This window comes from Girardinichthys multiradiatus, chromosome 3 (assembly GCF_021462225.1).
Source record: "Girardinichthys multiradiatus isolate DD_20200921_A chromosome 3, DD_fGirMul_XY1, whole genome shotgun sequence".
Classification (NCBI taxonomy): Eukaryota; Metazoa; Chordata; class Actinopteri; order Cyprinodontiformes; family Goodeidae; genus Girardinichthys; species Girardinichthys multiradiatus.
The window spans coordinates 6,469,751-6,583,381 of NC_061796.1; the positions used below are offsets into that span (position 1 = coordinate 6,469,751).

A 113,631-nucleotide genomic window follows, 5' to 3' on the forward strand; every position below is an offset into this window, starting at 1 on the left:
CTTCAGGAATTTCACAGACGGGTCAGGTGAGGTCCAGTCATTTGTGTACAGGGAGAAGATGAGTGGGGAGAGAACACACCCCTGGGGGCACTGGTGCTGATGGTTCTTTCCCCAGTCTCACCTGCTGCTGCCAGTCCTTCAGGAAGCTGGTGATCCACTGACAGGTGGAGGCAGGGACTTAGAGCTGCATGAGCTTCTGGTGGAGGATGTCTGGGTTGATAGTGTTGAAGGCTGAGCTGAAGTCCACAAACAGAATCCTGGCTTACATCCCTGGATGGTCAAAGTGTTGCAGGATGAAGTGTAGACCCAAGTTGACTGCATCATCTGCCGACCTGTTTGCCTGGTAGGCAAACTGCAGGGGGTCTAGTAGGGGTCCTATGAGTCCTTCAGGTGCTTCAACACCAGTCGCTCAAAGGTTTTCATGACCACAGACGTCAGGGCGACAGGCCTGTAGTCATTTAATCCTAGGATGGTGGGTTTCTTGGGCACTGGGATGATGGTGGAGCATTTGAAGCAGGAGGAAACCTCACACAGCTCCGGTGACTTGTTGACAATCTCAGTGAAGATGGGTGCCAGTTGGTCGGCACAGGCTCTCAGGCATGATGGGGAGACATTATCAGGTCCTGAGGCCTCCATCTTCCTCTGAGATCCTAAGTGCATGCAGGGGGTCTGAAAGTAGGGGGTGTGGTTGGAAGGTAGGGAGGTGGTTGGTGTATGGCAAGAATTTGTGTCTGAATGGGATGTGGAGGAGTTGGGTTGAGGTGTGAAATTTTGCTTTTCATAGAGCCACAAACTTTAATGGATTTTGTTGGGATTTGACGTGACAGATTAACATGATACACATGGTTTTGCTTTCATGTAAATCACCCAAGTCAAGCTGCACTATTCTGCATGAGTTCTAACCTCTGCCCCAGTCAGGAGGCTTTTGTAGCATCCAATAGGTTTTATTCCAGAATTGCCCAATATTTGGCTTCTACCATCTTCCCATGAAATCTGACCAATTCCCCCTGCTGAAGAAAAGCATGATGGACAAGTAGTCCTAAACAGAACCTTGTATTAACATTCAGAAGCCTCCTAAGAAGGGTTGTTCTACAAAGGTCTGACTCAAGGGAGGGGGGGGTTGGGGGTGAATAGATATACATGCCACACTATTCAGATTTTTGTTTGGAAAAATTTTTCTTTTTCCTTGCATTTCACAAATATGACCTACTGTGTGTTGTTCTATTACATAAGCTTTAAATAATGTACATTGTTGCTGGTTGTATAATAATAAATAGGAAAAGTCCAAGGTGTATGAATACTACTGGATCTCAAAACATGTGCTCAATGACAAAAAGCTGGAAACTCAGGAGTAAACCCACAATATGCACAAATCAGAGTTTGAGTGCCTAATTCTTAAATGGCACCTAGTTAAACATGTCCTGGAGCAGAAATAGGTTCAAACTGGTCATATATGCATTGACAATTCACTGGCGCAAGTAAAACACATAGCACAGATAAAACATGCACAAATCGGAGCAAATTGCATTGCTTTATGAATTAAGTTTCATTCATAAATAGGAAATGCACAATTTTTAAAGTAAGACAAGGTGTTACGACAGTTGATCTCTATTTTAAACATGAAAAAGAATAACAGCCAACATAAGCCTTCTGTGCTTCCAGAATAGGTACAGATAGTTGCACTAAGCAAATGGGATACAGCAATTGACTTGGCTTAATTTCCTTTTTCTCTGTTTCTTTAAAACCCAACCACAAAAATGAATACACTTTTCCTATTACATCTCAACAGGATGGAGTAATGTACATTGCCCTTTAAAATTTCATAAGTATGGCATCACTTTGAGATTTCTCCCTTTTTTTGTAGTTTCAGAGCATCAGATTCATTCAGCTCTTTGCTAGTTTATACCCCTTTTTGAACCTGGATGTTCCCCTTTTTGTTACATGTAAACAAACCATGTACTTGTTGTTATACTTAAATTACGGAGGTAAAGTGCTGTGATAAGTGTTTCCCTCTGTTAGACATTTCTTCTCTTTTTGGTTTCTTGTCATACTCAATCTTTCAGATTATCAAACTAATTTTATTATGAGACAGTAATAAACCGAGTAAATACAAAAACGTTTTCAAGTCAAATGTTTTTTATTAGGACAAAAAACTATCCAAATCAACCTGCTCCTTCTGTGAAAAAGTAATTTATCCTTTGTTAACTCATAAGTTAACTGTGATTCAACACTTTTAAAAAGCTAAGTTCAATCTCAATAGATATTTCTTCTTCCATCTTAATCTTTTAAGATGGAGTAATATCTGGCCAAACCATAGCAGAGTCAACACAAGCAGTCATGCATGCTCAGATCTACTGCAAAGGTCAAGTTTGGATCAGTTCATCTGTGGAACACATTTGAAGTATGTTCGTGCTATGTCAAAAGGAAGTGGTCACACTTTAAACACGCTACACAGAACATGCTGACATATGTTTGTGCATCTTCTCTTTCTGGTGGAAAAGAGATAAACATCTGTGTAAATCAGGAGTCATAACACAAGCAAAAATCCAGCACTAATGTCAGAGAGAGGCACAATAATGTCACTTTTTAATTACAAAGAATATTGTTGCTATTACGAAATCCAGCTTGAAAGTAAAATGTGGATTAGGGTGTTGATATTTTAGGAATGTCTTTAGCGAATTGATGTCCCTTTGCTTTTTTTTATTATTCTAAAGGATGTGTAAATAAATATGGAAGAAAGAGCTCCATCTTGTCTGTCCTACTTTGTGTTATAATCTTAAACTATATGGTGCTGAGATTGACTAAATTGGTTTCCTAATTTAATGATCATTTTAAGCCTCAGACCTGCAATAGCTTTAGAAAGGCAGATTACACAGTAAACTTTAAAGCATGGTACAATATTGATTGTTACACCCTTTTAATAACAACAATGTTTCTGCAGGATACTTAGAGAGTATGTAACAAGATATTTTGCATGGCCTCTGGGTCCGCCTTAATGTGGGTGGTTGCATTATCACCCAGAGATAAATTCTTGTTCACTGGCCTGTGTTTTATTAGGGTAATTTTGCCACTGACTGACCCACATCAGGCAAAAGAGGTTTCAGAAAAGGTATGTTACTCAATTATTACATTTAAACTCAATTAGTTTCCCTAAAATTGGCTATGTTGTTTCACAGGTGAGGCGTCTTTTTCAGGAGATAAAAAAGATCTGCAAGGTATGAAGTTTGCATTTTCTCCCTGTTTGCATGCGCACGTGCTTTTTCTTCCCTGGATACTCTAAAAAATCATGTTAGATTAGGTTGTGATCTTAAATTAAACATTTTTATGCATAAAGCAATACGTAGCCCTGCAATGAACTGGCTACCTCTATAGGGTGTGCTGGCCCAGTAGGCCTATCAATAATTTAATATAATATTTTGTTTTCAGCCAAAAGAACTCAGTAGAACTAAAACAGTTTAAATACAAATCCAGATATATGATTTTTTTATGATTTTTACTGTACCAGACAGTATTCGATTTCTCATTAAATAATCACTGTTGAAAGTTAAAGGAATACACAAACTATAAATTTGATCAAAAGTATGAATGCATGATTGTTGAAAGTTATTGAGATTTTTATATTCTTAGGCTACCATCATGAACATCTATACAGATATAAACAACTACAAAAGCTCCACGAGATGCACCAACTAATTTGTCCCTTTCATCCTTTAGTTCTGTGATCTCAACGGTTTATTAAAACTGGTACTCGCATTGTCAAACTTGTGTTATTTAAAAAGAAAAAAGATTGAATAAAAATTAAAATTGCTTAACTAATGTTGTGTATGTATATATCACAACTACAAATTGTTATGAGGATTAAAAATAGTTTACGTTTATTGCCATTGGTTGTATTTCTTGTAATATCTAAGACTGTATCAGTGGGAAGGAAATGCAGAAGTAAAATTTTCTTCCAAAAAATGTGAATGACTATGACTTCTGGAGATCTCAGAGTTAAGATAAGGGTCTACAATCTTTAGGGAATACACATTTGCATTTAGTAATGCAATTAATCGACAAAATGAAAACTAAAGACAATTTAAAATGTAAACTCTGTAATGATTTTAATTTTGTTTTAAATCTGTAAAGCCTTGCTTTATGGCAACAGCTCTCTCAAAAATATGTTGCAACACAGATTCTGCTCCTTATATTAATATGAAAAAAAATGTTTGCATGCTGTTAAATTATGGTTTTGAAAGGATAATCTGAATTGCATAAAACCAGTTTGGCAGGTCAGAGCTTTACCAAACCCAGACATCGAAAATAAGCCTCAAATCTCTGATTAGTGCGTCGATAAAAGCTCTAAAAAGTTAAAAGATTTTGTACATTAAACAGTACAGCAGAGAATTATTAAAAGTTAATAATTCCCCTTGCAATATATCTTTGCTCATTGTGTCCTCAGGCATCAGGACAGCCATGGACACAACCACTTTCATCGATCACATCAACACCACAGCAAATCCCATCTCCTCCTCAGACTACTATGATAATCTGAAATATTCTTTACACATCATGTCTCTTTGTGTTTACGGCGTGGCCTGTGTCCTTGGTGTGCTCGGGAACGGGGTGGTTATCTGGGTGACAGGCTTCAGGATGAAGAAAACTGTTAACACAGTTTGGTTTCTCAACCTTGCTGTGGCTGACTTCCTCTTCACGGCCTTCCTTCCCCTCAGCATCACATACCAGGGTTTAGATTTCCACTGGGTGTTTGGGAAGTTCATGTGCAAGCTGAACAGCACAGTGAGCTTTCTAAACTTGTTTGCCAGCGTCTACACCCTGGTGGTGATCAGCGTGGACAGGTTTGTGTCCGTAGTGTGGCCCATCTGGGCTCAGATTCATAGGAATGTGAAGAAGGCTTCCTGTGTGAGTCTGTGTGTTTGGGTGTTCTCTTTATCGCTCAGCCTGCCCCACTTTGTCTTTAGAGATACTGAAGACATGGATAACAGCATCATCTGCTACAATAATTATGCTCTCTCTAATAATAACACCAATCCATCTGTGATACAATTAGAATATTTTCGCCATCGAGCTATGACCATCACCCGTGTTCTCCTGGGCTTCATCATCCCCTACAGTATAATCGTTTTTTGTTACGCCATGATATTCCACCGCATAAGGAGCAGCCCCACACTGGCCAAACAATCAAGCCGTCCTTTTAAGATAATTGCCGCCATCATCATCACGTTTTTCCTGTGCTGGGCTCCGTTTCACCTCATGACTATAATTGAGTTAAAAAGATTTGATCCAACCAACAAAAGCAAAACACTGTTTTATGTCATCACCATCGGGCTCCCACTCTCCACAAGCCTGGCCTTTGTTAACAGCTGCCTGAACCCAATACTGTACGTATTCATGGGCCAGGACTTCAGAGATAAATTCAGCAAATCCATCCTGAAGGTGTTGGAGTCCGCATTCCACGACGATGAGGCCAGCACCACTTACATGAAGAGTCTCAGCACCAGCAAGACCAAGACGTCTGACCACAGCACTGCAGTGTAGTAGCAGTAAGGACTTTTCTAAATAGCTAACCTGCACAGAGTAGCCAATATAATTTTTTATTTCTGGATCTTCAGTTGAATGTATCATATATGTGTTCCTGACCATTGTGTAACAGCTTTAAAAAATAACTTAGGTGGAGGTTGTCTTGTTGTTGGTAGTACATTTAGGCTGCACTTTGATAAAACAAATGAAGAATTAAAAACAATTATGCCCTCATTACCTGAATATTTTTATGAATATATTCATTGTATTTCAGTTGGTGATCTCACTTCTTTGCATATATGTTGTTAAATGCCAAGAATCCCTCATTCCATTTTTTGTTATTTTGTACAGTATTGTACAAGGCTATATAACCTTCAGCTTGTCCAAAATTGAGCCGCCCCTCGCACCTCCCAAACCGGACTTTTTTAAAAGCAAATTGAAGATGCATTTGTCCAGAAAGGCTTTTAATGTTCATTAGCACATACCTTTAAAACTAAAGTATTTTTTTTCTGTTATCTTTTTATGTGTTTTTATGATTTTATTGTTATGCAATCTGGTCTCCTTATTAGGATTTTTAAAAGCGCTTTATACATAGTACAATAAATAAAATGAAATGAAAATTTGAGAGTCGGTATTTTCCTGTTACCAACCTTTACCCACATTAATTATCAGCAAAACAGTAGCTATACGTATATGACAGTGAGATTGGACGTTCACTGGGCCTACATAGGAAACTATTCATACCTCTTGAAGTTCTTAAAATTTTAACCAAACAAACAATGCTGTGATAAATTCTGCACAATGAATTGCATTGTATTTGTATCCTAACTCTTGTACATGTATTCAGGATGTGCATAAGGAGATTAACAGAAACTGGAAGACCTAGTGACAATTTTGCTCTTATACTTTTTTTAGCATTTTCATGTCGTCCACTCTGATGATCCGGGAAACTTTGTCCTGCAAGGTCTACCAATTAATGCACAAAAAAACAAGTGTTGGGTAAAAAAGAAAGAAAGAAAGGTGCTAACCGAAGTAACAGCAGCACTGTGTGTTGAAACATCTTGCGTTTTTTGGAGCAGGTGTTGTAACTTCTCAGTAATGTCAACTATCTCTCAGAGTGAAATAGCATGTGTACACTGCAGGAACCTTATGTTGAAAATATCTCAGTTGTGAAACTATTGTCAGGAAAAGTTTTATCTATAATTGGTAAGTAAAGAGGCAGCTTTGTTTGAAGATGTAAAAGTTAAGCTGTTGCCTGGAAACAGCAAGAAGATTGCCTAAATAGATGGACTTATTGGTCTTCCAGTTTGTCAGTTATTCTTTTGATTGAGACTATTTGGTTTGTCAGATTTTGTTTTTATGTTCTTAGACCACCAGGCTGTTTAACCATTTAAATGTGCTAATCCCATAAAGATAAGATTGAAGTATTTCAGGTTAGTTTGATGTCATCTGTACTTTGATAGTTTTTAGTAGTGTTTATAACATGCACTTACCAGTCACTTTATTAGGTATGCCTCATTAGTAGTGGATGGGACTCCCCTTTGGCTTCAGAAGCCAACAAGATGTCAGAAACATTCCTCAGAAATTGGATGAACATGAAACCATCACACAATTGCTGCACATTTGTCGGATGCAAATCCATGATGTAAATCTATCCCATCACATCCCAAAGATGCTCTGTTGGATTGAGATCTGTCGACAGTGGACGTCATTGGAGTATTTGGTGGACATATTGTCATGTTCAACAAACTTTGAGCTTTGAAACATGGTGTTTTATCTTTCTAGGACTGGCCATCACAGGATGGATTCATTATGGTCAAAAATATGTCCATGATCATGTTTTTAAGACATTGAATACACGTGTTTTAGAAAGATATTTCAAAAATTCTAAATGCTATAATTGAAATAAAAGTTAAGTATTTGTGGTCTGAATGACAGGATACGGTAAAGACTGTAAAGGGAGCAATGTTTTACTTGTCTCATGTTACAACAGGATCTGAGCTGGAGTGTTTTAAAGCATGATCATACTACAGGAACAAACGGGAACAAATAAAGGATAAACAGTCTAAATAATAATTTGTTAAAAAATAAATAATGAAACCCCCCAAAAAACTTTAAAATAAAACTGTGGGTGGTGTTACTAAACGCAGACCTCTAAAACTGACCGAAAATCTCAATCATAAAATAGGAGGTTTATTTACGAAGAAGCTAAAATTAAGGATAGTTATGTTTGTCTAAAATCCAGAAGAAGCACAAGGCGGCGGTAATGCTTTTGATCGCCGGCTACACTGTGCGAAAATGGAAACAGAAGAAGAAAAAGAAGGAACACCACCGGGCCTTCTTCAGCTAGCAGGCTACAATTTCACGTCGGGCTTTAGCTGGGTGTCACACATTGTTAGTCACCGTATTCTGAGATGTACGAGATTTCACGGTAAGTCCTGGCAAAGCTAATAGTTGGAATTAGTTTTCGGTAACGCAACTGACTCACTCTTAATAAACAAAATCATAGAATGCCCCCCACCTCTCAGGTGTAGCGTTAGCTAGCAGCAGCTAACGTGAACCGTCTGACCACAATAAGCTCACAAAGCGACCAAGTTATTGCTCGAATGCGATACGTAAAGCAGCGCAAACCGTTGTGGTTTTGCGCATACCCTAGCTGATATGAGGCACTGGTTGTGCTTTCTTGTAGGGTATGTTAAGATCACTTTTTTAAAAAAGTTAACGTGGATTGTTTTAGCATGCTACAATGTGTATATGTTTAGGCTAGCTGCAGTAGCGCGGATAGCGCAAATCTTCAGCTATAAAAACACCCATGCAATGATATATGTTGAGAAATCCTGGCAGTGCTTTGGTTGCTCTAAAGCAGTGGAGAATATTTTTTGTTTTACTCCTGCATGTTTTGCTTATAAAAACCCATTACACGCGTTCAGGAATTATTTTACTTCTGACAGGAGTGGGGCTATGCGTTTTAAATCTTTTGACTTTGAGCCCTTTTATTTTCACTGTAAATTAAACTACATAGGCTGTCTATGAAATACCAAATTTAGCCACATCCTTGACTGTCCAGATTATAACTTCACTGCTTCTTACCTAAATCCACAGCAACAATTAACGCCTCAAATAAAATCTGTGCACCAGTTCTTTTGTTGAGTTTACACAAAGACCGTTTGATTAAAATAATCATTTACATGGTAAATTCACTTTGTTGCTGTATCCAGATGATATAGAACAACACACACGACATAATGTAAAAACAGATACTGTTTACAATAGACATGTAATTTAATTTAAAGATACAGAGAATTGTGAATAGAGTTAGAAATAAGCATTCACCTAACTGGGTATAGTTTAGCAATCTTAAAAAAAACTGTCCAAGAAGTAATTATCCACCTTATTCCAATAACCCATGATACTTTTTGTGTGTGTTTTTTTTCTGGAATAGCTTCTTATATGTAATAATGTGTCTTGCAGAGCAAATGATTAGATATTAGTGTGGGAAAATCAACCTTTTCTCTTTTAAGGGTAAAATAATCATAGCTACATATTCATTTCTCAAAGATGAGCTGGAAAAATACAGTGTTATGTACAGCAACTACTCTAGCTGCTTTGTTAGAAGGAAGGTAGAAATCTAATAGGATTCAATATTGATTTGACATTGTCAAACCTTAAAATTGCTAAGGGCTCATTAACTTTGTGTTTGATTTTTTTTAAAGTAATTTTCTGTTTTGTTGATGGAGTGAAAGAAGCGAACATGCATTGGTTTTTCAGGGGTCGTTTCAAAATTAGATGCCACACCTTGATTCATCGTTTGTTGGTAACCAGTTATAACAAAAATTGCACTGATTGCAGGAACAGCCTTGTTTTAGTTTGGGTGGATTTTCAATGGATGTGTGTTGAAGCCACAAGTTAGGCTTGGTTTGATTATAGGTACAGCAGCCTACAGGGGAATTACTAGTCATGTTTGGACAGGTCAGAGCTTTGCAGGGACAAAGCAGTTGGTGAAAGTGAGCCGGTACGGTCCGGTATTGCGTACCACTAAAAGATCCTGTGCCGGTACGCAGTACCGGGAAGAGAGGGGAACGGCTGTCTGCTATGAAGCCCTCATCCAGAACCAGTTACGGCTGCAAAAACTCACGAGCACACAAAGAAGATCAGATCTGCTACCAATAGGCAGTCTAAAACACGACTTAATCTGTTTATAAATGTAGCTTTTTTCCCCTCATTCCAAATTGTTTCTGAACTGTTCTGCTATGCTGGAGCCTCAATGTTCTTGCTTTACTTCTCTCCCCTCGGAGCTCGAGGCTTTTATGAACGGCCAGCCTCTAAAACAAGCAACGCTACGTTTAATGTCTGTCTGCTCACTGCTAAATATATAATATCGCTTATTCGCTCATTTCGCTGTCAATCAAAAAGGGATTTGGCCTCAGACAGATCATCCAATCATCATGCAGAAGCTGAGCGTCCGGGCCAGCCGAGGCCAGCCCACTGCCCCATAGACCGCTATTGAACTCACTGTTTAAAGCTTTGTGAAGCTGCGGGAATGAGTGAGAAGAAAGCCGCGTCATTACCAGTGATAAAAAGCTGATTCTGAACAAAAGTTGAGCGCATTGTAGTGCATATTTAGTCAATGACATGTACACACAATAGTATATATTTAATCACTTATTTTTTTAAATTTTAGTGGAAGCTGAGTTTCCCTTGCAGTTTTAGAGCAATTGCCACTGATATATATCTATACATCTATATATAGATATGTATATATATATATAATTACATATCTATATATGGATGTATATATATATATATATATATATATATAGATACATATGTATGTATATATATATAATTACATATCTATATATGGATGTATATATATACATCCATATATAGATATGTAATTATATATATATATACATATGTATGTATATATATATATATATACATCCATATATAGATATGTAATTATATATATATATACATATGTATCTATATATATATATATATATATATATATATACATGGATATATGCCCCCAGTGCCTCCCCAGCCACCCCTGGGTGGATGAGATCTGCCCTGAGTACCTCAAATCTCTGGATGTTGTAGGGCTGTCATGGTTGACACACCTCTTCAACATTACGTGGCGGTCGGCGACAGTGCCTCTGGACTGGCAGACTGGGGTGGTGGTCCCCTTTCATAAGAAGGGTGACCGGAGGGAGTGTTCCAACTACAAGGGGATCACACTCCTCAGCCTCCCTGGTAAGGGAGTGGTCCAAAATCGCTACGCCAGGGTATTGGAGAAGAGAGTCCGGCCGATAGTCGAACCTCGGCTTCAGGAGGAGCAGTGTGGTTTTCAGACCACATGACCTTCTCCCATTCAGATAATGACTTCAAACAGGTGCAGTTAATACAGGTAATGAGTGGAGAATAGGAGGGCTTCTTGAAGAAGAACTAAGCCCTGTGAGAGCCGGGATACTTACTTGTTGTTAGGTGATCAAATACTTATGTCATGCAATAAAATGCAAAGTAATTACTTAAAAATGACACAATGGGATTTTCTGGATTTTTGTTTTTGTCACTCACAGTTGAAGAGTACCAATGATAAAAAATTAAAGACTTCTACATGCTTTGCAAGTGGAAAAACCTGCTAAATTGGCAGTGTATCAAATACTTGTTCTCCCCACTGTAGCTGCAGCCTTGAGAGGATTGTCAGACAAAATCCATTCAAGAGTCTGGGGAGCTGCACAAGGAGTGGACTGAGGCTGCAATCAAGAGCCACTCTATGCACAGATAAGTCCTACATTTGAGCTACAAATGTCGCATTTGTCGTGTCAGGCCACTGCTGAACGAGCGACTGGACTGTTTCTCAGTGGTCCAAACTTCTATTTTCAAATGAAGGTAAGGTTTGCGTTTAATTTAAAAATCAAGGTCTTACAGTCTGACGGAAAAATCACTGAGACTGAAATATTCCGACATTCAGCAATGTTTGTTTATATTTTTTAAATAATACTGTGCCGCAAGTCATTTTACATGAACGTTTTTTCATAATGCATGTAATCGATTCCTTCGACGAATTGTTGCAGCCCTAATTTGGGGTGCCATGTTGTCTAATGGTGTTTGTCCATTGGGTTTCCTAAAGTCCAAAGTCAGCTCAGCTATCCAGGAAATTTTGGAGTACCACTTTATTCTTCTGACAACCTTTTATGGAAATGCTGATTTCATTTCCAGCAGAACATTGCACCTGCCCACACTGCCAAAGGTACTAAAAGCTGGTTCAGTGTACTGTGCTTGATTAGGCAGCATACTCGCCTGAACTGAACCCCGTAGACAATCTATATGTTATTGTCAAGAGAAAGACGCAACAATGCAAATGACCCAAAGGCTGCTAACTAGGGATGGGTACCGAATTTGGTACTTTTATAGGTGCCGACCGAATTCTGCTGGTACTACAGAGTACCGATTTACATAAAATCACACAGTACCATGTTTCAGTACTTAAACGTATCACTGTGACATTGAGAGAGTGGAAGAATGGGCGTTTTTTTTATTTTTAATGCCAGACATGAACACAGGACTGCATGCACAAGAGCGTAATGACATCAGTAGCCGCTGCTACAGTCAACAAAGCATGGCTGATAAAAAGCACTCGTAAGTATGGCTCCATATTTTAAGATGCAATGCAGATTACGTCGCTACAATATTTGGGAAGCGAAGTGCAAGGTCAGCGGCGGGAATACTTCTAATCTGAGGAAGCACCTGGTTAAACACAAGATTTGAAGAGTGCACTATTTTCGTCAGCCTCAGCTATACGGTTACAACTCCTGCATTCAGCTCACTTAGCATTCCATCCGTCAGCGACTCGTTGTCTGCAGCTAGCAATATGGGAGCAGTAATGTTTGAAACAATTGAAATGTTACAATACAAACAGCCGGATGTTGTTTTGATATATTCAGTAAAGTTTATATATTAAGAAATTAATATGTTACGTTGAAAACTTTTTAAATTTTATTGTTAAAAAAGTAACATTTATTACCACATAAACACACAAAAGTGCCGACAGCTGGTACCGTAGAGTACTGGTATAGATTCCCAGGTACTGGGTATCTGTATTGTATCAGTTCAGATGTGAAAGGAACCCATCCCTACTGCTTACAAAGCAACCTAGGTTTTCATTACACCTCAGCAGAGCCATTGGCTGATTGCCTCCATGTCACACCGCGTCATTACAGTAATTCATGCAAAAGGATGCCCAACCAAGTATTGAGTGCATAGAAATTAGCGTACTTTTCAGAAACCTGACATTTCTGTTTAAATGTCTGAGATGCTGAATTCTGGGTTTTCATTATCTGTAAGCCTTAATCAAAGACAGTGATACCCTGGTCATTAAACCAGGCAGTTACATTTCTGGCAGCATTGACAGGTGCCAGATTGTGCTGGGAAAAAGAAACTAGCATCTCCATAAAGCCTTGTCATTGTTGCTTGTGCAACAATGGTAAAAAAAATTTCCTTCCACTTAACTTTTAATCAATATGGTTATAGTACTCTGAGCAACCTGTTTGTCGTACCCTCCTCATAGAGGGTACCAATGACGACAAATGTCAAGCCAACAGTCTTCCCAACGAGTGTGTAGTAATTTGATTGCTTCCTACATGACTCACGCGCCAATAGTGATGTTCAGCTTAGCATACATTGTGCAGGTGTGGTAATTCAGTCGCTCAAGGAATCATTTTAGCCCTACCCTATATATTCAACATCAGCATTGGACATATGGTTTTGAGAGAGATATTGTTAGGTTTTGGCAACAGTTGGCGTCAAGCAAACATAGTCTAATTTCAATTAACCTTATTGGAATATAGTGTAATTTCTTTTAATTTAAGAACTCCAGGCTTTTATCCTGGTGTCAGGATTAGCATGTGTAAGACTTTGTTTAAATAACGGGCTAAGAGGCAAGCTCAACTCCAATTCATAATGTGGACCTTTTTGTTGAAAGCAGTTATTCTTAGTGTTTTCACACCAAGCCTTCAGAACGCTTTACACCATGCCAGAGTGGTTTCTAGAGCGGGTTACACCGGTGTAAACCCATTGTGGACCTTGACACAGACCAGAGAACCATACACTGGCACGGTTACAACTGCCCATCTCGACATGGTTTATCCAGACCCTGGAGCAGTTTGCTTGCAGTGTGAATGCATGTCGTTCTCAGCATAACATACGTTGTGCTGTAAGAGGAGCACATTTGAGTGGAAGATGAAAAGCATAGTAAGAGCGCGAATCTAAAGACGAAAGAGTTTGAGAATCTGTCATGGGGTAATGTGGACTGAAGAGGTGGAGGCATTTGAACAGCAAAGTCGCCACAGAAACACAGATGAAACGGACGTTCTTCTTCATGTTTTTTTTTTTCTTCTCAATTACTGCAATACTTCCCCCAAAACAATCTGTTGTAACATGACCTTGTTTGGTCCAGTCTGAAAAGCTTTGTCTGAAAGCAAATGTTACCAACTGAAGGTGTTTTCTCACTTTTACCAAACCTTGGACTGGACCAGCAGTGTGAATGCGCCCCTAATGTCTCAAATTTTAAAGGTAATAGACATGGTCACAGATATTGCCAAAAGTATTTTTTTTAACCTGCCTCAACTCTTTCTTACTTAAAATGGCTTCGAAATGACAATACATGCATTCTTCAGCTCCCGTATTGACTATTGCAATTCACTTTATGTTAGAACAACATAAAGTGAATTCCGTCAAGTGGCTCCAACTGGTCTAGAACGTTGCTGCTCGTCTGTTGATTTAACACTAAGAGACACAGTCACATCACTCCTGTACTTTACCGTCCTGTACCCTTCACTGACTTCAGTACCTTTTAGAGTTGATTTAAACTTTTAATATTTTTAAAGCTGGCAATGGCATCGCACTTTCTTATGTAAATGACTTGTATAAGTACATAATCCAGTCACACTTCTTCCATCTGCTGACCAACATCTTCTAAAAGTCCGCATGTCAAATTCCGAGCATTGGGGTCACCGTTTATTTGCTGGAGCTAGTCCAAAGCTGTGGAATTCATTACATGTTGATTTGCGACCATCAATGATTTATTTTTATTTATTTATCTGAAGCTATGGCTTTAAGCTTTAGGAGAAGCGGAGAGAAGAGACGCTACCATCTGGACTGGTAATGCTACAAACTTTACCTGAAGAATTAACAATGTTTGTCCTTTTTATAAGGAAGTTTTTGTCTCAACCATGACAGTAATGGGGACAAGGACTTTAAAACGCAAAACCGCTGACTTTTTACCGCAGTGACGTTGTTTTAGTTTTGATATTGGATATTTGTGGTCCGCGTATTCAGCTGGGTCTTCCTCCCATTTGATCCAAGGCAGATAGTCGTGATTACGGGCAGCTGCTGTCTGCTGTCTGCACACACTGGTTCGCTTAACACTAGAACTCCCAGGGCTGTCAATTTGACGGTTTTGAAAGTTTGACACGCCATAACTCTGGTTTATTAAAACTTTTCCTGGCATCCTGACTTTTTTCAGAACCTGTGTCTTGTATGTTCCTATGTCTCTATTTTTAAAAAATAACAAAGTAAATAAAAGATCTAAGTATTTCTACCTCTAACTACCACAGCCGCTATTTTGACAGTCCTATTATTTACATTGATATTTTTTCCCGCGGCTTAGTATACGAGCGAGCGTTGCCTAGCAACCGCCACTCTAGAACGCAGTCTGAGAAGGAGATTGTTGGCATCCTACAAATAGCTTCTAGAAGGATATTTTCTGCTCAAGAGGCATTGGAAATGCTTCAAAAATGACATGATTGTGATTCTGGGTTCGAGAGGGATTCTGACAGCTCTTAGTCAGCATTCAGTTCCAGTGACAACGGGTCAGAGAGTGAGCCTCCCCCGGCTAAAAAACACGAGTTGTCCCGTTAGCAGGAGGTTTTGGTGAATTATTTCAAGGAAGTAAAAGACTAGCCTATGTAACGATTTTATTATTTTAGGCTATAGTTTATAGATTAGTAAACTAATAATCAATAAACTATAGCAACAGTGCCACAATCAGCGCAGGTTCAGAGACAGGGAGACGAGCCAGGTGCCCAGTGCCCAGCTATAAATCCAGCAAACCAGCTCCTTGGCAGGAGAGAAACTAAAAAACAAGGTACTAATAATGGAAAAAGAAATAATAAGTTAGGTCATAGATATAGTAGCCCAGGAACAACAATCTATTCTGCGTTTACAGCGTTTTCATCGCAAGACGAGTGCACACCTGGAAAGGAGGAGGAAATAGGAAAGGATGGCACTGTGTGGACAGTGGTAGGGGAGGAAGAAAGTAGAGGGAGGCATCAGAGCCTGAATCCAAGATGTCCAGACCGCGTTTCTCTGCTTGGTGGATGCCGAAATGCTCATCCACGTTCAGGGCTGCAGGGTGGCTGAGGCCCACACAGTTTTAGGAGATAATTCCTTCTCGGTCATGAGTGTGGATGAGTTGAAGGCATTTTTAGCACTAGTTTATGTCCGCGAAGTGAAAGGGGGGCGTAACATAGAGCTGTCCAGCTTTTGGTCAGATTAGTAAAACTTTTTTTTTTTTAAATGTATCCACTACTCTGTATTATTTTTGTCCTATTTATAAATAATAATAAAACATAATAGGTTTTGATCAAATACTATTATTAATTCTTGTCAAAATCATAATTTTATAGCGTGCAAGAAAACCTGTACCTGACCAATGTAATGCGATGACGTCGACACCGCCTCGCATCCAGAATGCTCGCCGACAAATTGGCGGGCTTGGGAGTTCTAGTAGAGTTAGAATTCTGGGAGCTCTAGTGTTAAGGGCCATCAATAAATATCTGAACCAAACATGCTGTTTCCTGGTGGTATTGTTTTGGGGAAAATGTATGTGCGTCTGAACAGGTGATTTTATGTGTGCTGGGCTGGGTAGCTATTAATACAGTGCCCCGCCTCTGTGTAATTCAGAAAGCTGATGTGTCCTTTTTCTTCAGTCTTCAGGCATGCTTTATGACTTGTAAACAGTACAATTATATTTTGATTTTATCCGCTCCTTCCATTGTGGTCCTTAATATTATTGTAGTCGCTCTTGATGTTTATTAACTTTCCCTACACTGTCTATTCGAAATCTTTCTCATTTCTCTTGGTCCCATGGCAAATCAGTAAACAGCAGTGTTTTCACGTTATATTTAGTCCCTACTTGGCCCTGGCCATACCTGCTCAGGAGCAGGGACAAAAAAATGTAGGTACCAGTATGGAACAAACAGTAATGGAAACACTTGCAAAGTGGGTCAAGTGGAGTGGAGCCAGGCTAAATTGAGCCAGTGGACAAGGGGTACAAGGAGCTAACCCCAGCTCCTGAAAAACAATCCAACATTATGATCCCCCCTCCACCAAAGTTTACATTTGCTACAATCCAGTGAGACAAGAACGTTTTCCTGACAACCACCAAACCCAAACTTGTCCATCAGATTGCCAGATGGAGAAGCACAATTCGTCACTCCAGAGAACATGACTCCACTGCTCTAGAGTCCATTGGCTACGTGCTTTACAGCGTTACTTTACAGCACTGCATCCGATGCTTTGGCATTGCACTTGGTGATGTACAGATTTGATGCAACTGCTTGACCATGGAAACCCATTCCATTAAGCTTTTATGCACTGTTTTTAACCTAATCTAAAGGCCACATGAAGTTTGGAGATCTGTAGCGATTGACTGCAAAAAGTCGGAGACCTCTGTGTACTATGTGGGTCAGCATCCCCTGCCTCTGCTTCTTCAGTTTAAGTGACAAACCACTTTGTGACTGAGTTGCTGTCTTTCCCAATCCTATTTTCTTCTTATACCACTGACATTTGACGGTGTAATATTTAGGATCAAGGAAATTTTACAACTGGACTTCTCAGTACCACGCTGTAGTTGTCTGAGCTCTTGAGAGCGACCCATTCAACAGTCTGCATGCCTAGGTACTTTATTTTATACACCCATGGCCATGGAAGTGATTGGAACGCCTTCAGCTATTTGGATAAGTGAGCCAGTGCATTGTTTCAATTTGAACAATTCTGATTCCTCATTTCAATTTCTGTTCCTATTGACTCTTGATTCCGATTCTTTCACAAGAGAGCTTTATTTTTGAAAACCGCATGAAAACATATTTACACATATCCAGGGTCTGATGCTGCAGGTACTTACACATGTTGCTGATCTCCCACTGATGGGGTAACATAATGCAGAATATCAAACAAAAAGAATAACTTGTACCACCTACTCTAGGTCCACCTACTCAGTTCTTGTTAAGGAAACTGATCATATCTGCCTTCTCAGGCAGTATGCTTGAGTGTTCCGGTCAGACAAGTGTCTATTGCAGTGGAGAACACACATTTGCTGGGTGTAGAAGAAGCTTGAACCCATAAATATGCGAAAGCATGATCTGACAGCAAAAGATACGTCTTTCGTTGGTTCCACCACTATGCAGCAGGGTCCTCAGACATAATAGAGTAGCCAATCACAGAGTCTGGTCAACTTCCTGGCTAATTTTAACAATTTCCGGTCGTTTGTCTATTAAAAATACATGGGCTACCGTTAGCTGGTTATTTGCATTTGAGATGACCCACTGTTTAAGTCAGAGTATAACTTGTTTGTTGCCTCAGTGTGTGTATAAGGGTTGGTGGATAGCAGATTGGTAATTGGAACAGATTATTTCAGGGGCACTGAATTTCACACAATACAGACATCACAACCTTAAACCTCTAGGTGGACTAACCCTTATACTTTTTTGACTTTTCAGTTCTTTCAAAATGTAGGTCCAGTTGATATACCTTCTTCTTTGCCTTTAAAATATGTGCCGAATTCAAGTTTGAATTGTTGAACTAGCATCGCAGAACTAGAGAAGTTGGCGGTTTTCATTGTTTCTTACAGTATCAAATTATGTGCGTGAGACACCACACTGTGGGTGGTCGTTGTTTATTTTTGCCTTAAAACACTTAGCAAGCGGGTTACACTGGCCTTATGTCATCACTACATCACACCCTTAAACCACTAAGCTGACTAACCCTTATATAAGTTGGATCTTGGGCTGTGACTACCGCACAGCTCAGAGGTTTTGATCTTAACCCTTTGTCCATTGGGGAAAAAAACCCAGAAATGGCGAAAAGGAAATGTTCCAAGTTAGAGTTTTTTGAAAGCAGCATTTTTTCTCAGTACTGGAGTGTCTGTAATTTACATAAATGAGCAGAATTGCAAACTTTGTCTAATAGCTTTACACATTTTCCTTTAAGTGATGGTCCATTCTACCTACTGTAGCAGAACATTGAGACGCTTTTTGGAACAAAACTCCATGTCTTAGTGCTTGACCGCAACTTGCTTCCAGGCAGTTTTTTTTAGCAACTAATTATCATTGGAATGTCCATGGCAGCCAGTGCACACATTGCAGTTTTGACTGCCCTAAAGGGTTGGTTTGCCATTATGTGTCCAGTTTGATATCATGAAATCCTAGTCATGTTGTACAACAGAAGATTTGATAGATGCTAGGCTGTACAATTTCTTGTCACCGGTTCGACAACGAATAGAAAACAATGCTGGCATTAAGATTCTCATTGTATTAAAAATCTAAACAGATTGGAGAACGTGCTAATCAATCGCGATTGCTCTAAGAATGCAAGGGAAGCTCAGCTTCCCCTAAATTGTCAACAAATAAGTGATCAAATATATACTGTTGTGTGTACATGTCATTGACTAAATATGCGCTACAATGCGCTCAACTTTTGTTCAGAATCAGCTTCTTATCACTGGTAACGACATGGCTTTCCTCTCACTCATTCCCGCAGCTTCACAGTGCTTTAAACAGTGAGTTCAATAGCGAAGCAAAAATGCCTCGGCTGCAGCGAAACGAGACAAGTCATTGGATAAATGCCGAGCTTTGTCCCGCCCATCGGACGCTCAGCGTCTCTAGGTGTCTATGGGGCAGTGGGATGGCCTCGGCTGGCCCGGACACTCAGCTTCTGCATGATGATTGGATGATCTGTCTGAGGCTGAATCCCTTTTGATTGACAGCGAAATGAGCGAATCAGCTATCTTGAAATTGAGCTTCCCCTCTTTGAAAGACCAGCATCCGCCACTGGTGCTAATAACACATTTTTTTCCTTCTTCTCTCTTTACAAATGTTCACAACAGTGAAGCATGCTTCACAAAACTCCAAACAGACCAAATATGCCCTATCTCAGTGTTATTTAGATACTTTCAAAAGGAACAAAAGTACCGAGGTAGCATGGGTGTTGAAGTCAGCCTGTTCCTTTTAAGCCTAAGCGCTGCCAAGCTACATGTAGTTCAGCCCCATGGCAACTGACTTATGCAAGAGGTTAGCTGGTCTCCTAACTCAAGGGTCTCTTGTTTCAGTGATGATCTGTGTGAGCAGCTGTCTAACAGAATTAAGGTAAAAACACACCAAGACCACTGCAATCCAGTGCAGAGACAGTTTAGAAAGAGGGCTCCGTTTGCCTGTATGCTTGAACTCTTTTGTTAAAAAAGAAACTGATTCTGCTATCAGTGCCAGCTTCATTGCGTTAATTGCAAAATCAATCGATGTTTGTGTAAGCAAGTACACTCACCGGCCACTTTATTAGGTACACATGTCCAACTGCTCGTTAACGCAAATTTCTAATCAGCCAATCGCATGGCAGCAACTCAATGCATTTAGGCATGTAGACATGGTCAAGATGATCTGCTGCAGTTCAAACCGAGCATCAGAATGGGGAAGAAAGGTGATTTAAGTGACTTTGAATGTGGCATGGTTGTTGGTGCCAGACGGGCTGGTCTGAGTATTTCAGAAACTGCTGATCTACTGGGAATTTCATGCACTACCATCTCTAGGGTTTACAGAAAATGGTCCAAAAAAGACAAAATATCCACTGAGCGGCAGTTCTGTGGGCGCAAATTCCTTGTTGATGCCAGAGGTCAGAGGAGAATGGCCAGGAGAATGGTTTGAGCTGATAGAAAGGCAACAGTAACTCAATTAACCACTCGTTACAACCAAGGCATGCAGAAGAGCATCTCTGAACGCACAACACATCGAACTTTGAGGCGGATGGGCTACAGCAGCAGAAAACCACACCGGGTGCCACTCCTGTCAGCTAAGAACAGGAAACTAAGGCTACAATTCGCACAGGCTCACCAAAATTGGACAATAGAAGATTAGAAAAACGTTGCCTGGTCTGATGAGTCTCGATTTCTACTGCAACATTCGGATAGTAGGGTCAGAAGTTGGCGTCAACAACATGAAAGCATGGATCCATCCTGCCTTGTATCAACGGTTCAGGCTGGTGGTGGTGGTGGTGTAATGGTGTGAGGGATATTTTCTTGACATACTTTGGACCACTTAGTACCAATTGAGCATCGTGTCAATGCCACAGCCTACCTGAGTATTGTTGCTGACCATGTCCATCCCTTTATGACCACAGTGTACCCATCTTCTGATGGTTACTTCCAGCAGGAAAACACGCCATGTCATAAAGCACGAATCATCTCAGACTGGTTTCTTGAACATGACAATGAGTTCACTGTATTCAAATGACCTCCACAGTCACCAGACCTCTATCCAATAAAGCACCTTTGCGATGTGGTGGAACGGGAGATTGGCATCATCACATCAAATCTGCAGCATCTGTGCAATGCTATCATGTCAATATGGACCAAACTCTCTGAGGAATGTTTCCAGTACCTTGTTGAATTTATGCAACAAAGGAGTAAGGCAGTTCTGAAGGCAAAAGGGTGTCCAACCCAGTACTAGCAAGATGTACCTAATAAAGTGGCCGGTGAGTGTATTGTGAGGCTATCTGGAGTGTTTGATCGTGAAAGAGTATCATTGGGGCTTGCAGTTGCTGAATCATTTTATGAAAAGGCCTGCTATGGGCTTCTACATGGCAACTCCAGTCATCTAAACAGAGTGGGGGATCTTTTAGACAAGTACTGTGCCTTATGGTATAGTTTTTTCTTTTTTTCGAATTGAGTCATCTTTTCATACTAATCAACATAGTGTCAATGAATTTCATATGTTTGTTTTATTTTTACAGGTGCTACAAAGTGGAAGATTGGAGGAGTTGATATACATCTCATCGTCCTGTGGGACAAAGAGCCTTCACTGATTGAAGTGCCATGGACATCTGTGTCCATGCCTGCATAGAAACGTAGTGGCACATTCAGGTTCAAAAGTTATGCCGTCAGCATACGGACAGAATCGTTTTATCATGGAAAAACAGATGGCTGTTAATACTGTTGCTTCAGCGCAGTTGGCAGGTGAAGCCAGTGCTTTCATCTGCACGGAATGTGGTGATGGATTCAGTCAATACTCCAATATATTGGCCCACATGACAATTCATGGGCCTTTGGAGTCATTTTCCTTTGATGGCTCATCCAATGGATTTGAAATCCCTCGGGAATATGTGCTTCAAGAAAATGGAACTCTGATCATTGCAAATGGTTTGGCTCAGTTGAATTCTTTCAATTCCTCAAATTCTTCTGCAGCACCAATTTCTCCTGAAAGAGTGTCATCAAATTTGCCATCAGCCATTAAGCCAGTTTCTACAACTCTGAACTCACAGCCCTCCTCGTACAAAGACACATTCAGACCGCGGCCACCAGGCTTGAGCTCAGATGAGTCTCAGCAGAACCGTTATCGTTGTGAAATATGTAACCAATCATTTACCACCCCACTGAGTCTACACCGTCACCAGCAATATGGGAACTCTGAGAGGGGCTTGAAGTGTACTCTGTGCTGCAAGGTCTTTGAAGATAAACACAACATTAAGAAACACCTTCAAGACCACTTCAATGAAAAAATTAGCTTTTGTGGTCACTGTGGTAAACGATTTCTTAAAATTGATGCGCTCAATGCCCATCAAAAAGAGAATCACTCCATGCCCAAGACTTTAGATCAAATGGAGTTCAAGGAAGATAAAAAGTTGGAAAAGGCATATGCCTGTAACAAGTGCAAGCTAATTTTCTTCTGGATGTCAGACCTCCAGATACATTCCTTGTATCATTGCAAGGGACAGGAGCCTGACGTGGAGTTGGAATCTGATTTTGAATTTGAAGACAATTCAAGGAATTCTGAAGATGCGCATCTTGTAAACTGCCACACAAATGGTCCATCCAATGATACTGAGAATGGAAGCCGAAAAATCTCAAAAGATAAAAGTATTGAAAAGAATGGGCAACCCACATTCACACCATACAGATGTGGTTTGTGCGGAGATCGTTTTGAAAGGTTAGCGACTCTAAAGGAGCACCATGTCACACATCAAACTCAGGAAGAAATAGATAAGATGAATCAAGAATATCAAAAACCCATTAAACGAGTTATACCACCAAATAGCAGCCGGAGAGGATCTAATCCAAATGGAAAACTTCATCCTTGTAAGCACTGTCATCGAGTCTTTAATCACTCTAGTAGTTTATCCCGACACATGAGATATCACAAGGGCACCATGCACACTTGTATATTTTGTGGCAGACATTTTCCACAGCGCTGTGATTTAAGAAGACACGTGATCATGTACCACAAAACTGAAGGTTTGAAACTCTTGCACTCAAATTCACAAAATGGGCCTTCATCTAATTCGGTTGATGATGAGAAACAGGGTGACACTCCTGAGGACAACACCAAAGGCTCCTCAGACAATGAACAGACTTCAGTAGAGCAAACTGGAAAAGCTGGCAGAGTTAACTACAAATGTCAGGAGTGTGGAAAGAAATTTGGACTTTTATGTGTGTACCAACGACATTTGCGCTATCACAAGAAAGAGCCCACCAAGTGTCCTGTCGAGTTTAAGAACAACTCGTGCCTTGAGGTTCATCTTCAAAATCACCCAGGCACTGAGCAGGCAGATGATAATAATGGCGATGGACAGAAATCTACTAGCACTGGAAACAGTTTAGGTATGGCACTCAAAAAAGATAATCCAAAAGACTCAGAGGAGGATGCTATGGACCAAAAACAAAATGAGAAAGGAAGTTCCTTTGATGCTCTTTATGAATGCACTGAGTGCACTGGGACATTCTCATGTTTGGACACATTTCTTCAGCACCAGGCTTCTCATAGTTCTGAAACTAAAGCTAACTAATAGGAAACAGTAAGGTATTGATAGAGAGTCAACAAAATACTTTTGTATCAAATGCACAACTAAAGTTGGGCAGACTACCACATTTGCCTGTCCTGTATAACATACAAGTATTTCTCCACCAACTTGCTGAGTGCAGTTCAGCTGGCTTCTTGCATCTTGTATTTTTCAGTGATATATGTTATAGTATAGTTCTTTTTATGGTGTTTTACTTACATAATGAGATTTTAAGACTTTGTAAGTGTATGCATATACTCATCCTTTTGAAAGTATGGCATTGTCACACTTTAGACTGTCATTAAAATAATTAAGATAAAATGCTTTAATTCTTGAGGTTTTGCTTTGAGTCCCTATTTTCTGTGGAGAATGTAAAACCAACCAAAGGGAAAACCAGAATGTGTACCTAGTGTACAGTTTTCATTCCATATGCAATTAAGGTATTCATAGTCCATGTATTCTGGATTCTTGTCATTTTTGACCCATTGGGCCATTATCAAGTTCTCAGTTTTCTTCTCCATCAAGTCCATTATGTCCTATGGGACATAATGTTTTTACCCCAAATGTGATCAGCTTGGGTTCAGTGGTACAGGCAGAATTGCATTAAGCTGTTGTTTAGATGTGATATCCTAAAGCACAACTGTCTTAGAAGAAAGTGTGTGAAGATCTGGTAGTTGTGTATGCATGTAATGGATGATGGTACGCCGTTTACCAAAAATAGCAGAGTACACTGGGTATCAAAGGTTGGTAGCGGTACCCTTTGTTCCACAGTTGCTCCTCTGTGAACAATTCTAAAAATAACTTTTTTTTTTACATGTTTGGGAACTGAACAGCTTGGGTCTCTGTCCTAAGTTCAGACTTTGGGTGTTATTTATTCAAAATCTATCTTATTGGTTGGTGAATGGCTTATTAACAATGCTTCCCAAGTTCCCAGCATTATTCATTTGCTTATGGTTATCTAGTCAACATGCTATGCTTGTATAAAAATATTTTTTTACTTAGTTGCTTATGCTAAATAATTTTTAAGAGTCCAAAATATAACTTCTTTGACACAAAGGTAACAAGGACTTTAGACAGTATTCAGGCTTTTTTTATTTTATTTATTTACGGGTCTTCTCCGCTACATGGTGTCATGCACTAAGAGTGCATGGAAACTCTCCAGGCCCATTGGAAGCTGCAGGCAGACTTGTATCTTGGTCTAGGTCAGTCATTAGCGGTAGGGAATGCAACCTCTAAAATGGCAACTTCCCTTATTTTAGTTATTTGACAAGTGTTTGTGCGTCTGATTTCGGCACAGTTTCAAGTCTGTAGCCATGATAAATGGCTAGCCCCGGTGAATTCAAAATTGGAAATTACACTGGGAAGACCCATTGCAATGTAAAGATGCCACAAGAATAATTTATGTAGACCAACTTTAGAAACTGTGGGTCTGTTACGTTTTATTGTCATAAGGTAGGACAAAGGCCCTTGTAGTAGTATCCAAAGCAGAAGTAGCAGGGTAAGCGTCCCCTTTTTTCACACATGGAATGGGTTAGTGTAGGTCTTGAAGCTAAATACGCAAATTCAACATTCAACATCCATCTGCATTACTGTTGATGTGAGCACAGACTAGCTCTCCCACAAAGCAACTCTGGCCATTTCATATTAGCCACATTAGCTGGCCATGACCTTCAATTATGTTTGCTTCCACAATGGAGCAGGCATTGCTGAATGAATTACAGGCAGCAACATGATTGGTAAAAATGTGGCACTGGCGGCACCTAACTTCACATTACCTTGCAACTCTGGTTTATGACTACATCGCTTTGTGGGCTAGAGACGTGAAAAATGTTAATCAACTTCCACCCACATATATTTCACTGAGGCTGTAAGGAGTCCTTATAGTTGTATCTTTCAAGTGTTGTATGGAAATTGATCAAAGCAGTCATTAACTTACTTGATATTTACAATTTTAGAAGCTAGCTTACTAACCTTACTGGTGTTGTCAGGTCTGAAATTTTGGAGGCGTAAGGATTGACTGGGAAGTTGATTGACTGTCTTTACTGTGTTATTACGGGTGCAATACAGATAGCTATGGGGCAGTCCTTAAAGGGGGTTTCCACCAAACCAGTTTTGGTGGTCAGTTACAGTGCTCTCCTCTCTGTTTCTTCTGCCTAAAGAACTGGCTGTAGCACCAAAAGACTGGTGTCCTAGCTGGGGCAGAGGAAAGAACCACTTTTGTCACAAACTGTGTGTGGCTTTTGGAAACTAATGACCAATTAAAATGCTGTATGCCATGTTTAAACCATATCGGTGGTTTCCACTAAACCAGTTCCAGTGCTAAAAAAATGCTTGGTTGTTGGAGACAAACCAATCAAAATGATTTGAGTCCCATTTTTAAAACCTTTGAGTGAATTTTGCTTTTAATCTCTAGAATCTTAGACAAAAACATTACTGCTTCAACATGGAAAAGGTTGGGCTAGCGCTGGAATAAGAGCTCTCTGAACATTTGGAACCTTCTGCTGTTTTGATATTGCCTAGTCAAGGGTGGTCAGTACATCACTGGGAGTCTTTATAAAATGTTTTAATTTCTGCATGTGTTAAAAGTTTTGTTTCTTATGGAACCATATCTGCTGCTACTATGACATTTGTTAAGGCATTGTTTATATCTGAATTGTTTTTGAGAGGCTGCTGGGTTTGTGCTTAAGGTGATCTTTAATACTAGTTTTGTTTAATTTGTGTTGCCATCAAAAGCGAGGATAGAGCTATCTACATACTTAGTGTCTTTCACGAAACATTTCCACATAGACCCACGAAGACAAGCCGCCTCCAAGCTCCATCTAGCAAATCAGAAATTGCAAGTGACAATATAATGCACAGCTGAGTGTTTAAAAAAAATATATAGCCAGCATCATAGGACAACAGGAGGTTTCGATTGGCATTGATGTCATCATTACTCCAAAATATGGCTCGTAAGTCTCTCCATAGTATTCTTTTCAAAACAATATTGGTGGACGAGCTCAGTATAGCCATCCTGTTAGCCGAGTATTTGCTCAACTAACAGCAGCAAATGCGTTTCAGTATATAACTCACAGACAGTGCTTGTTGGTATATTTCACACCTTCTTAATCTTCTTGTTAATTACTTCTGCATCTTATTTATGCTTGTAAATTCTGCTGTTGGTTAGTTGCACAAACCATACGTCATCACTTCCTAGACCTGGAAAGCCTCCTCACCCCTATAGAGATCAGCTCATACAAGCCTGTGACTACCACACTTTGACAGTCAGTGGTGTAACAGGCTGGCTGACTTCTATCCCCCCTAACTACATAGATCCCTTGACAAAGCAGTTGAAAAGGGCAAAAAGTCACTATTTTTCTGTCTGTAAGATTTTGTGAAAGGGGCCCTTTAATGACTATTAACAAGGAACTTTTCTGCATAAATACACATACCTTCTCGCCCACCATTAGCGTCTGACCTCAGAAATGCACTCCTGGCGGAATAGTAAAATATTTCCATTAACACACTCTTGAAACTTGTGGGGAGTCTTACCATAATAGTTGGAGCTAGTATAGCAGTAAAAGATAGGCTGGCATCAGATTAAACCTGACTGATTAAGAATGGGATGTCACTTGATTCTACGCCAGACGATCAAACATTAAAACAAATTTGCATTTCTCTTTTCAAGAGGATTTCATTAGTTGTTTCTTTCTTCAGATGTCGAAAATGTAAAAGCAGCCCTTTGTCAGCAATGCGTCTCCACCTGAGTCCAAAGTAACCTTGGTAACTAAGTGCTTTACTAATCAGTCTTTGGCAGTAGTCCCCACCACTTTAATTCAAATATTAGTCAGTCATTTTCTACCACTTCTTTCACAGTGGGTCATGGGGAAGCTGGTGCCTATCTCAAGCAATTTATGGGCGGGAGGCGAGTAACACCCAGGACAGGTCACCAGTCCATTGCAGGGCAACACAGATACACACAGGACAAACAATTCAATTCAGTTTATTTATATAGCGCCAATTCACAACACATGTCGTCTCAAGGCACTTCACAACAGTCAGGTACATACATTCCAATTAATCCTAACCATTGAACAGTGCAGTCAGATTCAGTTATTTATTCAAATTGGATAAAAAGTTTTTCTATCTAAGGAAACCCAGCAGATTGCATCCAGTCAGAGATTTGCAGCATTCACTCCTCCTGGATGAGGATGTAGAGACAGTAGACAGTCACTGGCGTTGACTTTGCAGTAATCCCTCATACTGAGCATGCATGTAGCGACAGCGGAGAGGAAAAACTCTCTTTTAACAGGAAGAAACCTCCAGCAGAACCAGGCTCAGTATGAGCAGCCATCTGCCACGACCGACTGGGGGTTTGAGAGAACAGAGCAGAGACACAAAAAGAACACAGAAGCACTGATCCAGGAGTACTTTCTATGGAAAGGAAAAGTAAATGTTAATGGATGTAGCTCCTTTAGTCGTTTCAGCTAGAAAGAAAGAACAAATAAACTCTGAGCCAGTTTTCAAGGTTAGAGTCTGAAAGAGAGCACATAGAGTTTGTTACAGTTAAGCTCATTCAATTGCCATGTCTAGGAGAGAGAAAGGGTTAAACACTAAAAGACAGGACTATGTGGATCATCGGTAGAGGGTGAGCATTAAGTTGTTGCCAGCAGAAGCTTGGACAATGCCCCTCTCCAGAAAGGTGTCACAGGTAGACAACCGTGTGCACACACTCATTTACGCCTAAGGGCAATTTAGAGAAACCAATTAACCTATCAGTCATGTTTTTGGACTGTGGGAGGAAGCTGGAGTACCCAGAGGGAACCCATGCATACAAGAGGAGAACATGCAAACTCCATGCAGAAAGACCTCAGATCAGGAGTTGAACCCAGGACCTTTTTGCTGCAAGGCAACAGTGCTACCAGCTGTGCAGCCCTAAATATCAATTATTTTTTTATCTCAGAGATGCACGGCAAGATCCAGGAAGTCCAGTTTATGAAGCAGAACCATTGGTTCAGCCATAGCCTGAAAAATCTGCCTGGAATATTTGCTGGATTCAGAGACGTTACTATGGACCAACTTTAAAAACCATACAATAGTCTGTTTCTTGCAACTCTACATCCAGCATATAAATTTCATTTTACATGATTATACACAGGATAAACAATCATGCATACACGCTTGCATCGAAGGACCACATACAGATCTTAGTAAACATAACGTATGTTTTTTTTGACTCTGGAAGGACGCTAGAGTACCAAGAGAGAATATGCATGGGGGCCATATGCAAATTTCACACAAAAGGCCCCTGGTCGGGATTCCAACCAAAGACCACCTTGCTGCGAGGCAACCTTACTAGCAACTGCTCCTCTATGTACCCCCAACACATCATGTATGCCTAAGATTCTAGCTGTTTCTGATGTGCTTTTTGTACTGGTCGATGTTTGGCTGTTAAGAATATGACTAGCTACTATAAATGCAGCTGCATTAGTCATGGTACTTGTAACTGTTATGTCAAAAGTCGAGTGGAGGTGCGATTCAGGCCAGGGGTTCTTAAGTAACATGTCACTGAGAAAATACAGCTTAATTGCAGGAATGGCATGTGGTGGCCCTGGTCAATCTAAGATTATGTATTCACGATCATAATTATACAATTTCAACAAATCTCTTCTATTAAGAGATTTTTGAAGTCCGGCGTGTTGGCAAGTCTGGTACCTTACTGGGGTTTGTTGACAGATGCCTTCAGAAACAAACCTGCTTGCTGCCTGTTTCACCAGGCAGTACCCAGACAGCAGTATACAAAACTCTGGAGCCATTAGGTCACAAAAATACCCTATGTGAAAGGTCCTGTGGAGTCTGTTTTGCTGCAGAACTCCATTTGGAGATTGGGAATGGTGGCCAAACCAATGTCTTTGGTTGCCCTCTAATGTTCCTCTTTTACTGTAGCAGTTGCTAGTACTATAAATAGTTGATGGTACTGCAGCATTTATTAGCAGCGATTGGTTGATAGCTGGTTTTGTTGGTCGCAACTGAACTGGTGCTACAACAGATCGACACATTTTGGTTTCCTCCATTGAAGGCCAAGACTGAACAACTGTCTATACCTGCTTGTACTTTTTGCTTGGTCTCCTGCAGTCATTGGGCAGTAGGCAGGGTACATCTTGGACATTTAGAGAGACTAATTAACCTGACAGTCTTGTTATGGACTGTGAGAGGAGGCCAGAGTACCTGGAGAGGACCCATGCATGCATGGGGAAAACTTGCAAACTCCATCCAGGAAGACATTAGGCTGAAATTCGAACCCAGGACCTTCTTGCTGCAAGGCAACAGTGGTACAGACAGCCCCACCATGCAGCCCCCAGTTAAATATGTTTGATATGGGACTTACCAAATGCTGCCCCTTAAGAAAGGTAATGCGGAATTGATTTGGTTTTTTCCGTGATGTAATACAAATGACATTAGCAAAATGTTTTAAATGTGGGTTGGGCTTTTTTCCCCAACTCAGTTTCGAGTTTTAAACTAAAACGTTTGGAAGAGAGATACTATCCATTTGTCTTTTCCAATATCTTTTGCATGATTGTAACTTTGGCAAAACTTAAATTTTTCTTTCCAGTTGAATCTTAATGTCTTTCTTTCTCTTTAGATAACCTAAAATGAATCTAGTTGATCAATAGAACTGGCAACAGAGACCCAATACTAACAGTAATGAAACTTTTTAATGATCCAATCTGCTACTTTTAGATTTAAATATATAGTTTGTGTGGTACATAAAAGGCAGTTAATCAAGCCAGCTCCACTTTGTCAGTGGACCTTTTTCGTCCTTTGGGTGAACGCTTTACATTACCATGGCTTACATGGTCTTCCTTGATAAATGTAATGTATACATGTGAAAGCAAAGGATGATCTACAATTTAACTGCACAGTTATTTAGTCCATGTTGAGTCAAAGGCAATGATGTGGGCATTGGTGACAATTTTGAACTGAATGGTAACAGAACCTTTAGGATATTTACAAGTTCCTGTTCATCTGATTCAGGTTTTAAGATTGTATTCCTTTGCTGTGTTTTTTTTTTCTATGTGATCCCATTTTTTCACATGCCTGTTCCATTATGGGGGTTTCAGAAAGCCCGGCACTGGAAAGAAGGCTCCATTTTATGGCCAGTCCCACAGACAAAATGGACGTGTGCAACTTAACCCTTTAAATGCCAGACATCCAGACAAGTATATCTTGGTGTCCACTGACTGCAGTTACTGGAGCAATATAGACAGAATGGTTTGGAAAGAGCACAGGGGAGCACTGGCATACAAGAGTGGACCTTTTTGAACCAAGGAGTCACTGTCACCTGTCTGCAGTAACTGAATGCCTTCTACATGGAAGGACCCATGCTGCAGCTGTCAAGAGGGACTCGTGCGAACAGCTCCTCCTAACCAGCCAGGAGCTGGGAGAACTGCAGAGCAATGGAGTGGGGTGGAATACAGTGGGGAGTTTTTTTCTGCACATGAAAAAGATACCCCTAAAGTGCGTGTCATTGATAAAAAGGAAATCCAGACACAATACTAACATGGATACCAACTATTTAATTACCCAGACTGTTAGTTTTAAGCTGTAGTATATGGACTAGCTGGAACAAGTGAGAAAGTTATCAATCCAACTGGGCTTTATCACTGGACTTTGGTTTAAATGGCCTGTCTTGACCTGAAAAGAAAAAGTCAAAAGCTCATTTTTATATTCAATAGATCTAGAGCTGATTACTCAATTGCCTTATCCTTGTGGGGTAAAAACTGTTCAACTAAAAGTAAAAATGGGAGCTCTATGGTTGTGTTCATTAGAGTAAGAAGGAAGCTTTAGGATTTTTTTCCAGTATGTTTTTCTGTGATCCATTCCTTGCACACCCCCACTCCACTGGAGGGGTTTTCAAGTAGACCCACACTAGGAAGGGAGCCACCATTTTATGGCAAGTCCAGCAAACAAAATGGTTGTGAGCAACTTAACCCTTTAAATGCCATATTTTCACACAAATCAGCCAGTTGGTCTTGGTTCCCCGGTGGCTGCAGTTAGTGAATAAATATAGCCAGGATGGTTATGGAAGTGCAAAGGGGAATGCGGGAGCCCTAGTAAAGACTTCACTGACAGTGGAATATGTGTCATTGCAAGCTGCAGAGCATGAGTGCCTCTGCAAGGAGGGAACCATGTTGCACCCCTCCGGTGGAGAGCTGCTCTACCACTCCCCCAAGCAACCTGGCACCAGGAAAAACAAAGAGCATCAGGGAAGGGACTGTGGAGCGGATGAATTACAGTGTCCTTTTTTCTTTATATGACAAAATGCCTCTAACATGGGACTTGTGTATAAACAGAACTGGGAACACAGACCAACTAATAAGTCTGATATAAACACATGGTCTTTTTTTCATGGTCTGCCTTAATCAGAAAAGAGAGAGGAAAAAGCACCAGCCTAAAGCAGACATTTAAATGTCAGATGATCTAGAATCTCACACCATTATCTGATCCTTGTGTAAAACAATGTGAGGCCATAAAAGAAAAATGTGAACTGTATGCTTCTGTATATATTCATGTTAATCTGAGACAGAACTGGGTTTAACAGAATATGTCCTGCAATTTACTGTTTTTCTATGTGATCCAGGTTTTGCACATGCCTACCCCACCAGAGGGGTTTTCAGATAGACCGGCACCAGGAGGGGAGACACCATTTTAAGTCCTGCACACAAAATGGTTGAGAGCTTAACCCTTTAAATCCCACCCCCTCACAAGTCGACCTGTAGTTCTTGGGGTTCCTGTGACTGCAGATACTGGTGCAATACAGACTGAATGGTTATGAAAGGGTACATGGGAGGACTTCAGTGATCCGCAGAACCACTGCCATTGCAACCTTCAACGCGGGTGTGCCTCCGCAAGGAGAGAACCACGGTGCAGCCGTCCACAGGGAGTCGCGCTACCGCCCCGCCAGCCCGGAGCAGGGAGAGCGTTAGGGGGCGGGAGTTCTTGGAGTCCCAGCATCTTCTCATTGGTTGCCAGAAGACGGTTGTGTAACATACGCGAAGTCTGTGCTCATTGTTCGTAAATACGCAAATCCAGATGATGGAAGCGGATCTATTGCTAGCTCCGCAGTCTGGGAAATGAAATGCTAAATTCCCCCTCGTTGAGCTGAAAAACACGCGAGGGTTTCTGATTGAGGTCCAGCTTCGGTTCTCAGACCACAAAGGTAGAACAGTTTCCTGACTGTTTTAATGACGAAGAAAAAAAGACGTGTGTGAAAGGACAACTGGTTTCTCTTTATTCGAACAGAGCTGATGTTTAACGTCTGTTATGTGATCGGTTTACAACAAACCGACATAGCTGATAAACCTCAAATGACACCTGGCTGCATCGTGAATAGCACCGCAGATTCGTGATCTGGTAAGAGCTCCTGTTAAACCAGCCGTTGGCAGCTCTGTGTTACAGCTAGCTAGTTAGCTTGCTAGCAGCATGCTAGCCAGTAAGCTAGCTTCGATTTTGCCAGCTGCTAATATCTATGTAAAATTATCAAACACGTGGCTGGAGTCACAATACTCTCCGCTGCTGTGGTTCTGCTTGTGTTGTTGATCTGGTTCTAGCATACAGCTGGTATTTTGTTCAGCTCTCCTCTGTCCAGACTAGCTAAAATTTCAGCATCTGACCATAACATTCAAGATAAAGGCAACCACACCGCTTCAAGGCGGTCACAGACACTGCGATGATTAGATGTGATCATCTTTTTTCCAAATTGAGCCTTACTTTAAATACAGCTCTACAAAGAAGTGAAGGATTGTCAGGTCCAATATGAGGGATTTTCGTTTAAGTGACATGCACAGATTTGCTACACATTATTTACCAGTGAATTCATCTTGAATTATGCATTTCTGTTTAAATGTATTATATGATATTAGCGTGCACAATGAAGGTAATCGGTTTTATTCAGGTGTGTTGTTATCTTAAGTAAAGAGTGCCATAGAACAAGGAGGGAAAAAGGTGAATAGAAAAATTCATCACTATTTAGTCTTTATCCAAACTTGAAATTTTGTCAATTTATGCACGTTCTTAAAAATGGATTTCCGAAACATAAAATCAAACAACTAATTTAAACCATAATCCACTACCACCAGAGAAAATGTAACACGTGTTTACTACAAACCCAATGTCTTACATTAAACTCTAAAATTTTGTTGCGGTATTAGTCTTGATATTTCCATGTCCTGTTATGGTTTTTATTTTTAGGAACTTCAACACTGAGCTGCTGGATGTGAAGGCCTCAGATTTTAGATACCGATAAATAACTAAAGTTAAACACTTAATAAAAATATATTAACCTTAGGACTGTCACTACACAGTTCATCAAGTATATATTGTTTTTAACTATTACCATGTAATAATATGGTTATTTATTCTGCATTAGTGTCATCAACAAAATGAGAAATGCATTTATTTCCTATCTTTTACAACGCCTGTAGTTTTAAAATACCTCTTTTTTTGATGATTTGTTAATGCTATGACATGCAGCTTTATTGTCATATTGTAGTATAAACCAACTCTGAAATCTCTTCTCTAAGAGAATATTAATAAGTAATAGATACAAACACATGTATTTTATCTATGATAAGGATACCTATGTTGGCCTTTACCCTGACCGCTGTTGGCATTTTTGCATGTTGTTGCTGCTAATGAAGAATGTTTCTTTGTACAGTCTAGATTTAGTACTGTTTTTCTATGGATTGTGCCAAAATCTAAAACTCTTTTTTGAATTTATTTTAGTAGAGTTGTTTGCAAAAGTAATAATACCCCTTTAACCTGCAGGGTATCCTCTAGGATTATTTTTAAATCGGCGGGGGGGGGGGGGGTGGGGTACATCGTGCTGTTCAAAGCGTATCTGAAACGTTACGCATTACGGTAAAAGTTATATTACTTAACTACATTACTGTCATTCAAATGCAACATATGTCCGCTCCATGTTCATTGGAGCCCAAAGAAAGCATGCGCGAGAGGTACATTGGTTGACCCGGCCGGAGCAAGATGGACAGAATGGAACAGAAAATTGGAGTTGTACCGTAATTTGACGGAGAGCGGGTCCGTCAACGGTGACGTTCGGAGTAGTCACGGAGAATGTGGAACCGTTCTCATTACTTAACATAACGGAGTTGCTCCCTCGGTCGGAGCGGAACAGAGCAGGAACGGAGGATGTGGAAGTCTTTCGCCTCCCTCTACGAACAACTGTAGCAGCTTCGCAGGCAGGAAGGAGCCGTTGGTTTTTCAAAGTATATTTTAAGGTTTTATGATATTTCGATTTCAAACTCTCTGACTATGTTTAGTAGTGCATAAATTAAAATTAACATAACGTGCATATAGATATAGATCTATCTATCTGTCTGTTTATCTATCTATACCACAATAATTTATTAGTATGGTGTAGGACCTCCTTTTGCGGCCAATACAGCGTCAATTCGTCTTGGGAATGACATATACAAGTCCTGCACAGTGGTCAGAGGGATTTTAAGCCGTTCTTCTCGAGGATAGTGGCCAGGTCACTACGTGATACTGGTGGAGGAAAACGTTTCCTGACTCGCTCCTCCAAAACACCCCAAAGTGGCTCAATAATATTTAGATCTGGTGACTGTGCAGGCCATGGGAGATGTTCAACTTCACTTTCTTGTTAATCAAACCAATCTTTCACCAGTCTTGCTGTGTGTATTGGTGCATTGTCATCCTGATACATGGCACCGCCTTCAGGATACAATGTTTGAACCATTGGATGCACATGGTCCTCAAGAATGGTTCGGTAGTCCTTGGCAGTGACGTGTCCATCTACCACAAGTATTGGGCCAAGGGAATGCCATGATATGGCAGCCCAAACCATCACTGATCCACCCCCATGCTTCACTCTGGGCATGCAACAGTCTGGGTGGTACGCTTCTTTGGGGCTTCTCCACACCGTAACTCTCCCGGAGGTGGGGAAAACAGTAAAGGTGGACTCATCAGAGAACAATACATGTTTCACATTGTCCACAGCCCAAGATTTGCGCTCCTTGCACCATTGAAACCGACGTTTGGCATTGGCATGAGTGACCAAAAGTTTGGCTATAGCAGCCCGGCCGTGTATATTGACCCCGTGGAGCTCCCGACGGACAGTTCTGGTGGAAACAGGAGAGTTGAGGTGCACATTTAATTCTGCCTTGATTTGGGCAGCCGTGGTTTTATGTTTTTTGGATACAATCCAGGTTAGCACCCGAACATCCCTTTCAGACAGCTTCCTCTTGCGTCCACAGTTAATCCTGTTGGATGTGGTTCGTCCTTCATGGTGGTATGCTGACATTACCCTGGATACCGTGGCTCTTGATACATCACAAAGACTTGCTGTCTTGGTCACAGATGCGCCAGCAAGACGTGCATCAACAATTTGTCCTCTTTTGAACTCTGATATGTCACCCATAATGTTGTGTGCATTTCAATATTTTGAGCCTTCACACTCTGCTCTTACTGGTGCAATGTGCAATCAATGAAGACTGGCTACCAGGCTGGTCCAATTTAGCCTTGAAACCTCCCACACTAAAATGATAGGTGTTTCAGTTTCATTGTCCAACCCCTGTATATATATAATTGGAGTGTGTGTATTAAAAAAAAACGAAACATTATTCTGAAGTTGTGGTGGCTTTTACTTTGCCATGGCGGTGCACCACGATCAATTACATGTAGCGGAAACCCTGACCTTTTCCCCCATTACAACCACTTAAGTTTGGTGTTCAGAAGCAACCAGCCCCTTTACTTTGGTCTAAATACAGCTTTGCTTTTAAGGCCTATGAGGTATGCTATGGCAGAGGTTCCTGGTCCTCGAGGCCACCTGTCTTAACGCATTGGATATGTAACACAGCTTCAGTACACTTGATTTGGATCTCTGTGTCACTTATCATCATGTTTGTGAAAGTTTTATGATGACATCTATTTGAACTTGTTAGATGGGAACACGAAAACGTCAACAACATGCAGGATTGTAGGCCTGGGGAACCGGGGTGGGTGACTACTGTTTTGGTGACACTTTTAAACAAACAGGGTCATGCACACCGTGGAACACATGAGACGGCTCAGGGGTACAGTTGTGGAGAATTTTAAAGTAAGGCAATGTCACAAAACAATATCTCAAGCTTCGAATATCTCTCCGAGCCCCGTTTAATCCATTATCTGAAAATGAGAACCTATTAAAACATGACCGTCCAGCAAAACTGACAGTCCTAACAAAGAAGTTACTCAGCAGAAGAAGGAAAGCTTTAAAAGTCCCAACAAACCCTTTAGGGGACACAACTAATGGATGGAAGAACATGCTCAGGCCAGATGAGACCAACATTGAAGTTTTTTGCCAATATCCAAAGATCACATAAGACTGCATGTTATGCTGAACATGCCATCCCTGTTGTGAGAGTTTTGGTGTCTAGAGATGGCCCCTTAATGACCATACATCAGTACACAATGCAAGGTCCACTAGGACACAAGCGAGTTTGATGTGGAGGAAATTGATCAGGACCGAACCCTGACATTAATCCAACTGAAAAACCTTGGGAATGAATTAGACCATTGATAAAGCCAGATCTTTTTATTCAACATTATTAACCAACTTCACAAATGGTATCCTAAAATAATGCTCAAATACTTGTATAGCTACACCTATAAACAATGGGAAAAACCTTTCCAGAAAGTTTTACTTTTAGCTGCCAGTCGTGGTTGCACTTTAGCACAACGTGCTATCTGACTGAAGCAGTAGTTTTTTTTCATTCTGTGTCTCTGGAGAACAGGTGGAGAGGTTTGGGGTGACTCATAGGTCTGCTTTCGGATTTGCTCTGACTTGCACACAGCCTTAGAAGGAGATGGATCCTCCTGCACAGAAAACTACAGGTCCTTCTCAAAATATTAGCATATTGTGATAAAGTTCATTATTTTCCATAATGTCATGATGAAAATTTAACATTCATATATTTTAGATTCATTGCACACTAACTGAAATATTTCAGGTCTTTTATTGTCTTAATACGGATGATTGTGGCATACAGCTCATGAAAACCCAAAATTCCTATCACAAAATTAGCATATTTCATCCGACCCATAAAAGAAAAGTGTTTTTAATACAAAAAACGTCAACCTTCAAATAATCATGTACAGTTACAGTACTTGGTCGGGAATCCTTTTGCAGAAATGACTGCTTCAGTGCGGCGTGACATGGAGGCAATCAGCCTGTGGCACTGCTGAGGTCTTATGGAGGCCCAGGATGCTTCGATAGCGGCCTTTAGCTCATCCAGAGTGTTGGGTCTTGAGTTTCTCAACGTTCTCTTCACAATATCCCACAGATTCTCTATGGGGTTCAGGTCAGGAGAGTTGGCAGGCCAATTGAGCACAGTGATACCATGGTCAGTAAACCATTTACCAGTGGTTTTGGCACTGTGAGCACGTGCCAGGTCGTGCTGAAAAATTAAATCTTCATCTTCATAAAGCTTTTCAGCAGATGGAAGCATGAAGTGCTCCAAAATCTCCTGATAGCTAGCTGCATTGACGGTGCCCTTGATAAAACACAGTGGACCAACACCAGCAGCTGACACAGCACCCCAGACCATCACTGACTATGGGTACTTGACACTGGACTTCTGGCATTTTGGCATTTCCTTCTCCCCAGTCTTCCTCCAGACTCTGGCACCTTGATTTCCGAATGAAATGCAGAATTTGCTTTCATCCGAAAAAAGTACTTTGGACCACTGAGCAACAGTCCAGTGCTGCTTCTCTGTAGCCCAGGTCAGGTGCTTCTGCCGCTGTTTCTGGTTCAAAAGTGGCTTGACCTGGGAATGCGGCACCTGTAGCCCATTTCTGCACACGCCTGTGCACGGTGGCTCTGGATGTTTCTACTCCAGACTCAGTCCACTGCTTCCGCAGGTCCCCCAAGGTCTGGAATCGGCCCTTCTCCACAATCTTCCTCAGGGTCCGGTCACCTCTTCTCGTTGTGCAGCGTTTTCTGCCACACTTTTTCCTTCCCACAGACTTCCCATTGAGGTGCCTTGATACAGCACTCTGGGAACAGCCTATTCGTTCCGAAATTTCTTTCTGTGTCTTACCCTCTTGCTTGAGGGTGTCAATAGTGGCCTTCTGGACAGCAGGGAGGTCGGCAGTCTTACCCATGATTGGGGTTTTGAGTGATGAACCAGGCTGGGAGTTTTAAAGGCCTCAGGAATCTTTTGCAGGTGTTTAGAGTTAACTCGTTGATTCAGATGATTAGGTTCATAGCTCGTTTAGAGACCCTTTTAATGATATGCTAATTTTGTGAGATAGGAATTTTGGGTTTTCATGAGCTGTATGCCAAAGTCATCCGTATTAAGACAATAAAAGACCTGAAATATTTCAGTTAGTGTGCAATGAATCTAAAATATATGAATGTTAAATTTTCATCATGACATTATGGAAAATAATGAACTTTATCACAATATGCTAATATTTTGAGAAGGACCTGTATGCTGGAGCTGCTTCTTCCGAGTCCAGACGCTTGTTAGTTTAGTGAGCAAGGAGTTCTGACACAGACTGAAGGTTTGATGTTAATCCAGCAGCCCACAGAGACTGGTTCCCATGCTGACTGTCCTCTGAGGTGTGACTTTAGCTTTTGAATTTACAGGAAGCTTAACATCACATGTTTCATGCTTTTACTGTGGACACAGCCATAGCAACAATGTGTTCCCCACCAAGGCACCGTCCAGATTATGCAACAGTGGAGAGCACAGTATGTACACAAATTCTGATTCACAATATCACTGGTTTGGTTTATAGTTTCAGGTCCATGATCCTTTATGTTCAGTAAAAGGGTCGGGCATAATTTGAATTTGAATTATTATGAATTGCAGAGTCTGGTCAACTTCCTGGTTAACGTTAATGATTTCAGGTTGTCTTAAGAAAGAGGGAACTTTTCTGCCAGACCAGTTATGGTGCTTAAGTGGTGTTAGTGCTTACTTTGTGTTTATACTGATGCAAACTCTAGCCCTGCCCCAGAATCACCCATGCTAACCTACTGCCACTTCACTGCTGGGCCAGAGGAAAGTACCACTTTGGTCAGGAGCTAGAGGTGTGCCCATTTGGAACAGCAGTCAATCAAAACATTTTCAAGGCATGTTTGTAGGTCCGTGGCTTAGTTTAGATTTTGATTGGTCAAATATAAAATAGTAAAAACTCTGCGTTTCAATAACCAGATTACTTCTCTTATCTTCCCAAATTTATTTTAAAACCACTGTCACAGAGTTTAAGTCGGTCAGTCCACCATTTAGAGATGTACTTACAGCTGATGGTTCTATAAACACCATTTACAACAGAGTTCTCTAACACAGTGGGTCTTTCAAAACACCACATGGGGTTAATAAATCTTGCTCTAAAAGCCATCTTCAACTCCAGTTCTCCAGGTTGCTGGTGCATATGTGAGATCAGCTCATCAGTATTGTAAAGCCCTCACAAACACAGCATTTGTAAACTAAGTGGTGGAATAAGGGCTTCTGTTTGAAGAAGACTAAGATTAATATGGTTTATAAAGTTAAACTGTGAATGGACTATGATAGTTAACATAAACACAGAATAAATAGGAGGGAGGATCAAACATTAACTGTTAACTGACATTTCTAATGAAGGAATGACGTACCTCTGACTTGGCTCTCCTTGTTGTGGAAAAGCAAACCGGTTCTGTTGCGGAACCAATTAAGAACTCGCTCTAGCACCAGCCCTAGTTAAGCACTGCAACCATCTGTTGGAAAAGCACTATGACAAACCTTTTTAAGGTCGCTCAGACCTGTAAAAGTTTGACATAATTGGCATCAACAAAAGTGTGACTCAAAATTTAATTGGCAGTTATACAGAGCCACAAATAGGAAGTTGTGGAGACACCATTGTCTCCATTGTCTGGAAGCACTGTTTCCTCCTAGCCAAGTGAATGCAGCTGTTGCAAATTAAAGGTCTTCTCTCATGGTTGCTCCGACACATTGCGTAAGCCTTTTAAACACAAGTGGCATGTAATCATGTAAACTTTAGCAAGGTAAAGGAAAGATATCAGGACTAGTGCAGTGCATTATTTTATATGCATCAGTTCTCAACAGTAACGTGCATTAGACAAGTCGTGTTGAATTGCTTAGAGATGGAGCAGGGTCAACTGAATTCACCCACTTGTAGTTTTTTGAGTGGGTAAGGCACAGAGGAAGTGGGGGGTGCACTGCCAAAACCGTTCCAAATTGTCTCTTAAGTGCATGTTGCCTGATGGCAATGCATGGCTGCACTTCACAGGGAAAGCTCTTAAAGCTATGCTGTTAAAGTAATTTGAACTTGGTTGCAGCCCTCCATCAAGCGTATCCAATTAGAGAATCCACAATGTCTATTCATTTGTGGCTTCTCGCTTCTAAGTTGAGCGCTTCAAGGCTTTGTAGGCCGAAGTGCTGTATCACACTGCCAGAACAGGCTGTACCATTGCACTCAGGACCATGGGGTCTGCACCTCCAATCCTCGAGCCACTGTCCGGCAACTTTTGGATGCATCCCTGCTCCAGCAAACCGGAATCGACAAGCTGATTTACCTCCTTTGCATGTCGGCAAGTTATGCAAAGGCCTGGTCATTTGATTCAGGTGTGCTTGAGCAGGGAAGCATCCAAAAGTTGCAGGTCAGTGGCACTCGAGAACTGGAGTTGCAGACGTCGGACCTTGAGTGCCACACAGTCAAAAGTACACTCACCAGCCACTTTATTAGGTACACCTGTCCAACTGCTGGTTAACACAAATTTCTAATCAGCCAATAACTTGGCAGCAACTCGATGCATTTACGCATGTAGACATGGTCAAGACGATCTGCTGCAGTTCAAACCAAGCATCAGAATGAGGAAGAAAGGTGATTTAAGCAATTTTGAACGTAGTATTTCTGTAGGCGCAAATGCCTTGATACTAGAGATCAGAGGAGAATGGCTGACTGGTTCGAGCTGATAGAAAGGCAACAGTAACTCAAATAACTGCTCGTTACAACCAAGGCATGCAGAAGAGCATCTCTGAATGCACAACACGTCAAACCTTGAGGCGGATGGGCTACATCAGCAGAAAACCACACTGGGTGCCACTCCTGTCAGCTAAGAACAGGAAACTGAGACTACAATTCGCACAGGCTCACCAAAATTGGACAATAGAAGATTGGAAAAACATTGCCTGGTCGGATGAGTCTCGATTTCGGCTGCGACATTCGGATGGTAGGGTCAGAATTTGGCGTCAACAACATGAAAGCATGGATCCATCCTGCCTTGTATCAACGGTTCAAGCTGATGGTGGTGTAATGGTGTGGGGGATATTTTCTTGGCACATTTTGGGCCCTTTAGTACCAATTGAGCATTGTGTCAACGCCACAGCCTACCTGAGTATTGTTGCTGACCATGTCCATCCCTTTATGACCACAGTGTACCCATCTTCTGATGGTTACTTCCAGCAGGATAACGCGCCATGTCATAAAGCACGAATCATCTCAGACTGGTTTCTTGAACATGACAATGAGTTCACTGTACTCAAATAGCCTCCACAGTCACCAGATCTCAATCCAATAGAGCACCTTTGGGATGTGGTGGAACGGGAGATTCTCATCATGGACGTGCAGCCGACAAATGTGCAGCATCTGTGTGATGCGGTCATGTCAATATGGACCAAACTCTCTGAGGAATGTTTCCAGTACCTTGTTGAATGTATGCCATGAAGGATTAAGGCAGTTCTGAAGGCAAAAGGGGGTCCAACCGGCACTAGCAAGGTGTACCTAATAAAGTGGCCGGTGAGTGTATATTTGGAATGCTGCTTCCTTTGGTGTCCCAAGAACCAACACAGCTAAGCCTGTGTGTATTGGAGCTGTACCATAAGGACCTGCTCAGGGACCTGAAATGTGCAAGGAGAAGTTTGCTTTTTGCGCTAGACTCTTACTTGAGCTATTTATTGACACACATGGTTGTATGCCAAGGGGACAGTACATGTTGTTGTAGCTCATATTATGTTGGTTTCTTCAAAGATCCATTGTAGATGCTGATGGCTGTGGGCAGGAAGGATCTCCTGTAGCAGTCTGTCTTACAGCAGATCTGAAGAAGCCTCTGATTGAAGACACTGTTGTTGTACGACTCATGTCTTGTGAAGAGGATGCTCAAGGTTCCCCATTTTGTTCATTTTATGAAGAATCCTTCATCACACAATGATCTCCAGAGGTTCCAGAGGAGTCCCCAGAACAGAGCCAATATTAGCTTGTTGAGCTTGTCCCTGTCCCTTGCTCTGATGCTGCTTCCCCAGCAGATGATGGTAGAAGAGATCACATTCTCCACAACAGACTTATTTAAGATATGCAGCATCTTGGTGCAAACACTGAAGGTCCTAAGCTTCCTCAAGAGGTACTGTCTGCTCTGTCCCTTCTTGTAGATGGCTTCACAGTTGCATCTCCACACCAGTCTGTTGTCCAGGTGAACACAGAGGTATTTATACTCCTCCACCACCTCCACTTCTTCTCCCATGATGGGAATTGTTTTTGACTTATTCCTGTTTCTCTTAAAATCTACAATCATCTCCTTTGTTTTATTCACGTTCAAGATGAGATGATTGTTTCCACACCATGCCACAAAGCGGTCCACCACCTTCCTGTACTCAGCTTCTTGTCCATCTCAGATCCACCCAATGACTGCAGAATCATTCGAGTATTTCTGCAGATGACAGGAGTCTGTCTTGTACTGGAAGTCTGAGGTGTACAGAGTGAAGAGGAATGGTGAGAGTACAGTCCCCTGTGGTACTCCTGTGCTGCTGACTGCCTGGTTAGACACACAAGCCTTCAGTCTGTCAGTCTCAAACTTTGGTCTGTTTGTCGGATAGTCTTTGGTCCAGGAGATTGTTGAGGCATCCTCCAGATGAAACATGTTTGACAAGTCACTTGCGTTATCTACACATGCTGCACTTTCTTTGCATCAGTCCACCAACTTCTTTGGGTTTTTTTGAAGATTCCTATGCTGGAATACAGAATAGACTTGCATGAATGGAGAATTGACGGTTCACTGTAAGTGCTGTTTTGCGTTGTCTGCTTTTGTGGTTCTGTTTCTGAATGAGAAATTGACCCATTGCAGTGCGAAGTCACAGCCACCTGCTATACTCTGTCCTATTTTTTGTTTTTGTTTTTTTGTTGGGAGAAATGGTAAATGGACTGAACTGTTATAGCTCTTTTCCAATCAAACCAATCACTTAAAGTGCTTCACACTAGAGCCACACTTACCTAACTATATTCACAAACACATTCATAGCAGCCGGAAGCTGGAATGGAACCCACCCCTTTCGGGTTGCAAGAGGACCACTCTCCCCACCAAGCCACAGTTGCCCTATAAGCGACAACATATGGCAATGATAGTCATCTTGCATCCAAAAGATGTGGGTTCTAACTTTGTCCTGCAACATATCAATATCTCCTTGGGCAAGGCACTTGACCTAAAATTGCCTTTAGATTTACATATTAGTGTATAAATGTGTTAGTGCGATTGAGAAGCAGATATGACTAAAAAAACGCTATATTATTTCAGTCCATTTATCATTTTACTGCAATATAGCTGGACTAAAGTAAAGCATGAAAATCAGCACAAAAATGAGAAGTGAATCTATGTGGTTGAAAACAGGTTGTTTTGTTTCAGGCTATATACAAAGATTGGGTATAATTGGAGTGGCACTATTGGTGTTACATATACAAAGCCATCCAGGCAACCAACACTGGTTTGACATCCAACCCTGGGCAATTTGCTCCATGATTTAAGGTGTTATTGTATTTTAAGAAAACAAATGCAAATACACTGATTGAAAGACTTTCTGCACTTAGATCTTGGATGCAAAACTGGGTGTGCAGGTCACTATTGCATTTTAGTAACATTTAGTTTTAACTGAAGTAGAAAGCCTTATGTTATTTGTAACATAAGCTCCTGGCCAACAGCTACCCTGTCTGTTCATTCAGCCAGCCTCCTTATGTAGTGCAGGCAGTTACTCTGGATTAACAAAAGCAATTCGGTCTTCATGCCATATCAGATTTGAGTTTTAGCTTAATGGTAACATCAACATCTTCTGTTTCCTCATTCATAAGACGTTAAATACGACAAATTGGATGCCTTCTGGCCATCTGTGTTTTCTGAAAGAACCATGGTATTGGTGTTTAAAGTCAACCAGCTGCTGTTGCTCTAAGTGAGGCAGTCACAACCTCGCTTGGAGACATTTGTGAAGGTCATATGGCTTTGTAGCCCAAGTGTGTGATGTTGTGACGATGGGTGGTTTGTGTGACCAGTCACCAGGTGGATTTAAACAAAAACACACCAGGACCACTGTGGTGCATCTGCACATTATTTCTTACCATAACCATACTAGGGAGGAAGTTTAAAATGTATTTTTATCAACGCATTGAGATGCAGACATGGCAGTTTCTGGTCTGATTAACAAACATCAAATTTCTTATTTTCTTAAGGTTAATTTAAAACTTATTTTTGTGGAATGCAAATGGCGGAACTTACAGAGAGTTTATGGGGAGCAGATCACAAAAACTCAAGGGGCTGTCTGAAAACGAAATGTTCTCTGCACCCTTTGCACTAAAGGAAAAAAATAACTTATAAAAGAGCTACACATTCTGCAGGCTCTGTAAAAAAAAAAAAATCTGAAATTTGGCTTTTGGCTGCTTGTCCTTACCCGCCCCTACAGGGCCATACAATTATTGCTACTATTATAGTCCTTTTGCTTACGTTTTCTTTCATTCCTTCTATTTCAGCCATTCAGCTTGATTGTTAGTGTCAACTACTGGATTATCACTAATAGAATATTTTTGGATAGTCATTTAGGTTAAAATGTTAAAACCTAAGCTCTGTTTCGGCACTTAAAAAGACTGATGAGAAGCTGGTGGAGCCTGTATTTTTCCTGAAGCAATGTACTTATCTGGCTTCAAGAAGTCGACTATGCTTTAAGCATGCATGGTTGGTGATTTGCAAATGTTCACCATCTTTATTTCTACCCTTCCTTTAGCTAGCACTGGCATCTTAGTGAGAGGTTAAGTCAGTTCTGGAAGAATAACATTCTGCACAATTGTTCTCGTCATTGCTGGGGGTTTTCATTCCAAAGCCCTGTGCTTTCACCAGATGGGGGAGGGGAAGAGAAACACAGTCCATTGCCAAATTTCCTGAGCTGTTGTAGTAGTATTGCACTTTACCTACTTTCAACCATCTGCTGAGAAACAACAAAATGGTGGCTGAAAACCGCACTAAAGCCCCAATGGGAATAATGGAGCCTTAGGGACTGACCTGGAGGCTCACAGTAGAGGCCTAATCATAGTTATTTTATTCTTACTCCTGCCTTTTTCTGCAGTATTCTGACAATCTGCCTACCTGGTCCCACTAGATTTTGACCATCACTGCCTGGTCTTGTAATCTTTCTGCTAGTCACACAATATTCTATGGATGCATGTGTTCTTTTTTTTGTTTTTTCCTTTCAGTGGGTTTCTTTGAGAGGGGGGTAAATGTGCCTGAATTGTCTCCTTAGGCAGAAAGTGGCAACAGTAGGGTAGGTATTAACATCTCCACAGGACAGTCCCTATTTGTTATCCATCTCCAACCAATGTTGCATTACAGAGGGACTCTTGCTTGCAGCCATTTTGCATAGCTATAATGTGCCAACTGCTTACTCAAGCAACATAGTGGCTTTTTGTCTGAGAAAAATATACAGTGCCTTCCAAATGTATTCACATCCCCTTGAACATTTCCCCATTTTATCACCTAACAACCACATACTTGAATGAATTTTATCCAATGTATTTGCAGTCTGATATGATGGAACAACACTGAGTGCATAAAAATGAAAGAATGCAAATATAAAAAAAATGTGCAAATGTATTTCTGTTCAGACTCTCTAACACTTTGTAGAAGCAGTTTTTGCTGCAATTACAGCTACAAGCCTTTGAGGCATACCTTCACCAGCTTCATCGCATCCATCCATTTGTTTCTTGTACCTGCCTAATTCTTGCAGGGATGCAAGGGGCCTGCAGGCTCTGAGATCAGTTGACAAGAAGCAGGCTGCAGCGTGAACAGGACAGACAACACGTACACACACTCGCACATAATGGCTATTCATAGTGGTCAGTTACCTAGCGTACATGTTTTCTTTGGAGTGAGGAAGGAAACTATAGAACCCAACGAAAATCTACGCATGCAAGGAATGAACATACAAGCTCCACACAGAACATGCTGCAATGAGATATGAACCCAGGCCATGCTGCAAGGCAACTAGGCTAACGACTACATCACCATGCAGCCTTTGCATAGAATTTGAACCATTTTTCCAAAAGGTTCAAGCTCAGGTGGATTAGATGGTGAGCATCTATGACCAGCAATTTTAAGTCTTGTCTAAAATTCTCAATTAGATGTAGGACAGGGCTTTGACTGGGTCATTTTTTGGGGGTCATGGGTTGGCATGTTCTAGATGCGTCTATGTTCAAGTACAGCTGAATTATTAAATTAAATCTTTAGTATATCATCAAGTTCTGCACAGACCTGATAATGAGCAGTTCACTTGATTCGGGAGTGTTTGGCTGGCAGAACTTTTAAAAACATGCATGATTTTGAATCTTAGCCACCCCTGATCATAGCTCTGGCTGTATGTAAAGGGTAGAAATACTGCTGGAAGGCGAAGATCCACTCCACCCTAAAGTCTTTTGTATCCTTTACCGGTTTTCTTCCGGAAGAACACCGGTAACCGGTAGCCACCCCTGATCATAGCTCTGGCTGTATGTAAAGGGTAGAAATACTGCTGGAAGGCGAAGATCCACTCCACCCTAAAGTCTTTTGTATGCTCTTACCGTTTTTTTTTCCAGAAATTCCATACATTTAGCTTTGCAGTTTTTCTCTAAACTTTTACCTGCTTCTCTGTTTTGCTGAAAAAATCATCCCACATTTCACTGTGGCAAACTTATGTTTAGGGTAATGTGCAGTCTTAATGCTCTATCACTCAAAGCATTTTGGATGTAGGCCTAAACATCTCAGGTTTGTTTTTATCTAACCAGATCACCTTCTTCCACAGGTTTTCTCTAATCCCTAGCTTGGTAAACTGACGAGGACTTTCAGGGGCCTTTTTTCAGTGATACATTTCTTCCTTCCACATATTCATAAATGCAAGATTTATGGTGTGAACCACTTATAGTTGTCTTTCCTATAGTTCTTCGCACATGAACTGTCTGCAGAACCTCCATAAATATCATGGACCTCTTGGTTGCTTCTATTAATGCCCTCCTTGCCCGCCTGTCTATTTAGGTGAACAGAAATCTTGTAAGGAATGTATGTTGATTATTAGTCATCAAATTGCTTGCAACTTTGGTACATACTAACTGGTCTTGTCTGTTTTCATAGTGTGTACTTAAGTCAATGGGTTACAAACAATTTTACTTTACTTTTAAGGTAGCCTTTGGAGTGTAAATTGATGAAGGGTCAACTTCCCATTTCAGAAAGAGAGAATATTTTTTAATATTTTTTTATTTCTTTTGGCAAGATGCACAAGGCAAGATTAGATAAAATTATACATTTCTTCCAATGAATAATTGGAAAGCTTGTGGCGCCAACCGAGACAAATTTAAGTTCAGGTTACAACTGCTTTTTTTGTTTGTTTGTTTGTTTGTTTCGAGAATGTCTACTTATTTTTTAATTTTGACTGCATCAAACATCTCAAATGGTCAGCAGTGTCATATTTGTGTTTTGTGCCTTGATTAGTTGCCTTTGTTAATGAAACTTTAACGTTAATAATGTTTGCTTTCTTTCCATAATACTAAGTAAAGAAACTGTGACTAACTGTAAGCAAATGGTGCATACAGCATGCTGAAAATTTCTATATTTCTAGCATTGATCAGGAATTCTGTTTTTTTCCAGGGACATACTGCGGCTTGAATTTATCAGCATGGCTTAGTTTATTATGTTGCTCATAGAAATTTGCCATTTTTTTTTCATTTGTGTGTGATTAAGCTCTGTTTTCGTTCTTTACAGTGATAGCTTGTGAAGTACACCAAATATGGCTGCCATCCCTGAGTGCTGATGCATATCAATCAGGGGGCGTGTCAGCTGTTTGAAGGGCCTTGCGGTGTACAACTGCAGTTTACACTTGGGCTGGACAATATATTGCATATATATCATGTTACCGTACCACGCTGACTATCCTAATGCCCAGGCACGACAAAAGGCCTTGATTCCTGCTTTGATTTTAGGCTGTATCCTAACAAGTTGGTTTCAGGCGGGAAGTAGAACAAGTGGCACTGTACTCTGAAAACCCATTCATTCAACTTGCATGTGTCTATGCTTTGCTCTGTGAACTTTGTGCTGTAGCGCAGTTGAAATCTGTTGAACGTTGACCATGATGTGCACATACTCACGCAGCCAGTAGATGCAGGATATCTATCCACTATCTATCCATCAACTACTCTTGACTGAGAGGTTAAACAACCGCTCAATGTGGAAACAGCTCCTTCACAGCCCCAAGCTGTTCTCTGGATCATATCTGATCAGAATTTTCTTTACCTTATTGGTTCTAGTCTTCTCTGTCATAATAAGATGTAATTTAATTATTGTTTTGGCACAAGACAAATATGCCACAATAGCACATAGAACAGAGCCATTATACTCTTATTTTAAAAACCACAAAAATCCCAAAACTGAAATACATGATTCCCCTGAATCCAACAGGAAGCTCGACGCATGCTGCTTTCGGTTTAAAAGCAACTGGATCTGTTGACTTTCCAAACAAAAAGTAGTTTTACTATTATTAACAAATAGCCTAATAATAACAAAAAAACTCTTTTTATTCTTACAGATGATAAGGACCAACTTCTTCAAGATTTACGTACCAGGAGATGCTTTACCATCAGGTAATGGTTCAGAAAATTTTGTTGCAATGTTTCCTTTTCCTTTTATAGATAAGTGTTGTCTAATGCATACTTTGTCTTGAATGTAGTTTAGTTAAAAGAAACCCATTATCTGTTGAAAAACGAGGGGAAAACAACTAAATATACACGACAGAAACAAGACCTATTGTAGTTTTAACAGTAAAATTGTATTGATAAAAATCAAATAACTGAGATTTCACAAATCTGGATTTGGTTTAAACAAAGAGTTTAGGCTTCTAAAAAGACAGTGGGAGGAAGTGCATTCCAAATGTTAACTCATACTTACTTGCATGCTTTTCCCTTTTATAACCCTTTTAACATAAAATAACATGGCATTTCGCCTAGCATAAAATGTCAGATTAGCATCAGAATAAAGGACAGTTTCTTATAAGTTTATTGTAAACCTGCCAGGTTGTATTAATTTTTGCTCTACTTGCTGTGCTAAGCCCTTGTTTTCCAGCTGCTGGTGTTTGACGAGAGATCAGCTAACCCTGACCCTTCACATCAAATTTCCCTTTGAGTTTCATAAAGGATTTTTGAATTCAGTCAGGATTGTACAGCGTTCACAAACACCGCTTGTTGTTTAAATCAACAAGTAGGGGTAGTGAACTGGTACAGATGACAAAGTTTTTGTGGTACTCTTACTCGTCGTCTTCCGCTTATCCGGGACCGGGTCGCGGGGGCAGCAGACTCAGCAGAGACACCCAGACGTCCCTCTCCCCAGACACCTCCTCCAGCTCCTCCAGGAGTAGCCCAAGGCGTTCCCAGACCAGCTGAGAGATACAGTCCCTCCAGCGTGTCCTGAGCTGTCCCCTGGGCCTCCTCCTGGAGGGAGGTGCCTGGAACACCTCCCGAGGAGGGCCTCCAGGAGGCATCCGGTATAGATGCCCGAGCCACCTCAACTGGCTCCTTTCGATGTGGAGGAGCAGAGGCTCTACTCCGAGCCCCTTCCGGATGGCCGACCTCCTCACCCTATCTCTAAGGGAGTGCCCGGCCACCCTACGGAGGAAGATCATGTCAGCGGCTTGTATCCGGGATCTCGTTCTTTCAGTCATGACCCAAGGTTCATGGCCATAGGTGAGGGTAGGAACGTAGACCGACCGGTAAATCGAGAGCTTCGCTTTTAGGCTCAGCTCTCTCTTCACCACAACGGACCGGCACAGCGCCCCCATTACTACGGCAGCCGCACCGATCCGTCTGTTGATCTCCCGCTCCATTCTTCCCTCACTCGTGAACAAGACCCCGAGATACTTGAACTCCTCCACTTGAGGCAGGAACTCCCCTCCAAGTTGAAGAGGACAAGCCACCCTTTTCCGGGTGCGAACCATGTCTTCGGACTTGGAGGAGCTGATCTTCGTCCCAGCTGCTTCACACTCGGCTGCGAACCGCCCCAGCGCATGCTGTAGGTTTTGGCTAGAGGGGACCAGCAGGACCACGTCATCTGCAAAAAGAAGAGACGAAATCCACTGGTCCCCAAACCAGACCCCCTCCAGCACCTTGGCTGCATCTAGAAATCCTGTCCATAAAAGTTATGAATAGGACCCGTGACAAAGGGCAGCCCTGCCGGAGTCCAAAATGCACCGGGAACAAGTCCGACTTAGTGCCGGCAATGCGGACCAAACTGCTCCGCTTGTACAGGGACCGGATGGCCCCTAATAAAGGGCCCCCGATTCCATACTCCTGGAACACCCCCCACAAGGCATCATGAGGGACACAGTCAAATGCTTTCTCCAAGTCCACAAAACACATGTGGACCGGTTGGGCAAACTCCCATGATCCCTCGAGTACCCTGTAGAGGGCATAGAGCTGGTCCAGTGTTCCACGGCCGGGACGAAAACCACACTGCCCCTCCTGAAGCCGAGGTTCAACTATCGGCCGGACTCTCCTCTCCAGAACTCTGTCGTAGGCCTTACCAGGGAGGCTGAGGAGTGTGATCCCCCTGTAGTTGGAACACTCCCTCTGGTCACCCTTCTTATGAAGGGAGACCACCACCCCAATCTGCCAGTCCAGAGGCACTGTCCCCAACCACCACGCAATGTTGAAGAGGCGTGTCAACCATGACAGCCCCACAACATCCAAAGACTTGAGGTACTCAGGGCGGATCTCATCCACCTCCGAAGCCCTGCCACCACGGAGCTTTTTAACCACCTCTGTGACTTCAGCCTGGATGATGAAAGAGTCCAACCCAGAGTCCCCAGCCTCTGTTTCCACCACGGAATGCATGATGGCAGGTTTGAGGAGATCCTCGAAGTACTCCTTCCACCTCCCGATAATGTCCTCAATCGAGGTCAGCAGCCTCCCACCCCCACTATAAACAGTGTTGATGAAGCACTGCTTCCCCCTCCTGAGGCGCCAGACGGTTTGCCAGAATCACTTCGAGACCAACTGGTAGTCCTTCTCCATTGCCTCACCGAACTCCTCCCAGGCCCAAATGTTTGCCTCTGCCACAGCCTGGGCCATGGAATGTCCCTAGAGCCAGCCTAAGCATCGGGGATCGGGCCGCTGAGGTCTCAACTTTGTCCGCCACCCAATCCTCTTTGCACTGGTCCCTCACGGCTCCCCCTGCAAATGGTGAGCCCACTGGGGGATGGCCTCGCGTCTCTCGTTCGGGATTGGCCCGGCCGGGTCCCGCGAGGAGCAACCCAGCCACCAGGCGCTTTCCGTCAAGTCCCAACCCCAGGCCTGGCTCCAGGGTGGAACCCTTGCTCCCCCGTACCGGGCGACGTCACGTGCCTCGATATTTTAGTCCTCATGAAGGATTCTTGAACCGCTCTTTGTCTGACCCGTCACCTATAGCCTGTTTGCCATGGGATACCCTACCAGGGGCATTTAAGCCCCAGACAACATAGCCTCTAGGATCATTCGAGCACTCAAACCCCTCCACCACGTTAAGGTGGCGGTTCAAGGAGGGAAGTTTTTAAGGTCAAACAATGAATTGCCTTTAAGGCAACAGCAGACTTTACCCTCTATACCCACTTTCTGGATGTCTGTGTAGTTTTTAACGGTGGCAAGGGGGGTTGAAGTCATCCTGATGTTACTCCTCTGGAACTACCAAGCAAGATAGTTACAGCCCAGTAATGACCAACTTAAATAACAATTAACTAGCTTTGCCACTTTTTGTTGGGATGTACAGTACAGACCAAAGGTTTGGACACACCTTCTCAGTCAAAGGGTTTTCTTTATTTTTATGACTATGAATATTGTAGCTTCACACTGAAGGCATCAAAACTATGAATTAACACATGTGGAATTATATACTGAACCAAAAAGTGTGAAACAACTGAAAATATGTCTTATATTCTAGGTTCTTCATAGTAGCCACCTTTTGCTTTGATTACTGCTCTGCACACTCTTGGCATTTTGTTGATGAGCTTCAAGAGGTAGTCACCTGAAATGGTTTTCACTTCACAGGTGTGCCCTGTCAGGTTTAATAAGTGGAATTTCAAGCCTTATAAATGGGGTTGGGACCATCAGTTGTGTTGTGCAGATGGTGGACACAGTAGACAGCTGATAGTCCTACTGAATAGACTATTAGCTGCTTTTTTCTTGCCATAATACAAATTCTAAGTAAAGAAAAACGGGTGGCCATCATTACTTTAAGAAATGAAGGTCAGTCAGTCCGAACAATTGGGAAAACTTTGAAAGTGTCCCCAAGTGCAGTCGCAAAAACCATCAAGCGCTATAAAAAACTGGCTCACATGAGGATCGCCCCAGGAAAGGAAGACCAAGAGTCACCTCTGCTGCAGACGATAAGTTCATCCGAGTCACCAGCCTCAGAAATCGCAGGTTAACAGCAGCTCAGATTATAGAACAGGTCAATGCCACACAGAGTTCTAGCAGCAAACACATCTCTAGAACAACCTTTAAGAGGAGAATGTGTAAATCAGGCCTTCATGGTAAAATAGCTGCTAGGAAACCACTGCTGAGGACAGGCAACAAGCAGAAGAGACTTGTTTGGGCTAAAGAAAACAAGGAATGGACATTAGACCAGTGGAAATCTGTGCTTTGGTCTGATGAGTCCAAGTTAGAGATCTTTGGTTCCAACCACCGTGTCTTTGTGCGGTGCAGAAGAGGTGAATGGATGGACTCTACATGCCTGGTTCCCACCGTGAAGCATGGAGGAGGAGGTGTGATGGTGTGGGGGTGCTTTGCTGGTGACACTGTTGGGGATTTATTCAGAATTGAAGGCATAGTGAACCAGCATGGGTACCACAGCATCTTGCAGCGGCATGCTATTCCATATTCAACAGGACAATGACCCCAAACACACCTCCAGGCTGTGTAAGGGCTATTTGACCAAGAAGGAGAGGGATGGGGTGCTGCGCCAGATGACCCGGCCTCCACAGTCACTGGACCTGAACCCAATCGAGATGGTTTGGGGTGAGCTGGACCGCAGAGTGATTGCAAAGGGGCCAACAAGTGCTAAGCATCTCTGGGAACTCCTTCAAGACTGTTGGAAAACTATTTCAGGTGACTACCTCTTGAAGCTCATCAACAGAATGCCAAGAGTGTGTGGAGCAGTAATCAAAGCAAAAGGTGGCTACTTTGAAGAACCTAGAATATAAGACATATTTTCAGTTGTTTCACACTTTTTAGTTCAGTACATAATTCCACATGTGTTAATTCATAGTTTTAATGCCTTCAGTGTGAAGCTACAATATTCATAGTCATGAAAATAAAGACTCTTTGAATGAGGTGTGTCCAAACATTTGGTCTGTACTGTAGCTCCAAACCAATACCACTTAAGCAACTAACAACTATTGGACAGGTTGTGGTGAATTGCATAGACACAGAACATTTTACTACACTGCAGCTGAGGGTAGTTCCTTCAGCAGCACCAATGCTTAAAAATGGAACTAAGCTCTGTCGGTATCAGGAAACTCTTGATTGTCCTTAGACATGGTGTCTGTTGTAGTGGTGTGGGCAGGGCTTGGGCCTTTTGTACAGCTGGTTCGGGGCAGGGATTTTAAGCTGCTGCCTTGGCACCCATCCCCCACTGCCTAAAGGCTCAGTTTTAATCCCACTTCAAAGTGTTGCACAGGACTCTGCTGGTATCACACAAGCCTGAACAAGCGCTGTAGCCATTTATACTTTATGCTGACATTGGTGCTGTGTTCTCTGCAAAGACAGATGGCAGTAAAATACATAACCAGTGGAAATGTGGTTTTAAAAAAAGAGAAGAAACGCTTGACGTCACACACAAAAAATGGCTGTGCACTGTACTGAAAGCTGTTGTTTATGGCTGCTAAGAAGAAACATTTATAGGATCCCTCCTATAAATGTTGGTACAAACAAACCTGCTCCACAGGAGCACCTTCAAATTCATCCATGTTGAACGGAGCGTGGCACGCTATGTGCATACCAAGTTAAAAACACTCAGAGGTTCATGACCATGCTCCAAGATAACGTGCAGGGACGGTGCTGTGCCCCATTTTTAATGCACTTCGGACATACACACCTCCAGTCTGTGTGGTGTTTGTGTGGGGACTAGAGCAATGCTGCAGTGTGGTGGCTACTATGTCCTCTTGGGGCCAATGCTACCTGCCCTTCACTGCTCTTTGGCACTGAGTTCTGTTACTGTTGTTCTCATCGCTGTAACATCTTTGCAGTTCCCAGTGACAAACTAGCACACACTGCTACTTCACCCAAACACACACGTCAACACTCACGAACACACAAGTAATCCAAAAGGTTAAAAGCGATACAAACACAGGCTTATATTTTATTAATGCAACCTGTCTACATTGATGCCAGATTCAACCCTAATTTGATAAAGTCAATGAAGCAATTGGGATACTCCATGTATATTTTTTTGAAGAGCAAAGCTGCCTAAGCACATGTAGGCAACCAGCTTCTCCATGTGCCATGCCTTATATGCTGCACCTGGACAGGTGAAAAAACAAAGGTTTGTGATGAGGGGTTATGCACCACTGTGTTTTACTTAGAGATTGTCTTGTTGAAGAGGCTTGTACATTTGACCACAGACAAGTGAAGTGACAAATGCTGATTAGTTCTTCATTGAGACAGCTTTGAGTGCATGGGATATATTATGCCCCTTTTTCACTAGTCCCTACCTAGGGCGGTCCGGTACAGTTCTACTCGCTTTTTAGGCTTTTCCATTAGTAACTGTTAAATGGAACCATTACTATTTTTAGTGCTTGCTTGCGGTTCCAACCGTGCCGAAATGCGATGTCAGAAGATTGTTCATCACTGATTGAGCATGTATATATTATAATAATAAACTAATATCTTCAACTACTGAAATTGTTGTACACTGGGCTTATTTTGTATTTGACCACTATTTGCACTGCTCAAGTTGGCAGCAGGTTGGAGTAGCTCTATTACTTTTCTCAAAGTCTTCTTGTGGTGGATATATTTTTTTGTTTTACAAATATCCTCTCTGGTATCAGATGCTGTGCAGCTGGAAGGATTTTTTTTCTGATACCTTTTTACTTTTGTCCATTTGTTAAGATGTGCCAACATAGCAACAAGGTGTTTTTACAACCGGGAGCAGCTGATTAATATCTCAAAAGCTCAAATAATACTTCAACTACAACCCCAAATCCCTGCTGAGTTGAAAAGGAGGCGCCGTGGATACAGAGCAGAAGCAAAGAGAAGAGAGAGAAGGTAGTTCAAGCCATCTCTTCCATCGATTCTGATGGGCAATGTGAGATCGTTGGGAAACAAGTTGGATGATCTCCAAGCCCTACAAAGGACCCATCCATAGTATCTGGAATGCAGTATTATGTGTTTCACTGAGACATGGCTGCAGGATATCCCTGAATCCAGCATCTCTCTGCCAGGCTTTCTGACCATACGAGCAGACAGAGATTTAAAGAGGAGTGGAAAAAACTCCAAGAAGGTGGACTGGTAGTTGGCATGTTGTTGTTCTCTGCTTGAAATATGAACCCCTTGTTCAGAAGCAAACTGTAATAAAGAGAACCGTGAGAAGATGATCACAGGAAGCTGAAGAAGTCCTATGAGGTTGCTTTGAGGCTACAGACTGGGATACCATCCCCACCAGAATGGTGAACTGCTTTCCCAATAACAAACCCTGGATCACCAGTGACCTGAAAGACCTGCTTAACAAGAAATAAAGAGCCTTTAGCGAGGGAGACAGAGAATTATTGAGGAGTATACTAAAGCAACTTAAAGTCAAGATAAGAGACAGCAAGGAGGTGTACGAGAAGAAGCTGGAGAGCGAGCTTCAGCTAAACAATATAAGAGATGTGTGGACAGGGATGAAAAAGATCACAGGCTTAAAGCAGAAGGACTGCCAATGGACAGAGCCAATGAACATTCAACATTTCAACCTGATTTCTTTTTAAATAATTTGGCCTCGCCGAGAAGCGGGGCCAGACTGGGTCTTGTGGGCTGGGATGATGGGATGGCGAGATGGGTCTAGTGACGCAGGGACCGGGATATCTTTAGCGCTAGCTACGTTTTCTATGATGTACAGCAGTGCGCTAATGAATGTGCCCATCGCCTGAAGTGGGGTGGTTGCCAACATTGGAAGGTCCAGAGCATGGGCTGATGGTGCACCTATCTTTGTTGGCTGTGTGTTGGCTTATGTAGGTGGAATTGTCCGATTCCGCCTACCATGAAAGACATCTAGCGCTATGGGAAATTCCCCTTCTAGTGGAAAGATGTTGTTGCTTCTCCTCTAGAGGGAGGCGCCTGCAATAAGGGCAGGTTGGCTGTAGGGATAAGGCCCAACCTGCATGCTTAGTTCCGAGGCAGCCCTAGCAGATGGCACACAGGTCGTAACCCATAATGTAGCCCGTCTGATATGCCGGGCAAAGGCAAATGATACTGTTGCTTGGCATTCTTCTTTGCTCTTCTTCTTTGCCAATTACCCAGTCTGAGCGCAATTTATAGACTGACTGTGGGTTCTCATGGTACCTCCTGGTGCCACATGTTCCAGAGCCATCCATGTGATGTAAAATAATTCAGACTGAGCAGGTGAGTGTAGACTGAAATTTTCCGTCCTCCCACACAAAGGAATAAGCCCACTAGCGATGGCCTTAATGTTTGCAGCCTGCAACAAATTGGTTTAACCAATCATGAGATGTTTCCTGTGTGACTCCTTGGTAATGAGACTTTACCAATGCATGGTTGCACACCATCGTACACCTTTGTAAATATATTTACTTAGAAAATTGTCATACTTAGTTTATCTGGCATGTTCTATGGCTTTGGCAAGACATGGAGTGTTAACAATGATTCATATGTGTTTTAAATGTAGGCTTCCTACTAGATGTGGCTCTGACTTCCTGGGATGGTGCTTCTATGTTCAAATAAAGGTGAGATAATATGCTTCCTGGTTGAAGAGATTTGTTATCAAAGATTTTATTAAAACTATTTTTTTTTTGTGTGTTCTTTCAGGATTGGATTCAAAAAGCAAATTGTCCTAGTTCCTCTAGAGAATGGCTCATGGTTGGGATTCATACTTCCCAAACCTTCCACCTCGTTCATCAGATCCTCGAAATCTGAGGAGGACATCAGAGTCTGATAGACCTCTACCCCAGCATATAGGGAACTTTATTGGACATCATGATTTCTCTGGTGCAGTAGGCTCGCGAGAAGTCCCTTTACCGAACACAAACTTCAATGCGAACTATTGCAGAACTACTAGTTTTGAAACTCCAAGGTCAGACTGTGTTTATAATAGATACTATGAAAGGCAATGGCAACCTGACAGACAACAAATGGGAAGGGATTACCCTCAAAGATATAGGAGTAGAGATTTTCCTAATTATGCTTCAAACCAACTGCCAACATCAGGATCTCATCATTCATCGTTTGTACCAGATTTTCATCGTCCTAAGCAAGAACGAGACATGCGAGCTATGTCATATCGTGGAAACTACTCTGCTACAAGCAACTACTCTGATACAGATTCTAGAGAAGCAAGGCCTTCATGCAAATTCACTCGAAGTAACTTTTTTCCGAGACCAAAAACTGACATTGTTTCAAATGAAAGCTCACCAAAACTCGCTTTCTCTACAACTGGAAATAGAAATACCCAGGCTGAAAGACTGTGCCCTAATATGTCAGAGACACGTTCTTTTTCAGTCAAAGGTTACAGGGAACAGAATCATTCTTCTGCTACCTCTTCTGATGTAAGCACTACAGGGAATGAATATGATGGAAATGATGATGCTTTTCATGATCAAAAACAAAAGGTTGATGTGGACAGAGATCTTGCAGAAGCTACATACTCAAACTTCCAAATTACTGAAAAATGTTTTGAAGATGGAAATCGTCAGCATCCAATGGAGGAGGAGGAGCTGCTAAAATCAGCTCCAGGTACATTTGACAATAAGCAAAATTACATGGATGATCATGTAGAGAAAATTAATCCAAATGAAGCATTCAAAAATCCAGACTCAACTGATGATCAAGACACAATTGTGAATGAGAATGAGCTGGAAAAAAGTCAGGTCTTAGAAAGTCTTTGGGAGAAATCAGGCTCATTGGATGATGAATTATTTGATGAAAAAACATCCTTAATTCCAAATTCCTCTATTTGCAAAGATGAAATGATGAAAACCGACCAGCATGAAAGAGGAATCCAGAAGGATTCATCTCACCCACTGGTTATGAATGAATCAAGTTCTTCAGATGATAATGATGAGCAAAGTGAAAGCCTTTCAAGTAGCAACAACTATGACATAGAGTTCAGTTTGCAGTTACCTGAGCCAAAGTCCTGTGAAAGTCTTGGCAGAATGAGTGATAATCATTCACGTGACTCCAACGCAGGCACAGATATTAGTCAAGAAACACAGAAAGATGAGGAATCCTCAAGTGCAGCAGTAGAGGAAAAGTCAACCTTTTCTCAAGATACAGATTGTTGTAGGCCAAGTGACACTAGGGACCATTCTTCTGAAGAGACAAGTGATCACATAAAGAAAGATGTGGCCAGTAATGTATTGTTGGCATCACCCAGTTCAGGTACGCATAAATATCTCCAAAAAAGTAAAGATCTTACAAGAGCAGAAAAGTCCAACCTTCTTTCTCAAGATCCAGATTGTATTGGTCCCAGTGCCAACAACAGCATTTTGAAGAATTCTGCTAATAATTATGAGCAGGATCTTATTCATGCAGATTCCTGTCTGCAACCATCCTCTTCGGGTCCTGACATTGATCCTAGTGTAGAAATGGAAAGCACACAAGAAAAGACAACCCCAATCCTCTCCCAAGATAGTTGCACATCTAATGCAACTGTTGACAGTTTTTGTAACGATCTTGGTGAGGAAAAACATAAATGTATAGAAAGTCATCCAGATTCCATACTAAATAATTTAGGCACAGACCTGGACCCAGTTCAGAAAAATGGAAGTCCCCCAGAGAGAAAGACTCCAAATTCTCCTCCCAGGCAAAACTCTAGTCCCATTGTCACAAGTGACAATATCTCTGTTGATATAAATGATACTGTTAGTCAAGCAGAAATTGTTTTAAAGCGAAATAGTTCAGGCACAGACTTGCATACTGATCAGGAAATGGGAACCTCACCAGACGAGGAAGCTCCAAACTTGTCTTCAAGTCAAGAATTTAGTCCCAGGGTCATTCATGACAATCCCTTTAATGATAATGGTGACATCGTTAATCGTTCAGAATCCTTACACAAAAATGTCTTGAACACAGATCTTTTTCCCTTTCATTCAGAGGAATGGGCAAGTCCACTTGAGAGCACAAATGCTATGTCCAGTACAGATCCAAAATGTATTACCAGAGCTATGATAACTGACAGTAACACACAAAGAGATTTCAGTGATTTAAAGTCCTGTTCACAGCCAAGTGCAGCAATTGATGTCAATTCCCTCCTAGACGAGAAATCGATAAGTCAAGAGGAGATTACAAACTTAGCCTTCTCCCCAGATCCACCTCATTCAATAAATGAAAGTTTTCCATCTCAAGAACAAACGGAACAGGCTGATTTTGCTGAAGATGCGAAAGACTCACATGAAAAGTTGGACCTCTCCGCAAAAGCCCTGTCAGAACTTGGCCTGTTGTATGGGGAGCCTCTGTCTGGAGATGAGTCTTCATGTGGTGCTGTCGAAAGATGTGATGTCTCACATCAGCTTCAAAAAACACCTGTGACTAGACCTGACAAGGATCCCATGGACCAGTTTGAGCGGCCAGAACCTCAACTGACATTTTCTGTAAACATGAGGCCATTCTTGCACCCTGTTGTAATATTGATGAACATGGAGTCAACAAATTGTATAAGCAACACCTACAACTGTGCCAATTGCCTACACACATCCAACAGTGTAGATGATCTAATCGAGCACCACTACAGTTGCCATCCAATGCCAAGTTATCAATTTTGCAAGACTTGTAATGTCTATTTGAAGAAGAATGAACAGGAGGAACAGCATTTGTGCGGTCAGATCATCCCACTTAAGAAGAACAACTGCGGTCCCTACAAGTGCAGTAGGTGTGGACTTCTATTTTCCAGAATACTTCAGTACATCAGGCATATGCGTGATCACACTGGCCGTACACCATATCAGTGCAAAGGATGTGGCTTTTACTTTGCACAATCTAGTTCTTTAAATCATCACAAAAGAGTCCCTGGTAGGTGCAAGCAGTCTCTGGCAGCTAAGAAGACTGACACTGTTGATATCAAAACACCAACACAGAAATATGTGGCACAAAGCACTTCATATGAAAACATGAAGCAATGTTACGTCTGGCTCATTGACATCTCCAAGACTAATGTCTGTAATTTCTGTGGCAAAACGTTTTCTTCTGCAAAGAAGACCAAAAAGCACATCTACAATGTTCACAAGAAGAAAAACATGGCTGTTTTGTCTTATCAGAGTGAGACGGGTGCATTATATAAATGTCCTCTTTGTCCACGGCATTTCAAGTATTCCTACAACAGGGCTCGACATTTGCGTTTTTGTGTCCGAAATGCAATATATGGAGGCAAGAAGAAAGTTGGTGATAAATATGTCTGTCCTTTGTGCAAAGCTACCTTCACAGCAACATCCAACAGATATAGACATGTTAAACTAACTTGCCTGCGAGAAACCCTCAATCGACTCGCAAGGGAGAAGCTACGATTGCGTCAAAAGTGTATGAAGGAAAAAGATCAGAAACCACAATCAAAAGAGTATGTATGGTTAACACAAGGGAAGGAAGGAGAAGCAAAAAAGCAGGGAACCCAAGTTTCAACAGCACCCATAATTCAGTACAAATGCAGCCACTGCCCTGCAATTTTTTTCCATCCCTCTGGAAAGTATAGACACATGAAAAAACACGAGTTGTTTAAACGCACTGGCAAAATAATCAGGTATAGGAAATCTGCCGTGTCCAAACCAGCATCTCCAGGCGGCACAATGACTGAAGAGAGCACAGACACGACAAAAGAATTCCCAATACCTACTCAAAGCTGTCGCTTTTGTGGACTGAGTTTTCCTGTTCTGTCGTCTCTAAAGAGACATGAGCGTGGTCATCATGGTGACCGACCATACCGCTGTCTGGAATGTAGAAAGGGATTTAAGAAACGTACTCATCTGATTGGTCACAGAGTTGTCCATCAGAAGAGGATACAGTGCACAGTCTGTAGAAAGATTTTACCTACAATTGGAGAATTGATCCTGCACCGAAGCTCTCACCTTAAAAAAGGAATGCTTCAGTGCCCAGAGTGCCTGGCACAGTTCCAGTATCCAGTGTATCTGCTTAGGCATCTACAAACTCACAAAAACAAAGACAAGAAGACAAAGAAGCCTGAAGATGAAACTCAAATAAAGCCACAACAACCCTCAGAAACTCTCAAAGAAAAGGATAGACCTAAGGTGTTGCAATGTTCCCTGTGCAAAGAAACCTTTGATGATGCACAAATACTAAGAAAACATTCTCTTATGCATATTTCAGGATCTTCAAATGATTGTCCATTCTGCAAGAAGAGATTTACAACTCGTCATTCTCTCATGCGCCACATGGTCAAACACACCGGGGACAAACCTTTTTCCTGTGCTGACTGTGGAAGACAGTTTTACCGATCAGTATACCTCAAAATTCACTCTGAGACTTGCACACATGCAAAAAACGAGCAACCTATAGAAGCAAATTCTAGTAATCTGATAAAAAACAAGCGTTACTGGTGCACCATTTGTCCCCGGAGATTCTGGACACTAAGCCGTTTAGATATGCACCTCAATGCCCACAAGAATAAGTCTCTTCATCTGTGTACAAAATGTGATCAGTACTTTGGAGTAAACATGATCTCTCGTCACAAGTTGGTTTGTGTCAAGACCAAAGAGATCCCCTCTGCTGACAAATCAACTGAGTCAAACTCAACACAAGTCAGCCAGAATGTTCAGGAAACACCTGAACACTCTAATGCAAGTAAAATGCTCAAGCTTAAATGCCCATATTGCCCAAAACGGTTCAGGTACAGATCACTTCTACTGAGACACATTGTGTCGCATACTGGCGTGCAACCCTTCAGATGCATGCACTGTGGCCACAGATTCAGAAGTCAAACTCTGTGTTTAAAGCATGAAGCTTCTTGCGATGCTGGTTCAAAAATGAATCAACCAGAACTCAAAATGAATGCTGAAGCAGATTTGGAATCACAAAAACTCCAACCAGAGGGTGAAGCTGAGTTGAAGTGCAAATTCTGCACAAAGACTTTCTTGAAAGCGCGAAGCCTGAGGCATCACATTCTGACACACAATGAGGTGAAGCCATATCGCTGCAAAGCCTGCGACAGCTGCTTTTCACGTTATGACCATCTGAAAGTGCACCAGGCTCTGTGCAAAAGTAAAAAGACACGGCTGGAGGTGAGAATCCCCAAAATCTGTCTGGAAGATGTTGGCAAAGGTTGGCAAAGTAAATTCAACCTAAAGCCACTTGATGAACAGGAGAGCTTTGACTGTAAGGTCTGCTTGAAAAGCTTCCCAACTGAGAATAAACTTTCCAGACACACCACTATGTTCCACACTATAAAGCCATTCAACTGCTCGCGTTGCGGTTCTGCTTTCTCTCATGAAAAAACTTTGAAACAGCATCGAAGGACAAAAAGGTGCAAAAAGGCGAGGACTGAATCATATACTCCACTGCATCAAGATGAAACTAATCAACCAACTGACAAAATCGCCAAACAACTTGATGGGATAAGGAAAAAAATCTTGGTGAAGATTCAGCCTTTATTCAACAAAGACTTGAAATTTGTATGCAGCTACTGCCCCCGTGCATTCAAAAACAGCTGGCAATTAAATGTGCACAATCGATTACATACTGGAGAGAGGCCATATTCATGTGAGCATTGTGGAGAGAAATTCATAAGAAGCGATTATCTGTTGCGTCATAATTCCAAGTGCAAGGACAAAACTCAGCTCAGCAATGCTCTCTGTGACAGGTGTGGGGGATTTTTCTCAGAAAAACAACTTGAAATCCACAAAAAAACTTGCATTCTAGGATCTTGCTCACCAACTGTTTCCAAAAGCAGTCAGTCATCCACTCAACCCCCACCGAAAGGTTTTTCATGTGCGTACTGCAGTTCACGATTTTTGATATTTTCACAACTCCAAGAACATTTTTTAAGTACACACAAGCTGGAAACAGGGGCTCCACCAGTGTCAACTGCTCCACTGCAACAACTTCTGTCCAATATACCAAACATCAAAGAAGAGCCTGTGGATGAGAGTTATGGAAAAGCTCCTGGCAATGATGGTGATGTATCTAAACCTGACATGGCTCCAACGACCTCAGATCCGCTCGTCTGCCAGAAATGTAACATGTGTTTCATTAACAGAGCAGGACTAATTGGTCATCAGCGTGCGCATGAAACACGAACACCTTTTGCCTGTAAATACTGCAACAGGGGCTTTTGGAATAAAACCCAACACCGAAATCACTTCAGAAAATGCAGAATTGTAAGCCAACGGCTGGATGTCCCTGTAAAAGCAGAGATCAATTATGCTTTTAATGACTCCAAGTCCAAAAAGGATTTAGAAACTGTGGCAACAACAACAGCTAGTGCAGACAATTTACAAACTAACTTCCCCTGTAAAGAAGAGCCAGAGGAGAATTCAACACCAACCTCATATGGAAATGTGGACCAGAGCAGCAACTCAAGTACAGAAAAGAAAGCTGTGCAGTACCAATGTTCAGAATGTGATAAGAGCTTCACTGATGGCCTGTTGCTCATAAGTCACCTTGAAGACCATGGAAGGGAGGAGCAAGAGAAAAAATGTAATAAATGTTCCAAGTGTGGACGAATGTTCTCTAATCAAGGAAACCTGAGGAGACACATGAAACTGCATATGGTCCACCAAAGGTACTTCTGTTCACTTTGCCCCAAGGTGTGCAGCACATTGTCTGAGCTTGAAAAACACAAAGCAGGTCATGAAAGTAATAAACCCTTTGCTTGCAAATTGTGTAGGCAAAGCTTTTGGACGAGGCTAGCTTTATGTGAACATTACAGTGGAGAACATGGTGATGAGATTTTTCATTGCCAGTGGTGCAGCAAAGTGTATGCATCCAAAAAGTCACTGTCTAGACATTATAAAAAATGGCATCCCAAAGAGCTAAGTCAGCTTAGGAGTGCACATCTGCAAAGGGGCAGTTTTGACCAGCAGTCTAGCAGTTATGTTAGTACAAATGGTGATAGTGATGAAGATCTAAACCTTGATAGCGACAGCAACTCTGACTCTGCCCCTTACTTCCCATGCCATGTGTGCGGGAAGACATTCCCAACATCAGAAAGTCTTGAGGATCACCAGTTGTGTCACCTGGGCAAAAAGCCACACGAATGTGCCGAATGCGGTAAATGTTTCTTCCAGGCATCCCAGCTGCAGCAGCACCAGCGAATGCACAAGTCTGAGTTTCAGTGTCAAACATGCGGCAGAGGATTCGTTTCGCTCTTTGCGCTACGGAACCATAAACATTCTCATGGGAAGAGTCGCCCATTTCGTTGTTCCAAGTGTCATCTCGGTTTCGCTGGACCCACACAGCTAGCGGAGCACATGTCCACCCACCGCGAAGAGAGCTTTCCATGCGATATCTGCAATAAGATATTTCAGTGTAAGAGCAGCAGAGCCGAGCATCGGAAGTCTCACTCGACATCTAATGAAGGCACCCCTCCTTCAGTTTCAAAGGGAGAGCATGAACAGCATAAAAGCGTATTTGGATATACCACAGAGTTCAAGTACCGCTGTGGCATCTGTAGTGAGCGCTTCAGAAATCCAGAACAACTGTCGGAGCACGGTTGCTTGGAAGCCAGAGAGCGACCCTATACTTGCACAGAATGCAATAAACACTTTCTTCATGCGTCTCACCTGAACAAGCACCGCAACACCCATCATCAGGCATGGTCTGATCGAGAATATCCATGCAATCAGTGCAACAGTAGTTTTTCCTCATCTCAGTACTTCCTTAGCCATCTCAAAACCCATGAGGGCACTGCAACAGGAATCGGTTGGGAAAGAGACTCATCAGATGGATTCATATGTCCAGTTTGCCACCAGTGTTTTGCCAATGCCACGGAACTGATCCATCATTTTCCAATTCACCCTGATTGTGCACCTGAAAGAGAAAAGGCAGAACACAACACCACTGAAGGTGAGCTTGAAGAACAAGAAGTGTTTCACCCTACAGCACCAGCTGAATATGAATGTGGAAAGTGTGGTGGAAGATTTCTGGGAAAAGAGGCTCTCCATCACCATCATTGTTCCCTGCAACAGCTGGAAGTAGTGGAGAACACACTCTTTGATCCAGCAGATGTAAGTCCAGGTAACGAGGTTGCAGGGGATGAAGAGGACGTCGACGTTACTGGAGAAGACTTGTATAGATGCCATGAGTGCTCAATGCAGTTTTTCTCTAAAAGCAGCCTCCTGGAGCATCAAAACGATCAACACCCCAATAACTGGAAGGAGTTCAAATGTGAAACCTGTGGAAAGACCTTTGCCAAGAAGCGTTATCTCAGAAAGCACGAGCTTAGACAACATGGTCCTAAAGAGCATACCGCCACTACAGCCAACCTAGGAAAAAAGTTCAAATGTATGCACTGTCGAGGGAAATTTAGCACAGCCCAGGATTTATCGAACCACATGAGACTGCATGCCGAAAACCAAGCCGGGGAATACCGTTGTGACATGTGCTACAAGTCATTCAGCAAGCGGGGTCTTCTTAAACAGCATCAGGAGAGCCATGTTGGCGAGGTTGTGTACGAATGCACAGAATGTGACAAAGCTTTTGCTTTTCCTCACCTGCTGGAAGAACATCAGCGTTCTCACACTGCATCCTCTGAGTAGTGTTTCAAGTTCATCATGTACACCTTATCTTCTCTCGAAATAACTTAAGGTATTTTAATGCCTTACTTCTGTCTTCTTCCAGCTGTTTGGACCTTGTTGAATATTCAAAAAGCACTTGACTTGTGTCTGTATGATGGGGTAAACTCTCCTTTATAGTTGTGTATATTTTTAGTTGTATTGGGATTTGAAAAAAAAAAAATCATAGTTTCTGAGACAGTGTTTGAAAATCTGTTTAAATTTGCTGAATAATTGTTTTTAAAAAATGAATCCTGACCAACATGTCTTGATTAACAACTTACATTTTGAGGTTCAGCATATTTTGTTGACAATATGTAAAGTAGGCTTCACCCTGGTAATTTTATTCCTTTCTATGCTATGACTTTTCTTGTACAATATCACTTTGTAATCTTCGGTTTATTTCTTGTATGCCTTTTACCAGGTGTTTCTTTTTTTTAAAATGTGAAAAATAATGTTGAACACACATCGAAATGATGCTTTAATGGGAATATTCTATCACCATCTGATGTTACCTTTTTTTTCTTAAGGAATTTAGTTGATGCAGTAAAGTCAACTTAAAAATCCATTTGTAGTTTTCGTTTGTTTTTCTTCACCTTGTTACTACCTCAGAAGAAGCAGAATACTTTGTGTAATGTCTGTCACTGTGATATAGCCAAAAATTAAATGGTGCTTAGAGCCATTTGAAAGACTTAAATACAATTAGATGTGGATAGTTTGTTAGTTATTACAGACTTTTTGCCCTTGTGTAAATCTGCTTAAAAGTTATTTTAAAAGGGTACGTTTAATCTGATAAACAAGCCTTATGATAATGTTCTAATTTGCTGAATATGTCTGAAATGTATAGTGTAGTGTATAATGTGTAGTGAGCAAAGACTGGTGTAAAACAGTAGCGGGTCATTCAACCAAAAGAGGAATCTGAGGGACACCAATCTCTTAAAATGTAATTCTTTATAAATAAAACTTTCAAACATTAGTAAATTGAATTCGTCTATAAAAAGCTTCTATTTAATCCCTTGGTGGTTTTATATATTTTAATAAAAAATAATAAGCTATTTGTCAATGGTGTCACCTATGATCTAAGCGGTATTAATGGTATCGTTTTCTCTATCCTTCTGTTGAACTGCTGCTGGTTCAGTGCAACGTTTGAGTCATGTAAATAATGCCAATACCCTGATTTAGGACTTCCAGCTATTGAAACCAGGGTCTAAAGTTGTCATTTAAAATCTTTTTTTTTTTCATATTATTAGAAAAGTTATAGTATTATACAACACATTACCCAATACATTTCTATAACAAGGGATGATATACAATACAGACAAATGTTTGGACACACCTTCTCATTCAAAGAGTTTTCTTTATTTTCATGACTATGAATATTGTAGCTTCACACTGAAGGCATCAAAACTATGAATTAACACATGTGGAATTATATACTGAACAAAAAAGTGTGAAACAACTGAAAATATGTCTTATATTTTCAAAGTAGCCACCTTTTGCTTTGATTACTGCTCAGCACACTCTTGGCATTCTGTTGATGAGCTTCAAGAGGTCACCTGAAATGGTTTTCCAACAGTCTTGAAGGAGTTCCCAGAGATGCTAAGTATCTCTGGGAGACGGCTGACGGAACTCCGAGAGAGAAGAGAAAGACAAGAGAATTAGTTTTTTTACTCGCTGCGAGGAGAATGGACAGATGTGCTTTCAGTTACAAATCTACCACTCTGAAAAACACATCTCTCCAACACCTTTTATTATCTTTATGGTGGTCCCTAGTTACATAAACGTTGCTGCTCTTAACGGGTGGGGAACAACAGTAGCAACGTGACATAGATCATGTACCCCATTATCTTGTGCAAACACTTGCACAGTCTTCATAAATCTTAAGATATGTGCACTCCTTGTTCAGCACAATTAGCCTTCATCTTTATGATGTCCTCAACTGTGACTGCATCATCCAGATTCCACCTTTCCTCCTTGCCTGCAAACAACTCATCACGTTTACTTACACATACAACATGAAAGGTTATAAAGGTCAAATAGTAAAGTTAATAAAGAAGAGGAAACATAAAATAAATCTATACAATTATTCCAACACTTCCTTCCTTTTATACATCCTTATTTCTTTGTGTTCTTCCTTTTCTGCATTTTGGTCTTTTTGCCCTTATGCCATTACTTTTTCCACATTCTTTATTTCTTCTGTCCTTTTTTCTTTGGGAAATACTGAATTGTCATTGTGTCCTTTCTTGTGTGCTTGCTTCCTTCCTTTCTTCACTCCATTTTCTTGTTTTTGCAGATTTTATATTTAAAGCCTGCTGACTACAATAAAAACAAGCATAAATTATAGATAAACTTTATTTTTAATGAACGTAAAGAACTGTGAACTCTGGGAAAGTATGGCGTTTTTACATGAAAAACTGGGTCCTGTGTACTGACTTTTGTATCAAGCTTCTTGCTTTCAATAAAACTTTTGCATGGGGAAACAATGCTTGAAGGTACGATATGGCTAAAGTGAAAACGATTTAAAATACATTTAATTAACATGGCAATTCAACCTAACATTGACCAATTTTTTTTACTACCAAAGGAATCGCAAATATCTGAAGTTTGCTAAATTGCACAGTTTGTAACTGAATACCACGTGTTATGGTCAGAGTAGACTAACACTGAGCTTTCTGGCAGCAAACCACCCAGGTGGGACTGGCATAAAACGAAGGATAAGTATGTGGAAAGTACATCATGCCCAAAGTTAAGCATGGTGGAGGACCTGTGATGCTGTGGCCCTGTTTCCCTTTGAAAAGGTCTTGGAAATGTATTTGTGAGTAGCTCATGAATTCGTCAAAATATGGTATTTAACATTAAATCTTAGTGGCCTCTGTCAGAAAACAAAAGAGGTCATAATAGGGTCTTTCGACTGAATAATGATCCCCAGCATGTGGCCAGATCAATACAGAGCTGGTTTCCGGACCACCATAATCCATGACTATCTCTTGAGCTAAAAGACATTTTGCAAAGACGAATGGTCAAACACCTTTTTCTCTGTATGCTTTAACCTTGTAAGATGTTATAGAAACCCAAGTTCTAACCTATTGGCAAAGGATGCTAAAGAGTACCCTTATTACTTTTTAAAGTTACAAAGTTGGAAGTTATTTTCAAGGAAATTTCCTGTAACTTTAATCGTCAAAAATATGAAATCATAGAGGAATTCCTGTTTAGGTCCTCTTACAACTTAAAAAAACATTTCACTACATCTGGATGACATTTATCCTTGAATCAAATGGAGTTAGTTACTAATTGTCAGGGCTCTGTGTTGGTGCACAGTGTATGTGTTTGTGTGTTTCTTTCCACCCTCTGCTCTAGAGCGTTTCCTGGCAGGTGCTGCTGATCAGGGCCTAATCACTGGCCTTCTTAAGGAGATGAGACCAGGAGGGAGACGTCAGCCCGTTGCTACATTTTTGTGGTACTGACTGTGATGTGCAGTGCTTGTGCATACATTTTGCTGAACCTAATCGGAATTTTCTCTTGTCTTTTTTCCCAGACCTTGCCTGTTGGGTTTTTAAGGCTCCTTACTCCTGTGATCTGTTTTCTGAGCGAGCTTCAAGGTTTTGTTCCTCATCTCCCACCGTGAGGCTCCCTGCCTTTTCAGCTTCTGGCCCTGGCTTGGGTGAGGTTTTTTTTGGAGAACCTTACTTCTGTTATCACTTGCCTGTCCACCTTCCTACGTGGGAATGCTTAAACTGAGTCATCACTTGAGAGCTAAAGAAAAGAAAGGAAACTGCCGCCTACCACACTCATCCTGCCAACCTCCATCTCAGAGGAAAGACTTACCTCCCCAGCTAAACCACAACCGCTCTGGCTGTAAGTCCCTGAACAAACCCTTCTAAAGGAAAACACCTTGAAATTCTCCTGGGATAGCCATAACCTTGTCACCTTCCCTTCCAGAGAAGAACCAGTCTCCTGCTGTCATTGCCTGGGTCCCTGTCTCGCCTTGTTCCTTTTTTCTTCACAAAATAAATCTTTTAAAACGCTGTCCTGAATCTGTGGTTGTGTTCTCCTCAGAGTTTAAAGAAACTCTACATTATGACACTAATAACTAGTCCTGCCTTTTCTGACAACTAAAATTAGGTCTTTGTTGAGTTTCAATGGTATGTAAGTCTTTTAATTCCTGGACAAACTTCTCAGTAGTTTTTGTCACAGTTAAAGTCATTCTAATTCACTTTTCATTTAGTTTTAGTGTAGTTTTGTACAGAAATACTGTTCATAAAATATTTTCACCATATTTTGTCTTGGAATCCAAAAGTCCATGCGCAATTTGTTGCCTTAACAGCGGACTTCCCGTGACGTCACTGTCCGACTAAAAACCCCGCTTTTGCAACAAACAGACCTCTTCCGCACAGGTCCCCAGAGGAACTGGACAGAGGGACACAGCACGCTAATGTCTCTTTGCTGGCTAACTCTTCAAACTGGATCCAAGAGTGTCATACAATCACGCGATCATATGCACTAAGTTAAGTAGGAATGAGTTGTTTGTGTATCCGGTATTCATTCATGAACGTTGTAATTAAGGTACAAGCGTTGCTTGACTTTTCTCTCTGAGGGCTACAGAAGCAAACTGTGTTCCAGAGAGTTCCCAGCAGAGACCCTGTCTCTACAACGTCGAGTTGGGCAGTTTTCCCGGTCTAAAAGGAGGACAACGGGGCTGCATCACCGTGGTTACAGCAGTAATGTGCAGTTTGGGCGGCCGACAGAACAAGCCGCCCCACCCCACAGCTACGGAGGTTAGCTGCAAACTTTATTCAACTTCGTCCCCCGGACAATTTTTCCTCAGCACAGTTCACGTAAGTGGTTGTGTTGGGCAGAGAGAAGTAGTTTAGAGTTAAATAATTGAAACATTTTTAGTTTTATGACATTTGTTTTTGTTGAAAACTCAGCCATCTTAGTGCTAGCAGATTATCTGCTCAGCACGTGCTCAGTTTGTGTTTTTATTAAAGTTAAGACAAACTTTATTTAAAGGGTGATTTTAAACACAGAAGACCCCCCCCCATAATGCGTCCACGCTTATGGATTTTAACCCTTTTATTAGTGGTATTTTAAAGGTATATGTTTGATTCTGATGATAAGCTATAAGCTTCTTTTGTTAGCTCCAACTGCTAACAGCTAAGAACACGTGCTTGCCTGCTAAGATCATTTACCCAAAAAGGTTGTTTGTGATGGGTCAGACAAAGAGTGGTTCAAGAATCCCTCACGAAGAACAAAATATCGAGGCACGTGACGTCGCCCGGTACGGCGGAGCCGGGGTACCACCCTGGAGCCAGGCCTGGGGTCGGGACTCGTCGGAGAGCGCCTGGTGGCTGGGTTGCTCCTCGCGGGACCCGGCCGGGCCAAGCCCGAACGAGAGACGCGAGGCCATCCCCCAGTGGGCCCACCACCTGCAGGGGGAACCGTGAGGGACCGGTGCAAAGAGGATTGGGTGGCGGACGAAGGTGGAGACCTCAGCAGCCCGATCCCCGGATGGTTAGGCTGGCTCTAGGGACGTGGAATGTCACCTCGCTGGGGGGGAAGGAGCCTGAGCTTGTGCGGGAGGTCGAGAGATATCAACTAGAAATAGTCGGGCTCGCCTCCACGCACAGCGTGGGCTCTAGAACCCATCTCCTTGAGAGGAGTTGGACTCTCTTCTACTCTGGAGTGGCCCACGGGGAGAGGTGGCGGGCTGGTGTGGGTTTGCTTGTTGCCCCCCAGCTCAGCCGTCTTGTGTTGGGGTTTACCGCAGTGGATGAGAGGGTTGTATCCCTGCGCCTTCGGGTTGGGGAGAGGTCTCTGACTATCATTCCAGCCTACGGGCCGAGTGGTAGTGCAGAGTACCCGGCCTTCTTGGCGTCCCTGGCAGTAAGGGATGCTGGATAGTGCCCCTCCCGGGGACTCCATTATTCTGCTGGGGGACTTCAACGCCCACGTGGGGAACGACGGTGACACCTGGAGAGGCGCGATCGGGAGGAATGGCCTCCCCGATCTGAATCTGAGTGGTGTTTTGTTATTGGACTTCTGTGCTAGTCACGGATTGTCCATAACGAACACCATGTTCAAACATCAGTGTCCATCAGTGCACTTGGCACCAGGACACCCTAGGCAGAAGGTCGATGATCGACTTTGTTGTCGTATCATCAGACCTTCGGCCGCATGTTTCTTCTCGGGTGAAGAGAGGGGCTGAGCTGTCAACTGATCATCACCTGATGGTGAGTTGGATCCGCTGGAGGAGGAGAAAGCCGGACAGACTTGGCAGGCCCAAGCACATAGTGAGGGTCTGCTGGGAACGCCTGGCGGAGCCCTCGGCCAGGGATGTATTCAACTCCCACCTCCGGGAGAGCTTTGACCAGATCCCGGGGGATGTTGGAGACATAGAGTCCGAGTGGACCATGTTCTCCGCATTTATTGTCGATGCTGCTGCCCGTAGCTGCAACTGTAAGGTCTGCGGTGCCTGTAGCGGCGGCAATCCCAGAACCCGGTGGTAGACACCGGCAGTAAGGGATGCTGTCAAGCTGAAGAAGGAGTCCTATCGGCTGTGGTTGGCTTGTGGGACTCCTGAGGCAGCTGACGGGTACCGTGAGGCCAGGCGTGCTGTGGCCCGGGCTGTGGCAGAGGCAAAAACCTGGGCCTGGGAGGAGTTCGGTGAGGCCATGGAAAAGGACTACCGGGTGGCCTCGAAGCGATTCTGGCAAACCGTCCGGCGCCTCAGGAGGGGAAGCAGTGCTTCGCCAACACTGTTTATAGTGGGGGTGGGAGACTGCTGACCTCGACTGAGGACATTATTGGGCGGTGGAAGGAGTACTTCGAGGATCTCCTCAATCCTGCCATCACGCATTCCGTGGTGGAAACAGAGGCTGGGGACTCGGGGTTGGACTCCTTCATCACCCAGGCTGAAGTCACCGAGGTGGTTAAAAAGCTCCGCGGTGGCAAGGCTTCAGGGGTGGATGAGATCCGCCCTGAGTACCTTAAGTCTCTGGATGTTGTAGGGCTGTCATGGTTGACACGCCTCTTCAACATTGCGTGGCGGTCGGGAACAGTGCCTCTGGACTGGCAGACTGGGGTGGTGGTCCCCCTTCATAAGAGGGGCACCGGAGGGTGTGTTCCAACTACAGTGGGGATCACACTCCTCAGCCTCCCTGGTAAGGCCTACGCCAGGGTATTGGAGAGGAGAGTCCGGCCGATAGTCGAACGTCGGCTTCAGGAGGAGCAGTGTGGTCTGCATTGCGGCACTAAGTCGGACCTGTTCGCGGTGCATGTTGGACTCCGGCAGGGCTGCCCTTTGTCACCGGTCCTGTCCATAACTTTTATGGACAGGATTTCTAGACGCAGCCAAGGGCCGGAGGGGGTCTGGTTTGGGGACCAGTGGATTTTGTCTCTTCTTTTTGCGGATGACGTGGTCCTGCTGGCCCCCTCTAGCCAAGACATACAGCATGCGCTGTGGCGGTTCGCAGCCGAGTGTGAAGCGGCTGGGATGAGGATCAGCTCCTCCAAGTCCGAGGCCATGGTACTCGATCGGAAAAGGGTGGCTTGTCCTCTTCAGGTTGGAGGGGATTTCCTGCCTCAAGTGGAGGAGTTTAAGTATCTCGGGGTATTGTTCACGAGTGAGGGAAGAATGGAGCGGGAGATCGACAGACGGATCGGTGCGGCTGCCACAGTAATGGGGGTGCTGTGCCGGTCCGTTGTGGTGAAGAGAGAGCTGAGCCGAAAAGCGAAGCTCTCGATTTACCGGTCGGTCTACGTTCCTACCCTCACCTATGGCCATGAACTTTGGGTCATGACCGAAAGAACGAGATCCCGGATACAAGCGGCTGAAATGAGCTTCCTCCGTAGGGTGGCCGGGCACTCCCTTAGAGATAGGGTGAGGAGCTCGGCCATCCAGGAGGGGCTCGGAGTAGAGCCGCTGCTCCTCCACATCGAGAGGAGCCAGTTGAGGTGGCTCGGGCATCTATAACGGATGTCCCCTGGACGCCTTCCTCGGGAGGTGTTCCAGGCACGTCCCACCAGGAGGAGGCCCAGGGGACGGCCCAGGACACGCTGGAGGGACTATGTCTCTCGGCTGGCCTGGGAACGCCTTGGGCTCCCCCTGGAGGAACTGAAGGAGGTGTCTGGAGAGAGGGACGTCTGGGCGTCTCTGCTGAGTCTGCTGCCCCCGCGACCCGGTCCCGGATAAGCGGAAGTACGAGTACGAAGGTTGTTTTCAATCTAGTAAATGTTATGATTCTGGCACGTCTGCTCTACCCTGTCTCCCTGGCTGCAATCAGCAGATTAGATGCACCTGGTGGCTGCTGCAGTGTAGTGCAATCTGTGGAATGCCAAGCACCTTTGTCTTCCCTGATATATACTGACTCTGACAAGCAGACAGTGCCAGATTTTTGAAAGCCATTTGTGTGAGTAGATATCCAGCGTTCCTTTCTTTCTGATCATTGTTCTTGACCTTGCCTTGCCTTTTGGATTTATGCCTCTGCCTGCTCCCTGTCGGACTATTTGGATTTTGGTTGTCGACCTTGTTTCCTGCATCTGGTTTATGCCTCTGCCTGCTCCTTGCCTGATGCCTCTTGTTCCGATCGTTGACCCCGTTTCTGTCCTTGGATTATTTAGCCAGCCTAGCCCTCGGATTATTCAGCCTGGAGTCACTTCTTACCTGTGTTGTGGAGATCACTGCCTGCCGCCCTCTGAGGTTTCCCCTCTGGGTTTCAAGTTCCACTCAAGACAAAAGCAGGTTAGTGGCTTTTCTGATCCCTGCAAAATCTGGAGAGACTACAAGTCTCTAATCCCTCTTTCTGCCTCAGTGATTCCTGGAAGCTGTGAGGAGCGTTACCTGTGTGACGTTTTTCTGTGGCTGAATAAACCTTTTAAACTTTCAGTACTGTGTCTGGCTGAATCTTGGGTCCGCCTTTTTCTGCAATGAATCAAGGCAAGGTCAAGAACATTGATTGGACAGGAACGAATGCTGGATATCTACTCACACGAATGGCTTTCAAAAATCTGGCACCGTCTGCTTGTCAGAGTCAGTATATATCAGGGAAGACAAAGGTGCTTGGCATTCCACAGATTGCACTACACTGCAGCAGCCACCAGGTGCATCTAATCTGCTGATTGCAGCCAGGGAGACAGGGTAGAGCAGACGTGCCAGAATCATAACAGTAAAATAATATTTCCCAAAATATTATTTTAATAAATAAAGGCAGCTAATTAAACTCTGTTGAGAATTGGTCATCCAGAAGGTTGGTTTTATTTAGCAAATCAATTTTTAAATATTATTTTATTAAAATAATTTATCTGATCTTGCATTGTGAATGGTTGTCTAAAGGTTTACTGATTATTACCTAAGTTAGTTCCAAGACTAACTTAACTTCATTTCCAGATTCTTCAAGATAATCCTTGGTTCTCAAACATAAACATTGCATGGTAATGTTGCATCACTCTTTTGGTCATGATTTTCAATCATCTTTGATCAACTTGTTTATATTGTACATAGCCCATTAGTCTTTGTTATTCTTTAATTCTGCTTGGTAGTTTAGTTGGATTGTTTTAGCATGGTGAAGAGTTTGTTGATTGAAATATGTTTGACTTTGAGTTGACTTATTTTGGTTAATAAATTGTTGTATTTTAAGAAATTGTGTTAATTCATTCCATGTGTGTGCAGAGTTTTCAATAATGTTCAATAATGTCAGAGTCTGGCTCATCAATTTAAATTTTGTCCTAATACCATCGCCTTATTAGGCTGGTATTCACAGGACAACCCTTAACAGACTGAAATATTATCTAATAAAATATTAAAATTAAATATTAAACCATGTATTCATATTCATAATTACAACACTGTGATGCCTCTAAAAAAATGTGCGCAACCAATTGCTTTCAGAGGTCACCTATTTAGTAAACACACTTAGGAATAATAAGTTCAATATAAATGCATCTATGCTGCAAAAGCCTCAGAAGTTTGTTAGAGAACATCAGGGAAGAAACAGCCTAATAAAGGCACATTTAAACATGGCCATCAGGTCCATGACCTGCAGAGATCCACAGTTCACATTGAAAAATCTGTTAACAGGACATATTTTATTTGTGCACCCCCTAATCTGGCCTTTATGGAAGAGTGGCAAGAACACTGAAGGCAAGCCATAAGAAGTCCAATATGTAGTTTGTCACAAGCTGTAGGGGACACTGCAAACATGTGGCAGAAGGTGCTCTTGTCCAATTAGACCAAAATGGAATTTTATGACCTACATGCAAAACGCTAGGTAGTGCAATAATCTAACACATAAATCTGTATGGCCCATCCCCATGGTGAACATTGATGGCAGCACAGTACTGTGGGGTTACTTTTCTTCAGCAAGTACAGGGAAGCTGCTCAACATTGATGGAATGATTGATTGATAGAGCCAATCAAGTTGTACTGGCAGTATTTTGTCGATCTAGTTAGGAACCTTTTTGTACAAGCTGCAACTGTTTTAGGAAGGTTTTGGTAAGACGTGTAGAATGCATTGCAATAATCCAAACAAAATGAACAAAAGCATGAATTAAGATTTCCATCTCAGAATGAGAAACAATAGGGCTAAATATGGCAATATTTCAGATATTTCATATCGAAAACAGGTTTGAAACAGGCTATCCCTAAACCCCAACAAATCAAAAGCAAAGGTGGTTCAAAAGCATTTAAATGCATAGTATCTTGCTAGGATCGATACATGAAGCAAGCAGAACTTGACGAAAGCAACTGAAAACCTGGGGCTAAACATACACTGAATCAGACAGTGATTAGATATGTACGAGTCAAGCAGTGAGTAAACCGAAATATGGTGTTGGGAGCAGAAAAGAAGACTGGTACGTTTACAAAGATATGAAGGCTAGTACTAAGAAACATAAAAATTTGTCACAAAAGCTTAAAGCCGCTTTTAGGTTTTTATAGGTTCCTTGCAATCCGACTGAATCATTTTGCATTCCAAAGCTTTATCAAAACAGTTCCTCTCATGTTTCATCAGATCTTATGTTATTACAGATTGTTTTTTGTAATAACATCTTTGCATCCTCTGTATAAACTATGCAACCTGCCTTATCGTTTTGTTATTTGCTTGGCTCTCTTTTGACATTACGTTTTTCATATCTCCCTCCAAGATTTATCTCAAAGCACAGTTTTCTTATACCCGAGTTCAATTATTTGACTCCAGTACCTGTGTTTCCTTCATCAGTTTTCAGTATTTATATTTTGCTCACATCTGAAATGAATCTAGGTTTGATTACACTGATTACACACTGGGAAGATGTAGTTTTGTCATCCCACTTTCCTGGGTGCAGCTTCACTTTCTGTGTCTGTGTGAGAGTTCTTGATTGCAGGAAAGGAATTGGTTTCTGAGGACTGAGCAGAGTCCCACCAGCTGCAATTCCTTCTGCTGTCAAGCCTCCTTGAAATAATCAACCCAGCCAACGTCATGCACCCACAGTGCAGACTCTGTAGTTCTGGTCTCTTTGTTTATTGTTTGTGCTCCCCTCTTTCTGTCTTCAACTTAATTTTTTGTGTTGGTGGTGTCATTGAATATCAAATGCAAATAATTAATCAAGTTGCTGTTATAAGTTAACTGCAAGTGTCTTGACAGCAAAACTGATCAATAAAATTGGTTGTGATAAAAATCCCACAGATTTTGCACTGCAGTCATCTCATGACCATGGGGAAATGTAGGGATTATATGCTGTTGTCTCACGTAAACAAGAGACCAATTTCTCCAGATAAAATTGATAAATCTATCTTGGTTATTTTAATATAACAGAATTGTCAAACTAATGGTATCAATCTGATCCTTGTTGAATATTTATCTATTTTTTTATTTCCAACCTTCCTTGCTTTTAGACATGTCTACACAGGTTTAAGAAAACATCTAACCCCATGGAAATATTGGGTATATGTGTACACCTGTCAGTATGTAACGAGATGAACAGAGACAGGGAGAGCTTGCTTTTATGTATCTGATTTGGTCTTTGATGTGGACTCGGGAGTCTGATAGTTATACAACTGTCTCAGGAACTCAGGATAGGAATCAGGTTTTTCATGATCACAGAGTAGTCCCGAACAGTTATTTGGAGTTATTCCATTATATTCCTATACACTCTTGCAAACATATTCAAACTTCTTATATTTTTTTCACTCTGTTGAACTACAGCTAGAAACTGTGATGTATTGTCTTGGGGTTTTATCTAACAGATCAAGACAAAGTAATGCATAGTTGAAATACATAATGGAAGGAACAAGATTTGTTTTCAGATTTCTAAAGATGTAAATGTTTGTCTATTATTTTAGGGTCTTTGTCCTACTAAAGGCTCAACACCCACCAGTCTCTGCAGCCTCCAACAGATTTTCTTCCAGGATTGTTCTGGCTTCAGCTCCATCCATCTTTTTATCAACTCCGACAAGCCTCCTTGTCCTTTCTGTAGAAAAATATCCCTACGGCATGATACCTCCAACACATCTTGATCATGTTATGTCAGCTGTTAGTATTCCTCCTTACATGGATTCTCCTATCTGAGTTGTGTATCTCTGCAGCTCCTCCAGTGCCACTATGGACCTCTTGGCTGGTTCTCTGATTAATTCTCTTCTTGCCCTCTTCTTGAACTCTTCTCTTTTAGGACTTATGGCGCCAGATGAGCAGACAGCCTGCTCCCACTCACCCCTGACTTATTTTTGAAACGTATTTTTGAAATGTTGGCCAAATGCAAGCGAGCTCTTAGGAGATAATACCTGTTTAAAAGGTTTATTGAGGACTGAAAGAGTTGGCTGGCCAATCTCAGGAAGGGTGTACAGTAGTAGGTCACCGTGAAGGAGTTACAGGATTAGAATGAGGAAGATGTTAATGTGAAATAGTAGAATGGAATCTTGCTAGTGTTTTGCAGAGGGCAAAGTCAGAGGAAAGCTGGGTCCAGGGTTAAGGCCTGAGCAGTGGGCTCAGTCCTCAGAAACCAGTTCCTTTCCTGCAGTAACTTGGTTGAAGGGCATCAAGGAGTGGACAGATCAGTTTGGTGGTACCAATGGTTAGATGAGCTGAGCTGAACATGGAAATGGTGTTCTGTGGGTTAAAGAAGACCTCAGAAATGGGTTGACAGTCAAGCAAAAAGTGATCAGTAGTCAGCTTCTCTTATGGTTCAGCAAATTAGATTGATTAAGAGCAGGTGCGCAGAAGAACACTGCTCAGCCTCGGCCTCCAGGGAAACTGCAGCTCAGAGAGAGAACAGAACACTTCATAAACACAAACAACCCCAGATCCCTGACGTGTTTTGTGCTCCTGTTTTTTTCCGCCTCGCTGTACTCATTATGGAGCTGACCGTTTTGTGGACAACTTTGCTTTTTTCCCTTTTTTTAACAGCATGTGTCTGTTGGGACCATACAGCCATGGATTTCGACACCAACACTCCGGTACATACTTTTCTGGAACTTTTCAAAATAAAGTGCATTAACTTTCTTCCGGCACAGCCAGAAAAGGGGATAATTGCGGACTTCCTGTGGCGCCATTACCCAAATATAAGCCCCCACCTTTCCACAAGTCTTCCTTTTCCACGCGGCCTTCCAGAGGTACCGGATAGGAGAGGAAAGCGCGCTGATGTCTTTTGCTGGCAAAAAGACATAAATTCAACTGGATCCAAAGCCATACGATCATCGATCATATGCAAAGTTAAGTAGAATTAAATACTGTCTGTGTATCCGGTATTTTCATTCATGAACGGGGAAATTAAGGTGTAAGAGTTGCTTACATTTTCTCTTCGAGGCCCCACAGAAGCAAAACTTTGTCGCAGAGAGATCCCCGGTGGAGAAGCTGTTTTTACAAGCTGAGTCTGGAGGAAGTTACTACGGCCTGCACAACCGTGTTATGGTAACGAACAGCTGGGAAGCGGACAGGCCGAGCCGCCAGCTTTCCGGAGCTAACGCTATTGTTCACAGAGCGAATGCAGAGGTTAGCTGAAAGCCAACCGCTTGTTGACTGTGGACGTTTATCCGAACTTCATCGCCCTTGGACAACGTTTACTCACCATGGTCAGAGGTTAGGTTTGGGCAGATTAACAGATAGGTTTAGGATGAAATGATCTAAACGTTTTCATGTTATGAAGTTTTGTTTTGTGGAACCTGGCTATCTTTGTGCTAGCATGCTACCTGTAGCACACAGGCCGGTTCGTGTTCTTTGTATGTTTTAAAGTTAAGAAACTTTATTTAAAGGGTGGTTTTAACCAGAACATTGCTAATAACGCGCCGTCCGCGCTTATGCAATTTAACCCTTTTATTAACCTGGTATTTTAAAGGTATGTGTTGATTCTGGTGCTAAGCTATTAGCTTCTTTGTTTGCCCAACGGCCAGCCGGTACGAACACGTGTGTGCTAGCATTAAGGCTAGTCAACAGAAAGGTTGTTGGTTTTCAAGCTAGTGAATAATCGTCCCTGAACATCATTTACTAGAGTTGATAACTAAGTAAACACCATAATGCCCCATTTCTCTAGAAAGATTTGGCTCTTTTCCAAAAATACTCAATAATATTTCTTCAAATATTATTTCAATAAATAAAGGCAGTTAATTAGACACCGTTGAGAATTAGTCATCCAGGAGGTTGGTTTTATTCGGCAGATCATTATATAAAACATTATTTTATTAAAATAATATTTTACCTGATCTTGCATTGTGAATGGTTGTCTAAACGTTTGCTGATTATTGCCTAAGTTAGTTCCAAGACTAACTTAACTTCATTTCTAGATTCCTCAAGATAATCCTTGGTTCTCAAACATAAACATTGCATGGTAATGTTGCATCACTCTTTTTGGTCATGATTTACAATCATCTTTAATCAACTTGTTTATATTGGGCATAGCCCATTAGTCTTGATTATTCTTTAATTCTGCTTGGTAGTTTAGTTGGATTGTTTTAGCATAGTAAAGAGTTTGTTGATTGAAATATGTTTGACTTTGAGTTGACTTTTTTTTGTTAATAAATTCTTGTATTTTAAGAAATTGTGTGAATTCATTCCATGTGTGTGGAGAGTTTATGCTGTTCAATAATGTCAGAGCTCGTGTCACACCTCTCTATTCTGTCCTAATATCATCGCCTTATTGAGCTGGTATTCACAGGACAACCCTTAACAGACCGAAATATTATTTGATAAAATATTAATATTAAAATATTAATATTAAATAATATTCTCAGATTCATATTTACAACATGTCCTTTACACCAGGGATCAGCTGCCAGCTCTTGGCAGCTCTGCTGTGCTGTATCCCAACGAGCAACCTGATATTCCATGCTAGCCAAGCAAGGAGGAAACATGGGACCAGCGCTGGTGTTGAGTGTCATAAACAGAGAAGTAGACTCATCATCCCATCCATCACCATCAGAAATGTCATCAGAGCAGTAATAAGACAGGAGGGGGTCTGGCTCTGTTTGTGAATGACAAATGGTACAACTCTGGCCCTTTAACTATCAAGGAGATGCTCTGCAGTAGGGACACTGAGTTGCTAGCTGTTAGCACGAAGTCGTATCATCTACCGCATGGGTTTACACATTATCGCGATAACAGTGTGTTCCCCCCTCTGCCAGTGCTGCAGCAGCCTACGGTGTTATCCACACTGTTACCAGCAGACTACAAAGATAGCATCCCCAAGAACTTTTTCTGATCTACGGAGATTTTAATCATGTCTCTCTGTCCTCCAATTTCCCCACCTTCATCCAGTATGTTACCTGCTACACCAGAGACAATAAAACACTGGGCTTATTTTATGCCCACAACAAGGAGGCTACAGCTCATCACCTCTTCCTCCCTTGAGGGACTCAGATCACAACCTGGTTCATCTCCATCCTGTGTATAAACCTCTTGTATGTATTTGTGACAAGTACAGTGACAAAATGATCTGAGGAGACTGAAGGGCTGTTTTAGCTCCACTGTGTGGGAAGAGGTTTATGCTCCTCATGTGGTTGACATTGACATCACAGACTGCATGATGGACTACATTAACTTCTGTGTGGATAATACTATGTCCCTGATGAAGGTATGGTGTCTTTCAGATAACAAGCCCCGGATCAACTGTGAAATATTGGATCAGGAAAGAAGAAGGTGGAGGACCAGCTACAGCAGAACAACTTCAGTGGCACATAGAGGAGCCTGAAAAAAATCAGGTCATTCATGGCTGTAGGAGATTTAGGTGGGTGAATGATCTGGTTTGACCAGAAACTCGCCCCTCCCCCAGCCCAGTGTCCCCTGCTGCAACCCCCCCTTATCTTTGACGACTGCCTGATTTTCTTCCCAGGACCTCATATCCCCAATCTGTCAGCCATCACCCACCCCCTTCACTTCAGATAACTCCATCTGACATAGACCAGTTTCTGTTTGTACACTTCAGCTTGGCCTACAACACCAGCAACCCAGACATAGTCCATCAGAAGCTCACCCGGCTCACAGTGCCTCCACCTGTTAGTGGATCTCCTGGCTGACTTGCAGCAGATGAGGGTGGGGAGCATCTTCTCCTGCTCAAGATCCATTAACACCGGTGCACCCCAAGGGTATGTTCTCTCCCCACTCCTCTTCTTCCTGTACACAAATGAATACACTTCAGCAGATGACACCACTGTCAATGGCCTGATCTAGAGCAATGACGAGGCAGCATGCAGACAGGAGGCTGGTCCACTGGTGCGGTCAAAACCACCTAGACCTAAACCCACTAAAGGCGGTGGAGATGATCACTTCTGGCTCCTAGGAACTACCCTTTCTCGGGACCTGAAGTGGTTCTCAATCATGGACACTCTTTGAAAAAAGGCCCAGGAGAGACTGTACTTCCTTTGGCAACTCAGGAAGTACAACATTCCCGAGGAGCTGCTGATCATCTTCTACACTACTACCTCAATCGTTGACTTGTACAGGTCAAGGTCAGGAAAAGGACAGCTAACATCTCTGTTGACACCACACATGCTGGACACAAACTGTTTAGACTTGTGCCTTCAAGTTGGTGGTTCACAGCACTGATAAATGAGCCGGCACATTTTTTTCCCCCAAGATGTCTCTCTGTTGAACACAATAAACACCATCCAGCCAGAGTAGCCACACCACATTGTTCTTTTCTTCATTTTCATTACAATTTACATTGGGCACCGATTCTCATGGAAGGCATTAAAACTATGAATCAACACATATGGGATTATGTGGCAGACAAAAAAATTACTTTAAATATGCTTTATATTTTAGATTTCTTAAAGTAGCTGCCCTTTGCTGTGATGACTAAAGTATTAACCTTTGGCCATATATATATATATATATATATATATATATATATATGCATAATCATTGGGGATTCATTGGAGATCATAAACTGCAGGGCTCCTTCAATGACAGACTGCTCCATCTAGGTGCCAAAAGAGAATCATCGTAGATCCCTTCTCCCGGCAGCTGTTAGGCGTTATATCCATCACTGCTTCCCAACAAACTCAAGTGTTTACATCCTTTGTGTTTTTGTACAGTTTTTCATTTCTTGTAAATAGTCCCGTTTTTTTATGCACAAAAATACATGCGCATTTTTTAAATCACCCTACACAGTTGCACTTTTATTTAAATCTGAATTTGCTATTTTTAACAACTGTACACATTTTTTTCCTATGTTATCCCTAATGCACAGTCTCTTTTTCTTATTTTTGTGCTTTTATATATATTTTTTTACCTTTGTGTGTATCTGCATGTTTCCATTTGTCTTACACTTTGCTGCTGGTACACTTGAATTTCCCTACTGTGGTACAATAAAGGATATTTCTATTCTATTTTATCCTTGCCTGGTCTGCCAGTTTGGGTTAACAGCCAGGCAAATTGTGAAGGCAACTGGTGGCACTGGATCTTATTTAGGGATATCTGAATAAAGGGGGCTGAATGCAAAGTGAATGTTACTTAATGACACAACAAAAAAAAAAACATTAATTATTACTATTATTGTCATACACAAAGGGCTGCATGGTGGTGCAGTTAGCACTGTTGTTTTGCACCAAGAAGGTTCTGGGTTTGAATATTCTCCCATGGATGTGTGGGTTCTCACCAGGAACTCCAGACGGAAGGACGGATGGATCGATGATGAGCAAAGAAGTCAAAATATTATAATTAAACTGAAGAGTTTATTGTCATGTATACAAAAATACAACGGCATTAAATAGGCATCAGTTGTGCATCTATTCAAAATATAAAAATCTGACTAAAAACACAATAAATAACTATCTAAAAGTCTGCTATAAATAGGTATTGTTAAGAAGTGAACCCTGCTAGTTAGAAATAGGAAATATCTAAAGAATGTGTCTAAAGTTGTATCAGTTACTGTATTATTTCATTTGTCTTTGTAACAATTAGTTGTTTATTTATATATATTTTTGCCTGAATTTACATTCAGCTGTGAAAACAGACGATCTTCGTGCTGATAATGTTTACAGCATCACAGCAGACCACAGAGACACAATTTAACCGAAAACCCTCGGCACAGAACTAGTTTGAGCAGGTTCATGCAAACATTAATATTAATAAAAATGCCACTCACAGTATGTCAGCAACATTGGGGTACAAACCAGACTCTAAAGGGTCCTCTTTTCCTATCTTGGTACATTTGGGACCAACTAATCTGTTTTTTTTTTTACTAAATGAAAACACCAGTCTTACCTACAAGGAAGGATATAAACTGTGTGTAACTCATTAATAGAACCTCACTTCAAAATTCTTGACCTATGCCTTTAAGAACTGACTAGCATCAGCGCTGGTCTAGCATTAGAACTGGGGGAGCTGACTGGGGCGGTGGGGGTCAGTTGGGGGAGCTTTGTGTGCCTTTTGTCTGTTCCTTGTCCCCTAGCGGTAAAATGCATTAACCGCCCCTGCTCACTTGACCTGTCAAATCCACCGAAGGCAGACACAACCGCCGCCCACTACGCAGGCGCCGTGTGCAGCATTCCGCGCCTTCTGCAGGAGCAGCGGCAGCTCCGGGTTCGGTGATCTTCTTCTTGGCACCGCATCACATTTGTTCAGCACAGAGCCCTGCAGCCAGAGTCGCGGTTCTTCCCAGGGGGTCCAGGCTTCGCATGGATAGCTGTCTGCTGAGCTCGTTGCTTCTCTTCCTCGCTGCCTTTGTGGTGGTTTTTCGACAGAAAACACTCCTTCCCGAGTAGCCGGTGAGTATGTTTGGGTGCAAACGGGCGGTTGCTTCGCTCCCGCTGCCCCAAAGCTCTCAACCGCTGGTTGTTCCTCCTTCTTAGGCCTTCCCAAGAACGTGGTCAGCCACCTCCTCCTCCTGGTTAGCCTTCACTCTAGCAGCCCCTCCGAGATGCTGGAGGACAACCTAGCGTCAAGGCTAGATGCTAACTGAAACAATCGTCGCAGATAAACGGAGCGCATTTTAGTAGCTCTTCAACTTAAGCAGGACTAGTCAGCATAATATTAGCAAGCACATTTAGCGGTAGATTGAAACGTACCTATGGAAACCCCTATTACCGCGATCATCCGCAATTTTACCATTATTAGCGAGCTAACCTTGCTGCTCGGTACTGTTTATTTTTTTAGGCAACGTTTGTGTCGATGTGCGTTGTTGTGTTTCTGCTCATTATGATCCCAAGACCCGTTAACCTGCAGAATTATCCAGGACTTCTAAACCGTTAATCAAATCTACATGCTGGGATAGCTGATTTTAACAAATTTAACTAATGCATTTTTACGTGGTTGACGTTTCCAACCAACCTTTCTGCGCGTTTTGCTCAGAAATGTGTTAATATACTTTTACTTACAGCGCCTTGCAAAGTGTCTTACCCTAAACCTTTTTGTCACAATTCACCAACAAACGTTAATGTGTTTTATTTGCATTTTATGTGATAGACTAACACAAATTTGTACATAATTGTAAAGAGAGAGAAATGATGCATGGTTTTTCAAAAAAGAAACCTGAAAAGTGTGGTTTGAAAGTATTCAACCCCTGTACTCTGATACCCCTTAATAAAATCTAGTGCAACCAGTTGCCTTTAGAAGTCATGTAATTGGTAAAAAAATATATATATATGATCGGTATAAATCCAGCTGTTCTGTGAATGGACTCAGAAATGTGAACAAATAGCAATAATGCTACCCAGAAACACAGCAGATAGGTCAGGGATAAAGTTGTGAAGAGATTTAAAGCAGGCTTCGGGTTATACAACAATATATCAAACCTTGAACATCTCTTGGAGCACTGTGCAATCCATGATTAAAAAACACAGACATCTGCAAATCTACTAAGACTTAGCCATCTATGTAAACTGTCATTCTGGACAAGGATAACTAATCAGATGAGCAGCCAATGTGTATGTATGAATGAAAAAGTATAGATTACATAACCCTGAACAGACTTTCTCCATGGTGATGCATGGTGTTGGCTGTGTCATGTGTGGGGGTTGTTCTTTTTTTTTTAGCGGGGACAGTGAAGCTGGTAAAAGTTATTGAGGAAATTGATTGAGCTAAAGTCAGGACAATCCTGGAAGAAATGGGAATTTAAAATGGGAATTGACCTTTTAGCAGGACAGTGACCCTAAAAGAATGGGCAAAAAAAATCAGTCTCCAGATGTGCAAAGCTAGTCGAGACCTTAAAAGACTTGCAGCGTTGCAGTTTTTAAACTGTAAATACTCACACACATTACACTGTTGATTTTTTATTTATTAAATATTTTTGAAAACCGAGTATACTTTTTCTTCCATTTCACTATGCACTACTTTGTGTTTTTCTATCACATAAAATACATTAAGGTTTAAGATTGAACAAGGTTATGGGATCAACGGTTATGAATACTTCTGCTTAACAACAAAGGTGGCATTTAGAGCAATTATTCTAACTCAGGTTATTTAAAGTGGGTGGTTAATGTATTCAAACTAAGATAGAAACTTGGAACTTTTTATTCAAAATTTCTCTCTAACATATAGCTAATTAAGCAAAGTTTGGGTAGGAAGATTTACTGATTTCTTCAAAATGTTAAATGAAGAATAACAACGTTTATAAGTGTTGGATCTTAACAGCAAAAATTAAATGCATCAGAAAAAGACATGAACTGCTCAATTTGAGCTACAGTAAATACAGCAGCCATGTTCTCTAGTTAAAGTTTGTTGGAGACCAATATATAGAAGCTGGATCGTTTTACTTTTCTAGTTGGTTCTGTGATGTTCTAATCCCCTGAAGATTCCACTGGATTTCCCCTGGCAGAAATTATGTCACTACTGTTGGTCATCAGTTTTACTTTGTAGCCAACATAGTGAAAAAATATATCTTTTTATCTTTTTTCATAAAGAAAAAAAAAACTATAATGTTGTTAGACCTTCTCTGGCTTTTCTGACAGCTTGAATTGTTGAAGGTATTGCACCAATGAAACAATGTTCTTTATTAGGTTCCAACATTCTCATATAGAAGTTGACTGACCACTGGCTAAAGATGTGGCTTTGCCAGACATATTTTATACACTGGTCAAAAAAATAAAGGGAACACTTAAACAACACGGTAAAACTCCAAGTAAATCAAACTTCTGTGAAATCAAACTGTCCACGTAGGAAGCAACACTGATTGACAATCAATTTCACATGCTGTTGTGTAAATGGAAAAGACAACAGGAGGAAATCTTTGGTGATTAGCAAGACACACTCAATAAAGGAGTGGTTCTGCAGGTGGGGACCACAGACCACTTCTCAGTACCTATACTTTCTGGCTGATGTTTTGGTCACTTTTGAATGTTGGTGGTGCTTTCACACTCGTGGTAGCATGAGACGGACTCTACAATCCACACAAGTGGCTCAGGTAGTGCAGCTCATCCAGGATGACACATCATTGCGAGCTGTGGCAAGAAGGTCTGCTGTGTCTGTCAGCGTAGTGTCCAAAGCCTGGAGGCGCTACCAGGAGACAGGCCAGTACACCAGGAGACATGGAGGAAACCGTAGGAGGGCAACAACCCAGCAGCAGGACTGCTACCTCCACCTTTGTGCAAGGAGGAACAGGAGGAGCACTGCCAGAGCCCTGCAAAATGACCTCCAGCAGGCCACAAATGTGCATGTGTCTGCACAAATGATTAGAAACCGACTCCATGAGGATGGTATGAGGGCCCGACGTCCACAAATGGGGGTTGTGCTCACAGCCCGTCCCCGTGCAGGACGCTTGGCATTTACCAGAGAACACCAGGATTGGCAAATTCGCCACTGGCGCCCTGTGCTCTTCACAGATGAAAGCAGGTTCACACTGAGCACATGTGACAGACGTGACAGTCTGGAGACACCGTGGAGAGCAATCAACATTATCCAGCATGACCGGTTTGGAAGTGGGTCAGTAATGGTGTGGGGTGGCATTTCTTTGGAGGGCCACATGGCCCTCCATGTGCTCACCAGAGGTAGCCTGACTGCCATTAGGTACCGAGATGAGATCCTCAGACCCCTTGTGAGACCATATGCTGGTGTTGTTGGCCCTGGGTTCCTCCTAATGCAGGACAATGCTAGACCTCATGTGGCTGGAGTGTGTCAGCAGTTCCTGCAAGATGAAGACATTGAAGCTATGGACTGGCCCGCCCATTCCGCACACTTGAATCCGATTGAGCACATCTGGGACATCATGTCTTGTTCCATCCACCAACGTCACGTTGCACCACAGACTGTCCAGGAGTTGGTGGATGCTTTAGTCCAGGTCTGGGAGGAGACATCAGATGACACTGATTTCCATCTTTCTTTGAGGCCCAACCTGCCGATTTCTCTCTGAGGGGTGAAACGCATACAGACCTGTTTGTGTAAATGTTTTTTAATTCAGTAATTTAATGTAACAGACATGGGCAAATAGGGTTGGGCATCGTTTGAATTTGAACAATTCCGATTACTTGTTTTGATTCCGATTCTTTTAGGAGGCACGGAACTTTGTTAATATGCGTACTTGTCTGTACTTGTGTACTTCTTTGAGTACTTGTGTGTTCGCGTACTTGTGAACGTCATCGACGGTGGCACAAGTATGGTTCCGATCCTCAGTACGCATCAAAGCAAGTATGCTAGGAGCCCAGGTGTGTTCTTGCTCCGCCCCTTTTTATTGATGATGGATTTTTCTGATAAGCTAGGTATCCCACAATGCATTGCACCACCAGCCAAATGGAGAAGGTGAGTGCAGAAATGTTTTATACCGCTATTAATTTGTCCCAAAAAGCAGTTTTAAGATGTTTTTAGGTGAGACAGTAGACCTCAGAACTTCATCCATGCAGTCAGTCCATCATAATGAGCCTACTTTGAAAAGTGCTCGGGAGTCTTCGGATCAGCATAGCTCCGCTGACAGGCCACAGTAGCTGCCGGCTCAGCGGGCGGTCGGAGTGTGTTTACCCAACTAACTGTAGCTTGACCTCTGTATGTCGCTCTGTCATTTTCCACTACCTGTTATTTGTTTGTGACGGCTGAAAGTCCAATATAAAGCATTTAGTATATGTGGTGAATAACCGCAAGTACCACAATGTAAAATATATAAGTTTTGTCTCTTGAAATTCTTTGACCTTTAACCTATAATGTAGGTATTTTATAAACTGTCTCACTGCAGTTTTCCTTACAGTTCCTTGTAAATGTTTGACTTTAAAATCATAGCAAGAAAAATATTTTAATATGGTGCCCACTAATGATCAAACAAAACACTTTCACTTTTCCTGGTACATAAAAAATAAATGAAAAAGTTAGTATGATTAAACAGTCAAGGTATTAATTCCCTGTACTTTGCTGACTGACGATTGTCCATTTAGGGGTTATTCTAATAATGTTTATTTTACTAAAAATATTTACTCTCTGTTCATGCTATAGATGTCTGAGTTTACCTAAAGATAAAAATAAAAACAAAATAGGTTTGCTAAGGCGTGTTTTGTAGGTGATTTAACTGAATCATGCAGTTGTAAAGCAACAACTCTGGCCTGATGCAAGTTGGTAAAAAACCTAAATTGAAAGTAATTATTTAAACATTTCCTGCTTATAATAATGGAAGGAAATTATTCATTGTATAAGTCTAAAGCTGCTCATCATCTTCTATTATTTGTCAGTTGAGAGAAAAAAATCATTTAAAGGCAAAAAGCCTTTTGAAGGAAGAAAAAGTTTTGATTTAGTTTTAAAGGACAATCAGTCTTAAACCAGGGTTCTTTCTGGTTAGCTATAATTTTGATTCTATAAACATTTCTTTTTTTATAGACGTGAATATAAATTTTTTTATACAGCTATTTCAGGTCGTTTGTCCAGAAATAAAATACGAGGTAATGTTGGCCGGTGCAGTGCGGCAATGAAATGGCACTTTGTTACTTCTACACCATGAACCCAGAGGTGTTTAGTCATGTTGGTCGTGCATCCTCCTTTGCATGAAGTAATCCGACTGGTCATTTCTTTCATTAAAGTTAAGCAACACATTAATCACCGCCGCACACTGTCCATGGTTGCGCAATGCAAAACAAAATGTATGAGAGAATAAGCTGTTGCTTATGGAAGCAAATCGTTACCATATTTCAAATGAAAAAGCATTTTCAGAAATGCTTTTTCATTTTAAGAATGCGGCTGCGTTATTTGACCCATAAATAAAATTAGTAATCAATCATCCTATTTGCATTTGCATTTTCTTCTTCATGACAGCACATTTTATGCCATAATCAAAAAGAAAACAAAGCAGACATTGCTTTTTCATTTTCATGGTCTGCCCGCAAAGTACTGCCCAGAACTCGAAAACGAAAAAGCATTCCGAGCTGCGGGCGCAGAAGAGTGACATCAGCAGCCGCTCTTCCTCAGTTCCCTGCTGACCGAGCTACCCATCTTGTTCGGTAGGGGGCGCTGTGCACGTCTGCAGTGCATTACATTGCAAACGTGCCGAGAAATTGATTGAATTGCAGCAGGGCCGAGCTCAATTTGTGGCAGTGGCAGGCAGAACTGGTAGTTCCGGTGGCAGGCTGTGGCGGAACTGCCACAGCCTGCCGCACGGTGCAAGAAGGTGCCAGACCGGCCGTAAAAGCTTGCCAATGTGGTTGCCGCTGTTTTTGTGGAAGCTGATGCTGATTATCCGCAAATGGGTTGTCATTATTGTTATAGCCTGTTACCTTTAAATAATGATTTCATTATTGATTATTATTTAATAAACAGCTTTAGACCCATAACATAAGGTGATTGTATTTACTTGACATGGAAAATAAATAGCACTATGTGTATGTGTGACGTGTTGAAAGGATGACGATTTATTGCACAAACAGCCGGTTTATTATAGAGCACGAGCGGCTATTCTGAATCGTCACTCACAGAAAAATATAAATAAATGCTTAAAAACACGCTAGATGTCCCAGGCCATGAGGATGCCACCAGAACTACCAGTTCTGCCTGCCACTGCCACAAATTGAGCTCGGCCCTGCTGCAATTCAATCAATTTCTCGGCACGTTTGCAATGTAATGCAATGCAGACGTGCACAGCGCCCCCTACCGAACAAGATGGGTAGCTCGGTCAGCAGGGAACTGAGGAAGAGCGGCTGCTGATGTCACTCTTCTGCGCCCGCAGCTCGGAATGCTTTTTCGTTTTCGAGTTCTGGGCAGTACTTTGCGGGCAGACCACGAAAACAAAAAAGCAATGTCTGCTTTGTTTTCTTTTTGATTATGGCATAAAATGTGCTGTCATGAAGAAGAAAATGCAAATGCAAATAGGATGATTGATTACTAATTTTATTTATGGGTCAAATAACGCAGCCGCATTCTTAAAATGAAAAAGCATTTCTGAAAATGCTTTTTCATTTTCAAATTGAATTTTGGTATCTATTTGCTGGGGTACATTTTGAAAAATAAATCTCAAATGTCTTTTTCATTTTAATTAAGTGAAGGAATGAGCAGTCTTGAAGAAGAAAATTAAAATGCAAATAGGATTATTGATAACTAATTTTATTTATGAGTCAAACAATGCAGCCACATTCTTAAAATGAAAAAGCATTTCTGAAAATGCTTTTTCGTTTGAAATATGGTAACAATTTGCTTCCATAGTTGCTTGATGTGTTTGCTGACCAAAAACGTAGGAGTCTTCAGTTTTGTTGCATGTAATGAAAAAATAATAATTTTCAGTGTTGGAGCTTGTGACTTTACCCTGTTCTGATTTGAATGAAAAACAGGATAAAGGCTGGAGTAATCTTGTGATTACTTCATTTTCTGTTGGATTCAAAATAGGTCTGAAAAAAATTTATCGTGATTAATCAATGATTGAAACAATTGTCAACTAATTTAGTAATCGAATAATCGTTAACTGGAGTAAAAAGAATGTAAAATATGGCATTTGCTGAAAGAACAACCAACTAAAAGAAGTAATTAAGCCAAAACTACAATAAAATATACATTTTGCATTTATGTTGACAAACGGTAAATATGCTTTATCCAGAACTCCTCCAATGGCATAACTTTAGCTTCACCTGGTTCAAATTCTGTAAAAGTTCACTTATTAAGCAGCTCTTGCTCTCTGAATATTAATCAGTTAATCGAAGAAATATTCAACAGATTAATTAAGCAAAATAATCTTTAGTTGCAGCCCTAATTCAAAGCCACCACTGTGTTAACTTGCATTGCAAGTTCTCACTGTTTTACCAGCAGACTCAAAACCTTGCGCAGGTTTTTGTTTTAGAAGTTTAGAAATTACGTGCGTTTCAGGGTTTTCCTCTTTGATCTGCAGAAAGATGTGCCAGAAAAATTTTGTTTTTTTTTATTTGAAATATATTTCTGTTTTTTTATTTGATTTATTTATTTATTGCTACACAGAAAAACAACCAACCAAGCACCCTACTGATTACATCCAGGAGTAGTGATTATATGTTGCTAGGGTTGTAAATTACTTTAAACAGAGAACATTTATTTTCTTTATCTGTGTTTTATCTCATTTCTTACCTGCCTTCTCTTTAATGCATGAAGGAAATCATGATTTCTGCTTCATGCTGCCTCTTATATCCCCAAATCAGCCATCCTTTCCAGCAATGATTACCGATCTGACAGTCCTATGTGGTTTTGTGGGACTGGAAAACTATGGTTAATGTCCAGACCTGATTCTTCAGACACTGTCAGACTATGTGCAGTAAAGCAGCTAAATAAGTCAAACAAAGAAAATAATCCTAGAGAATTTTAGTGCACAAATATATTAAGACATCATCAGATTTCTTGAGTATTAGTAAAGAAACTAATTAATACTTAAGAACCTTAGATGGAGCTAGATTTTTGTTTTAAATAACTAAATAGTATTAGTTATTGATTTCAGGCAGAGCGAGAGGAAAATGAAATGTAACGAAGATGAAATAATAGAATAATACAATGCCAAGACAACAGGAAGGGCTTTCAGAATAAATGAATGAATAAATCGGTAATAAAAATGCCGTAAAAATAAAGCAGTTCTAACTTTGTAAATATATAGAATGGAAGATGTTTTATATAGATATAAAATGGGTTTGCTTTATTATTTAAATGTTGCAGATATTTTAGCAGATTTATTGTAGGTCTCATAAAGCTTTCTTCACATCCTGGCTGGTCTCGATTTAGTCGAGCGTTATCTCCTCCCAGATGGTAGGCGATTAACCCGCGCCTGGTGGTAGTCCGGCTGGTCCATAACGATGCAGTAGGCTTGGATCTCGTGTCTCTCCTTGAAAATGGTCTCCATCGTAGGGAGTGAGACTCTGATGACTCTCTAAGCCACCCTTACCGACCATTTCAGTCTTCTTGTCAGCTTTGTGCCAAGATGGAAAGCAGCTCCCAAGGCTGCCGTGGTGATGATGGAGGAGGGGAATTTTCTCCTGCCTCAGCCTCCTAAGGAAGTGTTTTTCGCTGCAGAGCTTTCTTCACCGGGAGACATTCTCAATAATGTGGACTCCCACAAGTTTAGTGCTGCTGATGTTCAAGAGAGATATTAACCTGTTTTTCTACAGCTGCCATTAAGGGACATAATTGTTGCTCCCTACACCAGCTCAAAAATTGCCTCACCTCTGCTTTTCAAGGTGTTTCGTCCTCATCCTGAGGAGTCCCACCATGGTTTAATCATTGGTGCATTTAATATGTTGGTTTGTGCTGAATTTGGTAGTACAGTCATGTGTCAGAAGGTCATGTCTGCTTGTATTTATTATTGTCCTAAATGAACGGCCTCATAGCTCTGCTGAGGTTCATATTTGAACATGATACTCATTATAAATCTTTGACAAAAAATGCAAAATATACATTGATCATGCATAACATTATGACCATTGCATATGTCTTCATTGTATCATCTGTTAGCGGATGGAATATATTAGGAAGAAAGTGAGGATTTGTCATCAGTGTTGGAGGCAGAAAGAAACACAAGCTAATGGATTTGAATGACTGGATCAGAACATCTCCAAAACTGCAGCTATTGTGAAGCGTTTCAGCAGGACAATGCGCCCTGCTACAAAGCAAACGGTTTGAGGAGCATGACAGCTAATTTAATGTTCAGACTTTGCTTCAGGATCCAGAGATGCTGATCCAGTCGAGCGTCTGTAGGACAGGTTCAGCTAATTCAGGCCCAGCAATGCTATTTACAGGACTAAGAGGATCTGCTGCCAGTGTCTTGGTGCCAGATACCAAAGCACAGCCTCAGATGTCTAGAAGAGTCCGTGCTCTTTTTATTATTTTGTTTAAGAGCTTCGATTTTATGTTTTGATTTAATGATTAAAATCACATTCTGATTGTCATTTTTATTTTAGTCATATTCCCCTCTCTTATTTAAAATGTAGCAGTTAAATTCTGGTTATCATACACCTGGAGGTAAAAATCTTCCCTAAGGTTTACTTTAATTTCAGGTTACAAACATGTTTCCTAAACAGGCAGATGAACCAACGACTAAACATCTATAAAGGACTAAAGGCTGTTTGTGTCTTTCACGAATCAGTTCCTAGAGGTCGCCCAGTGTGACGGATTCACTGTCGGCCATCTTTAACATATCAGTTGAGCCAAAACCACTCTTGCCTTTCAATATTGTTTTACTTTTTTTATGGAAATGTATTTAATAATTCCTGAGTTTTACTAAAACCATGCAAAGTTATTCAGATTTTGTTGTTTTATTTAATGACATTGTCTTTTATTGCAGCATGGACATCATTTATTTTATTCAGCAACTCAGCATTGCTCAGCATAACATGACGCTCTGCTTTAAGGCAGGAATACAATATTGCTGGTTTGGTTTGCTTTAATTTCTTTTATTGTCTGCTACATGAATAAAATTAAAATTAACCTGTTCATCATAGTGGAAATGTGGCTAGAATCTGCTGCTGCAAAGTCCCCTTTCTGTTAAAAGAAAATCTGATGCATATACTGACAACAAGCTGGCACAGCTGTCTCTTTATGCTGGAATCCATCTTGTGCCTCAGGTCCCCTGTGAGGTCAGGTGTTGAAAAAAAATGCAGCCAGTGTGCCCAAATGGTCTGTCAAAGCAGAGATAGCATAGTAACTTATATTTAAGTGGTAAGGATTAGACGCTCACTGGTTTATAATGATAATATTATTATTATAAAATTAAATGATAATATTCTGTTTGTATTATTATTTTAAATAAAAATTCGATTTAAAACTAAATTAGGTTAATAGGCTGTTAAAAACATTGCCCTAAACTGACCTACGTTTTCTGTTAATATGAGGGTTGTTTGGAAGATGCTCGGTGGGGATTTTAACAAGCAGGTGCAACTTAACTAAAAATCCACCTCTTGCACTGTTTCTAAGAAATTTGCAAATTCTAATCATTAGTTTCTTCTTTGTGAACTGTATGGGATATTTCTTTCAAAAATTCATGGAACAGCTCAGTTATTGAATCAACATGAATGAAGTAATGGTCATTTTAGGGCTAGCAATAAAAATATTTTCATTCTGTGTTGGTAACATTAATTGGTGTGTGTTTGTGTCTGACTTACAGGAATCCGCAGGGCTTGACCAGAAGACCCGTCTTGGCGTTGTGACGCTTCATAGCCGCAATGCTGGGGTTACAGGGAAATGCTTCAGCGCCTAAAGTGTATCGCTGTGTGGCGTGTTCAGAAACCTTCACTGGATTAGCCTCCCTGCTTGTACATCAGGCTACTCATGCGAATACCGACTCAAAGAACTCTACTCCTCCAACAAGGCCTAACAACAGCCTGCAGGAAACCCAGTTTGCGAATGAAGTCTCAGCTGCTGAAAAGTCTGCTTCTCCAGCTCGTCTGCCTGAGAGCCCTGCATCTTCTTTTTACATTTGTGATTGTGGGGATGAATTTCTGGACTTCCATCTCATGCTGGAACATAAACGTTCACATGTCTGTCAGCTACAGCAGCCTGTGGTTGACAATATTGCCCTGTCTGGTGAAACAGGGAGTGATAATTTTTTTCCAACCCAGCAGACATTATTCGCCCCTGTTATTCAGACCGGTTTAGACCTCAGCTCCCCCTCCACCTCCAAGTCCTCTGGCTCTGAGGTACCCACATCAAATGCGCTTTCAAGAGATATGGCCTTGGAAGACGACGTTGCCATGGCAACCCCTCCTCATGGCCAACGCACACCCCCTCAAGATGTCAGTGTGAAACCAATTGAGGCCGTGTCTACCACAGCAGAGCCCTTGCCAGAGAGCGAAGAAGACATGGATTTGGAGGACAACATCGATTCTGTCCCCCACTCTGAACGGGTGGAAAATGTGCAAAAAAACAACATCCTCATGAAGCTGTTGGCATCTGCGTACCAGAACTGTTTGCCACCTCCTGTGTCTGAGAATGAAAGCGAAAACAAAGTCGTTCCCAAGCAAGAAGACATTCCTGTTGAAATAACTCCAGTTACTAAAGCTGATATGTCTCCAGGCAACGACCTCTCCATTGTCCAGTTGAGGCGATTGCTTGCTAAACCTGGAATAAAAACAAAAGCTCCACCCATCAGCAGAATTCTGGAATCAAGTAAGAAGCGGGTCGTCTCTCTTACTAAGACTCTTTCTCCTGTTGTGGTTCTGGAGACCCGTCAAAAGCTCATGGATCCGACTTGCAAGGGCCTTTATGGAAGATATCAATGTGGCCGCTGTCGTAAAGTTTTTCATAACTTGGACAGATTGACAGAGCATCATTTTTTGCACAAAAAGGAAAGGATTAAATGTTGCCGCCGCTGCAAACAGCTCATTATTGGGCGGCTGCCTTTTTCTGACAATCACGTCTGTCCTCAGATAAGCAAAAACTGTCTCCGGCCAGCAAAGCGTCTTCCAAACAAGTCACCCTTCGCCCCCAAAATAGTGCCATTTCATAGTCTGAACAATGCCAAAAAGGTTTTCTTCTGTCCAGTGTGCAAAAACAGCTATGCACGAAGGTGGAACCTCAAAACACACCGTTGTCATGGTCCAGCGTCGGGTGTCCCGAGGCACATCGGTCCCTCATTTCAGAGAATGTTTGCAATGAAGTCTAACCTTGGTGCCAAAACTGAAAGAGTTGAAGATGCAAATGGAGAGTTTAAGAGTGTCGCCGTAGGAACTGAAGTAAAGGCTCACATCAAGGTGGAGGGAACTTCTTCGGATTCAGGGCTGTCCACAGTTTCACCGTTGGCTTGGACTCCTCCTGCAAAAAGATTTCCTCCATTTACCTTAAAAACCTCCATGATCGATTCGCTTCAGGATCCCTCAGTAGCTTCCCCTGAGGAAGCGGATGAAAGCTGGAAAATAGAAGAGCTTAAGGGGGAAAACGGCAATGAGGGGCAGTGGACAATGCCCTTAGATGATGAAATGCAGGTGCTCAGTTCCACCGACAAACCTGAAGACGACAGTCAGCTGACGCAGTCTGGAATTGTCGAACACGCAGAGATGGCCCCCCATAGTCTGCCTTTTTTTTTCATTGAAGGTGTAAAGCGTTACCCTTGTAACAGGTGTCACAAAACCTACAGTAAGGCCTCAACTTTGAGGCGTCACCTGCGACTATGTGGGATCAGGCCACCTGGGTTTGAGACTGTAGCTCAGACTCAGGCTCAAAGTGCCACGACTCTAAACGCCGGTTATGTGAAACCCATGTTTACCTGCTTTGTCTGCGGGAGGGCTTTCAATCGCAAGGACAACATGATGACTCACAGGAAGAGATGTCAGCTGAAGCGAACAATGTCTGGTGTGGGTGGAGGGATCGTACAGCAGAGTTTGCAAGGCAATGCGCGCACTGATGGTCAAATCCAGGGGGAGGACAGTGCCGGGAACTGGGGCATCATGTCACTGCCATCTGTGCTCCCAAGGAGGGTCACATGCGAGTGTGGGGTCGGATTTACATCCCCAAGGCTTCTTCTGGAGCATCTACAGAAGCATGCACAGGAATCGTACACATGTCCGACCTGTGGAGAGACCGTGAATTCCTGGGCTGACTATGAAGTTCACCTGCAGATCCATATGCATCCTCAGCACCAGCTGGTGAAGGGAGTGCAACCACAGCGATCACAACCTGTTTTACTTCGACTGCCACAGCCCGCTAAGTCCATGCTTCCACCTCTGCAGAAACCGCCACACCCAGAGCCCTCCCAGCACCTACACCCGCTCTCGGTAAAAAAGGGGCAGCGTATCGTATGCACCCGGTGTGGGAATAGTTTTGCCACCCGCTGTTCCCTTCGTAGGCACATATCCTGGAATCGCTGCAAAGGTGTTAGGGCCACAAACCCCCCCACAAATCCACCCAAAACCTTCCACTGTTCACACTGCAACTCTGATTTCCCCAACAGCATCAGCCTCATGTTCCACCAGAGGAACGGAGCGTGCAAACCTGCCATCAAGCCCGTGCGTTGCCCAATCTGTCTTCGATGGTTTGGCACCATGGACAGTCTGCAGAAACACCTGCTCACTCACAAGCAGTCTGACTCGTTCCGCTGCGACGTGTGTCAGGGTACGTACAGGAGCCTCAAATCACTGAAGAACCACCGCAGGAGGATTCATCGCATCCTGATCGGACAGCCAAAGCCTACACCACACGAACCGCTGACGTCCGAATGCCACCTGAATTTAACTGACTAAAGGATTCACAAAATGGTGTGTGTAAAACCAGAGCCTGTTTTTATTATTCTTTAATCCTTTTAGAATTTTCAAACGTTTTCCACTTCGCAGAGCTTAAATGGACTCAATTTGTAAGCTGTTTCGGAAAAACTTTTACAAGTTGTTTTAGCTTGCTGCTGTTATAAATTAGCTTTGTCAGAGTATGCATTTTAGTTTGTAGCTTAATCCACCCTGTTCATTAGCCTTTTGAGTTTGTAAATGATTCCATGAATATTTAGTGATGAAACTTCACATTTGGTGATGTAGCTTCTTGTTGTTCTTGGTGTTAATAAACAAGTGTGTTCAACGTCTTGATTGTATTTTGTTGAGTTCTGACATCGTGGTTTGAGGTGAAAAAAAAAGAAGAGAAGAGATTGGTTTTCCAAAATGTTTTTTGGTATTTTGAAGTGTGTTTTAATTTGTGAGTTAAATCCATGAATGTTGACTTGAATTTATATACACTAGTCAGCACAGTACAATAATTAATAAAATCTTGAACACTTACAAGGGTTTGACAATGAAACTGAAACACCTGTCATTTTAGTGTGGGAGGTTTCATGGCTAAATTGGACCAGCCTGGTAGCCAGTCTTCATTGATTGCACATTGCACCAGTAAGAGCAGAGTGTGAAGGTTCAATTAGCAGGGTAAGAGCACAGTTTTGTTCAAAATATTGAAATGCACACAACATTATGGGTGACATACCAGAGTTCAAAAGAGGACAAATTGTTGGTGCACGTCTTGCTGGCGCATCTGTGACCAAGACAGCAAGTCTTTGTGATGTATCAAGAGCCACGGTATCCAGGGTAATGTCAGCATACCACCAAGAAGGACGAACCACATCCAACAGGATTAACTGTGGACGCAAGAGGAAGCTGTCTGAAAGGGATGTTCGGGTGCTAACCCAGATTGTATCCAAAAAACATAAAACCACGGCTGCCCAAATCACGGCAGAATTAAATGTGCACCTCAACTCTCCTGTTTCCACCAGAACTGTCCGTCGGGAGCTCCACAGGGTCAATATACACGGCCGGGCTGCTATAGCCAAACCTTTGGTCACTCATGCCAATGCCAAACATCGGTTTCAATGGTGCAAGGAGCGCAAATCTTGGGCTGTGGACAATGTGAAACATGTATTGTTCTCTTATGAGTCCACCTTTACTGTTTTCCCCACATCCGGGAGAGTTACGGTGTGTAGAAGCCCCAAAGAAGCGTACCACCCAGACTGTTGCATGCCCAGAGTGAAGCATGGGGGTGGATCAGTGATGGTTTGGGCTGCCATATCATGGCATTCCCTTGGCCCAATACTTGTGCTAGATGGGCGCGTCACTGCCAAGGACTACCGTACCATTCTTGAGGACCATGTGCATCCAATGGTTCAAACATTGTATCCTGAAGGCGGTGCCGTGTATCAGGATGACAATGCACCAATACACACAGCAAGACTGGTGAAAGATTGGTTTGATGAACATGAAAGTGAAGTTGAACATCTCCCATGGCCTGCACAGTCACCAGATCTAAATATTATTGAGCCACTTTGGGGTGTTTTGGAGGAACGAGTCATGAAACGTTTTCCTCCACCAGTATCACGTAGTGACCTGGCCACTATCCTGCAAGAAGAATGGCTTAAAATCCCTCTGACCACTGTACAGGACTTGTATATGTCATTCCCAAGACAAATTGACGCTGTATTGGCCGCAATAGGAGGTCCTACACCATACTAATAAATTATTGTGGTCTAAAACCAGGTGTTTCAGTTTCATTGTCCAACCCCTGTATGTAACCCAAATGGGGTAACAGATCTTATTAAATGTAAATTACAATTTTAAGTGAGATATTTGGCTTCTCTCAAGCTTTGTATCTTTAAAATGTGTAGAGCGATAATAAAGATGCATCAGAAAAGATGAATGTACTTCACTGTCTTGATTGCAAAGTGTCAGATGTTAAATTAGGACTACAATTACCCCAGTAAAATCTGATGGATGTGAAAAAAACAAAATGATCAATATTTCATGTTTAGATAAAAGACAGGGTCTTAAGAGGAAGGATATGTTTTGTTTAGATAGTGTTACAAATGAGGTTTAGTTATTTGATCTGAAACTTAACACACTGCGTTGCTTTTCCTTTGGTGGAAAAAGAAATACTTGAACATCAGTTAAAAAAATAAAATAGAAATTTAAATGTTGAACATGATTTTAACAGCAAATGCCCTAAATTTTGCCTGTACTAAAAAGGTTTATTTTGGAGACACAAATGTCTGGAATTTGTTATAGTGTAATTCACATACATTAGCCTTATATTTTTACACACACTCCATTGTGTAATAGGAGGAAACCTGACACACCTCTGGAAATAAGTAAAAGTTTGATTATCTGCTCATTTCTGTTCAATTTAGATAGTATTTAAGTTTAACACATATTGGTACATTATTTAAAAAGTGTTTATTTTATGTTTTGAATGGTAACAACTCATACAATGACAAACTAATGGATTTGTCTACTTTAAAATATTGATATAATTTACAAAAATGTAAACATGTTTTTTTCACTGTTATAAAAACGTGGTTCCCCGTTCTGAGTCTTTAAATATGTTTGCTGTTATTCTTTACAGCTTACAGTGCAAAGGTTGGTTCAAAAAGATTACAACTCTTTCAACAATAAGAGAATTATAAAGAGTAGAAACAGATGACATGATATTGCACTTTATATTATAAACATTGCCCTGCAAAAGTATTCATATCCCTTGAATTATCTAAAAAGTCACATCACAATCTGAAACTTAAATGTATTTTATTTAGGTTTTATGTGATAGACCAACACAAACCCATAATTAAGAAGGGACAGGAAACGTTTACATGTTTGTCAAAAACAATTTCTGTTAAAAAATCCTTTTCAGTTTTTTATTATGTTTGCATTCACTCCCCTTTACCCAGATACCATTTGACTTAAGAAATTACCTTGTTAATGACAAATGGCCACCCTGATTGTGACTAATCTCAGTATGAATCCAACTGTTCTGTGAAGGCCTCATTGGCTTGGAGGACATTGAAAGCGACATTAGTGAACAAACAGCAGAATGGTCATGGGCGAAGTTTAAAAAAGTGCTCGATTATAAAATGAGCGTTTCAAAATGTCACGGAGAACTGTTAAATCAATCTCCATCAAAATGTAAACAGTGTGACCCAATTAACAACTGATTTTTTGTTCATTTAGTGCTTCTCAAGCTCTACCTATAGTGCTTTACAGACATACAATAAAGTGCAAGATAGATAAAAATGGATAGAATGAAACATATATATAAAACAAAATTGATAAAAAGTGAAAAGGAAATAGACAAATAAAATATATAAATGAAAACCAATACAGTATGAATTAGTGTGTGCATGGTTGTATGTGTGTTGCCCTGCGATGGACTGGCGACCTGTCCAGGGTGTACCCCGCCTCTCGCCTATAGACTGCTGGAGATAGGCACCAGCTCCCCCGTGACCCACTATGGAATAAGCGGTAGAAAATGACTGACTGACTGAAAACCAATACAAAGGCAACTAAATAACATTTAAAAACAGAAATGCAAAAACAAGTCAAATATAGGTCAGATTAAAAAGATGAGTTTCAATTGCCGACTGTGGAAGTGGAACTAGCAAAAAGTGATAACTCTTGAGGAGTTGCAGAGATCATTAGCTCAGATGGGAGAATCTGTTGAGAGAACGACTATATTCCTCAAATCTTGTCTGGTTAGAATAAAGCCACGGATGAAAATAAGACACTAGAAATTATCTTTGCAGTTTGCTGCAAGTTATGTAGGGGACACAGCAAACATCTGGATGATGGTGTGTTGATCTAATTTAACTTTCTGGTCTAAATGTAAAACATTGTGTGACAGAAAAAAAACACTGAAAATCACAATGAAAGTGCCTTCAGCACTGTAAAACATGGTGGGGGCAGCATCATGCTGAGGGATTCCTGTTTTTTCATTCATCACATGAAAACTGATCAAAGTTGATGCAAAGGTGGATGGTGCCAATTACAAATCAAAGCGTATTAATGTGTTATATTTGCCCAGACCAAGTTCAGAGCTTGATCCTGCAGATAAACTTTGGGAAGATTAAAAAACTCATGCTCACAGACACTCTACATCCAATCTGACTGAGTTTGAGCTATTTTGTAGAGAGGAATTGACAAAACTCCATAGATAAGATTAATTTTCTAGATTTTCTAGATTTTCAAAGTTGGTAGGAACTTATTCCAAAAGACTTGCATCTGTAATTACAAAAAATTCTTCTTTTTTCACATCCTAAATGTATACTAGTTTGTGTTGGTCAGCCACATAAAATCCCAATGAACTACGTTTGTGATGCCAATGTGACTAAGTGGTCTCTTTTGCAAGGGAATGTAGATTCAATGTACATTTATCATAAACAACAATTCCTCGCTGGTCTTTGATCCATTATTAATACAAAAGGTTTTCAGTTATAAATAAGAGAGATCGTTTTTGAGATTTTAGAATATATCCAGATTTACGTGTTTTGCATAACTTTACCTTGTGGGGGACTGTGGCCAAATCTACTGAATGTCACCTCATCAAATTTGCCCAATGCTTTTTATTTATTGTTTCTGTTTTACACTTCAAGTATTACCGCTTAGTTTCCATTTTATTTGATCAAAATATGCTTTACTGTAGTTTGATGGGCATTAGTTATTCAACCGGTAGGGGGCGGTGTACCCAAGAAAACCCGGGTCTCTTGTTGGAGAAGAAAAAAACACCCCCCCCCCCGCCCCCCCCATGTTCTCTCTTGTTATTCGGATTGATTTGGAGGGCTAACTAAGTGCTACCTGTTCGTGTCTACCGCCAGCAAGTGGGCCAAGTTTTTATTGTTTCCTGAAACAGCAGCGGGCGAGCTTTTTTACTGTTTCCCTCCAAAGATATGACACCTTTCTGATTCACTTTAACCCAAAGGTAAGGCGGCAGCAACATCCGTGATCTGTTTGATGCTAATGTTAGCATGGCAGACTGATAGCAAGGCAAGCCCGCGTTTAACAAAGTAAGGCGGTGAGTCGGTAAAACGTGTTTAATGTTACTGCATTTTCTTCCCACTCATTGCTATAGTGAATTATATTTAGGAAACTGCTGCAGGGTTCTAATGGTATATATATTTTACAGGTTGCAGCCTGTTTAGTGTAGTGTAATTATTTGAACGACTTGTTAATTATTTGACGATTAGGAGTTGTATAACCTTTTTAGGTTATTTAAAACGTTATATTTGATAAAGGAGCCAAATTCATATTCTGAAATTAATCATTGTTTAATGTCTAATATACACATCTGTGCATTTTTGTAAGGAGGAAAATACGTAAGAAACGGATATTAAAAATGACGATTTTCCAGTTTTCCCAAGAATGAATTTAGCATCTTGATTTTCAGTTTTTAAATATTGATTTAAATGCCAAACTTGGAAAAAAGCAAATGTTTCAGCTGGAGTAATTGTTAATGTTTATGTAGAAAAACATAATGCGGTAAAGGGTATGATGTGACATATTAAAATCAAGGACAGGTTTTTCCTAATATCTGGTTCCCCAGAAATCAAAGATCTGCTCCATGTTATTTTTTTCAGCAGTGGTCTAGAACAGCGTTTTGCATTAGAAAACAGGAAATAAGTAACAGTTCAGTGGCTTTTTGTAGTTTTCCCAAAAAAGTTGGAGGAGTTTAAGAAGACATGCGATTATATTAGTGAATAAGATGATAACAATATAACTTGTGACAAATCCACAAATAATAGGTTGATTCATTGCACACAGACCCCAGATAGTGAACAGACTGACCAGCTTCTGGAAAATAAATCAACCATTTCTATTCCAACAAGGTTTTATTGAAAACTCTGCTCCTGGTTGACAGCTACAGTCTTGGCATTAAATCAACTTAGTCCTTGTTTCTTTATGACTTAACCACCTTACTACCTCTTCGCCCTCTAAAATATTTTTATGCTAAAAGAAGTATTAACTGAACTGAGATCATGTGTGTAGGTTAAAAATGACATTTACTGTGTTTTTAAAAGCTACGATTATGGGGGCATTTATGCTCACTTTAATTTGAAACCAGTAAAAACTTGTGGACCCAAACTTACAGAATTGAAGAAAAAAAAATCTGAGTTTCAATTTAAAAAAACAAATGACATATTCCCATTAAATGCACAACTGATATTTTATTGATGTTCTGTCTTTTTAGCAAAATAAATTCCCCTAAATTTACTTCCAGTAGTTTTTTTTTTTTTTTAATTCAGCCCAAAGGTCACATTTATTAGTGAAGTCATTTATACGGTTTAAGAGAACATTCTGCGATGAACAAAAGAAATATATAGTGAGCTCATAAAATGAAAATAAAAGTAATTTACATTTTTTTTGACTGAATACAGACCTTACATAGGCTAGAAAAGCATGTGTTCGCTTATCAAATAAGTTGTTCCTTGGTATATAGGTAATTGAAACATTAAAACCAAACTATATAGTTGATTCAGGAAAATCTTCTTATATCAGGTAAAACACTGGTTTATCAGACCATAATTTTAACAGTAGGCCCCCTTTATGTCATTAACAGATATCTGGGGAACCAAAATCAGACACCAAATGAATTTCTGAGTATGCTATCCTTGGATGTTCTCCAAACTGTAAACTTGCAAACATTTATAACAAGCTGTTTTTTTTATGGGGCAGAGCAAAGCCAGTAGCATATTCGACAACCCATTGTTGTTGATTTAAACATATCTACTTATTGTATTTTGGAAACATATCTACTTATTGTATTTTGGACTCTTTAATAGTCCTGCAGGTAGTTACAGCAACAGCAAATGAACTAGTTATAAATGCCATAGGTAAGGTAAGTTTATTTATATAGCGCTTTTCAGTAACGAGACACTCAAAGCGCTGTACATACAATTACAATACAATCACAAAGAAAATAAACAGATACAGACACAGAAAAACAAATCAAATGATACTACAATCCTTCTAAGAAATCTAAAAATCTATGAATACTTCTGAGAAATCAAAAAATTAATAACAGTCATTTGCATCCATTGAAATTTAACTAAGCAATCACTGAGTTCTAACTAAGGAAGCTGAGTCAACTGTGTAAAAACAGCTTTTGTTCAAATTTTTAAGAGACTAGTATTTTCCTTTCACTGGTAAATCTAAAAATCTATGAAAAGGAAAAGAAATGAAATCCACATTTAGGTAAAAATAAGGAGCATGGGAAAGCAACACACACAAGCAAAGATTTTGCTGGGGCATGGTGGACTCGTGAGGGTGCCAATATTTAAGTATGATCATGCAAAGAATTAGACTGTCAACACTGACGAAGGTGCCATTGTCCTTGAAGAAGAGATGGAAGTTTTATCAAATGGCCATACAGTTCAGTTCACAGATGAGGGGGGTTGCTGGAGCAGAGTGTCGTATTTACAGAACATCCAGGAGAAATGTTTTGATAAGAAGCCTGTGAAGGCCGTATCGGGGCGCCTGAATTAGACAAACAATAAATGTTTTGGTTCAGGCCGGCTATGATTTTCCGCCTGCCTTCAAAGTCTTACTGGCATTTTCAATTTCAAATCCAAATAGCCAAATTTCTGGTACTTTCAGTAGATCCTGAGCAAATAACTTTCTCCAAGATTAAATCATATCACCTTTGAGTCCGGGAAACACAGCCAGCCTGCGATTCTGTTCAAGGATCGCATCCAGCTTGCAATTCTGCTCTCTTAACATATCAGTCTGAGTGCTGAGAGCTCTAAAGATCCCTTCAAACATCCAGGCAGCTTTGGAGTGCTTTGAACAGCTGTTGATGTTTTACAAATCTTTCAATAAGCCAGGTAACTGCCAACTCCAAAAAGCAGAAATCCTGTTATCAGAAATCCAATTATGTACAAATCTTCCACGTCCTCGACTGACATTGTTGTCAGGCACACAATCTTCCACTGCTGCCAGGAATCCATTGCGTATCCGGAGAAAAACGTCCCGTCTGAACAAGAGGGTTCCCCTATACCCTGTCTTCCCGTCAGGAAAATGTGATCGATTGCGTTGAGAGACCAGCTGACCAAATCCATAATGAACAAATTAGGTGGATATGCGAACAGAGGCTCTAAGAAAAACAGACAAAAAGCTGAAGCAGGGCAAAAAATGGGGGTGGATCAAGAAGAGAGTGGAAAGGCGTCTGACCCCACCGAGAGCAGAAGAGAAAGTCAGTGTAAGCTTACATATGTATTATAAACCAAATTTGACAGATTTCAAGAAGAGGGCCTAAGGCTTGATAACCTAAAAAAAAAAATCATTTTTCAGACATGGATTTCCTTCTGACTTTTGAAAACTACAGCGAACAGTACATATAGGCCCAAACAAAGTATGCCATAATGTAGTAGCTGACCCATACTAACCTGGACTAAACTGAAAAATGTTTTCCAAATAACACAAACTAAACCACATTAGTAGTAGTAGGCGCCTTTTTTAGTATTCATTTTTTGTCTAAGTCTGATGAAATCTAATTTTTAAATAAATTCGAATTTACAATTTACTGATGATTTTGTCGTAAGCATGCCGTTCAACATAAACAACAACATATACAGAAACTACAATTATCATTACCTGTTGTGTTGGCCCATACCGGCTTGATATCAGTTATTTCAGCAACAAGAGGATCAGGAAAGACAGAACAGTAATTACAGTGAGTTGTAAACTGATATAGTGGTGAGGACTGTGATACATGAAATTAAAGATGGAACATTTTTATGAACTCATTTGGACAAACAAAACTTTTTTTATTATTATTGTCAAAATGAAGTAGCCTGAATAAATTCGCCATCATAAACATCTTAAAGAAATTCAAGAACTAATGAGAATCAGTCATTGATGTCTCAACGGGATTGGAACACGATTTCTTAGGCTTTAGGACTCCAGCAAACCACAGAAAGGGCAATTATCTATAAATGGTGAAAAGTTAACCCTCCGAAGGGTGTCTGACCAACCAAAACTATTCCAAGAACTCATTAGTGACTCATTCAGGAAGTCATAAACCCAGAAAAACATCTAAAACACTGTAGGCATCACTTGCCTTAGCTAAGATCTGTGTTCGTGATTCGAGAGGGAGAGAGACTCGGGAAAATAATGGCCTGTCTCACACTGGAAAAAAAACAAGATCCCCACGACTGTAGTGGAAATATTCTGTGAACTGACAAATGAAAAGGGGAACTTATTGGAAGGTGCGCATCCCATTACAGCTGGCATCAATCCACCTAAGCATTTCAAATAAAGAACATACTGACTGTCACATAGTGGTGGTAGTGTAGTGGTCAGTTGTTGCTTTGCTGGATTTGGACCTGGAGAACTTGTGGTAATTGATGAAACCATGACCTATGCTTTCTAGCAGAAAACCCTGATGGAAATTACCCGGCACATAAAATACCCAAAATGAAGGTTTGAAGTGGCGCAGTTAGACTGAAATCTGATTATGTTGTGGATGACCTTTTGACAAAGTTTTTAGTATTTACTTTTTAAAGTTCATTTCTTTGAAGCATTTGTGACAAATATATTTTTTAAAAAAGTACACATTTTTAAGGGGCAAATACCTTTTATTATTAGTGTATTGTGAAAAGCAAAGAGATGCAGTCTAAGCTATATATTCTTTTTGACATGCGTTAATCATTTATTTCACTTAACAGGAAAGTTCCTAAAGACTCCACATCAGCAGTGATCACACACTTATGCCCAGCCTGATCATGGAGCGCAAAAGAAAAGTTCTGCAGAGCATCCTTGAAGATAGCAATCCCATAGACCTGACAAACTCAGGCCACTTCTGCTTCAGCTGCGAACAGATATTTGCAAATCAGAAATGCTTGGAGGAACACTTGTGTCCCCTGGCAAGTTTCATCTGCTCCTGTGGAACGGAGTTTACCGAGTACAAAGACATGCTGGAGCACAGCACCACCCACGAACCTGGACATCAAGTGCTTGATCATAAAACTATAAGGAAGCGTAGGATTGAGAAGTACAAAGAAGAAGAGGAAAAGCTAAAAAGGTTGGAGGAGGGTGAGGTTGTCTGGAAGGCACCTAATGAGGGCAACCCACCATCAATTTCCAAACTACAAGTACCCAATACTTCAGGTATCACGTCATGTGTTCCCATACAACCGGCGCAGGTTCCACAAGTCCCTGGGTTGCTTTCAAATGCTGTCTCCCCAGTTCCAGCTGCGCAGAACATCTTTGCAGAAGTTGGTGCGCCAACTGTAGATCTTTGGACGCTCTATCAGCCTGTTGTACTAATTCAAACAATGCAAAACTTCATAAAGACAAAGCCATATACTTGTGGTAAATGTGAACAGGGGTTCGTGTCAAAGGTTGCCCTAATCTCTCACCACAGCTCACATGTTGCAGATAAAGTCTCTGGCTGCATAGGATGCGGGTTGCTGCTGTCGAGCAAAAAGTTAGTGCCTCGTTTTCACGTTTGCAACTCCAACAACCAGAGCAAATACCGGCTCATCACCGCAAAACCATTGAGTTACAAGCCCCGAAGTGGACCCAGGGTTAAAAAGAATCAGCCTTCCCGTCCACCTCAAGTCACTCCTTCGCAGCAGCTGGAAAACCAAAATCCAAGTGCAGCTGGAAAGGGGAGTCGGCCAGCTCATGCCACAGCCACAAAGAAAAATCTGAATGTCCGAACATACATCAATAACACCAATCGAGTACCACACATCACTGCACCTTTGCAGTTAAAGAGCCAGAATCCTACTGCATCTAAACCTTACTCTGGAGTTTCCATGACAGCAAAGAGTCCAAACATTGGTGCATTCTCTCCAGGCAGTCAGAGGAGTCGTGCCAGTCCCGCTGCGGTACAGAAGACACCCGAGGACTCTGCATCGCAAAGCACCCAAAATAGCTTCACCTGTCGGGTCTGCCATCTTCCGTTTGAAAGCGCCCAGCGGCTTCAGAGGCACAAGTGTGTGAAGGCCCAGGAGTTCATGGCGAAGCACATGATGGGTGGCAAACGAGATTACAAAATTGTAAAGGTAACACCAAGCTCCCCTCAAATAAATGGTGAGAGAACACTGGGAATTTCATCTGGCAGCACAAAGAAGCCCCAACACATGGCTGTCAGTTTGGATAAAGGGAAAGTATCGGCCCCTGTCAATGGAGGCGCAGGAGGGGAGTCTGACGATGACTGTTTCATTGTTGAGAGTGGACCTGAAAAGCCTGCTGAGGTTATTTATCAAGTAACCTCGTCTGTCCCCATAAAAAGTTGACTAGTCTAGTGAGGCACGTTGTGTTTGCATGTCACCGTTTATGTTGACTACCAAGGGGGCATCAACGTATTTCATCACGCAGGGTCTACATGCTTCCGAGCTTTCCCCAAACTGCTTTAGGCGTAGAGAATAGTGGTTCAAATGCTTCTTTATTAAGTCAGATATCTTTTTCTAATCAATTAAATTTTTGTGTAGATTGTTCAAGGAGTTTGTGTAAATTATGTTCAGCTTCATGATATATGTGCATGGTTTATCCACTGTTGATGGGGAAACCAGGTACTGTGTAAAAGTCTTAATCCGGTTTTTAGTCAGATGAGAATTTGTTGTGATGGTGTGGGACTGAACCCTTCATACCGTGTTCCTACCAGCTTTGAGTTTATGAATACAGCATATGATGTATTAAAGTATATTTTCAAACTTGTTTTCTTTTCTTTGAAAAAATGCAACTTGTATTGGTGAGACTTTTAAATTAAAAACAATTAAGCACAAAATTATCCATACCTCAGATAGATGTAAGTTTGAAGAAATTCTAATTTTGCTGACATGTTTCTTCTAACAGAAAGTGATATTACCAGTTTGGACTGGCCCAGATATAGGCCTGATCTGAGTGATTGATGGAGGGAGCGAAAGATTAGGGTGATGGCAAGGAGGCCTTCCAACCTTAAAGACTTGGAGCTCACAAACTATAAAACTTGAAAATACCAGTGGAAACTAGCAAAAAAGCAGCAATTAAGAGGATTTGATTGCTGTAATGTCAATTATTGTGGAAGGTATAAGTAATTCTTGACATGTCTTATCATTAAATTGTAAATAACATTTTTTTTACATTGTTTATTCTGTTGAGTGTTTCATATCCTTTCACAAGCAGGATTTTTGGTTAATGCAAATTTTATTATTACAAGGGTATGAATATTTTTGCATAAATATTAGTTAAGCCCACACAGTTGATCTAAACTAGTCGGGATGCTAAAATAACATTGAATTGATCCTTTGCCAAACTTCCGGGTTTGAAGCTATGTCATAATTTCAGGAACAAACCAGTGATAAAACCTAAATAATGCAACATTTTGTCAAATGTTTAAAAATATACTTTTTCTTCAAATATATCCTGGAAAGATATTAGACTAATTTTAAGAACAGTATTAAAATAATCTTGATACATTTATGAAATGGCTTCACCTTTCAATTCCGATTTGTTTTAGCTATTGTGCAGCTGACAGAAAAATAAGCTAATGAGATCGTTTTGCCTTTTTCACCAACTTGCTCAACGAGGTATAATTAATCCAACCTTCCCAACTGTTACACTGTGTGTCCAGCAGAGGGAGCAGTTTAAAAGTAAAAACGACCATTTAATATGGTAGGTCGTCATCAATGTGTTTATGGGGCATTCACGTGCTGTTTGTGAAGGCATCACCACACAACAGGCGCCAATGCAAATACCGAAGACATCCCATATATTCGGATCGTTTGTGTTTGGATGACAATGACTTCTTCTGTTTAATGTCCCAATAACATGAAAGCACGGTTATAAGGAAATAAAATGAGAATTTTGGAGAACTGGCTGAGGTGTGAAGGAAAATATGTCGAATGTTTAAGTGATTTCTGATTCAGTTAGCTTTTTGATAGAAAAAAGACATCTATATTTCTGGACTAAACATGTTTACATACACGCGTAATGGTTGCTAAAAAGTGTATGTATACATGCTCAAATAAATAATAGTTCACACATTCTTTGTTGGGGCTTTGGGGAGGCAGTGGTTTAAATCTACAACAACTTTGATGTGTTTTTTTGGATTATTGTTTTGCTGGAACATCAGTTTATGTATACATTTCAACCATCTCACTCAAACTTTCACCTTTGGAAGTGGAAAATTAGGATTTAAATTTATTTAACTGTGTGAAACATGTAAGCGGGACATAAAAGCAAAAACAAATCTGTGGAGGGAAGAATACTTTATTCACAACGTATTTGATCATGGATATATAGTTTCCACGCTATGTAGATAAAAAAAATCCACAATTGATTAATATTAATGTGCCCAACTTTTGATTTGCTATGTTGAGTTTTCATTACACCCAGAAAAATAGAATCATTATAAGTATATTTGAAAGGCAAATAACAATATGACATCCACGCCCATGATGAGTGTAGGCAAACTCCTGAAGAACACTTTATTTAATTTCATAAATTCACAATCACAGTATAACCCTAAAACAAATGTTCCGTTCATTCAGTCTCAGTGTTACATTGGCGGCATTTGCGCACTACAATTTTAAATAGTATAGAAGACCTTATTTATTGGCAAAACACGTTTAAAATACAATGCATTAGTGTACAATATTACAGCAATTAAAACACATTCAGGTTCGTGTGTTTTTTTATGTCTTATTTCTCCGGTTTTTCAAGGCTTATAGTGGTATCCCTTATTACTAAGAAAAAAATGTGGGATGTTGTGTGGCGTTTGCTCGTCTCCGTGAAGAGTTATCACATTTCCGACGGAACGGCAAGTAGACA

The 113,631-nt window shown here is 41.4% G+C and overlaps 5 protein-coding genes across 6 annotated transcripts; all 5 read left to right on the plus strand.

The window, feature by feature from the left end:
• The first annotated feature begins 3,055 nt into the window (after positions 1-3,055).
• Positions 3,056-6,145, plus strand: LOC124864795 (chemerin-like receptor 1). Its single transcript, XM_047359710.1, has 3 exons — positions 3,056-3,109; positions 3,177-3,215; positions 4,442-6,145. The coding sequence occupies exon 3, from the start codon at positions 4,456-4,458 to the stop codon at positions 5,536-5,538; it is 1,083 nt and encodes a 360-aa protein (XP_047215666.1). The 5' UTR covers positions 3,056-3,109; positions 3,177-3,215; positions 4,442-4,455; the 3' UTR covers positions 5,539-6,145.
• A 1,653-nt stretch (positions 6,146-7,798) lies between these two features.
• si:dkeyp-84f3.5 (uncharacterized protein LOC334144 homolog) lies at positions 7,799-23,957 on the plus strand. Its single transcript, XM_047359426.1, has 2 exons — positions 7,799-7,951; positions 21,586-23,957. Exon 2 carries the CDS (start codon positions 21,727-21,729, stop codon positions 23,632-23,634), a length of 1,908 nt encoding a protein of 635 aa, XP_047215382.1. The 5' UTR covers positions 7,799-7,951; positions 21,586-21,726; the 3' UTR covers positions 23,635-23,957.
• Positions 23,958-32,475: 8,518 nt separating this feature from the next.
• On the plus strand, positions 32,476-67,413 carry znf1035 (zinc finger protein 1035). 2 transcript variants are annotated; one of them, XM_047359258.1, is made up of 5 exons: positions 32,476-32,827; positions 32,911-33,021; positions 49,485-49,539; positions 57,803-57,860; positions 57,943-67,413. In XM_047359258.1, the coding sequence occupies exon 5, from the start codon at positions 57,984-57,986 to the stop codon at positions 66,828-66,830; it is 8,847 nt and encodes a 2,948-aa protein (XP_047215214.1). In that variant the 5' UTR covers positions 32,476-32,827; positions 32,911-33,021; positions 49,485-49,539; positions 57,803-57,860; positions 57,943-57,983; the 3' UTR covers positions 66,831-67,413. The 2 variants fall into 2 exon arrangements, with proteins under 2 accessions (XP_047215214.1, XP_047215222.1); XM_047359266.1 differs by lacking the exon at positions 32,911-33,021.
• Positions 67,414-85,018: 17,605 nt separating this feature from the next.
• im:7147486 (zinc finger protein 865) lies at positions 85,019-100,150 on the plus strand. The gene is made up of 2 exons (XM_047359288.1): positions 85,019-86,016; positions 96,756-100,150. Exon 2 carries the CDS (start codon positions 96,814-96,816, stop codon positions 99,823-99,825), a length of 3,012 nt encoding a protein of 1,003 aa, XP_047215244.1. The 5' UTR covers positions 85,019-86,016; positions 96,756-96,813; the 3' UTR covers positions 99,826-100,150.
• Positions 100,151-104,617: 4,467 nt separating this feature from the next.
• LOC124864616 lies at positions 104,618-111,533 on the plus strand. Its single transcript, XM_047359468.1, has 2 exons — positions 104,618-104,797; positions 109,539-111,533. The coding sequence occupies exon 2, from the start codon at positions 109,581-109,583 to the stop codon at positions 111,114-111,116; it is 1,536 nt and encodes a 511-aa protein (XP_047215424.1). The 5' UTR covers positions 104,618-104,797; positions 109,539-109,580; the 3' UTR covers positions 111,117-111,533.
• Positions 111,534-113,631: the final 2,098 nt, after the last annotated feature.

Coding starts and splice junctions, on each gene's coding strand:
- LOC124864795 (XM_047359710.1), top strand. CDS start 4,456: ATGGACACAACCACTTTCATCGATCACATCAACACCACAGCAAATCCC.
- si:dkeyp-84f3.5 (XM_047359426.1), top strand. CDS start 21,727: ATGCCGTCAGCATACGGACAGAATCGTTTTATCATGGAAAAACAGATG.
- znf1035 (XM_047359258.1), top strand. CDS start 57,984: ATGGCTCATGGTTGGGATTCATACTTCCCAAACCTTCCACCTCGTTCA.
- im:7147486 (XM_047359288.1), top strand. CDS start 96,814: ATGCTGGGGTTACAGGGAAATGCTTCAGCGCCTAAAGTGTATCGCTGT.
- LOC124864616 (XM_047359468.1), top strand. CDS start 109,581: ATGCCCAGCCTGATCATGGAGCGCAAAAGAAAAGTTCTGCAGAGCATC.